The 119,019-nt window shown below is 41.2% G+C and overlaps 2 protein-coding genes and 2 long non-coding RNA genes across 4 annotated transcripts; 2 read left to right on the plus strand and 2 right to left on the minus strand.

Moving 5' to 3' along the window:
* The first annotated feature begins 11,306 nt into the window (after positions 1–11,306).
* Positions 11,307–11,915, plus strand: LOC124292355. The gene is made up of 2 exons (XR_006902429.1): positions 11,307–11,743; positions 11,788–11,915. It is a non-coding gene; the product is annotated as an uncharacterized LOC124292355 (long non-coding RNA).
* A 776-nt stretch (positions 11,916–12,691) lies between these two features.
* On the minus strand, positions 12,692–78,010 carry LOC124292354 (sodium- and chloride-dependent glycine transporter 1-like). Its single transcript, XM_046729447.1, has 13 exons — positions 77,596–78,010; positions 45,746–45,877; positions 44,105–44,489; positions 42,685–42,817; positions 40,392–40,526; positions 28,054–28,157; positions 25,016–25,140; positions 23,801–23,913; positions 17,613–17,744; positions 14,610–14,709; positions 14,149–14,249; positions 13,818–13,985; positions 12,692–13,387 (listed from the first exon to the last, which is right to left on the minus strand). The coding sequence occupies exons 1-13, from the start codon at positions 77,741–77,743 to the stop codon at positions 13,172–13,174; spliced, it is 1,992 nt and encodes a 663-aa protein (XP_046585403.1). The 5' UTR covers positions 77,744–78,010; the 3' UTR covers positions 12,692–13,171.
* Positions 78,011–85,320: 7,310 nt separating this feature from the next.
* LOC124292356 (GATA zinc finger domain-containing protein 24-like) lies at positions 85,321–87,490 on the plus strand. Its single transcript, XM_046729448.1, has 2 exons — positions 85,321–85,343; positions 86,653–87,490. The coding sequence occupies exons 1-2, from the start codon at positions 85,321–85,323 to the stop codon at positions 87,488–87,490; spliced, it is 861 nt and encodes a 286-aa protein (XP_046585404.1).
* Positions 87,491–101,615: 14,125 nt separating this feature from the next.
* Positions 101,616–108,401, minus strand: LOC124292352. Its single transcript, XR_006902428.1, has 3 exons — positions 108,389–108,401; positions 104,036–104,037; positions 101,616–101,712 (listed from the first exon to the last, which is right to left on the minus strand). It is a non-coding gene; the product is annotated as an uncharacterized LOC124292352 (long non-coding RNA).
* Between the last annotated feature and the right edge of the window lie 10,618 nt (positions 108,402–119,019).

Consider the following 119,019-nt stretch of genomic DNA (forward strand, 5'->3'; position numbering starts at 1 on the left):
AACAACAAACGAACCAACCAGCCACACGAACTATGAAGTGTAGATACAATACACTGCGGTTAAAACGAACTCAATGGACTACTGGCCAAATACACTGTTTTCAAAGGTTCATTATAACCATGTCCGTTATTAAGGCAAGTGTGTATCACTCCTAGTACATCATATCTAGTTATACCTAAGAAGTCCTTTGGTCCCGTTGAGATAACGGGAATTATGGAGTGGTCACATGGTCTGTCAATTATAGTTTCAATCGACATCGCCTCCATGTGGCTAGAATCAATTATTTTACGTGCCATAATTCAGTACGCAGGTCGTCAACCCTGACGCTCCTCAGAAACCAATTACCGTTAGTACGAAAACCATTGATTATGTTTATGGGTTTGTATGCAGCCTATCCAGACCTGTGGGTTTCACTAAAGCGGCCAACATCTAAAAGTGCCATTAGTTCGGACGTCCCTTCCACCACAGACTGATACGCTGTCATCTAAATGGACTACTGTAAATGATTAAGCGGCTTTAAGATAAACCCACACTCACACTAACACACTAATTTCTAAATGCCCCAAATACTTACATCCGTGGGGCACACAAGAGGTGGATTGAAGTTCTCGCACTTGTACTGAGGACACCCAGGCTTTATGCTTGTAGCACTGTAAACAGATGACCATTGTGCTGGGTCCTTCGGGGGTGTCCACCTGTGTGAGAAGACTCCTGGGTGAGATTCAGAGAGAGGGGACACCTATGTTGTTTGGGAGATTACATTATAGACAAATGAGTACAACCAAAATAACCGAGAAGCAAGTCGAGAGTGGCATACAAACTTTAAGGTAACACATGCTTGTTCTTCACGTATGAGTGAGAGAGTTTAGTTAAACGCCGTTATTAGCAATATTCGAGCATTACCACATTGTACCCATGTGGGGAATCGAACCCGGGTCCTCGGCGTGACGAGCGAGCGCTTTAACCAGTAGGCTACCCCTCCGCCACCTTCACGGATGAGCAGAGAGAATGTACTCTGCATCCGATGACAAGCTTCTTGGGAATAGGGGGCGGTGGGGTAGTCTAGTGGTTAAAGCGTTGGCTCGTCACGCCAAAGACCCGGGTTCGAATCCCCACATGGGTACAATAAGTGAAGCCCATTTCTGTTGTCCCCCGCCGTGATATTGCTGGAATATTGCTAAAAGAGGCGTAAAACCAAACTCAGTCAGTCAGTCAGTCTTGGGAATAGACCAACGGGACCCCACTGCTCCTTCTATGAGGCAGAACATTTGGATCGGATTGTGTTGTTGTAACCCGGGGGGATGTACTGCTGCTCATTATAACAACCATTGGTTAGTCGGTCATTTGTATTTGATCGTAAGATGTTGCGGACTGCGGCATAAAACAACAAGCCAAAGAGCCCCTGGTGACCTCCAACCAACTCTTTGTTCGTTTGGGGAAGGATAATTAAAGGTGACGGTGCACTGCGGTATGATCCCTTCTGAAATCAACCTCATGGCCACGCACAGTACGGATTGTCGTGTCTCCTGTATTATACTATTCAAATGTTGTTAAGGATCATCGATTCTTTCATGTTTTCAGAGTTAAGCTGTGATGCCCGACAGATCAACTATGGTAATATCAAGAAACAGGTGACACTCAACTTATTTTGAGCATCATCTCATTCTTAGTCTAGCTGTCCATATATACCAAATTAGGGCATCATTATTTTATATATTTCACGTAGCCACCAAATTCTGAACATGGGTTGGGGGAGGAATAAAATTAGAAGGATCGGTCGGACGATGAGAAACACAGAAAGAAAAAAATGCTGCGTGTACCTATGCAAGAGGTAAGTGTGAAAAAAATGCTGCCCTCATAGCGTGCGTGTACCTATGCAAGAGGTAAGTGTGGAGGTTGGGGTGGGTGCTTATGTGCATGGGACCACAAAGTTTAATTCGTTATAACCGAAGATCGTTATAAGCGTTTTTGTTAAATTATTTTCGAAATTGCAAAATCGAAAGCAAATGTATGATTTCAAATGTATCCAACCTGAGTGAGCCGATAGGGGCCGCTGCGTATGGAACTCCGTAGTATGCGTAGTTGGTGCTCGTCTCCACTCCTTGAAGCCTACCAAATTTGGTATCAACGGTGGGGGCGGCACCCAACAGATGAACAATACTGACAGAGAGAATGACAAAACACAGCATCCTGAAACTCACTCACACCATCACACAGTCACACACATAATATATATATCTAATGTTAACGAGGACACACTGACTGAAGATACATACAGTGACCGTGGCGAAAAGGTCGATAAGGAGGTCGAGGCGATGTTGCACTTCGAGTTACTGATACCGTTATCTATAGGGCTATATTGATAATAAGGGATGAAACGTTCGAACGTGAGGTATCTCTGATATTGATTCCAACAAGTGCTGAACCCGTGACCTTTTTCTCCAGGATTTAGGTCAGCCTAATGGGAATTTCAACCTCCCACGCAAAATGAAAGACGTTTGAACACAGCTATATGATGAGGTACAGGTTTCTGAAATCAATATTCAGACGCTTTACGAAGCTCATTTGTTGCCTGATGTTCAGCGTTGTTGCTGAGATGTCTTGACAAGCTGAATCAAGGGGGCGGCAGCAATACTATCATACACAGAACATTATCGATTTACGCGAAACTTACACCTACATGCAGATGTACGCGTATTTACAACCTAGAATGTTAATCAAATTTTGAATGTTTACTTCCACAGGGGACGGGTTAGCCTTGTGGTAAAGGCGTTGGCCCGGGTACGATTCCCCACATGGGTACAATGTGTAAAGCCCATTTATGGTGTCCCCCGCCATGATATTGCTGGATATATTGCTAAAAGCGGCATAAAACCATTCTCACTCACTACTCCTACGTCCTCCTTAGAGGATACGGTAGTCCACAAAAACATTCAAAGTAAATTTAGAACTACTACTATTTTAATCGTAGTATATAGGTTATTTTAATTTATGGCTAGACTATCTAAAATTGGTAATAGTTGAAGGGATGGTGTAAATCCAGCAAATGTACTTAAGTCCCCATGGTCCCTGGTATGGTGATCTATCTTAAGTTTGTTGGCAATATATAGACTATTTTATATTGTATTGTCTTCTGTAATTAAAACATTTTAGATTGACAAACTAGTTATATATTCATATATGTGATATTCTAGTTGCTTTTACTGTCCTTCGCTGACGGGTCTTTATACTACACCTTTATTTATTGTGAATTTATATCGTTTTAGTCACGATATGGTTGAAATATTGCCGATGTGACTTAAAATCTTAACTCACTCACTACTTCTACGGTAGTGTGTATATTACTAACAACATGAGCGTTAATGTGAGAAGATGTGATTGTGGAGAAGGGGGGATTGGGTCTCTAGAGCCGACGACAACACACCTTTATCCTACATCCGATGCCACTTTATCTCGCGTCCACGAAATTGTATTGTACAACGTCATCACTTTATCTTACGACTCCGTCGCTTCATCTGCAAATCCACGCCACTGTATCCTTAGTCTGCAGTTATGCATGTCAAGGGCGTAGCTACCATTATGAAAAAAGAGCCAGGGCTTACACATAATTGTTGCTAAAAAGGTTGGGCAAATCCTCAAACTATCTAAATAAAAGCTTTACAACCTATTACACGAAAATAGGGGTTTGCTATGCGCCTGCATGTGGCGTTTACTTCACTGCGTCTCACTTTCAAAATCTGACGTTTTAGAGTCTGTATCTGACGACCAGTTTTTTACATCTGATCATAACGTCTGCAATGTCAAATCTTAAAGTCCGTGTTAAAGTCCGTGCATGATCTAGCTCCACCCTGCATTGGTTATCTCCCGTTACATTTCCAGGTCATCACGAATATTGGAGATACCACCCACTAAAAGAAAGACCAATGGTGACAGATCTTTTTCCAAAGCAGGACCAGTATGTCCAAAAGAACATCCAGGACATATGCGAACTCGACCAGTTCAGGTGAATGCTGATACACAGGTTTTGACAGTACCTTTGCCTGAATTTGACCAATTTGAACTTAGGTATTATTACCATCTGTGGTCCACGCAAATGTATTTGAAGACTACGCTACATCTAACGATGACATCATATGACATCTTTGCCACTTCGTCTGACGTCTCCGCTACTGTGACCTACAAAATATGCTATAAAATTTCATCTGGGGACTGCTCCAGTTTGGAGTCTGCTCCCATCGGGCGAGTAGCCTACTATGTCAATTCTCCTATCTTCCACTCAAATGAATTTGAAGAGAATTTCTCAGTCATATTTTCTTACATCAACATCACGGCATCAGACCACTATGTGACTTTCTCTCATTTCAGGGGCAGCAGGGTAGCCTAGTGGTTAAAGCGTTCCCTCGTCGCGCATGAAGAACCGGGTTCGAATCCCCATATGGTCGTAGAGTAAGTGAGTGAGTGAATTTAGTTTTACGTTTTTACTTTTAGCAATATTCCAGCAATATAACGGCGGGGAACACCGGTAATGGGCTTCACACATTGTGCCCATGGGGGGAATCGAACCCGGGTCTTCGGTTCGTAGAGTAAGTGACTACTTTACGCCGCTGTTAGCAGTATTCCAGAAATATTACGACGGGTACATCAGAAATGGGCTTCACACATTGTACCCATGTGGAGAAACAAACATGGATGTTAAGCGTGACGGAAGAACGCTATAACCACTAGGTCTTTCCATCACCCCAAATGTTACTATAGGCTCAAAGACTACCCCGTGTATAAACACCTACCCAGGGTTCACCCTGATTATAGTACTTGGTATCACTACTTCTGTTGGGTAGCCTAGTGGCTAAGGCGTTCGCTCGTCACGCCTAAGACCTGCGTTCGAATCCCACGTTGGTACATTGTGTGAAGCCCATTTCTGGCGTTCCCCAGTGCGATATTGCTGGAATATTGCTAAAGCGGGGTAAAACTAAACTTGCTCCTTTCTTCGTGGGCTTAAGTAAGCGGCGAAGGGTATGTGCTTTTATAGGTTATCATAGCAGACTTGTGTCTATTACAACAGTTAGAAGATATGTTGTAAGGCCCTGGGGCAGTTAACTGATATAAATACACAAAATGCCTATTTCAAGTTTTTGGAACAACAGTGAGTGAGTGAGTTTAGTTTTACGCCGCTTTCATGTTTTACAGATTAAAATATATATTGCAGCGGAGAGGATTCGGGCGATCCTGGCACAGTCAGGCTGGTGAGGTTCATCATCACCTCTGGGCCTTTGCCCCCCTCTACACGCAGCTCAGACAGGCCTGATATGCCGACTGAGACCTTACAGGTTACTGTGGCTTGATATGTCAATGTGACATAAGGCAACACCATCTGAGGCATGATATGTCACTTTGAAATAAGGTAAGACCAACTAAGGCTTGATGTGTCACTGTGACATACGGCAAGACCAAATGAGGCTTGATATGTCACTGTGACATAAGGCAAGACCAACTGAGGTTTGATATGTCACTGTGACATAAGACAAGACCAACTGAGGCTTGATATGTTACTGTGACATAAAGCAAGACCAACTGAGGCATGATATGTCACTTTGAAATAAGGTAAGACCAAATGAGGCTTGATATGTCACTGTGACATAAGGCAAGACCAACTGAGGCTTGATATGTCACTGTGACATAAGACAAGACTGAGGCTTGATATGTCACTGTGACATAAGGCAAGACCAACTGAGGCTTGATATGTCACTGTGACATAAGACAAGACCAACTGAGGCTTGATATGTCACTGTGACATAAAGCAAGACCAACTGAGACTTGATATGTCACTGTGACATAAGGCAAGACCAACTGAGGCTTGATATGTCACTTTGAAATAAGGTAAGACCAACTGAGGCTTGATATGTCACTGTGACATAAGGCAAGACCAAATGAGGCTTGATATGTCACTGTGACATATGTCTGACTGTGACATAAGACAAGACCAACTGAGGCTTGATATGTCACTGTGACATAAGGCAAGACCAACTGAGGCTTGATATGTCACTGTGACATAAGACAAGACCAACTGAGGCTTGATATGTCACTGTGACATAAGGCAAGACCAACTGAGGCTTGATATGTCACTGTGACATAAGACAAGACCAACTGAGGCTTGATATGTCATGTGACATACTGTGATATGTTATGTGACATAAGACAAGACCAACTGAGGCTTGATATGTCACTGTGACATAAGACAAGACCAACTGAGGCTTGATATGTCACTGTGACAACTGACAAGATATGTCAACATAGGCCCAACTGAGGCTTGATATGTCACTGTGACATAAGGCAAGACCAACTGAGGCTTGATATGTCACTGTGACATAAGCAAGACCAACTGAGGCTTGATATGTCACTGTGACATAAGCAAGACCAACTGAGGCTTGATATGTCACACTGTGACATAGACCAACTGAGGCTTGATATGTCACTGTGACATAAGGCAAGACCAACTGAGGCTTGATATGTCACTGTGACATAAGGCAAGACCAACTGAGGCTTGATATGTCACTGTGACATAAGGCAAGACCAACTGAGGCTTGATATGATATGTTACTGTGACATGAAGATATGTTACTGTGACATGAGGCAAGACCAACTGAGGCTTGATATGTCACTGTGACATAAGACAAGACCAACTGAGGCTTGATATGTTACTGTGACATAAAGCAAGACCAACTGAGACTTGATATGTCAATGTGACATAAGGCAAGACCAACTGAGGCTTGACATGTCACTTTGAAATAAGGTAAGACCAACTAAGGCTTGATATGTCACTGTGACATAAGGCAAGACCAACTGCAACTTGATATGTCACTGTGACATAAGACAAGACCAGCTGAGGCTTGATATGTTACTGTGACATAAAGCAAGACCAACTGAGACTTGATATGTCAATGTGACATAAGACAAGACCAACTGAGGCTTGATATGTCACTGTGACATAAGACAAGACCAACTGAGGCTTGATATGTCACTGTGACATAAGGCAAGACCAACTGAGGCTTGATATGTCACTGTGACATAAGACAAGACCAACTGAGGCTTGATATGTCACTGTGACATACGGCAAGACCAACTGAGGCTTGATATGTCACTGTGACATAAGGCAGGACCAACTGAGGCTTGATATGTCACTGTGACATAAGACAAGACCAACTGAGGCTTGATATGTCACTGTGACATAAGACAAGACCAACTGAGGCTTGATATGTCACTGTGACATAAGACAAGACCAACTGAGGCTTGATATGTCACTGGGACATACGGCAAGACCAACTAAGGCTTGATATGACACTGTGACATAAGACAAGACCAACTGAGGCTTGATATGTTACTGTGACATACGGCAAGACCAACTGCGGCTTGATATGACACTGTGACAAAAGGCAAGACCAACTGAGGCTTGATATGTCACTGTGACATGAGACAAGACCAACTGAGGCTTGATATGTCACTGTGACATAAGGCAAGACTAAGTGAGGCTTGATATGTCACTGTGACATACGGCAAGACCAACTGAGGCTTGATATGTCACTGTGACATAAGGCAAGACCAACTGAGGCTTGATATGTCACTGTGACAAGGCAAGACCAACTGAGGCTTGATATGTCACTGTGACATAAGGCGAGACTAAGTGAGGCTTGATATGTCACTGTGACATAAGGCAAAACCAACTTTGAGATATGACAAGACAAAATGACACTCCGAAAGTCGATGTGACACTGTGACACAACCGAATCTTTACAAGTCACCGTACTAAGATACAGACAACTGCGACTTAACCGGTCGCTGAGATGTATGACACGACCCACTGAAACTTAACAGGTCACAGTACTGAGATACTGAGATACTGAAAACTGAGACTTATCAGGTCACAGTACTGAGATACTGAGAACTGAGATTTAACAGGTCACAGTACTCAGATACTGAAATTGAGACTTATCAGGTCACAGTACTGAGATACTGACAACTGAGACTTAACAGGTCACAGTACTGAGATACTGACAACTGAGACTTAACAGGTCACTGTACTGAGATACTGACAACTGAGACTTAACAGGTCACAGTACTGAGATACTGAAAACTGAGACTTAACAGGTCACAGTACTGAGATACTGAGAACTGAGACTTAACAGGTCACAGTACTGAGATACTGACAACTGAGACTTAACAGGTCACAGTACTGAGATACTAACAACTGAGACTTAACAGGTCACAATACTGAGATACTGACAACTGAGACTTAACAGGTCACAATGTCCTACGCCATGAACAAATCTCACAGTCCCTGAACCACATTATTTTCCCTACTGCCTAGCCCTCTCTGCAATGCTAAGCCTAAATAAAGCAAGTCTAGATTTTACCCAGGTTCTGAATCACTGGTTTCCCTGGGGCTCCTTTTCAATTTAAATGGGCTTGCTTGTTACTATTGAACTTATATATATTCAGACACTAAGCATTAGTCTAAGGTCAGTGTGGTATATAAGCCTAACGACTGTGGTATATGAGCGGGCACTGGTTTGGCCTCTTGAACAATCCTCAGATCATGAAACAAAGTTGAAAGAACAGACACATATCTCAGCACTAGAAAACGATTTATTCTCGTTCGTGTCAATGAAGTGATTGCGAGGTTTTGTCACGCTTTTACATTTAAAGGTTTGGATTTCTAAAATCGAATGTACACAGCTGATCTTCCATACTTCTAAAATAGATCACACACACACAGGATTTGACTTTGGTAGAATAGTCATATTCGTATTCATTTGAACAATAAGGCTTACGACGCAAAAATACTTAAATCATTAATCGAAACATGTATATATACCCATGCCAATAATGGTTGTTACCCCCTCCCCACCCAAACCCACACACACCTCACACCCCGACCCCACACCCCCACTCCAATAACAAAATTGAAGTGGGTGACAACCATTATTGGCATGAGTATACGAGTCGTATCACATATCAGATATGGCAGATTTACATGATATTGATTCTGTTATGATATTGTTCCTTTGGAAAACACTCAATATAAGAAAGAATTGAGAAGGTGATAATCACTGGCATATCTGAAGCAATTATTTTTAATCAGAGCCATAAAACAAATGAGACAGAATAATTCCAATGTATATGGAAGCAGAGGAGTTTTTTTTCAATACGAACAAGCACGTGTACATGGTATACGGAAAAGCATCGACCTTTCCAATTTGAAAAGGGACAAAATGTCCTATTTATAATTTTAAGCTACTTTACAGTCTGGAAAACTAAACACGATTTCTCAAATACTGTCATTTCATTATTTCAGTAACAATTTCAATTTGAACAAATATGTCTTGAAGAATCGTCGGATCAACAACCTTCACAATGTATTTTCAAATCGAATGTTTGCAGAAATTGTACGCTTACACCCAACAGCGCCAGTAGTTATATTGAAATCGGTTTAAGAATGAATTTGTCAACTTTGCCAAGCAATACGTTGTCTAAAACCCTAAACTTTATAATTGCCATTATCAATTATGTCTTTCATCATTAATTATATGTATCTTGTAGGTTTTATTTAAATAATAATAATTCAAAACCAATTTCGTTCCATGATAACTTGCAGGTGTTACACAGTTTGCCATTACTGACTCGGTCGTTCATTGTGACAATTAACATACATTTCGAATCCAAGGACACAACACTAAAACGAGAGACTGCAAAATGAATAGTCATATTCAGCGTACAATTTGTACGAATGTACACACATAAAAATATATTCGTATTACTACAACATCGTCATGGCAATAATGCATATCAACTCTAACATTGTGACATTGTGAATTTCTCACACACGTAAGAAATGAACCATTGGCTGTACCCAAAACAAGAAATGATAAAACAATGAAGTTAGTAGAAGACGGTGCTTCATGTTAGCATGTGTTAAAGGGTAACAACATTCCAAATTGATAGTAGGGATGGCCTTTATCTTCGCGGAATCAAAATGTGCTTATGGTTCGTAATCTTAAGGTTTGACTTGTGTTCGTCAATTAATATCTGGTGATCCTGAAGTCTAATTAAACCGATGTGACTGAGAGTTGAAGCATTGTTACCCTTTGTCTGAACAAGCTGTTATGTTGAAAACAACAAACACTATATAGCGCCTAATGATATATAGATTTGTAAAGTAACTATTTAGATCTTTTCACTATTTAATAGGTCTGTTATAAAAATTCAGAAATGTAAAAGTGTCTCTTTTCAGTGTTGTATTTTATACGAACTAACACTTTACATACAGCTGGATATAATGCACATACACACACACACCCTGTAGTTACGACATATTCACACACAATATAAACTGTTTTAAGTAAACAATATCCGCCGTATCAAATTGCTTTCCTGTTTTTAATTAGTTTGATTATAAATAGTAAAAGGTGCAACTAAAAACCCAATATTGGAATACATTATTCCTGGTAAAATACAACTTACAGATGTTTTCTTCCGATCATTACATCAAAGATTTTACCTGATATTTTCGATATTTCTTCGTAGTTTGATTAACAGATCTAGAGTACGAGCACAGATGTTTACAATAGTTGCAAAAACGGAATCACATCTTTTATGGAATGCGAAATATTTTAATTTCAGAAACAGAACCATTCAGACAAATCGGGTGACAGCGGACTTAGCGAAGATCTAGTTTGTATCAGGTTTGAGCTGGACTGTAAATAATATAAGATAGCCCGTGCCTCTCTCAGAAAGAACATTACACGGCATCAATTTCACTTCATGCATTTCTGGTTTATGACAGCAGTACGAGCTTGTGAAAATACATCTTTGATACTGTCAAACGTTTTCAGCAGAACTCTATCTTCAATACAAGCCACGACGAATTGATTAGCAATGTATTAAAGATGAGTTTACAATAACAAAGTCATCGTTGCATTCTGTTAATGTCGTAACAAAAAAACAGGCTTTGGTTCAGCAATACATAGTTAATCTTTACTGAATAGTTACTGTATAATAATAATTTTCGGCTGAAATAAGTTGAAATACTGTCAAACCCTGTTGTACAAAGGCTACACCTCTCGTGATAAGGGATACATACATACGAGTTTTAGTTTTCACATCGGACCACCTTAACCATCAATGAATGTCGTACAGTTATATTCCAGAAGCAATACCTAGCTGAGAAATGAGAGATAAGTTACCACTTTTAAGAGTGTCGTTGTCGAAAATACAAGCAATACTACCAAGCCGATGAAACAACAGGAGGCTGGCTGCATAATTCATTTGGTTAAATAATAAATCTCTCGTGATACTGCTAACGCGGATTGAATAGCGGAGAGAATAGTGCTCTGAAACAGATGTTGATACAATATAGGTCCATATAAACTGAAGCTGATACCTACTCCATGCTCGCGATGTTCATTGACAATACAAATGTTCTGATTTCCAACTTATTTCGGTAATATGTATGCATTGATGAAACATGGTGGATATAAAATAACCTCTTTAAAACGCCACGATTGTGATTATGTGTTGACTAGGTTCAGAACCAGATTGGCCTTATGATGAATGATGGATGCAACGCTTTTGTAAACATTATTCCATTGGTACAGTGATGACATTCTTGATCGGATGTTGGCATGAGCAAATACACGTAAGTTTCCATAGTCTTCATACTGTTTCTCGCTTGAGTAAGTCGGAGTAAAATGTAAACATATATTTTAAATTCAATTTCTGTCATGTCGCGACAAGTTTGAAAACACCAGTGGTGTGAAATGGGGTGATGGGAACATCGGACTGTCAAGACGATGAACATGTGTCCCTAGAGACGTTAGATGGGTTACATTATACATATATATGCCATGGACAAATACCTTACTGAGATACATAACATCATTGGAAGACAATGTTGGGTTCATCAGCAAGAAAGAATATAATACCGTTGGCACCAGGTATTTGGTAAAATCAGTGTTAAGACAACTGAATACTCCATGAGCATTTGTGAACATGTCATTGTGATTTGAAAGGAATACCAATGAAATCATTTTTAACTGATGTTAGAATTTCCGAGCGCCATCTACCGTAAATTTCGGTCGTACTTCTAATATATTACTCAGTCATCTTAACATAACATTTGATCACAGTACATAAACGATAATTGTTTTCAAAATTCATTTCGTTTTACATTAAAGCTCCATACAAAAAATCGCAGTTGTGAGACAGGTCACAGCTACTCAAGGTCAAGACAACATGTTCGCTGAGATATTCGCGAAGCCGTAACCCTGTGCGCTGGTTAGGTCTAAAATCAATAGCAATGGCGACAAGGACTGGCTCGAGGCATAGGAAGCAGATATCAGGCTATCGCTCGGCTATCATTTTACTTCTAGGCTATTTGAATAATTCTACAATGAGTAAACATACACAGACATGTTCACGTGCATAGTGGAGATATGGTTCCATAAGATCTGGGTACCTTACAAAATGCAGATGCGAATATCAACATAGCGTCTGAGATCGGAGGGAATGTGACGAATCTTCAGTTATACATCTTTTCAAACATTCACTGCTGATTGTATTGAATTTCAGAAATACATTTAAATCAACTCACAGAAATTAACATTTTGAATATTTTAAAATTTGACATGACATTTTGAAATTTTGCATGACATTTTGATAATTGGCTTGAGACATTGACCCACATACATCGTAATAAAGTAAACAAGTTTTCAAAGGAGATCTGGCATTGGCTAACGGCCTTTAATATGAACAGGTGAATATTATTTCCATTTGATTGTGTTTTTGAAAAACTAAAAAACAAGGAAGACTAAATGAGACGAAGAGATGCTCTGGCGTCTTTGAAAAAAACGTTGGTTACAATAAAAGATCACCTTTTGGCCTGTGAAGCTATATTACCAGGATTCGTACCGTGGGGTATCTGTCATGGGTGGAGCTAGTTGTACAAAAACACCGCATTTGACAGTGGTTACGCGAAACACTTCGATGTATGTTTGAAAACTACAAACTTTCAAACTCTTCAAAGCGTTTCCGAATTGTGTGCCATGTCTCGTCAAAACTAAGATCCAAATTTTCGATATGTTTTCTCAGACACACAATAACCCATCGTTAAGGGTAGTTTTCAGGAAATATACGTCTGCTCGTTGAGGAACTTGGAGTGGACTGTAACGCCATTTGGAGGACAATCATCAATGGCGATACTTGTAGCGCTCGGGGACGACACCGACAGCTCCCCTGTCCGATTGAGGGGGTCCTTTATTTCGGAGAAGTCGGAATCCCGAGGGAGGCTCTCAGCAGGACCCCAATCGGCCGACGGCTTCTTGGTTTGGATGAAGCGCTGAAATAGAAGATCAGAGATGCATTGTCTGAGATGCTTGGCCAGAGAGTTGATGAGGGCGTTGTGGTTTGAACAGTAATACACTTATATCAGATTATTTTGGGAAGAAAGATAACAGAAATGCAGGTTTTAGATTTTGGTGTCACTTTGGTGAGTTCGAATATGGCGCCGGCCCCGAGAAACAAAATCGGGCGAATCGGGATTCGAACTCAGAAGGGACACAACCAACTGCGGCGCCTAAGACGTCTGAATACCCCTAGCAAGTAAAGGAGTTTGTGTTATAACATTTCCAGCAATTTTCAAAATACGATGGAAAATCCGGAAAGTGGCCATTTATTTTTTTCCACGTAGACAATGCCTGATTAATTTTGAACGTGGGATGCTTTAGACTGCTTGTAGGAGTAACGCGGTTAGCCCAGGAGTCCAATACCTTGATGAATGGTCCTGAAGCCTTGAGGAACTTGTAGACAACGAAGATAGGGATCGGAACAACGGACATCATACCAATCAGCCAACCAATCGCAATGGCACCAGTTGGGTACGTGTAGTTACCATACGTCGGTGCCTGGTAGCTGACGAAAGCCGAGATGAGCGTGATCTGTGTGAAGGAAATACAAAATGAGCAAGCTCCCGAACAACACTTTAACCAGAAGAGAGTAATATTATTGAATTATTTTTAAAGTTATGGACGAAATGGAAGAAAGTTGTATTGAACGTAGCATCATTAAGGTAGGTCACGTGACAGGAAGTCGTTTGCTTACAAAGAGAAGGACCGGAGTAACAAATTTCCAGCAGATAGAGAAGAATTGTGGGGGGCGTCTTCCGATCATCATGCTGATGTCGTCCCCGATGCGATCAGTTCCTGGGAAAGTAACACATTCTTGATTAAAATATGACACCAAGCGAGAGCACGTCGGAAAGGTTTACAATGCGTTCCACAAAAGCTAATCAACATCTCAAGATGGGTTCATCAGAAAATGTCAACCGAGACTAGTGGTGAAACTGGGTCTGACGTTGTTAGAGTCTGATCAGCTTATGGCAGCTTAGGGCTCAACGAATTATGCGTCTGTCTCTATAATTAACTTTTCCACCCAAAATGTGTATTTTTATTGGAAATAAATATATAACTTGAAACTCTCCGAAAGTCATAATTTCTGTTTCTTCTTGTTCCCACCGTCCACTTGTCTTATCTTTCCTTAAGGATCCACTTCCAGACACTTACCGTATATCCAGGCGAACACAATACACTCCACGAAACCGATGAGGGGAAGACCGAACGACGTGGAGTACCAGTCCATCAGTTGGAAGTAGTAGATACCTGCCTGTAAACAATGGCAGATGGAGTGAATGAGGGAGTGAAAGAGTATGTGAGTGAGTGAGTTGGGCTTTACGCCGCTTTTAGTAATAGTCCAGCAATATCACGACAGGGAACACAAGAAACGGGCTTCACACAATGTACCCATGTGGGGAATCGAACCCGGGTGTTAAGCGTGACGGGCGAACGCTTGAACCACTGGACTATCCCTCCACCCCTGGCTGTGACTGAATGAATGATTGGTGTTCATCGTCGCAGTGAACAGTGTTTCTGTTTCGTGGATTTCGTGAATTCAATACAAACTTCTTCTTCTTACACACAGCTGCATCTATGAAAACATGTTTTCTCAATATCTTAAAAGCCTCATTCATCTCCATGTTCCAAGCCGATTGCTCCGCTCGTCAAACTCCCTACTGCTTACACAGCCTCACGTAAAAACAGCCATGGGATCAAGAGCGTTCTCTGCTGCAGCCCCAATATCTGGAACATTCTACCACTCGCCCTTAAAGAAATAGAATCTGCTGACGCTTTCAAAACTGCCCTCAAAACTCATCTGTTCAAACTCTCTTTTCCATAGACATCGTCTACAATCTTTTCTCTTTATAGCGCCATTGAGCAATATCTTTTGGAAATAGGCGCTATATAAATCAATTATTATTATTATACAGTTTTAATAAAACATGCGCACTAGAAATACCCATCTCACCATCACTACCATCCGCATCATCACCACCAAAACAATCAACATAGTAATACAGTCGAGCACCTATGTCTCGATATTCATGGGACCAAGAAAAATATCGAGTTATCCGAACTTCGAGATATCCGACCAGAGCATATCATCACATATCACTATGAAAGAAAACAAAACGCTTCTGAAGTTCTGAGTATGTTTTGATTCGAAACTATAATCCGTTATCAGTAGTATTTAGTCGTAACAGTTTGTACTTCCTAATTAATTCCTTCTTAATTAACCCTAATTAAATAACAAACAAGAACACCTTCAACTCAATTAGCCCTAATTAGTTTACACTACCGCATCCCTTTGATTCATGCTGCACCGTGTGTAAACTTGTGGAAACAACCTCAGTTCAGAGGGATACTTGCCCATGAAAGGTAGGTGAATATCGAGTTTCTTTGCAAATATCGAAGTAAAAGGTTAATTTTGCTTGTTGGGACAATGAAATTATATCGAGATATCCGAAATATCGAGACATCCCTATCGAGTTAAAAGAGCTTAAATAATGACAAATTATGAAGGATTTTGCCAGGACCGAGGTGTTATATCGAGACAACCGAGATATCGAGTTATCAGAGTTCGACACAACGGTGCTCGACTGTATATGTTTACATGATCGTATAGATAATGGTCAGCGAAATGTTCAGCACTGCTGCATCAATACAGTATTGATTCCGCTTAACCAAGGTACATGTTTCTGGGATTCGAACCCTGATCAGTGGTCTTCCACAAGGCTAACAAACTGAGCTCTACATGTAATTGGTTTGATCATTGTTTAACGCCGCACTAAGCAATATTCCATGATCGATGGTCATGATGTTAATCACTGGATTGACTCGTCAAAACTTGATCATTTACTGACCGCCGCCATATAGTTGGAATATTGCTAGGTGCGGCGTAAAACAACAAACAAACAGACTGTGGTCTAGTTTACTGTCAGTGGCCTGGTTGTGTAAGCCAGTAGATCGATCTACGGCAGTTTATGAACCGTCAAAGTTGAAAGTAGAATATTGTGAAATGCATTGTTAGTTCAAACTAACTCATAGACAAACTAATATAATTCCCCCTGCTTAATGAAAATGCGCCCAAACAAGAACAGCCAGTAATCCAGTTATCCTAGCGCTTCGTGTGCACCTGAATAAAACTCCTGTAACTCCGGGGACCGACCGCCTTCACCGGAAATGCACGAGTGGTTACGCATCCATCAAGTTAAGGCGATAGGCTGAGACTGTGACAACACACGCTTGAGTCTCAATGTTTAACTTGGCATCAGCTGAGTAATCGGCTCAAACTGGTCTCCAGCAATTGCTTTAGGCAAGAGCACAATCTTATGATCGATAGCGATTTGACTTGAAACCTTGTGTTTCCAGCACGTTTCCACAGAATCACTGCAGTGGTAGCACCAGAAACGGGTCAAGTCGAGCTGGTCATCTTTGGTCTTTCGACACATGAAGGAGGTTGCATTGAACGACAGACATAGGACAGGTCTGACGTCAAAAGACAATGACGTTTTCCTATCTCGCTTACTGACATAAGGGTAGAAAGCTCGCAATAACACATTTCTACGCCTCAGAAGATTGTGTCACATATAGCAGGTTGATGATCAGACAACCGAGGATATCTTGTAACAAATTGCACCAGAACCACCTTTTGTCCGACCGATCTTAACCTTTACGAGATCTCTGGTGTGTTTTCTAATCATGTCGCTTCCTATCACTTGCGTCAATGGGACAGACATATGAATGTAAAAGACTTCCCTTATCCGTGGGGAGCACCGACATGTAATTAGAGTCAGGTATTAGACATGCCAACTTTTCTTTCATTCATTTTTCACATTATGAATCGAGAACGTTGTGTACATATTTTCCAAAGCGCTATCGGGAATTGTAGTCGCCATTTTGAAACGAGCGCCGAAACTGCGAGAACTGCTTTCTGATTGTCTGATGTCGACTTACTGGTATCCATTGGCTGGCCAAATTAAGCTTGAGCTCATTCTGACGTGACCTGTAATGGCGATCTGATTTTAATGAGAGAAGATATTCTGTCGATGGTAACTCGTCTTCAGAATCTAATCTCGCATATTAATGGTATTTTTTGTTGCGACAGATCTTTTTGAGATACTCTTGCATTCAGCACTGAGAGTAGCATGTCAAGGGCATTCAAGGTCTTACCGATGTGGTCAAGGGCAGACCAAGGACGAAGAACGCGAAACAGATAGCTCCAGTCACCAGCGTTCTCCTCTTCGCCAGAGTCCTCGGGAAACTCTCCAACACAGTGCCACATATGATCTCCGTCATTCCGAACTGAAAGAAAATTGAAGTGTGAAAATTTAAATTTTCTTGGTGTATTTGTCACTATATTTATAGTTTTATTTGTTGTTTATAGCCGCACACAGCAATATTCCAGATGTACGGTGCGGGCTTTAACTAATAGAGTCTGGACCAGACAATCCAGTGATCAGTTGGGATACGATGGCATGTGTGAACCAATTCAGCGAGCCTGACCACCCGATCCCGTTATAATTAGTCATCTCTTACGAAATGCATGGGTTGGAGAAGAGCAATCATTACCCGGATCCTGAAAGTCGGTTGATATATGCTGTAGTAAGAAATCGTACTACAGTTTGTGGCCTTAATTGATTCGATAACTAAGAGACCAACCTGAGGGCTTTAATGGCAAAAATTATGTGCATCCAACGTCTTCAGTTACAAAGAGGCAGGCCATTTCTGACAGGAGAGAGAGAGAGAGAGAGAGAGAGAGAGAGAGAGAGAGAGAGAGAGAGAGAGAGAGAGAGAGAGAGAGGGGGGGGGGGATTTCTCAGATTCACCGTGTGTATGTGCAATGTTCAATTTCACGGTTGTGTACGGACTTGTCTCTATCTGTCAGGTTTTAGGATCTTATCATTTGGAAAGATTAATTGTGTTCTGCTAACTTAACAGTGATGTTTGAATGAAAGAATATTTCTGTAGATGCCGTTCCCTTTATCCCACGATTTTATGTTTTGGCATAAAACCGTCAACACCACAACTCCATACGACCCCATCGACCGTACACTACTGACCCAGCACTGATCAATAAGCTGACATGCGCAGTATGTGTTGTCCGGAGATTTATCGCGGTGAGTAACCATGCACCTCGTCATGTCCATCATGATGACTTATAACTGACTAGAACACGGAGTGTCCTTCTAACACGATCAATACATTTGTCGTCATTTAATACAATACGCGAGTGGGTTGTCTGACGACTCTCCATAGCAGCATCGCAACGACGGCAACGACGGTGATATCACCTAGAGATTCCTAGTCTGGAACTACCCACGCTTTAAAAGCACCATGGATATCGCATTAGACGCAGTCATGTCAGACTTCAAGAACAGGTGTAGACTTACGCATAGTTCCCGAAATAAACGCCTCTATAAGGATTGATAAAAACAAGTCTATAAGAAAAGTGTCGAGCATTAAGAAATCATGAACTACCTTAATTTACGGCTTAGGACTGAGGTTGGGAAGAGTACAGGTCGCTAGATCTGAGAAGGTTTAATTCAATTTTGTTTGTTTGTTGTTTAACGCCGCACTCAGCAGTATTTCAGAGGCGGTCTGTAAATAATCGAGTCTGGACCAGACAATCCATTGATCAACATCGCAAGCATCGATCTACGCAATTTGGATACGATGACATGTGTCAACCAGGTCAGCGAGCCTTAGCACCCGATCCCGTTAGTCACCTGTTACGACTAGCATGGGTTGCTGAAGACCAATTCTACAAACAATGGGGTAAAGGACGCTTATAACTGATTGATGGTTATAACGAATTAGCTACTTTTCGGTCTCAGCTTCTAGCGTTATATTCTTGCCAAAATTATAAACTACGGTTATAACGAACTAAAATACCGCCTCCGTGGTGTAGTGGTTAGAGCGTCCGCCCGGAGAGCGGAAGGTCGCGGGTTCGATCCCCGACCGCGTCAAACCAAAAGACGTTAAAATATGGTACTTGTTGGTCCCTGCCCTGCGCTCGGCATTAATGGGTACAACAAGGACTGGTCAGTATAATGTGTCTGAGTGGGATATTCATGCTTCACTGCGGCGTGGTATCTCAGTGGGCTAGCACTATAAAACCAGCTTAAGTCTGGGCTAGTACGAACAGCCGCACATACACATACACACGCATGCACGTCGTCATATGAGTGAAATATTCTTAAGTACGACGTTAAACCCAATTTCACCTCACCTCACCTCACGAACTAACATTAGTTGTCCTATTGTCCATTATAACCATTTATTACTGTATGAAACTGACTTCACTTTACAATTCAATTACATTTTGTGATCTGAAGCTTGTCATTTCTGAAAATGACTTCACTTTGACAATTCAATCAGATTTTGTGATCTGAAACGTGTCCGTTTATTCCGACATTGTCGTTACAGCTTTAAGAATTCGTTGCATTTCGTCCAGTAACAAACACCGCCCAATTCTGCACCGCCCAATCCTGACGAATCTTACCCGCGTTTCAACACAAAGAACAATGAGTGATACGCTTCCCCTTGCAAAATGTCACCAATGTAGCCTGTCTCAAAGCTCCTGAACCACATTATTTTTCCTACTACCTAGCCCTCCCTGCAATGCTAAAGCCCTGAATGAAGCAAGTCTACATTTTCCCAGGTTCTGAATTTCCCATCCCACTGGTGCTCATTTTCCATTAAAGGCTACTATCAAAATTATGATTTTATTTACATTCAGTGAGTAAGTGTTAGTCTATGAGCAATGCAGAAGCAGATTAATGTCATCAGTTAATCACCTAATGACCAGGATCCGGTTGTATCATTGCTTCATTAACTAATGTCAACCTTAAACCCTAATGATACATTAAATCCTTAATGCGTCATTAGTTAATATATATTCAGCTACAAGCATCAATCGTACAGAGTATGTGTTCGAGTTTACCTGCTGTAGTAAATAAGAATATCATAGTTGGAATGTTAGTACACAATGCTATTCTAATAAAAGATATTGACAAATATTGACAACTGCTGAGATATTCGCTTCAAGCATGTTTACGTCTTCTGTAAATCCTTAGAAAACAGTTAAATATATGACATTCTCGGGACAGAATACTCGAAAGATTGTTTTCTGAGCAATATAGTTCAATATCCGAAGCTCTTTTCCGGCTCCATTCGCTCTTTCGTAACTGTATGGTAATGATAGCTGGATAATATAATCGTGACAGACGCCAGCAGTCAGCGTTATTCATCGCATAAAACAAGGGAAGGTTATGGAGATTTATTTGTCATTATCATTTGTCCTTATTTAGTCATAGTTTAATATATTTTAGATTGGTTTGACTGCATATTTATTACCACAGATGTTTCATCCAAGCCGCGTTGATACATTGAAGGTCAGGAAACGCCTCGATATCTCGCCTCTGCATCTAGGTACAATTCTAGCCTGTAGCACGTTTTCTACACAACATTGGGGCAGTGGGGTAGCCTAGTGGTTAAAGCGTCCGCTCGGCACGCCTAAGGCCCGGGTTCGACTCCCCACAATGGGTACAATGTGTGAAGCCCATTTGTGGTATCCCCAGTCGCGATATTGCTGGAATATTTCTTAAAGCAGCGTAAAACCATACTCACTCACTCTACACAATATTACATTTCCTCAGGCACTGTCCTTACTGTACAGCTATCCCTAATGAAACCGAAGATTAGATTTGTCACATGTTACGAATCTCCCATCTCATTGGGGTCCTTTGCTTTTTTAAGGGACTTCTTGTTTTGATGACAACTAAATATTTGGAAGTCTAGGCGCAAGTCTATCCAGATTCCAACTGCTGAGTCTGCCGAATGAGGTCTGGGTGACCTCCCGATTTGCATGCATTTCCGCAATATCGTGCAGGATATCCGTCGGCGAGAGGAACATATGGTTATCAGACACGGGTTGCAGGTTCAAGAGTAAATACATGTGGGTGATGCTTGCCGGCACTTTCTTACTCGCCCGCTTGTATAACGCTTAACTCCATTCGCAATGTATTCTCAAATCGCTGCTGGACCCGTGAAGATCCGGGTTAGAATTGATCTTCAGTAACCCATGCTTTTCGTAAGAGGCGACAAACGGGATCGGGTGGTCAGGCTCGCTGACTTGTCATCGTTTCCCAGTTGCGTAGATCGATGCTCATGCTGTTGATCACTGGATTGTCTTGTCCAGACTCGATTATTTATAGGCCATCGCCATGTAGCTGGAATATTGCTGCGTGCGGCGTTAAACAACAAACAAACCAAACCCAAAACCAAATCTGCGTTTGTCATTAGCATTAATCCGGTGAAAGGATTGTAGCGGCCATAAAAGTTCCGAGTCCCGTGCTGGGATTCGAACCACGAACCTTCTATTCCAAAGTCGGACGCCTTGTCCACATGACCAAAGTGGTTAACCCCGTCAGCAAGCTGACAAGGTAAGGATGTCATCTGTGGGATGACTCCACGCCCGGCTACATACTCCCCCGTCAACAGAAGGCACGTCCCGAGCCGCATAGTTGGGTATTGAGACTTATTTTGCTCAAATTTCATATGAACGTGCTCAGTCCCACGTTGGGCGCCAATGTAGCGGCCATAAAAGTTCCGAGTCCCGTGCTGGGATTCGAACCACGAACCTTCTATTCTATTCTTGTCCACATGACCAAAGAGGTTAACCCCGTCAGCAAGCTGACAAGGTAAGGATGCCATCTGTGGGATGACTCCACGCCCTGCTACAGGATCAATGTACACTGAAGTTGTTTTATCCTCAACTCCCTGGGAGGTATGCAACCTTATTCGCCAAGGGTCGCTATCAGCAAAGTGTAATTCCTTCGGGAACCTGGGTGAACGGTCTGTAAATGATCGAGTCTGGACCAGACAACCCAGTGATTAACATCACCAACTCAACTGGGATACGATGACATGCATCAAACCAGGTCAGCCAGCCTGACCACCCGATTCCGCCGGATTTTGGCAGCTTTTATCAACATCATCAACATCATCAACGCACAACCTCATCAACGTACCTCATATTAACTGACACGGGGTTGGGGGAGGGGGGGGGGACTGAAACAAACAGTCACGTGACAGTTATTACGAGAAACGATACACAGCATATACTATGTGTGTGTGCATGGTTTGGAGTTGTGAAAGTGGGGTGTGGAATATGTGTGTGCGTGTGTGCACGTTGGGGAGTTAGGAAAGTAGGGCGTGGAATATGTGTGTGTGTGTGCAGATGGGAAAGTTGGGCGTGGAATATGTGAGTGTCCGAGTGTGCGTGTTGAGTAGTTGGGAAAGTGCGTGGGTAGGATATGCGCGTGTCCGAGTGTGCTTGTTGAGTAGTTGGGAAAGTGCGTGTGTAGGATATGCGCGTGTTCGTGTGTCCGTGGTGAGGAGTTGGGAAAGTGGGGCGGGGAATACGTGCAGGGGGAGAGAAGAGAGATTTACCCAAGTCTTACTGGGATTCAAGACCATGGCAGAATCTTATTATTCTCTGTCGAGAAAACGATACGATTTAAGAGTAGATATTATAAAGATTACACAACGGCAAGGGATGAAACATTACGAAGGAAAACACTCCACCTTCAATTAATAACAGTCCAGTATGCGAAACGTAGTGTTTTTGTACCCATGATGAGATGTAACAATAGTAGGGAGAATTGGAGCTAGGGTCAGTGCCTAATATGACCACCTAATATTGAAAACATGCAAGCTAATATTTATGCCAACATGCAGAGTAAGTAAAAACAATCAACTTCAAATTTGTGTTTCCGTTTTAAAACAATGTGACTTCTTTGATTGGCACCCTAGAAGTTGGGTAGATGAAGAATGGGGACTATTTGTATGGATATACAACTTCTTTATTCTGTATAGGCGACGTTTCGACAAAGATTCTAATGTAAATTGAACAACGACATTAGAATCTATGTCGACATGGATTGTAATGTAAATTGAACGACATTAGAATCTATGTTGAAACGTCGCCTATACAGAATAAAGAAGTTGTATATCCATAAAAATAGTCCTCATTCTTCATCTACCCAACTTCTAGGATGCCAATCAAAGAAGTCACATTGTTTTAAAACGAAAACACAAATTTGAAGTTGATTGTTTTTACTTATAAAAAAAGTCCTCATTCTTCTTTAAAACAGTGTGTCATGAATAAATGTGACACTTGAACCAGGATGGTTGGAACACTATTTTGCCTGGTTCAAATTAAATCAAGTCCCTCAAATCAAGCCATGAATCAATTTGTATTTTATTACCATCAATATCGATAAATTAAGGGCCTTTGTTAGATAGTAATTCCTTATTAATTTTGTACAAAGCATTAACTCCAATCTTTACTCTACCTGTGTGTCCAGGCCAACCGTCAAAAGCATCAGGAAGAACAGGATGTTCCAGAGTTGAGGAAGAGGCAGAGTTGTCAGTGCCTCAGGATACGCAATGAACCCAAGTCCTGGTCCTGAAAAACAACCGTGAGAATTAGCATACTTTCAAAACAGTACACGTGTGTTATACAATTTCCTCGAAGAATGATACCGATGTAACGTTTCTATAACAAAGTACTAAATAATGTTCCAAATGCGATGGCTGTTTGTTTGCAACATGATGAAAACATATTTGACCTTCAACTTACCTGTAATGAAATTAGATTGTTTCCTGGAATAGTTTTGAGTTCGTTAGTCGAACAATGTAAAGGGAACAGTTATCAAAATGAATGCTGGAACACGCTTAAGAACACTGTATGAGGCTGCGTTTAGAAAGTTGAATAATTAAAATGGATGTTTAGTTTGAGAATGGGAAACGGAAATAAGGCTAGGGGTTCGTTTCACACAAAGCTGTCAAAATACACAGCAAATATAGGCTTATTAGTCGTTAACATGTGATATGTCAGGGCATAGCAGTTCTAGTAAGCTGATAGTGACTGAAATGGTTATGATGAAATATGTAAATAAAATATATGACTGTAAATAAACCTGATTGCATGGTTTCAACAAAATAGTAAAATACAACAATATCCATTAAAATGTCGTTTTGCATGAGATACAAATCTAGATCTATAAACAAATATTAGACAAATACGACATTATTATTATTGGGATATGAAAATAAAAAAAAAATAATAATATCATAATAATATATAATCAAATGTAATAAGATATGTCAGTTATATGAAGAAAGGAAAGATTGAAATTATATCCTTCGAAATATGTATGTTAAGGAAGGCATAGCATGAGGATATACTGTGAAACGTTTTATTCCGTCTGGACGGGATAATGTCTCCATTCAAACACCCCTTCAATCTGAGTAACATGCAGATTTGCATTCACTGTATAAAACAATCTAGTATTTCTGTGCATGCATACATAACAAAAGGTCCGTAATTCGGGACTTGGCTCTGGTTTATGTCCCATTAGTGCTTGGAGTGACGAAAAAAGTGTCCACAAGAAACAGCGTCCATCCCAAAATAGGTGTGAGTTATCACCCGTCTGCATTAAGAGTAACCTCCCCTTCCCATTCATTGGTTTTTAAATGCAAGCATAATTTTGAGTGTTGGAGTCAACCTGATTTAACAACTTCTGATACGGGGACTCCAGCTTTTTGTGCCATAAATCCAAGCACTGAAAATATGGCAAAGCCTCCATATAAACTGGTCCCTTCCCCAAGGAAAGTGATAAGCACTGCATCTCTGAAAACACAAGAAAAGAGCGTTGAGCACATAAGGCACGTCCTTTAAGGACCGTGCTGGGAATTGGTGTAATGCATTAATATCGCCGTGTCAAATTTGTACGTATTCGGATAGCAATCCTAAGAGCGAAGGTAAGTTTTGTCGTGAACATAGCTAACAGTTTCTGTCTTCTTAATCTAAAAACATAATTCTTGCATTAAACATATAATATATAGTGTTGATAGCGTCCAATATTTACATGGTTTGAAAAGCGAATCATCTGATTTTGAATTTTTATAAGAATAAGTTCAATTCCTTCAAGATTATAGTCAACCTGCATCTTCGCTCATGGATGTTCTCCAGGAAAACATGACAAAACTTCTGTCAACCACGGTTTGTGTCTGTTCAAAAATTGTCTCTTGAAAACTATCTTCTTGGAAAATATCAAATACTCTCAAATGATTCCAGTCAATGGAATATACAAGATTATACTAATTCATGTAATTTTGATGATAACCCGTCCTGCCCCTTCTTACGATATTTTAGACAAGCATTCTCCAAGGTAATAGCTTCCAAGAGACATATGCTTCTCTTAACGCAGAGTCATTTCAAATTGATTCACAGCCTGGTTGCCCAAATATGTTCCTTCAAACCTGTTCGAGTTGGCCCAAGTCTCTCAAGACCAAGTCACCTCTTGTCATCCCTTCTGAAAACAAAGGTTAACGGCAGGAACATCTTTGGAGAAACAGGAGTTTTTCGCGTTGACTAATTTTCCATTTTTTTTCTATGTTTTCGGCGATTCTAGATATGAGTTGTGCTTTTCTAACAACAAGGAGAAAAGAACTCTTTGGGAGATCAATGCTGAAAATCCTTGGTCCTGTGTCTCTGGAATGGTTCTTCTTGGAGTGATTTGTAACCCACTGAAATCCATGAACTCGGAGTAATCCAACAACAAGCCAGAAACGATTTAAAGGATGAAGCGAAGGCAAAACAAACTGGGCAGCAGGTTTATCTAACTGACTGTTGAATAATTGACCATCTTTAATGAACATGTCCATCCATGACGAAAGGGCATGGAACCACACACAAATGGACCACCTACAATTACTCAAAGGTACATAGCCGAACAAAAAGCATCCTTGTTACTATGGGAAGGAATCCTCATCCTTGATCATCAAATGCTGCCATGACAACAAAACAGAAACAGAATTACCTAAATAATGAACCGACCAGTGTATCCAACATTTAAAGTCTGTCGGATGAGCAAGAACAACGACATTATTTGAATAATAGTATGACCCCAATTAGACTGTTTGCCACACAACTAAGGACCAGTTAATCAAACTAAGCAATTCTTTTTGTAGACCGGATGTGGCAAGACATATCCCCAAGTTTGTATTTATACAAAAGGCCATTGTTACACACCATCAGAACGTTTCAGAATATCCACAACCAACCATTATGCCAGGCACGACTCCTACCAGAGGCAAAAAGGCACAATCCATTTGGAGATTTCGCGCTTGATTTTGCTAAGGATTCAAAAGCCGTTATATGTAGATGAGGCCAATTACAACGTAATTTAATCATCTTGAGCATTTATAGATATTTACTTGTGAATTTGAATATGTCGATGTATTTGAAAAGCTCTCCGAATTTGAAGATGTAAAATACACATGTGAACACACAGTATAGTATCTTTAATATAATACCTATCAGACTGTGAGTGAAATATTGTTTCTAAATACATTGCTCTCCATCTTCAAATGCATAACTGTAAATTACATCATAGTTCATGATAGTTCTTGCTAAAACATGTTTACAATGTGTTGTATGGAACAAATGCGATATCGGCAGAAATTGCAACTTAAAGAATCATTTGAAGATGTTTGGCAGTATATGTTTGTCAGACAATGTAAGCATCATTTGAAGATGTTTCGAAGCATATCTTAAGAGTAAATTTGTTTTATTTCAAACGTGTTTTTTTTAAAATACAAATGTTCAGGAAATTTCCTATTGGATGAATGAGTTATGTCAGCCAGCTTAAGTCTTAAAATATGCTTCCTTCACAACCCATTTAGAAACAACACTCCGCAAAACATTATGAATTTGAATACTTGAAATGCATTTACAAAAATTTACAAAATGTAAACTTGGAAGGATAACTGAACTGCTAGATAGCATTAAAGGATATTTTGATAGACAATAGAGAGTATGAAAACAACCCGTCTCCATCAATGATTCAAACCATCAGAATATGTCGTTTACAAATTGATCCGTTGTTTTTTTTCATAAACAAAGCAACCCATTTGTGAGGTTGTCAGTATTGGTAGATACACATAGGGCATGGGTTGTCTAAGGTGACTTTTGTTTCTTTTCATGCCCAATTTGTATACAGAAAATGTCCTCGGTAGAAACCTTGCGAATGAACAGCGCTTTCATGTATACCAATGGCTACTTCTGGGTACATGTGCACCGGGAAGGGTTAGGGAAAGACGTACTTTCAGTGGACGATTTTGTTTCACCACTGAATACATTTTGATGCGATATAATTTGTTATTATATTTTGTTAATAGAGATATTTTGGCGTCTGGTATTCCTTTGATTGTGATGACCGGAGTAGCAAATCACAATCATAAAACATGACGCACTACAGGGTGGTTAGACAAGTTGAAAAGCGGACATATTATGCAGATAAAGGGCCAGAAAAAAAAATTAAAATTAAAATTTTTCATTGTGTTGTATTTTAAGTGAATGCAGGATTTCACCGGTGTTATTGTCGTAAAGAATTGTTTCACTCAAAATGACATGCTCCTGGAGATACTGTCTGAAAGAAAAGTCTGTATTATACACAAACACACAGAGATGAAGCTGTGTGACGTGTATGACGTCAGAGTGACATCATATTACGTCACACAGCACTGTCGATATACTGACCTGAGACAGTTGTTGGTGAACTTATTGTGACTTGCCATTACAATAAGTAAGCCCCATGCCGGTCCGAGTGAGTAAAAGACCTGAGAGCCAGCTTCTATCCATACCTGTAAATCAACAAAACCTCTTTTAACTTTGACTGAATTGTATTTACTTTTTGAAACAATCTCCTCTACATACCAGCGATTATTCGGTATAAGAGACTGAACATTGGAGGTGGTGTTTGACGAGAAAGCTGTTTCATCTACAAAACAGGTATTGGATTATTTAAAGTTTGAGGCAAATACAGAATAAGTTTATAACATACACGTTTATAACGAACTGACGGATACTCTTTATACCTTCCTCGTTCAGTTAAAGTGAGTGAGTGAGTTCAGGTTTACGCCGCTTTTAACAATATTCCAGCTATAGCACGGCGGGGGACACCAGAAATGGGCTTCACACATTGTACCCATGTGGGGAATCGAACTCGGGTCTTCGGCGTGACGAGCGAACGCTTTAACCACTAGGCTACCCTACCGCCCCGTTCAGTTAAAGGGGCGGTTGGGGTTCGCTCGTCACGTCAAGACGTTCAATCGTCGGCACGCCGATGTGTGAAGCCCATTTCTGGTGTCCCCCGTCGTGATATTGCTGGAATATTGCTAAAGTGGCATAAAACCAAATTCACTCACTCACCCACTCGTTCAGTGAAAGTAGGAAGCATACTGTACTCATTCAAAAACATACTAAGGGTATAACACAGTGTTAAAGCACACGATTTCAGTATCTTATTACTAATATAGGCGATTCCAACAGTTTTTGAGTCCAAGATTGTAGGATATCTTGCATCGCATGTGAAGACAATATCGCTTATTATTCTTTACTGGTTGACTCGGTGTTTGGGGATCTTGGTCTTTCGCTGTCTGTATGGTGAACAATTCATTCATTATATCTGCGTTGGACGGGCTATCATCATAGGTATTACCGTTATGACAATTTGCAGGAAACGTTGTAGGCCAATAAATATACTGATAATTCGTTATTTATCCAGTGCCTGTTTCCAGTCCATGAAAGTCTGTTCAAAGAATATTTAATTGTATTCTAATCTTAAGAAGTGCCTTTTCTGCAATCTGATAGTTCCTGAATGATTCTGAGATTGTCTGGAAGGGAATTCCAAAGTACTGGACCAGCTTTTGAGAAGGTTTTGTCTGTTCTGAGCTGGACCGGGATTTCGGTATAAACAACAAATGTTGGCTGCTTGATGGTAAAGATGGAGATAGAACATGATCCTTAATAGGATCACAGAGGTATGGTGGTGTCAGTCCATACTTTGTCTTGAAACAGTGAGTACTAAACTTCATGGGCAGCGAGTGAAGTTCCTTGAACACAGGTGTGATGTGGTCATACTTCTTTGTTGGACTGAAAACCTCGGCAGCTACATTTTAAACCTTGAACCTTTGCAGGAACATTTTGAGCACGTCTGTACAACATTGCAGTGCACTAGTCTAGTCCCATTGCTCTTTTTTCGAATAGTTTTTCACGCCACGCTACCACACCTTATTGCTTCTGATACTTTTATATAGTCATCAATATTAGAGAAAAGACATTGTTTTCCGGACCGATCCTGTGACCACATTTAAACATTAAGACTGTCAAGATCCGGGTTAGAACTGATCTTCAGTAACCCATGGATGTCGAAACAGGCGACTAACGGGGTCGGGTGGTCAGGCTCGCTGACTTGGTTGACAATATCTCAGTTGCGCAGATTGATGCTCATGCTCTTGATCACAGGATTGTCTGGTCCAGACTCGATTATTTACAGACCGCCGTCATATACTGTAGCTGTAATATTGCTGAATGCAGCGTAAAAATAGACTCACTCACTCACTGAAAAATGCCTTGTTATGTCGTTTTGTTTTTCGTTATGTTGCCGATTAAGTTTACAGATTTGGTTCCCACCCATGCTAACCGTTCGGTCTGATAGTCACTATTCGACTGGGTAGGTTTCTGTAACTCATTTTCTTACCAGTACAGTTAGTATAGTTCTATATCGGCGGCATTGGCGTTTCCGAAAATATTACTCTTCTAGTTTATGTTTATTAAGTCCTTTATAGTCGACACGTTCATAATAAATATATTTCTGGGGCAGAGACTTGAGGTGAAAGGTCTTTCAAGTTAACAAACATTGGACAATGGTCACTACAAAACGGATCTAGTACGCCCGAACTCTGCACGATATCTGCACCTGAAACACATAACAGGTCAAAAGGTGTACCTGAGTTTTCCTGGTAAGTTCAATAATCAATAGTTTCAATCCATGTGTCAACGTCAGCTGACCCATATTTCGCCCGTTGTCACCTTCATTTGTAGTACTTCATATGAGTAGGGTTAGATAGTTCAATTATTTGCCAATACGTCATGGTTTTAACAGCACAGTAGAAAGAACTTGTTAAATAATTTCTGTTTTTACAACTGATTTTGACACCCATATTTAATCGAGCCAAACTGTGTCTACATGATCCTTTTGGATTACGGGGCGGTGGGGTAGCCTAGTGGTTAAGGTGTTCGCTCGTCACGCCGAAGACCCGGGTTCGATTCCCCACATGGGTACAATGTGTTAAGCCCATTTCTGGTGTTCCCCGCCGTGATATTGCTGGAATATTGCTAAAAGCGGCGTAAAACCAAACTCACTCACTCACACCTTTTGGATTACAAATAGTACATCTCTGGTAAAGCCTACGTCCCAGTTGTCCAAGCTTTCCTGATAGTGAGTGAGTGAGTGAGTTTAAGTTTACAAGATTGATTGATTGGTTGAATGTTGTTTAACGCCGTACCCAGCAATATTCCAGCTATATGGCGACGGTTTGTAAATAATCCAGTCTGGACCAGATAATCTACTGATCAACATCATGAGTATCGATCTACGCAGTTGGGATACGATGACATGTGTCAACCAAGTCAGCGAGCCTGACCACCCAACCCCGTTAGTCGCCTCTTACGACAAGCATGGGTTGCTGAAAATCACTTCTAACCCGGATCTTCACGGGTCCTTTCCTTAAAGCCATGTAGAAACCAGGGATAAAAACTGCGCTGTTATGAATACAATTACATAATCACGTTTAACTGAGGCAAGTAACGTTATATGAATCTACAGTCAGTTCTGCTTTTACTGAGTGAACTGTATATCTTAAACTGCGATTGTTGAGACGAACAACCTTAGTCACAACTGGGCCTGTATTGGGGTGAACAGCACAGTGACAGAAGAAGAACATAATAGATTTGCAAACTATTATTTATGATATGCGTCAGTGTGGTATACCAACACATTACAACGCACATTATGCTTATCCACGCTTTGTGTGGCAGACTGAATTTGAATATTATGATAGCTGCTCACTCGGAAAGTCCCCAAACATTGTACATCGACCTGGATAATTCAATGTACATATATTTACATCATTTTTGCATCGGCTAATCGGGAGTAAAAGTAAAACCAATTGTATTGTTGTGATACATGTGTCACTTATGGTTTTTTATCCAGATGACCTGTGTGAAAACGCAGAGGACACTGTCTATAGACGTTTACGATAACCAGCACGGTCCGACCTGATAAACAAACGCTCAACCACAACCCAACTGGTAATTTGATAAAAATGTTCTCGGTAAATAGCCAAAGACAGTTTCTATAAATGGAAATGGGCCAATGACGTTCTCCGTAATTTGGCCAAACACGTTCTCTGTAAATGGCTAAAGACGTTCTCTGTAAAAGGCGGACGACGTTCTCTGTAAATGGGCCAAAGACGTTCTCTGTAAATGGGCCAAAGACGTTCTCTGTAAAGACGTTCTCTGTAAATGGGCCAAAGACGTTTTTTGTAAATGGCCAAAGACGTTCACAGTAAATGACCAAAGACGTTCTCTGTAAATGACCAAAGACGTTCTCTGTAAATGACCAAAGACGTTCTCTGTAAATGGCCAAAGACGTTCTCTGTGCACAGCATTATACGAACATTATACGCAAAATTATAACGAAGCTCTTTCCCACACAAGGTCGCATTTAGATCCGGGAGGCTGACAGAGTCGCCCTACTCGAAAACACGTGTTGACACAGCCGTGGCTACGGCATGTATCCTGGTAACAGCTGCAACTACACATGTTAATGTTGTCGCCAGCAGAATGTGTTTGCTGGAAAACTCACAAAATCAGTCAAGGACAGATATTTGCAACTGTAGTGATATTATGATGCAACACTTCGTTGTAGTTCCCAAAACTACGGAAGCATGTTAGGGCCATGCATTTCTTTTCTTGAAATTGCAAGATACCAAGCTGAAATTACAATATGCTATCTTGAAAATTCAAGATACTGTCTTTTGAAAAGTGAAGATAGTAAGTTGAAAATTTAAGATGCTAAGTTGAAATTTCAAGATACATATTAATTTCAAGGAAATGATAAATGAAATTTCAAGATAAGAAGTATCAGTATCTTGAAATTTCAAAAATCAACACGTTGAAATGTCAAGTTACTATCTTGAAATTTCAAAAAATAAACCCGAATGGCCCTATAAGGCTTCCGTAAAAACCGCTGACATGCACGATTGACGTAGTTAGTGAGTATGTTTTTAGGCCGCTTTTAGCAATATTCCAGCAACACACGGCGCAGGACACAAGACATGGGCTTCACACATGTTAAGCATTTGGGAAATCGAAACCGGGTCTTCGGCAGTACGGGCGAACGCTTTAACCACTAGGCTACCCGACCGCCCCCAAGAGTGGCGTTAGACAGAAACGTACATGAGACTTATATGCATCCAAAATAGTAAGTAAAACAACGTAAGGGAATGGAGGAATGAAATGATTCACATTAACAAATAAAACAGATAATGTTTGATTGATCTAGTCAAGATCTGGTTATCTTGGAGATGGAGATTGGGTGCCTCGCTCCGACAGTGTGAGTTCGAATCCCAAGAGGAACTAAACCATCCCTCTCCACCATCCCAACACACACACATGCACGCGCGGGCACGCACACACACACACGAACACACATTGTAAGTACTAAAATGATACAACCAATGCACTGCTGATCAATTATCCCGGAGTGCTCTGTTGTGTTATTCGTTGCTGTTTGATGGGGTGAGGTATCCTTCATTTAAGACCTGTAAACCCGCCGTGATATTGCTGGAATATTGCTAAACGCGGCGTAAAACCCAACCCACTCGCTCACTAAGACCTGTAAATAACCGGATTAGAATTGACCTTCAAACACCCAATGTTTACCGTAGAAGGCGACTAATAGGAACGGGTGGTCAGGATTAATTGTGTGTGTGTGTGTGTGTGTGTGTGTGTGTGTGAGAGAGAGAGAGAGAGAGAGAGAGAGAGAGAGAGAGAGAGAGAGAGTGAGTGTGTGAGTGAGAGAGTGACTTCTCATTATGTCAATCGCTGGATTGTCAAGTCAGACTCGTCGTTATGACACTGCTTATTGTGGCGTTTAACCACAAACAATCACATCCTTCATGTATTGTATTCAGATCGGATAAAGTATGACTGAGGGCTTATATCAGCCACGTTTAACTGCTTATTTGATAGAAACGGTTCGCTGCGATTTGTGCACTGCTCTCAGATGGCTACCAAATAAACACATACACCGTCAGCACATCGCATCATCACAGAATATAGAAGTTGTCATCCATAAAACATATTCCGTTTAACTGTCAATCTAACAGATTAACGCCTAATTCAACGTTCTTCAAAAAACCAAACTGAATAACAAATCGAGCAATATAGTTGAGCGAGCAGGCCATCACATATCGGTATAGTTGGTTAACGTTGAACAGATGCTTGTATACACACAGGCAGGGCAAAAGTTCAGCCCAGTATTTACGCAGGTTTCTAAGACCAGGTGTTGCCCACTCAGAGGCCTCACTGGGAATTCGGTCACCGGAAACAAACGCTTCTACGTTTTGACCTCTCGTTTAGCCCGGGATAGACTAACACTTAGTCTCTGAATATATATTATTTTGATAGTAACAAATATTCCCATTTAAATTAAAAAGGAGCCCCGGTGAGATGGAATATTCAGACTTGCTTCATTTGGGTCTTTGGCATTGTTAGGCCGTAGGGAAAATAATGTGGTTCAGGGACTGTTAGACAGACTACGTTATGACCTCTCGTTTTGCCCGGAGTAGACTGACGCTTAGTCTCTGAATATATAGAGAGAATTTTTATAGTAACAAATATTCCGTTTAAAATTGAAAATGAGCCCCAGTGAGATGGGATATTCAGATTTGCTTCATTTGGGGCTTTAGCATTGCTAGGCCGTAGGGAAAATAATGTGGTTCAGGGAGGTGAGACAGACTACGTTTGGGAAGGCACCAAGTTTTCAGCCAGTTATTGTTTCAAAGCCACACGATAATGTAACACGAATCGTGAAACCTGTGTGTAGTGAGTCATATAGAGGTATCAATTGTCCAAACAGAACACAAACACACTGGCTATGTATTTAATAGAAGATGTTAATGTGAATTAACAATACAGAAGTAAGTAAGCTTTCGAAATATCAAAACTTTAGGTTTAATTACTTCAAAAGGAATATCCAGCAATTATAGAAGTAAATATAAAGTGTCACGTCACACAACCAACTGTAAAGACCATCAATAAATTCCAGCACTTTATATTGACGTGTGCGACATTATAATTATTCTTTTCATGTGAGCATGGTTTTGTGTTGACTAAGCAGTCTAACTGTGAGAATAAGGACCAGATCGGGGATAATCTTGACCATTAACTCTGTTTAAACAGTACCGATTTCAGTGTGTTCATATTCAAGTCTCCACAACACTCTATTATCATTTAAGCTTCATTTACAAACATGTGTATGGAAATATAGACCAATCAATATTGAGCATAAGTAATATATGCAAAAAAGACCCCAATGAATGCGTCATGTTGGTCATTTTTGTAACGGTTAATGAATAGCATCGGTAGCCACTACACAGGCGACTTCTTATTTTGAACAAGGCTTTGTTCACTCCGAACGAGGCTGAGGAGATGAGAAATCAATGCTGGTAAAACAGCCGTGGACAAATGATTCATTAAACAGGATGTGACGTCAGCAGCCGATTTGTTTAAGTTGCAGAGTGTTAAGGATGCTCTTTTCGCTGCTTAAAGAATATATTGATTGAATCGTTGTGAGATGCGTCCACCATGACACCTTCAACTGGTAATCGTCGGAAAGAGCAATGGTGATGGCTGCTGGACGGGAGCTTCAGAATACACGCGCTATTGATGAGAGAACTCAGGAGGCCAAATCCAATAATCAACATAATGAAAAGGGTCAAATAGTCCAAAGTATTACCGAACCCAGAACTTAAAACTTCATTGATTACGTCAGAGTACCACCGTCCCAATGTATTCAATAAAAAGTGATGGTTGGTTGGTTGTTTAACGCCGCACTGATCAATATTCCAGTTAAATGACAGCGACCTGTAAATAATCATGTGTGGACCAGACAATCTACTGATCAATAACATTAGCATCGATCTACGCAACTGGGATACGATGACATATAGAAACCAAATCAGATAGCCGTCCACCCGATCCCGTTAGTCGCCTTTTATGACAAGCATGGTTTACTGAAGACGAAGTCTAACCCGTATCTTCACGGGTCAATAAAAGTGTCACATATACCAAAGTATTACCGAACCCATAACTTAAAACTGTCAGAGTACCAACGTCCTAACATGAAAAGCGTCATATGTGCCATGAATCAAAGTACCAAAGTACGCAAACGAAAGGCTGAATACAATATGCCAAGGGTATTCTCGTATTCGTATAGGGAAACATCATCAAAAGGCATAAAGGCGACTGCAGTCAAAGAAAAGCTTCTCAGAATAGGCAAAATCATTATCGTACACATAATGTAAAACTGCATTGGTTAAGTTACTGTAGCACTGTACTCATTCGAATTCGAATAGGACAAGCATTTTGAAAAGCTGCAGTGAATAGGTTCTGTTGGTCAAAGAGTTACCCCACGCATGATGATGGAAAGCCGTCTTAAAGAGGACACGGTACTACCGTTCCCGTGATGAACGGTGCATGTTAAATAACGCTTCACCCATTCCCGTTAGAAACCATTTTTTAAGAAACGAGTGCACATTCTGGTGGACTCACAGCTATCATATTGAAAATTATATAATAATGATTCTAGATGAATACTAGTACATAAACGTACTCAAAACAAATTGCAGGATTAAATGAGTCAGATATGCCGATATAATTGCTGAATGATAGCACTTGGACACAAATCTGTGCGGCGTGGTCAAGGAGCCACAGAGAGGAGTTACTTCGCTTCGGTATACCATAATCCTACATCGAAAGGTTCGAGTCCCCGATTCTCCCTTCTCGTTCGTTACACCAAAGATGGAGCTTGAGCTATTCCGCACACCATGAGCCGAATCACCGTGATATAACTGGGGCATTGCGGAAAACAATCATCACGCACTCCATCCGTCGGCACTAGTTTCAAGAGGATTCCAAACCTATCTGCGATACTGGGTTGTTGTTTTTTTGACGCAGCAATAGGCGACAAACAAGCTATACAACGACTGTCTGTGCGTAGAGTTATACGAATGATGTATAACATGAACGACGTTCCATACCGACGAGGTACATGCTATCCAAATTGTCAGCACGCTGAGTGAGTGAGTGAGTGAGTGAGTGAGTGGGTGGGTGAGTGAGTGAGCTGAGTATGCTTCTTATAATGCCTTTCTTTCACGACATTTTAGTTTCCCGTGGAATGAGTGAGTAAGCGAGTATAGTTTTACGCCGCTTTTAGCAATATTCCAGCAATATCACGGCGGGGGACGAGCGAACGCTTTAACCACTAGGTTACCCCACCGCCCCACCGCCGCACTGATGTAGGGACTGATGTAGGGTTCATACCTTTAGCACTTTGGAGAAATCAACGAACGCGGGTATGGTCCTGACAAACCCAAATATAATTGGGGCAAATGGGGATTCGAACCACAATGATAGGTTTGCAATGACGGGAATGCAACTCTGCAGAGGTCTTTGCAACGGCTTAGACCACAGGGCCACGCATGGCCCCTTGACACATTGACAACCAGATTCAATTTAGTCGTCTCTTTCAGCGCAAGAGAGTGTTGTGAAGCTTTTCCAGGCAGCTCTGTAGAGGGGAGAACGAGGTACTGACCTGTGGATGAAGGAGCTTGGAGAAGTCCGGCTTGAGATAGAAGATGATACCCTCATACGACCCTGGCAGCGTGATGCCTCTGATGAGGATGATGGTGAGAAGGAGATAGGGGAGGGTGGCTGTGACGTACACTACCTGGAGAAAAGGAAGGAGTCATGTTAATACAAGGAGGAGTGAGTGAGTGAGTGAGTTTGGTTTTACGCCGCTTTTAGCAATATTACAGCAATATCACGGCGGGGGACACCAGAAATGGGATTAACACATTGTACTCATGTGGGGAATCGAACCCGGGTCTTCGGCGTGAGGAGCGAACGCCTTAACCACTAGGCTACCCCACCGCCCCAATACAAGAAGGAGGAGGACAACTGGGTCTCACTGGATTGACTCCGTCAATCCGGAAACCTCACATTCCGGACGATTACTGGTGGGACTGGTTCCCGGACAGTTTAAGGGGGATGTTAGTCTGTCTCATGTTCTCGGATGTCCCTGGGGCTCCTTTTCAATTTAAATGGGTTTATTTGTTACAATCAAAATTATATATATTCAGAGACTGACTGACTAACTGAGTTTGGTTTTACGCCGCTTTTAGCAATATACCAGCAACATCACGGCGAGGGACACCAGAAAAAATGGGCTTCACACAATGTACCCATGTTGGGATTCGAACCCAGGTCTTCGACGTGACGAGCCAACGCTTTAACCACTAGGCTACCCCACAGCCCCTATATTCAGAGACATAAACGTTAGTCTGGGGGGATGCTACCTTTCGTATTTATTGAAGTGTTACTGTATTGACAACGTTGGTGACAACACTGGGTGATGTTAATCAATATTGAGCATAAGTAATATATGCAAAAAGACCCCAATGAATGCGTCATGTTGGTCATTTTGTAACGGTTAATGAATAGCATCGGTAGCCACTACACAGGCGACTTCTTATTTTGAACAAGGCTTTGTTCACTCCGAACGAGGCTGAGGAGATGAGAAATCAATGCTGGTAAAACAGCCGTGGACAAATGATTCATTAAACAGGATGTGACGTCAGCAGCCGATTTGTTTAAGTTGCAGAGTGTTAAGGATGCTCTTCTCGTTGCTTAAAGAATATATTGATTGAATCGTTGTGAGATGCGTCCACCATGACACCTTCAACTGGTAATCGTCGGAAAGAGCAATGGTGATGGCTGCTGGACGGGAGCTTCAGAATACACGCGCTATTGATGAGAGAACTCAGGAGGCCAAATCCCATAATCAACATAATGAAAAGGGTCAAATAGTCCAAAGTATTACCGAACCCAGAACTTAAAACTTCATTGATTACGTCAGAGTACCACCGTCCCAATGTATTCAATAAAAAGTGATGGTTGGTTGGTTGTTTAACGCCGCACTGATCAATATTCCAGTTAAATGACAGCGACCTGTAAATAATCATGTGTGGACCAGACAATCTACTGATCAATAACATTAGCATCGATCTACGCAACTGGGATACGATGACATATAGAAACCAAATCAGATAGCCGTCCACCCGATCCCGTTAGTCGCCTTTTATGACAAGCATGGTTTACTGAAGACGAAGTCTAACCCGTATCTTCACGGGTCAATAAAAAGTGTCACATATACCAAAGTATTACCGAACCCATAACTTAAAACTGTCAGAGTACCAACGTCCTAACATGAAAAGCGTCATATGTGCCAGGGCATTGCCGAACGCATAATGAATCAAAGTACCAAAGTACGCAAACGAAAGGCTGAATACAATATGCCAAGGTATTCTCGTATTCGTATAGGGAAACATCATCAAAAAGGCATAAAGGCGACTGCAGTCAAAGAAAAGCTTCTCAGAATAGGCAAAATCATTATCGTACACATAATGTAAAACTGCATTGGTTAAGTTACTGTAGCACTGTACTCATTCGAATAGGACAAGCATTTTGAAAAGCTGCAGTGAATAGGTTCTGTTGGTCAAAGAGTTACCCCACGCATGATGATGGAAAGCCGTCTTAAAGAGGACACGGTACTACCGTTCCCGTGATGAACGGTGCATGTTAAATAACGCTTCACCCATTCCCGTTAGAAACCATTTTTTAACAAACGAGTGCACATTCTGGTGGACTCACAGCTATCATATTGAAAATTATATAATAATGATTCTAGATGAATTATATCTACGCAAATACTAGTACATAAACGTACTAAAAACGAGTTGCAGGATTAAATGAGTCAGATATGCCGATATAATTGCTGTATGATAGCACTTGGACACAAATCTGTGCGGCGTGGTCAAGGAGCCACAGAGAGGAGTTACTTCGCTTCGGTATGCCATAATCCTACATCGAAAGGTTCGAGTCCCCGATTCTCCCTTCTCGTTCGTTACACCAAAGATGGAGCTTGAGCTATTCCGCACACCATGAGCCGAATCACCGTGATATAACTGGGGCATTGCGGAAAACAATCATCACGCACTCCATCCGTCGGCACTAGTTTCAAGAGGATTCCAAACCTATCTGCGATACTGGGTTGTTGTTTTTTTGACGCAGCAATAGGCGACAAACAAGCTATACAACGACTGTCTGTGCGTAGAGTTATACGAATGATGTATAACATGAACGACGTTCCATACCGACGAGGTACATGCTATCCAAATTGTCAGCACGCTGAGTGAGTGAGTGAGTGAGTGGGTGGGTGAGTGAGTGAGCTGAGTATGCTTCTTATAATGCCTTTCTTTCACGACATTTTAGTTTCCAGTGGAATGAGTCAGTAAGCGAGTATAGTTTTACGCCGCTTTTAGCAATATTCCAGCAATATCACGGCGGGGGACGAGCGAACGCTTTAACAACTAGGTTACCCCACCGCCCCACCGCCGGACTGATGTAGGGTTCATACCTTTAGCACTTTGGAGAAATCAACGAACGCGGGTATGGTCCTGACAAACCCAAATATAATTGGGGCAAATGGGGATTCGAACCACAATGATAGGTTTGCAATGACGGGAATGCAACTCCGCAGAGGTCTTTGCAACGGCTTAGACCACAGGGCCACGCATGGCCCCTTGACACATTGACAACCAGATTCAATTTAGTCGTCTCTTTCAGCGCAAGAGAGTGTTGTGAAGCTTTTCCAGGCAGCTCTGTAGAGGGGAGAACGAGGTACTGACCTGTGGATGAAGGAGCTTGGAGAAGTCCGGCTTGAGATAGAAGATGATACCCTCATACGACCCTGGCAGCGTGATGCCTCTGATGAGGATGATGGTGAGAAGGAGATAGGGGAGGGTGGCTGTGACGTACACTACCTGGAGAAAAGGAAGGAGTCATGTTAATACAAGGAGGAGTGAGTGAGTGAGTGAGTTTGGTTTTACGCCGCTTTTAGCAATATCACGGCGAAGGACACCAGAAATGGGATTAACACATTGTACTCATGTGGGGAATCGAACCCGGGTCTTCGGCGTGAGGAGCGAACGCCTTAACCACTAGGCTACCCCACCGCCCCAATACAAGAAGGAGGAGGACAACTGGGTCTCACTGGATTGACTCCGTCAATCCGGAAACCTCACATTCCGGACGATTACTGGTGGGACTGGTTCCCGGACAGTTTAAGGGGGATGTTAGTCTGTCTCATGTTCTCGGATGTCCCTGGGGCTCCTTTTCAATTTAAATGGGTTTATTTGTTACAATCAAAATTATATATATTCAGAGACTGACTGACTAACTGAGTTTGGTTTTACGCCGCTTTTAGCAATATACCAGCAACATCACGGCGAGGGACACCAGAAAAAATGGGCTTCACACAATGTACCCATGTTGGGATTCGAACCCAGGTCTTCGACGTGACGAGCCAACGCTTTAACCACTAGGCTACCCCACAGCCCCTATATTCAGAGACATAAACGTTAGTCTGGGGGGATGCTACCTTTCGTATTTATTGAAGTGTTACTGTATTGACAACGTTGGTGACAACACTGGGTGATGTTCATGTTAGTCAATGCGTTCGTTGTTGACAGTGTTGGTGACGACAATATTCATGATCAAAATGTGTGTTTGGTAGAGAAAACGTTGGTGTTACTCTGTGATAATCCCAGTATTGGTGTTGGTATTTACATTACAACGATGGTATTCATGTTAGTTAATGCATGCGTTCTGTCGCTTCAGGAGCAAAGGGTGAAACAGGATCTGAGGATCACGGTGGGGTGGGTGGGTCGCTGCAGGGACAAAGTATGGAACAGGACCCTATGGTGTATTAGGGATCATCAGCGGGGTGGGTCTGGCACTTCAGGGTGTGGCACAGGACGCTATGTGATTGGGGACACGGGGTGGTTCTGTCGCTTCAGGGGCTAAGTGTAGCACTGGACACCATGGTGTACTGGGGAACCCATGGGTGGGTCAGTAATATCTAGGGCTGAGTGTAGCACGGGACATCATGGTGGACTGGGTAACCCATGGGGTGGGTCAGTAATATCTGGAGCTGAGTGTAGCACTGGACATCATGGTGTACTGGGGAACCCATGGGGTGGGTCAGTAATATCTGGAGCTGAGTGTAGCACTGGACATCATGGTGTACTGGGGAACCCATGGGGTGGGTCAGTAATATCTGGAGCTGAGTGTAGCACTGGACATCATGGTGTACTGGGGAACCCATGGGGTGGGTCAGTAATATCTGGAGCTGAGTGTAGCACTGGACATCATGGTGTACTGGGGAACCCATGGGGTGGGTCAGTAATATCTGGAGCTGAGTGTAGCACTGGACATCATGGTGTGGGGAACCCATGGGGTGGGTCAGTAATATCTGGAGCTGAGTGTAGCACTGGACACCATGGTGTACTGGGGAACCCATGGGGTGGAGTCAGTAATATCTGGAGCTGAGTGGACATCATGGTGTACAACCCATGGGGGTGGGTCAGTAATATCTGGACTGAGTGTAGCACTGGACATGGTGTACTGGGGAACCCATGGGGTGGAGTCAGTAATATCTGGAGCTGAGTGTAGCACTGGACATCATGGTGTACTGGGAACCCATGGGGTGGGTCAGTAATATCTGGAGCTGAGTGCACTGACACATCATGGTGTACTGGGGAACCCAGGAACCCATGGGAGCTGGAGTCATAATATCTGGAGCTGGGTAGCACTGAACATCATGGTGTACTGGGGAACCCATGGAGTCAGTAATATTTGGAGCTGAGTGTAGCACTGGACATCATGGTGTACTGGGGAACCCATGGGGTGGGTCAGTAATATCTGGAGCTGAGTGTAGCACTGGACATCATGGTGTACTGGGGAACCCATGGAGTGGGTCAGTAATATCTGGAGCTGTTTGTAGCACTGGACATCATGGTGTACTGGGGAACCCATGGGGTGGGTCAGTTATATCTGGAGCTGATTGTGGGATAGGGCACAGTAACCGTAGATCACCCTGGCAATGAACATGTTGTATGCCGACAGTAAAGATGAACCTACTTTTCCCAGTGATTTGACTCCTTTCATTAGACAGAGGAAGATGAGGAGCCACGCTCCCATAAAACACAGCAAGAGATGCCACTGGATGTTGCCGACCTCTGTGACGCCTGAGGACATCTGCAGCATGTTGTACCTGTAAACATAGGATGGAGATTCTAACCCGGAAGTACCAAGGTGAGGTGAAATTGGGTTTAACGTCGTGCTTGAGAATATTTCGCTCATATGACGACGTGCATGCATGTGTATGTATGTGCGGCTTCTTGTACTAGCCCAGACAGAAGCTGGTTTTATAGTGCTAGCCCACTGAGATATTATGCCGCAGTGAAGCATGAATACCCCACTCAGACACATTACACTGACTCCGAGCCGACCAGTCCTTGTTGTACCCATTAATGCCGAGCGCCAGGCAGGGACCAACAAGTACCATATTTTAACGTCTTTTGGTATGACGCGGTCGGGGATCAAACCCGCAAACTTCCGCTCTCCGGGCGGACGCTCTAACCAGTACACCACGCCGGAAGTACCAAGAAGTACCCATGTCAACTCTGTGGTATTCGCTCAATCGATGTGTCTTTCTCCACCAGGTATCATTCGCTCAAGCCTTGTACCCTTATTCACCATGTATCATTCGCTCAAGCCATTCTCACTGTAAATTAATTTGAATTAATTTGTGAAACTATTTTCTTTAATGTTCAGTTCTTTGAGTCTTTGACAAATCCGGCGAGAGGTTGTTAGGTTGAGAGCATCACATATCATTGTCGGGAATTTACACACATACGTTTTTTCTTGGAAATATGACGGGAAAGCAGCTAAACGTGACGTGACGTTGCACAATATGACATATAGCCCAGAACAGCTCTCAATACGCTTACAGGCAGACACATGCTACATACATGATTATACCTTCTGTCACCACGGTCATTATATTCTGACAGGATATAACTTGAAAGTGAAATAAAACTGCCACAAAGGAATGATGCGTCAAAACGTGAGTAATAAGCGGAACAATGTACGACAAAAGCACTAAATATGTTGCAATAACACAGTGTGGAATAGCTGTCACGCCTGCTGTACAGACGATCTTAGCGTAGAGACGATCACCACACCCATTCTTTACCACGGACAGTCGCAGCTCTTAGATTTTTTATGAACGGCCATGTTGCCTGAAACTAACTGACTTGGTTGACACATGTCATCGTATCCCAGTTGCGTAGATTGGTGTTCATGCTGTTGATCACTGGATTGTCTGGTCCAGACTCGAATATTTACAGGCCGCTCCCATATAGCTTGAACATACTGAGTGCGGGGTAAGACAACAAAGCAAACCAAAGACTAAAACATACCACATACAATATAACTACAAGTCTCCTGTTCAGAAAATATCAATTTTACTACGTCACTATATGTAACAGGCACTTACTGCCAGAATTCCTCGGCCGCCGTTAGGCCACCCTTCCCAGCGGTGTAGTTGCACACGGTGCTGGTCGTTGCTGTAACGTTCAGTCTGTTGAAGTCGGACCAGCTGTCGTTGGATGCTGACACGTTGTAAATGTTAGGCGACGTTGTGTACGCTTCTGCAAAATGTTGCGAACTGTTTCTGGCCATTGCTGATTTGTTAGCTTTCAGCTGATTGGCTAGACATTCGTTCAAAGAAAAGCAGGTGTCGGTATTCCATGCGTTGTCACATGTCGTCCAGGGGAGCTTTGGCAGAAAGGAGTTGCCGAGGTAGTAGAGGGTCCATGCGATGATAACGTTGTAGTACAGGGCGCACATAGCACTCACGACGTTCATTGAGACGCCGATCCCTAAAATAAACATCATAATAAACTAGGTTGAGTCTGGGAGCGTTCAAACCATTGTTAATATTCAGAAACAAGGGTTAACGAGTGAGTGAGTTCAGTTTTACTCCGCTATTAGCCATATTCCATCACTATCACGGCAGGTACATCTGAAATGGACTTCACACATTGTACCCATGTGGGGAATAGAACCCGGGTCTTCGGCGTGACGAGCGAACGCTTTAACCACTAGGCTACCCCACCGCTCCGTTCACAACGAAGAAAACAATGCATTTGCAATGTCATCATGCTCGTCTTAGGTGCTGTGATTCATTGTTCACAGGTGCGTCCCTTTGGAAGGTTCGAATCCCGGTATGCTCCGACTATGTTTCCTGGTTTGTCTGCACCAGACCTGCATCACCCCAATCGTTCTTCTCACATAAACCTGACGTGCCGTGATAAAACGGGAATATTGTTCAGAGCGGTTAAACTCACTCACTATTCTCTCGCACCTTGCAACAACCAAACATGTTGGCCATCTTGAAACCAGTGAAGATCCGGGTTAGAATTGATCTTTTAGTAACCCATGCTTGTAGTAAGAGACGACTAACGGAGTGGTCAGGTTCGCTGACTTGGTTGATTCTAGTCATCGTATCCCAATTGCGTGGCTCGATGCTCATGATGTTGATCACTGGATTGTCTGGTTCAGACTGTGATCATTTACAGACCGCCGTCATTAACCTGGAATATTGCTGAGTGCGGCGTAAAACTAAACTCACTCACTCACTGGCCATCCAGAGCAATGTAGAATTTCAGAAAGAAACAAAATGTTATGATTTGTCAAGTGTATCAATTGTAATCAGTTGTTCTAGTTAATGTCAGTTTGTAAACAACAGTCGGATGCAGCTAAGTCAGACAAGGAGAATCTCGGATTATACAGGACCATACGAAAGGCTGGTTCTATGTAGACCGGTCTCAATGAAATGTTACAATTACAAAACCGGTTCAGGCGAAACGTCACATGTAACTAGACTGGCTAAAAAACCTGGATATTTAAAATATTTTCGAAGCGGAATGAAAACCCAGAAAACTGGATATAACATAACGCCAATGAAACGAGGTTAGTGAAATGACAAATCCGTAAAAGTGGATATAAGTGTGAGGTTACGATACAAGTCAGACATCAGTTTAAATCTGTTTGATTCTCTTGGATTTTGTATATTTTTTCAGGATAAATTTCTGAAATAAGGTACCTTTATTTCTGGGTCTATCAGTGTACTTACCTACAAACAACGGGGACACTTTCCACACCTGTAGAGCGCTCTTGCCAGAGAACTGTCCGACAGAGAGCTCCAGGAAGAACAGGGGTAGGCCACATAGTATCAGGAAGGTTATGAACGGGATGAGGAAGGCACCTGAAATACAAAGAAACAATAAGTTTATTCTGTCAAATGATAAATCCTTAGAGTTTCGTGATTGCAATAGACCTGTGAAGACATGGGCTGGAATTGATCTTCAGCAACCCATGCTTGTCGAAAAAGGCGATTAACGGGATTGGGTGGTCAGGCTCACTGACTTGGTTGACAGATGTCATAGTATCCCAAATATGTAGACTGGTGCTCATGCTGTTGATCACAGGATTGTCTGGTCCAGACTCGACTATATACAGATCGTCGCCATATAGCTGGAATATTGCTGAGTGCGACGTTAAGAAACATTCAATCAATCATTGAATCTTGAATGCAATACTTGTCTATACTTATTCTTTACTTCAAACGTTTTAGAAGATTATATGTAGAAGCACCGATAGTTTGTCCCCTAGACCCTAGAGGATGAGGAAACAAATTGATCCAAATCAAGTATGGAATGATTTGGCAAGTCTGGATGCCTCTATGGCTGATACTGCTGATGACGATATTATGATGTAAAACAGCGAGGTGAGAAGTCGGACTAGAATTTGTAATCAGCAATCCATGCTTGCTCTACGTGCTGGGACCCGTTCCTCAAAGCGATCGTAGCGCTAAGGTGATCGTAACTCCCATACTTTAACATAGACTTACGACTGTCGTAGCGCTACGATCGCTTTGAGGAACGGGGCCCAGCTTAGCATGGAACCGGTCTTCAGTAATTGAGCTGGTGCTTAGAGGTGATTAAGGGCACAAGTTGCATAGATCGATGCATGTCTGTCTGTCTCTCAGACACAGAAAGACACACAGAGAGAAACACACAGACACGTATATTTCGATTAATCACATACTCAAGCACATGTAATACAATACAAATATAAATAATTGACGTTAAAATATAACCAGTGACGTCAATGACCAAGCAGCATGCAAAATGCCGCTTACCGGTTAACAAATAATGATTTAAGAGTATGCCGTTTGTTTGTCATGTAACCCTTTTCCCCCACGGGACGATGGACACACTAGGAACCCGTGACCTCCGTAAAGAGATCCCATGCCCCCCTTCGTCCTCCCAATTCCCACATTTGTGGCCCGTGAAGGTCCGGGTTACAACTGGTCTTCAGTAACCCATGCTTGTCATTAAAGCTAAGTAGGAAATAACGGGATTGGGTGGTCAGGCACGCTGACTTAGGTGATACTTATCATCGCATTCCAATTGTGTACATAGATGCTCATGATGTTGATCACTGGGTTGTCTGGCCCAGACTTGATTATTTACAGGCCGCCGCCATATAGCTGTAATATTGTTGAGTGCGGCGTTATACAGCAAACAAAGCAACCTGTTTATTGTCTGTTACAACAACCATGACAGGTGCAGCGGAGCTATTCTGACCCGGGGCCGAAATAAACGAGCGTCGGAAATTATGATAGACAACAAGACCCGGTCTGTTTCCAAACGAGTGACACGTCTCTGGTATTGTTGACAAACATGACCCTACACTGGCATGTGCATGAGTGCATGTGTCTACTATCACGGTGTTATGGAATGGGGTAACTATCAACACCACTACATGATGGATAGACAGGCCTGGCCAGTAGGCGACACCAAGTTACACATTAAACTGATAGAGTCATCTAATTATCTCTATTCCTCCTCCGCATTATTCATTCAATACTGTATTTCTGTGAATACTGTTACTTTGTCCCTTATAATATTGTCTTCGAGAATGCTGAAAAACTCCTTTGTAATGCATTACACGGCACGAAAAAGCAGATTTTTAAATGTTAGGAATAGTATTGGTATTGGTGGCCCTAATTTACATGCATGCCTACTTTGAATATGTTCGGAGGTGAGGTGAAATTGGGTTTAACGTCGTGCTTGAGAATATTTCGCTCATATGACGACGTGCGTGCGTGTGAATGTGTATGTGCGGCTGCTTGTACTAGCCCAGACTGAAGCTGGTTTTATAGTGCTAGTCCACTGAGATACCATGCCGCAGTGAAGCATGAATACCCCACTCAGACACATTATACTGACTCCGAGCCGACCAGTCCTTGTTGTACCCATTAATGCCGAGCGCCAGGCAGGGACCAACAAGTACCACATTTTAACGTCTTTTGGTATGACGCGGTCGGGCATAGAACCCGCGACCATCCGCTCTAACCACTACACCACGGCGGTGAGTATGTTCGGATATGTAACATGTAACAATATTTGTCATATGCCAGTTGGTTTTTGTTTTAATTTTTTTTATTGTATTTCACTAAACATATCACATATAATAATAATAATAATAAAATGCAGATTTCTTCATGCGCCTTTTCCACGTCAGCAGATATGCTCAAGGCGCAACAATGACAGATTAAAAGAGTCTCCCACATTTATACAGCAATATGTACACGTCCAAAATAGAGTTCCTAATAATTCATTGAAAACAGGTATGTTTTGAGTCCTGACTTGAATGTGGCAATACTATCAGAAACTTTCAGATTGTATGGCAGTGAATTCCACAAGGTTGGGGCTGCATATGAAAAAGTCCGGTTTCCAAAAGTTTTAAGCTTGAAGTTTGGCACGAACAGAAACTCCTGATTGGATGATCGAAGGCAGCGCTTGTTTGAGTAAGGAGTAAGCAGGTCAGAGAGATATGGGGGAGCAAGTCCGTGACATACGCATCATGTTACTTTGTTGGAGCCGTACTTTAATACAACATATCGAGGGGTTATAGCCAGGGACACTTCTAACCACAGAGGCACATCTCGGTGAACAGGACTCGGATGTTGACAATGATGAACATTTAGATATTCAGTTGTCGTTTACTGTTTTGTGACAGGTGATATAGTCTATTGGTGAATTATACATAGTATACATGTTACTTTGCAACCAAAAATATAATCAGCTAGTTAAATAGATATGATGAACAGAGCCTCTAACTTGTGGGTACAATGAGTGAAGCCCATTTCTGGTGTCCCCCGCCGTGATATTGCTGGAATATTGCTAACAGCGGCGTAAAACCAAACTCAGTCAGTCAGTCTAACTTGTGCTGGTGTCAATGTAAAATCCCTGGGCTCTGTAAACATCACAACGAGAACCATTTATATTATAAACACAGTATGGCAGTTGACGATATGTTCAGAATATGTCTGTCACAGAGTCATGAATACGGTTATCTTTAAACAAGAGATTGTGGCATAGTTTACAAATATGATTTCCTTGTGTGCAGTCTCCACTAACTCCGGGAACAGTGTCTATGCCCCAGCAGCTGTGTCAATGTGGACGTCAACTAATAGCAATGACATCCGACGTCACGATCACCCATCTCATCTCAGCCAGCAACCACCGTATCCTGTATGTAACCTTATCCCGGGAGGGCTGCTCAAGGTCGTATCACACCCTTGTTGCTGGAACCAATGGTATATAGCAGCAGGAACTGTGTCAATGTGGACGTCAACTAATAGCAATGACATCCGACGTCACGATCACCCATATCATCTCAGCCAGCAACCACTGTATCCTGTAGGTAACCTTATCCTGGCTTAAGGCCGTACCACACACTTGTTGCTGGAACCAATGATATATAGCAGCAGGAACTGCCTTTCTGTTTTTGAGACTAATCCTGTCCATCTTTAATGAATTGTCTTCCAATACAAGTCCCTAGTATGTCTGCAATACACAGGCAAATCGCGGGGCGGTGGGGTAGCCGAGTGGTTAAAGCGTTCGGTCGACACGTCGAAGACCCGGGTTCGATTCCACACATGTGTATAATATGTGAAGCCTTTTTCTGGTGTCCCCCGCACTGATGTTGCCGGAATCTTGGCAAGCGGCGTAAACCCCAGCTCACTCACTTACTCAGGCACGTCTCGATTCCTTCAGTTTGAAAATGAATGTAAACTGTAGGTACACTAAAGGAGCTGCCATTTGAAAAACATTGATTGGTGGTACACTGGCATTAGTTTGTTTTACATTATCACGGCATTGTGTCGTTGTCGTGCAAGGTTACCATTTGCCATGGTGTCAGAGTGTGAAACACCGAGTCGATTTCACACGTTTATTGTAGTTGGAAACTAAACAAAAAGGAAACATAAAAAAGTTGTTTAAGAAACGATCATTATTTTGTTGTCACTTTTCGCTATTTCTTACAAGGGAGAACCGCTTGCTGGTAGAACAGCCAGGTGTGCGAATTGAACGTGTGAGATTGACACTGCACACGCTTGTTGATTACCCGGCTGTTCTACCAGCAAGCGGTCCTCCCTCGTAGGAATTAGCGAAAAGTGACAACAAAATAATGATCGCTTGTTAAACAACATTTGTATTCGGGTGTCCAAAATTATGATACAAAACATCAGAGTTGGTCTGTCGATTTCATATGCAAAAGTTTGTTTTCTTGCAATTATTAGATTTTGTGTTAGTGAGCAATTCATTGATCTCAAATGAAATCAAACGGACTTGCAAGTTACTGATGTAGTAAACCAGCGTTTGAAAATCATGTAATGTCAATAAATCGTTTCCCTTAATCTTTCAGTCATGAGTTATACGCGAGATTGTGTCATATGTGCAATGAAATAATTGCAAATGCAGATAATCTATCCATGGTAAACATTCAGATGTTTTCAGCATCGCCTCGGAGACCTGGGTGCTAAAGCTTTGAATAAACGACGTAGTGCTTTACGAATACATTATAACACAATGACTATCAGATTACCCTAAACCACAGGGGCATATAGCAGCCTCACGTGAACTGCCAGTTGGCCTATTTCACAGCCGTTTCTTAATTATCATGTCTAAGCATGCAGGTATGTGCATTTCGTCAACGTCTGACAAATATTGTATAAAATCCTAAGGTAATGATTGTTGTTTTTCTAACTGTTCATGAAGGCGTAACGTAATAAAATATGGCACAATAGTCCTTGCGATTGTCTTTTCTACAAAGGATCATAATGTCACCCGTCGTTGACTACCGCCTCTCTTACACCAGATGTACGATAAGATGCACGCCTTAAGATGTTCACATAACGTGACTCCTCTGTCCAGTAATTTTATATACCGCGTGATCGGTAACGTCACGATAAGGCAATGAAAATAACATACACTTGATGACACATAGCTCTAATTACGGGGCGGTGGAGAAGCCCAGTGGTTAAAGCGTTGGTTCATCGCGCCAAAGACCCGGGTTCGATTCCCCACATGGGTACAATGTGTGAAGCCCATTTCTGGTGCTGTAATATTGCTACAAGCGGCGTAAAACTAAACTCACTCACTCACTCTAATTACAATCTTAAGCACTTAACAAAATCCGCAATAAAAATCCATAATCGTCTTAAATACATGCCAGGGTCGACTTCACGCTTTCGACCTTTCATTGATAAATCACGACTGCCTGAAAAATGTCGACGTAATCCTACTCCAACGCTGGGACACGCACCATACTCATTCTATAACTAGCCAATTGCTTACTCAAATATGCAATCACGGGGACACATGGTACAAGTCACAAGAGGGATTTGCTTGTGATATCATGTTTGTAAAAGGTACGTCAAATCTGGAAATGCCGTGATCACGTCCAAAACAAAACCTTCTGAAATCCCCACCTAGATCCCGAATGCTCACAACCTGACCAAAATGCCCCCGAGCATGGGCGGCAGGACCCTTTCCGAAATCGTAAGTCTCCATAGTTACAGACATATTACTCCAACCAAAATTTGAGATGATGTAATCAATACTAGTCGTGGAATAAATCGTATATATCCGTCTGGATCGTCTCATGACATTTATTGCAAGTTACAGGAGTTCTTGATGAACAAAACGAGTATACTTTCTCGAAGTAAACTATGCTTAGACATGGACGAAACCAATACTGTTGTTGTACATTCCACAGCCAAACAGTTGTTCACTAAAATCTTCAAAACCCTACGATCATCCCCATTACTTCCTCTCCATGCCCTAGTGTACCACTTGCGCAATAAGAAAATAACTCAGAACTCGAATGAATACACAATGTCATTTAGAAAGTGGTCAAATGGGACATATGTTATGTTTAGGATTACACTTTCTCAGTACAGTTTAAATTTTGGTACTTTTGGATTGAGTCCCATCCGGGATAAGATCCCATATTCCCAGAGTCCGGTGTTTCATAGAAGGTTTTTCAATGTACACAAACATTGTCAGTAATATTGAAGTATGCCCAAAATATTTCAAACGTCCAGATATACGTTGTTTGGCAGACAAACATTCCCAAAGCCATTTCGTCATGTTTAGAACATGTGTAATTAACCCTGCCTTTTGCATCAATTTCAAACTCTGTTGAAACAGACATGTACGTTCGTTTCCATTAATTTTAGACCAGCATAAAATTATTAACATTAAATGCATTCGCTGCGTTATGTTCAAGCACCATTGTGTATACACGGAAATGCTCCATGTTACGACCACACATTCCAGACATTTGGCACATAAAGACCAGTGTATGAAATAAGCCAAAAACCCAGCCAGACAATAGGGCTGGTAACGTAATAATGTTACCAGCCCAAAATGGATTTAATCAGACCAGACACCAAGACATTGTGATTTTACTCAGATGAATGGAACATCTAAAAACTTTACTAGACCATCGGGCTGGCTAGCTATAAATTCAGACCGTCGGTCGACGGGACCTAGACCTAGCGGCAAATACCAATATCATTTTCCACACGCTATGTTGCCTATGGCATAGAATCAAACCATTTCGAACATAGGGGAAAGAAAGGAAATACACCATTTCGTGCAGTGTTAATGCATGTGTCCTATCTGAACTCCATTTCTGTGTCCGACTGCTCAATTAATACAATCAGTGGGAATAGGTCGGTCATGCAGTGCGATGTGCGCCTCATTCAACGGAGCGGGTAAAAAACAACAATTAAAATGTTGTGGTGCACATGATGATTTGCTTTTATGTGCAGCCGAACATGGCGGATGTATGACTCCAAAGATATGCGCAGTACTGGAGCGAACTGAAAATTGCTTGCTTACAAGTGGGACATGAATAGAATCTCTGGCTATTAATGGTTCTTACTGCTGATGCACAGACAAGATGAGAGAAGTCCAATAAATGGCGCTCGTGGGCGTCAAACATAAATCCGTCGATTCTGAGGAGCTGCATCACCCTGGCGAGCCTGCCCGCTGACCGTTGCCCGGCAATGTGCTCCTTGTTGTCCACGGGCTATTTTTAGGTTTGGACATTACTCGAAGTGCTCTGGGAGAATCTTGGTCAGCAAAATCCTTTTACGAGTCTTCTGAGATATGGATCCTGAGGCACTGCAGCTCACCCTCTCCGTATATTGAGAGCAATCTCATTTTGACCATTTGGGACCCGTGAATTTGTCTTCAGCAACCCACGCTGATCGAAAGAGGATACTAACGGGATCGGACGGTCTGACTTGGCTAATACATGTCATCGTATCCCAATTGCATAGATCGATACTCATGATGTTGATTTCTGGTTTGTCTGGTCCAGACTCGATCATTTAAGAACTGGAATATTGCTGAGCGATGCGTCAAACACTAATACCAATTTTGCCATTTTTAGGCAAAACACATGGCATATGTTTTGACACCACAAATGATTTCATCCATTCATTCTTCTTAATATGACTTCGTGGGTAATGAAGGTTTTGGTCAGGGTTAGGCAAGTAAATCTAGAAAAAATTACCTATGTTGTTGTGACAGAATTAGTGAACAGTGAAACGAAGTAAGATTTACCTGTACATGCGATTCAGTTATTGGAGAACGATCCGGATAACACGTCCATTCATTTAACGTTGCAGAAGAGTGGTCAGAGCAGTTGGGTTGGGTTGGCTTGACAAATGGCTAACACAAATTTCTTTCTTTTTTTTGCCTTTGTTTAACGCGGCTCTCAGCAATATTCCAGACATGTCACGGCGGTTTGCATAAACGTTCAGCCCTGACAAGACAATATGGTGACTGACATCGATATACTCTGATGGCTTACGATGACCTCTTATCAAAGAACTCGACCGAGCCTGACCACCCGATCCTGTCCCAAGCCTCTTAAGCATGGATTGCGAAAGGCCAGTTCAAATCTAGGTCTTCAAGGGTCGTCAACACTGGCATACATCCCGGTGCCAGTACTTATACATTCACCCACGACCTATTTATGGATACAATGTCAGATACATTCCTCCAAACCATGTGAGTGCACTGCATTGTATATAATGACTAAATCGTCATACACGCCTACGATTATCAATACTGTTAAATAGGTTCCCTGACATTGGAGAATGGCTGCCTTTGAGTCAAAAGGGTGAGGTTCAACAATAGAGATTAATAAGTTTCCACACAGCATATTCCCAGGCCTGGAAAACAATCGGGTTTTGTTCTTGATTAAGTTGATTAATTGATGATGATTGAGCTCGACATTTGACCACGAGAGATATGTACTGTGTCATGTTGGTAATTATGAGTCATCATATATCATCAGATTGGGCTTATCGCCATAGGATGAAGCTATCTCCCCTCAGTTAGGCCGTAAATAAAACTGAAAACTATGTGATCAAAAGATCATAGATGTCCATGGGGTCATAGAGTTTTGTAATTCAGATGTACAGGATGTGTACACGTGTTTGTGTGTGTGTGTGTGTGGTGGGGGATGTTTGTTAGGTAGGAGGGGGTGTATATGCTGTGGGTGTGTATGGTGGGTGCGTATAGGTATGTGCTCTGTGTGTGTGCGTGTGCGTGCGTGCGTACGTGTGTGTGTGTGTAGGGTGCTGGCAGGGGGACAGGGGGTAGCAAAACCAGAAAAGGGATTCACATGTTGAACTAGTCAATCTCACAGTCCCTGGACCATATCAGTTTCCCTTCGATCAAGCGCCACCAAATCCTCTAAATGTAGTTAGTCTAGATTTTCTCAGGTTCAGGCTCCAAATCACCCTCCTCACTCACAGTGGCTCTTTTTCAGATATTCTAAGGACTGGAGATCAAGCTTTGTTACTGACAGCTTCGGATTCCTGGGACATGAGACGAAATCCTCTTTCGTTAGATATTCTATTGACAAGGACTGCAGATCCAAGAACTGTTACTGCATACTTCGGACCTTCCTGGGACATGAGACGAAATCCTCTTGTAGGCTTAACCAGAAACACAGGTTGTTGGTACGTGGATAGTCTGTCTCTGAACCACATTATTTTCCATCCGTATAGCCCTGCCTCCAATGCTAAAGCCCTAAATGAAGCAAGTCTAGATTCCCTCGGGTTCTGAATTTCCCATCTGACAGGGGCTCCTTTTCAAATTAAATGAGTTTATTTGGTACGGTGAAAAGAATATACTAAGCGTTAGTCTAGTACTTGACTGGGGGCTCATGTGAGCAAGTGGATAGAAACAGAGTATGTCTGCATAAATATGTCATGACAAATCCTTGAACCAACAGACATATCAGTTTTGATTTGGTAAGTAGTACGTTCTTGAGTAAATTAAAACTGCTTCTATTGGGCTTAACTATGCGAATTAAGCCGACATTTCGTGAAATAAACCAAAACGTTGTTACAAACAACGTGCACTGCGCGTCTTTATTTGCTGTATTTAATTCTTTAAAAACAAACTACATCGAGGAGTGAGACAAAAAGACTTCTTCCATCTGAAAGTTAAAGAATGTCATTTTCCTCTGAAATGTCCACATGTGACTGGTCTAAATAAGGTGAGATGAGTGAGTGAGTGAGTATGGGTTTACGCCGTTTTTAGCAATATTCCAGCAATATCATGGCGGGGGACACCAGGAATGGGCTTCTCACATTGTACCCATGTGGGGAATCGAACCCGGGTCTTTGTCGGGACGAGCGAACGCTTTAACCACTGGGCTACCCTACCGCCCCTTCTACTGATCGACAGGTGGTGACATGCGGGAATCATGAGCGAATGAGTATTGTCTGCGCTAGAAGCTTGAAGTGATGATGATTTTTATTTCTATTAAGAAATGACACATATAATAGGTATTCGATCATTCGACTCACATCATTCGACGTTATTTGACATTTTTTAACGCAGTATAAAGTAAGGCAAGCCATGAATCTGGCGACAGTTTAAGAAACTAATCGCGTGAATGGCGGCTTCGTATTATTCAAACCTGTGACCAAACAAATGGTTAGCGTTAGATCAAGAATATCCTCGGGTCTTTTTTAATGCTATTGAATTATACTGATCAGTATTCACATGGGAAAGTAATAAGTAGCGAAAGCTAAAAAACCCATTAATACCAAGAACATATAGAACTGTCTCATTGTCTGCCATATATACAGCAGAATTGCTGACGCACATGCGCACAGTTTTAGATTAGCTATTACGTCATTCAGACGTGTGATAATGGAGACGGACACTGCACATCGTAATATAACGCTATTGTTGACCTAAAGGGAAGCATCCCCGCTATACGGCGATCAATAGCCAGTTTGTTTTCGTTGTGTTCATTTTCGTCATTTAGGGAGAACGGTTTGTTAATACTCATTCTGTGGATGAGAATCAGCTACACACAGCTGAGCGTTACTTTCTTTCATTTATGGTAAAAAAGGTCTCTATGGGTTTTGTTGATTTGAGGAAATTCTGCGTGGGCGGACTTGCGTCTTTCACGGTGAAGCTTTGGGTCAATCTAAGTCAGTTTGACCTATCTCGTTTATCGATTAGAAACTCCTGCAAGTGATGAGGCGCTTGTAACAACTGCTTATGGTATTTAGATTGCGAAGTTAACATCCTCGGTCAAATATTCAAATTACAAGCGGTGGTTCTGGAAGAAAACCTATATCACTGGAATATATATGGTGCATATACACCAGCGGGAAAAAAGTACAGAGAAAATGTTATGAATATTAAATATTACACACATAGCTTTATCACACATGATTTAGAGTTGGATCAGTTAGAGCACCCGTTCGTGTCACTCTCCATTGGAGCAACTGATTCCATTTATTCAAATGTTTGGATTTGCTTATTTCTCTAGAGCAATAATTAGTTTTTTAATTAATTTTTTAATTAGTTTTTTAATTTCTAGATAATAAGAACATCCTCTTCCTATAAAATACTGATCGGTCTAAACTTGCATTTTGTAAGGAGAGCAATTATACATTCATGGATTTATCGTTCAGTACAACCTTGGACAAAATTCTCACTGTTCTATTCAATACAATTGAATATTATGAGAAATATACCATGCTTGATATTTTCTGAATTTGGTTCGTTTCACTCTCCATTGGAGCTGCTGGTTCCACTTTTGATGGTTTGTATATTTTCCTAGGGCAATGATTAGTTTTTAAAGTAATATATTTAAATTTCCAGATTATAAGAACAAACTCTTCCAAGAAAAGACTGGCGGTCTTAGATCGTTCTAAACATGATTGTTGTAAGGAGAGCAATAATGCTTTCAGTACAACCTTGAAGCAAGACTAGCCTCGGACAAAAGACTCACTGCTCTATTTCATTGGATTAATTGAATATTATGAGAAACACATTATACTTGAAATGTATTTCGACATTTTCTGAATTTGGTCTGTAAAGTTTCAAAGTGACGTATGTGTGCCAAGTTAAGTGAGTGAGTATTGTTTTAAGCCGCTTTTAGCAATATTCCAGCAATATCACAGCTGGGGATACCAGAAATGGGCTTCACACATTGTGTCCATGTGGGGAATCGAACCCGGGCCTTCGGCGTGACGAGCGAACGCTTTAACCACTAGGCTATCATACCGCGCGCACACACACACACACACCGAGGTTAAGTAATTGCGTATGAACGTACGGCAATGCATTGACTATTTAGGAATACAAATGTATATGAATTATAATATCATATTCTACATTGTATTGTTCGGATAAGTGCTTGAAGTATCAATTTCGACAAAGCAAATGCTTGCGTAATCCTGCTGTTGCACTCGTGACGGTAAAAACTGTTCGTTGTGTAACGACTTGATGAGTAATAGCATGCCATTTATGTGACTCCGAAAATAATTAATAGCTATTTAGGGTGTGAGGGTGAGTTTATGAGTGATGGGCACTGCCTTTGTAAATATGCCTACATTATGAATGTGAGGACACGTTGACCGTTGTTTTGGAAAAGAACAAAGGCCTTCGCTATAACACGGGATACCCCGTCGCCCGGTGCGAACAACAAACAAAATGCGTGTTTGTTGCATGTGACTGTCTGTAGCACATGCCCACATAACGTGCCTAGGTTTCTTTATGCAGTATGTAGTTACACCGTGACGTTAGGCACGCACAGATACACGCAGAGACAGACGCGCACGCACACCGACACGCCTACCCACACCCACATCAATATATATATATATATATACATATATATACATATATATATATATATATATATATATATATATATAGAGAGAGAGAGAGAGAGAGAGAGAGAGAGAGAGAGAGAGAGAGAGTATAGCTTTTCACCACCTTTAGCAATATTCCAGCATCATCACGGCGGGGACACCAGAATTGAGCTTCACACATAATACCCATGTGGGGAATTGGACCCGGGCCTTCGGCGTGACGAGCAACCGCTTTAACCACTAGGCTACCCCACCACTCCCCCTTGGTGTGGTTCATCACAACACTCTAATATACATAAGATACATACACTCGTTCATCACAACACTCTAATATACATAATATACATACACTCGTTCATCACAACACTCTAATATACATAATATACATACACTCGTTCATCACAACACTCTAATGTACATAGTACATAGTCTAAACTTCCACTTACAGTGTTTAACATAATTCCCGGAAGAAACTTACAGGTGGATTTTAGATTTTAACAGCGTGATTTCATTTCCATGTAGGCGTTCTGAAACTAACACCATCCGCGTGAGTCTCATGTCGGAATGTTTAAACACATGGCTTTACGCAAGTCAGATTTGCAGTGAGCTGAATGCGGTTTAACTGTTATATCAGGTGGCTAGTTTAGCGTGGGAGGAACATTTCATAAGAGTTCTGTTACTCTATACCGTTATCTACGTACAATACACAATTGGTTCGTGAGTTTCTGGAGGTAACGGTACTGAATCCCCGTGAACGTCAAGGTAAGAATGGGTATGGAATCCCCGTGAATTTCCAGTTGAGCATTGGCAAATCCCCTGTGAATATCTGGGTAAGAATTGGTATCAATACCTGTGTATATCCGGTTCAGAAAGGGTATTATATCCCCATGAATATAGAGGTGAGCATTGGCAATAAGCCCCGTGAAAGTTCACGTTAGAGCTCGTATTACATGTCCCTGAATATACATTTTTCAATAGGTATTCTGCAAGTGATGCTTTCTGGAAGCGGCGACTAATGGGATCACTTGTAACGATCGCTGATTTGGTTGACGCATGTCCCCTATCCCAGCTGCATTACACCAAGGCTGTACTGACTTATACGTACACGCCCATGTATGTGTATTCATTCTATCATAATAATGAGCAAGTCCAGACAACTGGGCAGAACAAAGACATTTGTGTTTGATAGGGACAACTTGTTCCCATTTATATGATCTAGAAAATATCATTTAAACTTGAAACTGTTGGATTTGACACTTGTGCCAGTGTAGTGTCTTTTCGGCATACAATAGTGTTCGTGGTATCAGTCACCTGTTTGTTTGACCCAACTCTCTTATTTACACACTGACGTAATTTAGCCGGAATAACTTGACGTTAAAAACAAACACACGTGTATAAATCTGGTTTCTTTGATAGCTGGACTTCCAGGAACATTCTTCTCAACATCCCTCAACCATTATAAACGTCCGACCTGCCACAAGATCTATCAACGTTTACCACGGCGACCATTCAGCAGCAGCAGCGCCTTGTCTTCTTGTACAAGGTCCATCTTCCAACTACATATCCTGTCAGGCCGTCATCGATCCTGCCCGGAAAACTCTAAACCTTATCACACTTCTCATCTTCAGCCTATGCATTATAGATCCCGCGCTGATTAGATGCTAACTTGAATTAACCTATGGTATGCGCTTTTAATACCACACCACTACCATGCGTAGAGTTGTGTTGTTATATACGAGCTTCGGCATTACGTGTACACGAAGTTCAACATGGTCCGGAGATACGAAGTCTGATGTAACGATAAGTTGGCCATCACGATTTTATTCTAATCCCAAAGCTGTCTTGTCTGTTTGTCTCTATCTCAGAACTGTTTTGTCTGATTGTCTAATCTCTGAACAGTCTCGTCTGTTTGTCTAATCCTAGAACGGTCTTGTCTGTTTGTCTGATCATAGAACTGTCTTGTCTGTTTGTCTAATCTTTGAACTATCTTGTCTGTTTGTCTAATATCAAAACTGTTTGTCTAATCTCAGAACTGTCTTGTCTGTTTGTCTAATCCTTGAACGGTCTTGCCTGTTTGTCTAATCCTAGAATTGTCTTGTCTTTTTGTCTAATCTCAGAACTGCCATGTCTCTGTGTCTAATCCTAGAACTGTCTTGTCTGTTTGTCTAATCTCAGAACTCTCTTGTTTGTTTGCCTAATCTCAGTACTGTTTGTCTGTTTCTCTAATCCTAGAACTGTCTTGTCTGTTTGTCTAATCTGAGAACTGTCTTGTCGCTTTGTCTAATCCTAGAACTGTCTTGTCTGTTTGTCTAATCTTAGAACTATCTTGCCTGTTTGTATAATCCTAGAACTGTCTCGTCTGTTTGCCTAATCCAAGAACTGTCTTGTCTGTTTGTCTAATCTCAGAACTGTCTTGTCTGTTTGTCTAATCTTTGAACTATCTTGTCTGTTTGTCTAATCTCAAAAACTGTTTGTCTAATCCTAGAACTGTCTTGTCTGTTTGTCTAATCCTTGAAGGGTCTTGCCTGTTTGTCTAATCCTAGAATTGTCTTGTCTTTTTGTCTAATCTCAGAACTGCCATGTCTCTGTGTCTAATCCTAGAACTGTCTTGTCTGTTTGTCTAATCTCAGAACTCTCTTGTTTGTTTGCCTAATCTCAGTACTGTTTGTCCGTTTCTCTAATCCTAGAACTGTCTTGTCTGTTTGTCTAATCTGAGAACTGTCTTGTCGCTTTGTCTAATCCGAGAACTGTCTTGTCTGTTTGTCTAATCTTAGAACTATCTTGCCTGTTCGTATAATCCTAGAACTGTCTCGTCTGTTTGCCTAATCCAAGAACTGTCTTGTCTGCTTGTATAATCTCAGAACGGTCTTGCCTGTTTGTATAATCCTAGCATTGTCTCGTCTGTTTGTCTAATCCAAGAACTGTCTTGTCTGTTTGTCTAACCTCAGAACTGTCTTGTCTATTTGTCTAATCTCAGAACTGTCTTGTCTGTTTGTCAAATCTCAGAACTGTCTTGTCTGTTTGTCTAATCTAAGAACTGTCTTGTCTGTTTGTTTAATCTCAGAATTGTCTTGTCTGTTTGTCTAATCTCAAAACTGTCTTGTTTCTTGTCTAACACCGCACATAGTACATAGTAACATTCCAGTTGTATGACGGCGATAGACTGACATCATGAGCATCGCCCTACAAGGCCGGGGCATGATGACATGCATCAACCAGGTCGGCGAACCGGTCTGCCTGTCCCGTTGCTTACACCAAGCATTGGTTGCTGAGGGTTCATTCTAGTCCGCATCTTCACGGGTCCAAAAATTTGTATTAAATGTTATTATGCTGGTCAATAATAATCCTTTCCTGCTTCGGATCTTACCAGTCCGCTCAGTCCGTATATTAGTAAGGAGCCAGGATCATGAGAATCTGGATCATATATAGTCAAGTTATAGTCAACTGTTTTGATGCCTAGTTCGTACAGGGTCACCTTGACCTTCCATGTCATCCAAACATGCCAGAAACATGCGGCACATTAGGTATAAAGTTTCGCACATCAGTCAATGGTTGACAAAATAATGTCAACTAACATATTAATTGTTATTATTTCCAGATCATATGATCTGTGTGGTAACGTGTGACCACCTGTTGCACCATCCACGTCATAGGTCCTTGAGCTGGGTTAACCCGGTAGGGGAGGAAGCCTCTGACTCTGGTCACTCTGCACAGAGGTGTCCAAAGTGCAATCACTGAACATAATGTACTGTGAATCCTCCCTTACATACATGCATGCATGCATACAGACTCGTACATAGCAGGCATTCATACAGGCAGGCAGACAGACAGGCTGACAGAGAGACAGGTAATGGCGAGAAATAGTGAGGGAGTGAGTTTAGTTTTACGCCGCTTTTAGCAATATTCCAGCAACATCACGACGGGGGACACAGGAAATGTACCCATGTGGAGAATCGAACCGGGTCTTCAGCATGATGAGCGAACGCTACCCACCGCCCGCGAGAAATAGAGTAACCTAGAGAAGTCAGACGCGTAAGAATTCGACAAGAAGGGAGTCTACGTCCGATCTACGTTTCCTTCGTCAGTCGACATATCTAGTCATTTCTACATCACTTTAGGTGTAGTCCACATCAAGACGTCTTTGTTTGTTTGTTTGTTTGTTTGTTGCTTACTCAGCACTTAGTAATATTCAATCTTGATGATGTCGGTCTGTAAGCAACCGAGTCTGGACCAGACTGTTCGGGACTCATCAGCATCGATCCTGGAGATAAGGCGACATGCAATCACCCAAGGCACCGAGCCTGACCGCTCGATCCATCTAATCGTCTCATACCACCGTCAAGAATCCTACACAGTCCCCAGTGACATTGCTTAACCTAGACGTGCACAAGTCTCAAAGGCAAGGTTCATTAGTTTAGTTTTACGCCGCTTTTAGCAATATTTCAGCCATGGACACGAGAAATAGGCTTCACACATTGTACCCATGTGGGGAATCGAACGAGCCGGGGCTTCGGCGTGACCATCACTATCACAGAGCATCTGCGTGACGAGCGAACGCTTGAACCACAAGGCTACCCCACCGCCCCTCATTATTTCAAGAATGCATAAATAGAAAGAACATGTTGTCCCAAGACTTCATCTGGACTTTCCTGTCCTATGTCTAGAATTAATAATAGTTAACATATATATATGAAGATATCATTCGGTAAAGTATTGGAGAAAGGTTGCATATAACCATATGAATTTACTACCTTATAGTGGTCGTTTTCATAGCATTCATTTAACGTCTTCCTCATACTTTCTATTTGGACTATTTTTTAAATAAAAGCTACAAAAACCATATTCGATAATCATAAGGAATCCATTGTACTTTCGGCTTCGTATTATCACCCTGTGTTTATGGATCTATAACTTGTTGATGGCACAATGTTATCGCGAAATGACTAGCGTACCTTGTCCTATGGATCCCAGCAGTCTAAACACACGCACCGGCAAATCAAGTGTTCACATAACAGGTAACGACTGACTGACTGAGTTTGGTTTTACGCCGCTTTTAGCAATATGCCAGCAACATCACGGCGGGGGACACCAGAAATGGGCTTCACACATTGTACCCATGTGGGGATTCGAACCCGGGTCTTCGGCGTGACGAGCCAACGCTTTAACCACTAGGCTACCCCACCGCCCCTGACAGGTAACGTGAGCAAGTGGTACAGGTCAACAAAGGAATTCCATCTGACCTCCTTTTGGTCACTGATTTGGTAATGGAACCCACAAGCACAAACGTAGACATGTACCTTAAAACCTCACCTTATAAAAATAGGGGAGGCGTGGTAGCCTAGGGGTTAATGCGTCCGCTTGAACCGGGTTCGATTCTCCACATGGGTACAGTGTGTAAAGTCCATTTCTGGTGTCCCCCGCTGTGATATTGATGGAAAATTGCTAAAAGCGACGTGAAACCATATTCGCGCCCTGACTATTAAAATTATTTCTCTGACTATTTCTCGGGTTTTTGTTAGTGATACTCGAAAGCTTCATGTTGAAGTTGGTATTTATCCCAAATGACAAATCTCACTGTCTTTTGTTTTGTCTTACATTAGATGCCTCCTGGAGCTGCTCGTGTGACCTTGACCTCTGCTAACGCATGCCAAGCGCGTGACCCAGTTCATGTTTTGTCGTTCACAACACGGTTCTTCTGCAAACAATCAGAAAGCTGGGAGCCCACTGTAATCCATGCTGGCTTTGCGTGTTTGTTGAAATATCCTGTTTTGAGACATTCTGACAATCCGTCTTCAGTTTGACTAGTTTTGTGTCCCCAGTTTCTATTGCGCAGTTATGCTGAAAGATTTCCTTTCAGATGCGATTGTCACATTTTGCGTGACTCGATTACTTTTCGTTGTACTTGTACCTCTTTGTCAAGAGAATTGTATAATATATAACGTAAACGCATTTATTTTAATGTATATTGACATGGGAATGTTTGCAGACAATCGTGCAAGGACTAGGACTATGCACTGCACTGCACGCACGCACGCATGCATGCACTGACGGACACCAATTAATACGTACCCTGAGCACGACTTATAAGGCGTTCATTTAAGATCGCGATACTATCTGAGATGGAAATCATCGACGGCTAAGCAATGTAGACTCCTACCTACATATCACGCAAAACCTTACGACCTAACCTCACCCATGGGCGGATCCATGAATTTTGAAAGAAGGGGGTTCAGGAGGTTCGAACCCCCTGAACCTCTACCAACACAAAAAAATAATCTTCAATGTGGTCTTAAGTCATTTTCAACAACAAACAAAAAAACAAAACAAACAAACAAGGTGGTGGGTGTGGGGGTCTAGAATTGATATTCAGAACCCCAGCAACCTTCAGCAACCCATGCTTGTCGTATTGGGATCGGGTGGTCAGGCTCGCTGACTCGATTGACACATGTCATCGTATCCCAATTGCGTAGATGGATGCTCGTGCTGTTGAAAGGTGGGTTCGCTGGTCCAGACTCGATTATTTACAGACCACCGCCATATAGCTGGAATATGCTGAATGCGGCGTAGAACTAAACTCACTCACTCACTCACTTAGAGTCCGAGTATTTACAACCGGAGTTCGCCAGGGTTTTATTCTTAGCCCTGTCCTTTTATCTTTTGTATTAATGAGTTATTTGAAACTTATAAGACCTTCGGATTAACAACACACCAATTGTAATTTCGGAAGGGTTGAAGTATGGAAAATTTCACAAATAATTTTCAGCGTACTATCAACTGAGACTTAAACAAAGTGAATTATGTAGCTATAATAAAATATAGTTTTATTTCGTCCTTTGACGTTGAAGTGACACGCTGACGACAAGGAAACTGAAACTGTGAAATAGTTACCAACAAACGAGGTAAAGTTTTAACCCGTCCCCAAATTTTACAACGTTACTTTGACCTATATCCTACAAGGAAACTGAAATTCGTTAACTTTAAAACGAGTCTGGCGTTCCCGGATCAACACACGATGTGTGTTCTGGCTTTGAGTGCCAAATCATGACCGTATCCCTGACCTTGTCCTGTTGGAGTGTAATTACGCTTAGTCTCTGAATATATATAATTTTGATTGTAACAAACAAACCCATTTTTAATTGAAAATGAGCCCCAGGGAGACCAGAATTCGAACCTGGGGAAATTTGGGCCTCCTTTCACAAAGCACTAAGGTGATCGTAAGTCACTAAGGTAACCTTAGTGCGATGTTAAAGAATGGGAGTTAAGTGAGAGTGAGTGAGAGAGTGAGTGAGTAAGTGAGTGAGTGAGTGAGTTGTGTTTTACGCCGCTTTTAGCAATATTCCAGCAATATCACGGTGGGGGACACCTTATACTTATAGGAGTTAAGGTTAACCTTAGTAAAGGTTGCTTCGTGAAAGGAGCCCCTGGAAAATGATGTGGTTCAGGGACTGTGAGACAGACTAGAGTGTAATGAAAATCGAAGCATTCGTATTGCATGCAGGCATAATTGTATCACATATTTCTCCTAGGTGTAATTCCATGTGGCGGTAATTAATCTCGTTGTAGAAGAGGACATCCATATAGGTGAGTCTGCTCTGAGTAAGTACAGAGAGCTCTCATTACATCCAGACTCGATTCCTTAAATCACAACGTGGTAACTACCCATTGTGTGTGTTTCGTTATCACACGACAATGTGTTTACCCTGGGAAAGTTTGATAACCACGCCCAAGTATTTGATATGTCAAGGCGTAAATAACGCACATGGCAGCCGATTGAGATTGTAAGGCAAAACCCGCTTATCGCTCACGACACTGACACGTGAGAATGTATTTAATTAGAAGTAAGTGAGTGAGTTTAGTTTTACGCCGCTTTTAGCAATATTCCAGCAATATCACAGCGGGGGACACCAGAAATGGGCTTCACACATTGTACCCATGTGGGGAATCGAACTGGGTCTTCGGCGTGACGAATGGACGCTTTAACCACTAGGCTACCTCACCGCCCCGTACTTAATTAGTAATATAGATATATATATATAGGTTATACATGGTCGCTAAATTCAATGGTTAATTTTGGTCGATAAATACGCTCTTCATAAAGATACATGACAAAATTTCTAGTAATGGCTAACACACATTTTCAAATATGGCCGCCGTGTATCAGACGTTGAACAGATTACAACATTAATGCAGTTGTTAGCATGCAGGACTACTTGTATTGAGAGTGAAATAGCAGCATACCCCAAGCGGGTGTCATTCAGCGTTTGATCAACAGACAAGTGTTAATAAAACTTGCAGTGACAGGCAATATATCAAGTGTCAACGTTTTTTACCAGTCTGTCTCATAGATCCTGAACCACACTTATTTCCTCTACTGTCTCGTGCAATGTAGTCTGTCTCACAGTCCCTGAACCACATTATTTCCTCTACTGTCTCGTGCAATGTAGTCTGTCTCACAGTCCCTGAACCACATTATTTCCCATACTGTCCTCGTGCAATGTAGTCTGTCTCACAGTCCCTGAACCACATTATTTCCTCTACTGTCTCGTGCAATGTAGTCTGTCTCACAGTCCCTGAATCACATTATTTCCTCTACTGTCTCGTGCAATGTGCTGTCTCAATGTAGTCTGTCTCACAGTCCCCACATGAACCACATTATTTCCCATACTGCCTCGTGCAATGTAGTCTGTCTCACAGTCCCTGAACCACATTATTTCCTCTACTGTCTCGTGCAATGTAGTCTGTCTCACAGCCCCTGAACCACACTATTTCCTCTACTGTCTCGTGCAATGTAGTCTGTCTCACAGTCCTGAACCACATTATTTCCTCTACTGTCTCGTGCAATGTAGTCTGTCTCACAGTCCCTGAACCACATTATTTCCTCTACTGTCTCGTGCAATGTAGTCTGTCTCACAGTCCCTGAACCACATTATTTCCCATACTGCCTCGTGCAATGTAGTCTGTCTCACAGTCCCTGAACCACATTATTTCCTCTACTGCCTCGTGCAATGTAGTCTGTCTCACAGTCCCTGAACCACATTATTTCCCATACTGCCTCGTGCAATGTAGTCTGTCTCACAGTCCCTGAACCACATTATTTCCCTTACTGCCCAGCCTTCCCTACAATGCCAAAGCCCAAGATGAAGCAAGTCTAGATTTCCTCAGGTTCTGAATTTCCCATCTGACTGGGGCTCCTTTTCAATTTAAATGGGTTTATTTGTTACTATCAAATTATATATTTTCAGACACCTAGCGTTACTCTAAGTGCAATACTAAAGCCCTAAATGAAGCAAGTCTAGATTTTTGCCAGGTTTAGGTTACCAACGTTACTGAATCTCCCTTGGCTGCAGGGTCATGCAGACCCGGCCGAGATCACTATCCGATGTGGGTCAGTAAATAGAACGTATTTTAGGCTGCAATGTCAGTAAGACATGTACATGCCACGATCCATACAATCACTTTCACTCAGGAAACACGAAATACGTGCTTTGCAACTACAGAACACAGAGAACCTAATTCTACACGCGTGGTTCTAAACGTCTCCAAGTTTTCTGATTTACTGATTAATTGTATTGAAAGCACTGATTGTTGCTGATTAATTGTACTGAAAGCACCGATTGTTGCATATTAATTGTATTGAAAGCACTGATTGTTGCTGATTAATTGTATTGAAAGCACTGATTGTTGCTGATTAATTGTATTGAAAGCACTGATTGTTGCTGATTAATTGTACTGAAAGCACCGATTGTTGCATATTAATTGTATTGAAAGCACTGATTGTTGCTGATTAATTGTATTGAAAGCACTGATTGTTGCTGATTAATTGTATTGAAAGCACTGATTGTTGCTGATTAATAGTAATGAAAGCACTGATTGTTGCTGATTAATAGTAATGAAAGCACTGATTGTTGCTTATTAATTGTATTGAAAGCACTGATTGTTGCTTATTAATTGTATTGAAAGCACCGATTGTTGCTGATTAATTGTATTGAAAGCACCGATTGTTGCTGATTAATTGTATTGAAAGCACTGATTGTTGCTGATTAATTGTATTGAAAGCACTGATTGTTGCTGATTAATTGTATTGAAAGCACCGATTGTTGCTTGTTGCTATTGATTAATTTGTTGCTGATTAATTGAAAGCACTGATTGTTGCTGATTAATATTGTAAGCACCGATTGTTGCTGATTAATTGTATTGAAAGCACTGATGATTTGTTGCTGATTAATTGTATTGAAAGCACTGATTGTTGCTGATTAATTGTATTGAAAGCACCGATTAATTGTATTGAAAGTTTGTGTGCTGATTAATTGTATTGAATTAATTGTATTGAAAGCACTGATTGTTGCTGATTAATTGTATTGAAAGCACTGATTGTTACTGATTAATAGTAATGAAAGCACTGATTGTTGCTGATTAATAGTAATGAAAGCACTGATTGTTGCTTATTAATTGTATTGAAAGCACTGATTGTTGCTTATTAATTGTATTGAAAGCACCGATTGTTGCTGATTAATTGTATTGAAAGCACCGATTGTTGCTGATTAATTGTATTGAAAGCACTGATTGTTGCTAATTAATTGTATTGAAAGCACTGATTGTTGCATATTAATAATATTGAAAGCACCGATTGTTGATATCAAGTCATCATAAACATGCAGATTAAAGTCATACCTCGTTACTGAAGGCTCACTCAATTTGAAATCGCCCAGATAACATGGGTTTCCGGATTATCGGGTTTTAGTGTACCCAAGGAACCATCTATTGCATACACATGTAACTACCATTTATGTTCCCTGCTTTACTGCTTATCTACCATGCTGCTGCACTTGATCAGTGTTTGGGATTAATTCAGGTATTAAACACTTACTTTATTGAACATGATAAAACCCGTCTAAAAGGTGGGTATGAAATTGGGTTTAACGTCGTGCTTGAGAATATTTCGCTCATATGACGACGTGCGTGCGTGTGTATGTGTATGTGCGGCTGCTTGTACTAGCCCAGACTTAAGCTGGTTTTATAGTGCTAGCCCACTGAGATATTATGCCGCAGTGAAGCATGAATACCCCACTCAGACACAGTATACTGACTCCGAGCCGACCAGTCCTTGTTGTACCCATTAATGCCGAGCGCCAGGCAGGGACCAACAAGTACCATATTTTAACGTCTTTTGGTACGACGCGGTCGGGGATCGAACCCGCGACCTTCCGCTCTCCGGGCGGACGCTGTAACCACTACACCACGGAGGCGGTCTACCCGTCTAAAAGCTGATGTTTAAAAAATGAAGTTAAAAGATTACAAACAAACTTTGGGACTCCACATTGGATAATTACTTCATTTGATAATACTATCTTAATAATGAGAAGGAAATGTGACTGTTTGCACTTTTTAATACCGTAAACAATGAAAACTTGTATCAACAAGAAGACAAAGTCATCAATATCCCCAAATACCAAAATACTCTTCATGATTATGTCTACGAGTTATGATTATGTCAAATATTTAGGTGTGTATATAGAAATATTTAGGTGTGTATATAGAAAAGTGGAAGGAGAGTATTGAAAGGTTTTTAAAGTTCTGCTCCAGAAAGCAGCACTATCACCAATTTCAGTCAAACTTGTTGCCATGGAAATGCCAAAAATATTTTATTCAGAATTCCAAAACTACCAAAAGGCACCAGTACACCACCAGATCTATCTATGTGCCAAGTTTGGTGAAGAAATAGTGAACAGTTTTAGAGTTCTGCTCCGGAAAAGAGCACTACCACAATTTCAGGCTAAGTCAAACTTGTTGCCATGGAAACGTCAAAAATATTTTATTCAGAATTCCAAAACTACCAAAAGGCACCAGTACACCACCAGATCTATCTATGTGCCAAGTTTGGTGAAGAAATATTGAACGGTTTTAGAGTTCTGCTCCGGAAAAGAGCACAACCACCAATTTCAGTCTAAGTGGAACTTGTTGCCACGGAAACGCCAAAAATATTTTATTCAGAATTCCAAAACTACCAAAAGGCACCAGTACACCACCAGATCTATCCATGTACCAAGTTTGGTGAAGAAATATTGAACGGTTTTAGAGTTCTGCTCCGGAAAAGAGTACTACCAGAATTTCAGGCTAAGTCAAACTTGTTGCCATGGAAACGTCGAAAATATTTTATTCAGAATTCCAAAACTACCAAAAGGCACCAGTACACCACCAGATCTATCTATGTGCCAAGTTTGGTGAAGAAATATTGAACGGTTTTAGAGTTCTGCTCCGGAAAAGAGCACTACCACCAATTTCAGTCTAAGTGGAACTTGTTGCCACGGAAACGCCAAAAATATTTTATTCAGAATTCCAAAACTACCAAAAGGCACCAGTACACCACCAGATCTATCCATGTACCAAGTTTGGTGAAGAAATATTGAACGGTTTCAGAGTTCTGCTCCGGAAAAGAGCACTACCACTAATTTCAGTCAAAGTCGAACTTGTTGCCATGGAAACGCCAAAAACATTTAATTCAGAATTCCAAAACTACCAAAAGGCACCAGTACACCACCAGATCCATGTATGTGCCAAGTTTGGTGAAGAAATATTGAACGGTTTTAGAGTTCTGCTCCGGAAAAGACAAATGTGCACGGACGGACGGACGGACGGACTGACGGACGGACGCACGGACGGAGTCCATTTTAATAACCCCCGCAAAACGCGTTGCGGGGGATAACAACGTCAGTGTTAAAGTTAATCTCTACACCTCCATGGTTAACTGTATTAATAATAATCTGAAAGTGTAATAAGTACAGTCATACCATAATCACTCAATACATTTCAGGGGTGGTAGGGTAGCCTAGAGGTTACAGCGTTGGCTCGTCAAGCCGAATACCAGGGTTCGATTCCCCACATGGGTACAATGTGTGAAGCCCATTTCTGGTGTCCCCCGACGTGATATTGCTGGAATATTGCCAAAAGCGGCGTAAAACTAAACTCACTCACGAAATATATTTCTGATGTCAAACAGAAGTAGTCCTTTAGTTTTACGCCGCACTCAGCAATATTCCAGCTGTATGACGGCGGCATTCATAAAAAGTGTACGGGCATATTAGCCTTTACTAACATTTGCATTGTCAATAGGGCAAGCAGTTCAGAAAACAGTTAGGTTCCTCTACACCACAATTCTGCCTTACCGGGACTGAAAACACAACTTCCCTTAAACAAACCGCCTCCGTGGTGTAGTGGTTAGAGCGTCCGCCCGGAGAGCGGAAGGTCGCGGTTCGATCCCCGGCCTCGTCATACCAAAAGACTTTAAAATATGGTACTTGTTGGTCGCTGCCTAGCGCTCGGCATTAATGAGTACAACAAGGACTGGTCGGCTCGGAGTATAAAAATATGTTCATGCTTAACTGCGGCATGGTATCTCAGTGGACTAGCGCTATAAAACCAGCTTAAGTCTGGGCTAGTAGTAACAAGCAGCCACACATACACACGCATGCGCGTCGTCATATGAGCGAAATATTCTTAAGTGCGACGTCAAACCCCATTTCACCTCACCTCACCCTAAAACAAACACTTATCGCTACTTCCAGGGATTTTCCAAATGCCAGGTAACTCTGTGTCACAGGCGCACATATTTCCATTCAGTGCATACTGCTCATATACATTTCACTTCCTGAAAGATAAAGGTAAACTTTCCTGGTTTTGATTTCATAGACGTTACGTCAAAATTTAACATTACTCTTTGTGGTTTTATATCCTGACAGATAAGGATAAACGTTCCTGGTTTGGTTTTTTCAAAGACGTTATGTCAACATTTGCTTTTTCTTGTCTTATATCCTGAAAGAAACGAATAAACTTTCCTGTTTGGGATTTCATAAACGGCAAGTCAACATTTAATGTTGCTCTTTTTCGTATCATGCCTGAACTATAAGGATACATTCTCCCTTGTTTCATTTCATAGGAGTTATGTCAGCATTTAATATTACTCTTTCTTGTTTTATATTCTGAAAGATACGAGTAAGCTTTTTGTATTGATTTCATAAACGTAGACTAACGCTTAGTCTCTGAATATATCATTTTGATTGTAACAAATAAACCCATTTAAATTGAAAGGGAGGCCAAGGCAGACCAGAGATCCTGAACCTGGGGAAATCTAGACTTGCTTCATTTAGGGCTTTAGCATTGCAGGGAGGGCTAGGTTGCAGGGAACATAATGTGGTTCAGGGACTGGGAGACAGACTGTCATAAACGTCAAGTCAACATATAATATTGCTTTCTATGTCCTTAAGATCAGGATACACCTTCCTGTTTATGATTTCGCAGATGTTAAGTCAACAATTACATTAAAATGATAAGTTATTCAAAACCGCAGCAAGGCTAGGCACACTATAACTGACTGACTGAGTTTAGTTTTACGCCGCTTTTAGCAATATTCCAGCAATATCACGGCGGGGGACACCAGAAATGGGCTTAACACATTGTGCCCATGTGGGAATCACACTATAACTGGACACAGAGGACCCTCCGCACATCGGTAGTCTTAGTCCTAGTCTGTTTCACGGTGCCTAAACCATATTATTTTCCTTCTGCCAAGCCCTTCCTGCAATGCTTAAGCCCTGAATAAAGCAAGTCTTGCTTTCCTCAGGTTCTGAATCTCTCGACTCACTGGGGCTCCTTTTCAATTTAAAAGGAAATAATTTGTTTCTGTCACGATACATACATTCAGAGACTAAGCGTTCGTTTATCGCAGTCCCTGAGCCCCATTACATTTCCTTCCACCCGGCCCTTTCAGCAAAGCATGACCACTTAACAAACAAGTCTAAATTGTCCTTAGGACCTTAATCTCCCAGCTCACAGGATATCCTAGACTAACAGCGAGTCTCTGAAATGAACATATTCTACAGAAAAAAGTTTTTAATTAAAATAAAAAGGAGCCCAGAGACTTCTTCATTTTCAGAAACTGTGGAAATCTAGACTTGCCCCACATTATAAACTTGAATGGGGTACAATGGGTATATTTATTTCAGGGTCTGTATACAGACTAAGAATATCCTTTTCAATTTAATTGGAGTGAGTGAGTTAGTTTAGGTTTACGACGCTTTTAGCAATATTCAAGCAATATCACGGCGGGGGACACCAGACAATTTAAATGGAGTTGTTTAGTTATATCAAAATTAAATATTTTCGGAGACTATGAGTAAGGCTACTGTGAACAGTGTCCACATGTTATCTGTACATCCATGGATCAGGTGTATGGAGTAGAATGGATCAGGGGGCAGATAAGACAGCGTAGATAAGACACACTTTACACCTGTAAACGCGTGTTCCACAGGAAACGGCTCAAGAACAGTGCGGGGCGTGGAGGGATCTGCACTGCACCCGAAGCTGAATGATTGGGGGTGGGGGCGTATCAACGGTTAATCAACCCGCGGACGTTGTGCCATTGTCCGGCTGAAGCCGGTCAGAAACAAAGAAATCACCGCCATGTTCACGGGCGGAAACAAGCCACTGTGTAAGCAAATACCGTTGCGTTGGTTCAACGAACTGTCCAATGTCCTTTAAACTGTTCACAGCAGAAAAATCTCGTTCTGTAGAGGTTCAAACAATATAACGGCTTGACATTTATCTCTGAAGGCTAGCTAACTGAAAATTTAATTCATCTGAAAATTTATAGCTACAAAATTAAAAAATCCAAATGGAGCCCAGAGCAATCCTTAATATCAGGAGCAGCGGCAGTCGAGACTTGTCAAGTCATTCTAAACTCCTATTTGATTTATTCTCTCTGTTTGGGAGACAGATGGCATTACGGCGTTCATCGTCGCAACAGTTCGGGTAATGACGGAGCCTAGGATCTATATTAAACATTTAATTAAAACACTGTCTAATTATCAAGAAAAAAATCGATTATTAAAACAGATTCGTAAGGAAATGATAACAACTGTGGCTGATGCTTATATATACTGAGCCAAAATACTTACGCATCATATTTGGAAGGAAATAGTTTACGAACGATCATCTCTAACTTTCCTTGTTCGGTATACTAAAACAAACATATTTTGTGTGTGTGCTAATATTCTGAATATGCACGCAAGTGTACGGCTATTTAAAACTGTGCAATTAAAGTTTTGTTAAACGCGCGTCAATTATTTGATGGAATCACAATCGAAGAAATTTAGAAAATATGAATAATTAGTCAAGTGATTAGATTGCTCGTTTGTCAAACAGGACCCGCAAGAGTGCGCAAATGCATGAGTACCCCAAATTATTTGAAAGTAAAAAAATATCATACTTACTTTTTTTTAATAGACCGTGTCCTCGCATACAAGTTTCGACTTGCCACTTTTATAAATGTCATGAGTCATTAAGCTTAACTCACACTAGGTTATGCGTAATGTTCCGATCAATGGCAGTGTCAGACTCTTCTAAATATTTTCAACAACATCTATCCATTCACCCATCTGCATATGCGTGTGCATTATATGAATACTGATAAGTCGAATATTTATATAACATAATCCTACCTACTGGATGATGGTTTGAAGGTTAACTCTGTTCAATGTTGTGGAGTCGTTAATTTAGGTTTCAGATACGCGCTCCTGTCGTCTCGAAATACGGATAACTCGACGCACTTTCTATTGACCCGTGAGGTTCGAGTTATTTAGGTTTACTTTCCTGTCATGAGTTTGAATGTTTTGTTACACGACAAATATTGCTTACTCTGTTATTAATCATCATATATACATAATAATATTTGTCTCCGTCTGCATACCAAACATAGTTTTATTTATAACTGTTCGGAAAATTAGTTCAAACAGTTAACGCCAGTGACATAAACTCTTTCCGGTGCTTTGGGTTCTGTCCCCAGCACGTTTGTCAAACATGTGAGTAGTCGTTAACAGCAACATTTGAAGTCTTTGTGTCCGATTTCTTTCTGATTCCGACAGAAGCAATATCACCACAAAATATTATTTATATACATTATTTTAACGTATTGATCTTTCTCTATAGAAACGACCGCCTCCGTGGTCTAGTGGTTAGAGCGTCCGCCCGGAGAGCGGAAGGTCGCGGTTCGATCCCCGGCCTCGTCATACCAAAAGACGTTAAAATATGGTACTTGTTTGGTCCTTGCCTGGCGCTCGGCATTCATGTACAACAAGGTACTGGTCGGCTCGGAGTCAGTATACTGTGTCTGAGTGGGGTATCCATGCTCCACTGCGGCATGGTATCTCAGTGGGCTAGCACTATAAAACCAGCTTAAGTCTGGGCTAGTACAAGCAGCCGCACATACACATACACACGCATGCACGTCGTTATATGAGCGAAATATTCTCAAGCACGACGTTAAACCCAATTCTCACCTCACCTCTCTATAGAAACGTAGTTAACATGTTGGCTTTTCAATGACAAAAATCCTAATGTGTGTTTGTCACAAGCAAGTGAGGGTATTCTTGCTTGTGACACGCCAAATATATATATTTGTTCTCCAGGTAAAGACTTAGACTAACGCCCTCTGAATATATATATATATAATTTGATAGAAACAAACATTTCCTTTCAAATTGAAAAGGAGCCCCATGAGACTCAGAACCTAGGGAAATCTAAACTTGCACCATTTAGGGTTTTAGTATTGCAGAAAGGACAGAAATGAAAATTATGCGGTTCAGGGACTGTGAGACACACTATCAACATCTGTTTAAACGGACCAAGTCAGTCTCACAGTCCCTGAACCATATTATTTTCCCTATTGCTTAGCCCTCCCTGCAATGCTAAAGATCTAAATGGAGCAAGTCTAGATAAACTCAATTTCCCATCAGACTGGGGCTCCTGTTTAATTTAAATGGGTTTATTTGTTACTATCAAAATTATATATATTCAGAGATTAAGCATACGTCTAAGAACGGGCCCACCTGGAACGATGTAATTGTGGTGTCAGACACCTGAATATCTGGTCCAGTTTTGAATATTTACAGATTGCCGTCATACAGCTGACGTCATGCAGCCGTCATACAGATGAACTATTACAGAATGTGCCCTTAGAAACAAACAGATACAAAGCTTGTTTTTTCGCAAGAAGGGCTTGTATAAAATGTGAGAAATAACGTTCGGGCTTTCGAGTTTTCATTGCAGAGCTCATAAGAATGTATTAATATTCATATAAACTGAACAATATAAATTGTTAATAGCAGTAATACATAGTATTAGAAATTCCTTTCCCTGGTCGTCTAGCTGGATAAAAGCGGCTTGAGCGTGACAGATATTGTGATGAATTACTAAACTGTGAACGTGTCACTAATTGCCAGACCTCGTTTAAAAGTAAAAACGATATCGTCCTCCATATTTCAAATTAAAACCACATAAACCAGGAAACATTTCCGAAATGAATAATGGGGTGAAGTACTGTTTATCATAGCATAACTGTTCGTATTCCATGATAAAACACGGATTAAAACGGTTTCGATGGAATCAGATTTCATTGGGTTGATATACTATCATCGTTGGACTGAGAGGTTCCACAAAAGGGGTTGAAAATATCGAAATCTGTAGAAACACAAAAACATTCATCATACTTAAATTAAGTGTACAAACGCGTCTTGTTAATCAAGCTGTAATTACTTAATTTACATTAAAACTAAATGTAAGCATGTAACATATTAGTGTGATAAGCTTAGTCTGCCGTACACCTTTCGTGCTGTATCACAGCGACAAGTAGTCTCCCAAATGTGTCTTTTTCACGTTGTCAAGGCAACAAACACCCCTAGCGCATAAGAAACGTGCTTAGCACTGAGTGCGTTCCCCGTCCCTTGTTTCCGGGAGATTGTTACTGGCATGTGAGGTATTATGCGACCCTCAAACTGTCACCCTTTCTTCTTCACACCCATGACGTCATCAGCGATAACTACCGTCGTCTTCAGAAGATTTCTTACAGTGATCAGGAATGCCAGTTGTCGCCTAATGACTGCAAAAGCGGCGCTGTTATTTACAGGCGCTTTCTCTAACGAGATTTCACGTCAACGCTCGTAAGCTTTTTCTTCGTTCACTGAACTCGTGTTTACACGAAATTAGGTATGTCGCGGCAAGGGAAAATCGAGATATGGAAATCTATGAAATTACATAGCGCGTGTCCACATCGACATACACATTAGTTCGACACCATACTGTTCGTGATACGGCGCGTTCTGAGCGACCTGGGTTTAAGATTTTTATCAAAAATTTTATTTGTTCATTTTTTATCACTTAGAATGTATGAATAGAAATATTTCGAGATTTCGAGTTAAATATTTTTTAAATTCTTCAGAAATAACCCTAAATAGCTCCATTACTTTCTTACTTTTCGCGGGGAATACGAGCTAGCACGCGGTTTCAGGAAACAGAGACAAGGAAAGGAATTTTTAAGGTGCTCCTTGAATAAAATTTTCCGCTGAACGAGAACAAAAGAAAATCGCACTCACCGCCCCCGTTCCTGTTACAGAGGTAAGGGAATCGCCACAGATTGCCCAGACCAACGCTATACCCAGCCAGAGACAGTAGGAAGTCGAGTTTCCGTGTCCATTTCTCTTTCGGAACAATCATCGGCGGAGAATCCTTCCCATCAACCATTTTGTTGAGCGGACTTGTAAAAGTAGAAAAATCCGTGACTCACTCAAACTGTGCTTGTGAAAAGATTTCCGAAAAAAATTAAGTACGGGAATATTCAGAAGAGAAACCGCTTTCTTTAGGAATGAAGGCTGGTGATGATCCCGTTGTACAACAGTGATGCTTAAAGTCGAGAGAAGCGATCGGTTATTCTTCACACTGCACGATTAACACGGGCTGGCGATCACACTCACTTATGATTGGGCTTCCTCTCACGGCTGCTTATTATTCGACATTTTCGCCCACTGCGCATGTGCCACCTTACCCACGTGACACAACTGGGTCACCGTGATCGATTTTCACGCGAGGCGAGTCCAGGGATTGTGAATTTTATCAGCCCCGCGTGCTGTTTATGAAGCTGTGAAAACCTGAAATGCACACGCGTGTTCATGGCAGAATCTCTTCTTTTCCAACATTGTAAAATACACGTTAACGCAAGCTAACTCTCATCTGTCACAACCATCTGTTTACTAACCGGCGAAAGACCTATGAATGTCCTCGATGAACATGGATATTAGATAACTGAAATTGATATTAAATTCATATGAATGGTTAATGAGCTTTTAGCTGGTCGAGAAACATACACCACACGCTATATATTCTGTGTCGTGAAATGACCATATGTGTATGTGCATATTCATTTGTATATCTATACAATTATTTTTAAATGTATGCTGAAAATTGTTTGATATGCATTTTTATGGACCACACCGTCTGTATCATGAGAGATATAGTGAGTGAGTGAGTGAGTTTACTTTTACGCCCCTTTTAGCAATATCACGGCGGGAGACACCAGAAATGGGCTTCACACGATGTACCCATGTGGGGTATCGAACCCGGGACTTTAGCGTGACGAGCGAACGCTTTAACCTCTAGGCTATCTCACCTATAAAGATTGATCGATGTTAGTCTAGCAGTACTAAACACAACCTGGTATTGTTCCTATCGTTTCTGTGGCGGTGGGGTAGCCTAGTGGTTAAAGCGTTCGCTCATCACGTCGAAAGCCTGGGTTCGATTCCCCACCCAGGTACATTGTGTGATGCCCATTTCTGGTGTTCCCCGCCGTGATATTGCTGGAATATTGCTAAAAGCGGCGTAAAACCCAACTCACTCACATCGTTTCTATAAAATTGTCGAGTTATTCTGATATAATTATGATTAAATATTAATATAATTCAGATATTTAAAAGGCTTTCATTATGTACAGTTTATCTTCAAGCTTATCTATTGGAAGATGTTCGGGTGTCAGACTGACCACTTACAGTTATAATACGTTTGTCTTCAAATGAGAACGATAAATTGCAAACTGACTTAAAATCAGGAACAGTCTAATGACTGTCAGTGAGGTACATGGCAATACATATCCTGTTCCCAACAATCTCTGCTGTTCGTTATTTGTATACCCATAATCGCTTGAACAAAGTTTTTACGAAACTATTATTTTGTAAGTCTGTAAGCTGAAATCGTGATAAGAGGGATTCACAAAGGTAGGAAGAAGAGTGCACTGGGTGTGTCTGTGTTGCGCTATTCATCTCGTGAAGCAGTTCATGCGGTGTATGATCTTTGTCAGTGTAATGGAGAGGTAGGAAACCCGTTTTTTGCTATCAATGCATATTTTAAAAGAGCTTCTAAAGCTGTTGGTATGTCTCCTTACAGACACCAGAGCACATACCGATACGCAACCACACACCCTGACTACACAACCACAGCAGATACCCACACGCACACACATGCATACGCATTTAAACACCAACACATACGTAGCATTACGTGTACACACACACACACATATCACATACCCTTACTTCCGTCAGCCACACTAACAGCACATACCCATGCGTATTCACCATACATGTACAGCACATGCTTGGCTGCACTCACCATGTAATTACGCGCACACACACAACCATGTCTATACCCACACACAGTATGTATGTCATGTACGTATGTATACACGCACGACATGTATGTATGTATGTATGTATGTATGTATGTATGTATGTATGTATTGTATATCACCCCACAGCGCATGTATGTATGTATGTATGTATGCATGTATGTATGTATGTATGTATATGTATATGTGTATGTATGTATGTATGTATGTATGTGTATGTATGTATGTATGTATGTATGTATGTGTATGTATGTATGTATGTATGTGATGTATGTATGTATGTGTGTATGTATGTATGTATGTATGTATGTATGTATGTATGTATGTATGTATGTATGTATGTATGTATGTATGTATGTATGTATGTATGTATGTATGTATGTATGTATGTATGTATGTGATGTATGTATGTATGTATGTATGTATGTATGTATGTATGTATGTATGTATGTATGTATGTATGTGTATGTATGTATGTATGTATGTATGTATGTATGTATGTATGTATGTATGTATGTATGTATGTATGTATGTATGTATGTATGTATGTATGTATGTGTGTGTGTATGTATGTGCATGTATGTATGTATGGATGGGTGGATGAATGGTGGGTGTAGGGTGTGTGTGTATGTATGTATGTATGTATGTATGTATGTATGTATGTATGTATGTATGTATGTATGTATGTATGTATGGATGTATGGATGTATGGATGTATGTATGTGATGTATGTATGTATGTATGTATGTATGTATGTATGTATGTATGTATGTGTATGTATGTATGTGATGTATGTATGTATGTGATGTATGTATGTATGTATGTATGTGATGTATGTATGTATGTATGTATGTATGTATGTATGTGATGTATGTATGCATGCATGTATGTATGTATGTATGTATGTATGTATGTATGCATATGTATGTATGTATGTATGTATGTATGTATGTATGTATGTATGTGTGTGTATGTGTATGTATGTATGTATGTATGTATGTATGTATGTATGCGTATGTATGTATGTATTGTATGGATGGATGTATGGATGTATGTATATGCGTATGTATGTATGTATGTATGTATGTATGTATGTATGTATGTATGTGTATGTATGTATGTATGTATGTATGTATGTATGATGGATGTATGTATGTATGTGATGTATGTATGTGATGTGTATGTATGTATGTATGTATGTATGTATGTATGTATGTATGTATGTATGTATGTATGTATGTATGTATGTATGTATGTATGTATGTATGTATGTATGTATGCATGCATGTATGTATGCATATGTATGTATGTATGTATGTATGTGATGTATGTATGTATGTATGTATGTATGTATGTATGTATGTATGTATGTATGTATGTATGTATGTATGTATGTATGTATGTATGTATGTATGTATGTATGTATGTATGTATGTATGTCCCCCCTATTACAATAAAGAAGTTCTTCATCCAGAAAATGTGTTCCTCTTCACGAAGTCACCGTCTATATGCCACTTAAAGAAGATATCCCTAGCCATGTCTGTCTCTTCAACAACGGCTAGGTTATACTGCGTAGTCCGACGGAGTCCCGATTAACTAACCCAAGCAACAACTGGCAAAACAAAACTCCCATCATTTGAGTATGGGCATCATTTTACCGTATGAATACATAATGTCATTTAGAAAATGGTCAAATGTAACAAATGTTATATTTGGGATTACATTTTCACTTTCTTAGTAAAATACAGTGGAAGCCACGATGGCTGGGCGGGTTGGATGTCCGATTTCGTGTGCTGTCGATTAGGTGCTTGACACTGAGAGTGTGGGTCCGAATCCCAGTTGGAACTCAAAAGTACAAAACAAAAGTACTAGAATCGCGAGAAAATATAATTCCAAATATAACATTTGTTACATCATTTTACCCATTGCCAGAAACAAAATTTCCCTGAAACTATCATAAAATAATCCAATCTAAAACATATTGTTTGTTGAATGCAGTAGTAATACAATGGAAACTGACAATGTCTCATTTGGCCAGTGATAATGAAACTGATAAATGAAGTGCAGCGTATCAAAGCCCTATAAAATATTTGTAACCTTAGAGTTCAGGGACTATTCATTGTTTGGGCGAAGTTTAAAAATAGAAAACAAGATATACATGATCAGTCAAGCATTAAATGTCCCAGACATAATCTCCATTCCCACAAAACAACGCCTTGTCATTCAACGTACCATAGCTCAGCCATTTACAGCAACATAGTAGGAGTATTGGATCCCGATACTTGGGGATATATATATATACTAACCCAAAAAAGAAACTGTGCATCGCAAAAAATGCTCATAGATAAAAGACATAACACATTCATCCAATGGCAATGGTGTTGCATAAAACAAAATGCATTTGTCTGCACACATGAACGATGTGAAATGTTTTTATTGTACCGTATGGACGTAAAGGGGTCCACAAGTTGAAAGGGTAAAAACAGAAAGTCACAACTGCAGCAACGTGTATTGCCGCCGTTGGCCTGAACCACAGCTGTACAACGCCGCCTCATGGATGATATTAGTCGAGCGTGAAAGACCTGGGGAATGTTACTCCATATGTGGACAAGCGCTACTTGAAGATCATGAAGCGTTACGGGGGTATTTGGCAGACGTCGAAGGCGGCGATCAATTTGCTCAATTGGCGAAAGATCCGGTGATGCTGGCCTGTGCAACACATCAAATAGTTGTTGCTGGAGAAATTGTTGCACAAAATCACGGGCTGTATGTGGACATCACACGTCTCCACCAAAACAGGGGATGTCTGAGGTGTCGTCTGCACCATTGTAACTGTCCCCGGCGGTGATGTAACGTCATAAGGAGACGAATTGCTGGTCTCCTTGCACGTAGGTCGTAACTTCGTAGGCGGTTGATGACGGTTGAAGGATGAATCCGTCTGCAGTTGGGGATACTGCGGGCTGTTGTTGTTGCTTGTTGACACCGATTACGTAGTTGAACCAGTCGAACCCATCGATCTTGCGCAGGGGTCGTAACTCTTGGTCTCCCTGAACGTGGGTGATCCCTGGCGTCATTTTGTTTACCATATCGACGGAATAATGCTGATATGGTGTTACGGTGACAATTGAAATGTTGAACAACCTCCCGCGGGGTAGAACCAGACCGTTGCATACCCAGGGCCATGTGTCGTTCACATGTTGTTAATCTTGGCATTACTTTGTGGCGGGCCGCTTTGCGATATTCAGTTGACAATGTGTACGTTTGGATTGGCCATGTGTGGGCTTTAAGTAGGTATATCATTCGCACTTTTGCATGCATTTCACACTTCTTACAGGCAACAGCATGTCTTCTTCTTCACGTGCATCATGTGATCCAGTGTCTCATGCAGTTTCGTTAACACGTGTACCTCTCTGTTCCATAGCACTCAGGCCCGTGAAGATCCGGGGTAGAATAGGTCTTCATCAACCCATGCTTGCCGTACAAGGCGACTATGCTTGTCGTAAGAGGCGACTAACGGGATCGGGTGGTCAGGCTCGCTGACTTGGTTGACACATGTCATCGGTTCCCAATTGCGCAGATCGATGCTCATGCTGTTGATCACTGGATTGTCTGGTCCAGACTCGATTATTTACAGACCGCCGCCATATAGGTTGAATATTGCTGAGTGCGGCGTAAAACTAAACTCACTCACTCACTCACTCACTCACCCATAGCACTCAGGTATCTCTAGGTTTGAATTTCTTTCTCCTCTGATGTTTACTTTTTGAAATATAATAATATCATAAATGCACACTTTCTTTTTCGGGCGAGTATATTTAACATGTTTCGTATGTTATCATCAAGCTTGAACTTGGTTATCCCCTTGATAAGAGTCAGTGAGTTTAGTTTTACGCCGCTTTTAGCAATATTCCAGCATTATCACGGCGGGGGACACCAGAAATGGGCATCACAAATTGTACCCATGTGGGGAATCGAACCCGTGTCGTCGGCGTGACGAGCGAACGCTTTAACCACTAGGCTAATCCACCGTTCCGACTTGGTAGGAAGAAGAAAAAGGATTACAGTCAAGCAGTTTACTGTCAGTGGTGTTGTGTACTGACCAGTGAATATGTTTGACCCTTATAGTAATCGCCGCCATTTGTTTTGACTTTGAGTGATTACTTACTCAATGAATTGTACATTGTTTGGAGTGAGTGAGTATGGTTTTACGCCGCTTTTAGCAATATTCTAGCAATATCACGGCGGGGAACACCACATATGGGCTTCACATATTGTACCCAAGTAGGGAATCGAACCCGGGTCGTCGGCGTGACGAGCGAACGCTTTAACCACTAGGCTAAGTCACCGCTCCCCCTTGATAAGAAGAGGAATGATTACAGTCAAGCAGTGTACTGTCAGTGGTGTTGCGTACTGACCAGTGAAGGTATTTGAACTTTATAGTGATCGTCCTCCTATGTTTTGACTTTGAGTGATTATTTATTCAATGAATTGTACATTGTTTGGATGTAAATCGTGACCGACGTTACGTCACTGCTGTATAATTGCATAATTATAAAATTGCATGGCGATGCAGCTGCTGCCGCTGCACAAGGTGTCCTCCCATTACGCAGACAGCCAGTTCGCAGACACCTTAAAACAACAACATTAACGGTTCAGTGAACAGATTATCTACTACCTGTTACCTACACATTATAATGGAATAGTCCAAATAAAAACATAGGAACAAACTGAAGCTATATTGTTTATTTTGAAAGATGGACGAAAAGACAGTAATTTGCACAAATATAATTTCACCTGTGGGGTTGACGGATGCGTCCATCCTACGTGACTGTAGCCCGCTAATTGTTCAGTCTGACACATAAACGCGTAATGTTAGATTTGCTTAAAAAATAAAATATACACTCCTTATACTCCCATTACGGGGCGGTGGGGTAGCCTAGTGGTTAAAGCGTTGGCTCGTCACGCCGAAGACCCGGGTTCGATTCCCCACATGGGTACAATATGTGAAGCCGATTTCTGGTGTCCCCCGCCCTGATAATGCTGGAATATTCCTAAAAGCGGCGTAAAACCAAACTCACTCACTCACTATACCCCCGCATCGCCTCCGTGGTGTAGTGGTGAAAAGCGTCCACCTGGAGAGCGGAAGGTCGCGGGTTCGATCCCCGACCGCGTCATACCAACAGACGTTAAAATATGGTACTTGTTGGTCCCTGCCTGACGCTCGGCATTCATGGGTACAACAAAGACTGGTCGGCTCGGAGTCAGTATAATGTGTCTGAGTGGGGTATTCATGCTTCACTGCGGCATGGTATCTCAGTGGGCTAGCACTATAAAACCAGCTTAAGTCTGGGCTAGTACAAGCAGCCGCACATACACATACACACGCATGCACGTCGTCATATGAGCGAAATATTCTCAAGCACGACGTTAAATCCAATTTCACCTCACTATACTCCCGTTACAATCTATAAATATTTGAGGTTCTCCGATATAATTAGTAACTAAAGCTAATTGGAATCGACATATTCATAACGTTTTCATTACAGTATATCTACTAGCAAGCTAACAGAAGATGTTTATGTGTCAGATTGAACACTGACAGTCACATCCATCAAATCCATTGCGCGCGCTTACTGTCTATGTTATGGCGGCCACGGCTGCATCGCCGTACATGATATGATTACGTTACATTCAGCAGTGACGTGTCGTCGGTCACGATTTACATCAAGTTAACGTAAATTTATTCAGTAATGTATCACTCAAAGTCAAAACATTGGAGGGCGTTTACCTATGTAGCCAAGCACCTTCACTGGTCAGTACACAACACCACTGACAGTAAACTGCTTGACTGTAATTTTTCCCCTTCTTCTTGTTTAGCTAAGAAACATTTACGCCTTGCTATTTTGATATTGTTAGGTCTTATACATATATGGTACAATCTAGTTTATGAGTTTATTGGTTGTTAGCTTAAACTATCTGATATAAACCCACTTAGACACGTGCGTAATTATCCCTTGTTTGTATACAGATTATAACAATAACTTGTATGTTTAAGATAAGGTCCCTTCCTTAGTATGTATGTATATGTTGTGTATATATAAGTGATGGGAATTGGTTAAAATCTCATAATTGATGATTGGTTTATTACAACCGATCAATCATCGAAAAAATTTGGTTAGCGTCATTAATGAAATTTGTTAATGCACATTAAAATAAGGAAAAAACATGTAGTTCTTTTGGTTTCTTTAAAGGATGACTAGTATGTAAGGAACATAAATTTCTTGGAGTCTTTAAGATAGATTCAATCATGACTTGAAACGAGCTTGTAGTGCTTATGAACTGTGACAGACAAAACCAGCCTTGTGAAATATATATTTTTTATGAAAACAAGTGTTCCAGAATTGTTTGTGGTCGATTATGAGAAAACATGATCGATTGCTTGGTCGTTTAGTCACTGCGACCAATCTTCGATTATTTCAATTAATCGGACCACCACTAGTATATATCTATTAACAGTTTGTGAATTACGCGTCATAGTTTAGAATTAGTAACCCAAGCATATCTATATTCATTTTCACTTACATGACGAAATGCTCTCTCTCCATACATGAAAGTGTGCTCAGCTGTACCTATAGCTATATCCCCTATCTATCTTCCCCTTAAGTAATACAAGTATTGACATTCCATTTTAACTTTCTTGTATATATTGCATTTGTTCTTATTATCGTCAATCTGTATGTCATGTTTTGCTGTTTATGATTTGTGTTTAATTTTGTACACAGCATCATTGACAGTAAAATGTTTCACTGTAATCGTTCCTCTTCTTATTATTAAGGGTATAATCAAGTTCCCGGGTCAAAAGCTTGATTATAGTTGGTGAAAACAGACACGATCTCGGCCCCGAATAATGTCTACATGTCTAAATAAGCGACGCTTAAGTATTTCTATCAACTTCGGAAACTCGCACCTGTCCAAGAACTAGAACGATCACATTACAAGCTAAAACAACAAACTACAACCACAAGAACATCTCCAACCACAGCAACCACAAGAACATCTCCAAGTACAATAAAATCACGAACATCTCCAAGCACAATAAAATCACGAACATCTCCAAGTACAATAAAATCACGAACATCTCCAAGCACAATAAAATCACGAACATCTCCAAGCACAATAAAATCACGAACATCTCCAAGTACAATAAAATCACGAACATCTCCAAGTACAATAAAATCACGAACATCTCCAAGTACAATAAAATCACGAACATCCCCAAGTACAATAAAATCACGAACATCTCCAAGTACAATAAAATCACGAACATCTCCAAGTACAATAAAATCACGAACATCCCCAAGTACAATAAAATCACGAACATCTCCAAGTACAATAAAATCACGAACATCTCCAAGTACAATAAAATCACGAACATCCCCAAGTACAATAAAATCACGAACATCTCCAAGCACAATAAAATCACGAACATCTCCAAGTACAATAAAATCACGAACATCTCCAAGTACAATAAAATCACGAACATCTCCAAGTACAATAAAATCACGAACATCTCCAAGCACAATAAGAACAAGAACATATTTGAGTACAAGAATAAAAACAAGAACACCTCCAAGTACAACAAAAAGTACAGCATGGAACACAAGAACATCAACAAGGACAACAAGAGGATCAAGACTCTTCCAAATACAAGAAAGAGAACAAAACACACGAACCAACAACAAGAAAATCGGAAAACAAGTAAAGGCTGCATTCAAGCAGATCAAGGACTTCGACGGCCAGGTAAAAGAAGATAAATTTCAGTCACCTCACTGTTTTGAAGTCGACACGATCCTGACATCGAAGCGACATGTATCATGAGAAGTGGAGGATACCACCACGTGGCAACCAGATTTACATGTTGGTGAGCTTAGCAACTGCACTTTTCGAAGACAATGTCGGAAAGAAGGCGGAAACGACCGCACAGATCATATTTTACAAAGAAATAGAGATATAGAATTCCACATTTTACATATTTGCTGTTCGCATGTGCACACACATCATCCCCTATCCACCCCTTTCCCCGCTCCCACTTCCCTGCTCTGTTTTCTCTCAGAAAATTATTGTAGTTTTGTCTTATGTTTACTGCTAAAAGTTATTGTTGGCCACTTTACCTCACCCCAACCCAAGAGACAGCTTCAACATTTGTTTCTGTCCCTTTGATACTTCTAGGAACCCTGTGGATCTACTTCTTGCTACTGTTGAGTATGTTGCTTCCATTGCAGTATAATGAGTGTATGTTACACTGGTAATCATATGGTAATATGTTTTCAGCTTGGGGGATCGACAGGGCTTCATTCACTGAGCGTGTGATAGTAAGTATACCATCGTGGGTTTGTTTCATGCCACACAAACGTATCAACTGATGTCATAAATAGAGAAAAGTGAGGTGAGGTGAGGTGAGGTGAAATTGGGTTTAACGTCGTGCTTGAGAATATTTCGCTCATATGACGACGTGCATGCTGTGTATGTGTATGTGCGGCTGCTTGTACTAGCCCAGACTGAAGCTGGTTTTATAGTGCTAGCCTACTGAGATACCATGCAGCAGTGAAGCATGAATACCCCACTCAGACACATTATACTGACTCCGAGCCGACCAGTCCTTGTTGTACCCATTAATGCCGAGCGCCAGGCAGGGACCAACAAGTACCATATTTTAACGTCTTTTTGGTATGACGCGGTCGGGGATCGAACCCGCGACCTTCCGCTCTCCGGGCGGACGCTCTAACCACTACACCACGGAGGCGGTCCAAATAGAGAAAGAAGTTCTGAATGTTCATGTAAAGCATTGGTAATATCCGAACGATCCATTGTAAGGACTTTCATGTGTTCAGCCAAAATCTGCACATCATCTAGTGTGGCTGTGTTGAAAATGGATCGAGACAGATCACCTATAAAAGAAAATATAGCACGTTTTGTTTTGCTTGGTGACGGAAAGTTTGTGTGTGGAATTAATGTATGCACGAGCTTGACTGTTTCATATAGTGTTGACATGACATCCGTATGAATTGTAAGTAAGAGTGTGTTTACATATGTCTGTTTCAGCATGACAATTTGGATGCACTGACATGCGAACATGTTCTGGAAGAGGCAGTTCAAAAGTATGATGGCATTGTCATAGAAAGCTGTCATCGAAGGACAGTATAACAACTAGATTATCACATAATTATAAAACTAGTTTGTGAGCATGTACAAATTTACATTTTCAGTTGGCGAACATAATAACTCTAAGGGTTTTCAGTAAGGCAAGAGTCATCATAAGATGACAGATCTCCCCGACCCCTACAAATTAGAAAGAACAAATCATCTGACAGCTACTTTAAGTCGCAAAAACATTTCCGCGGAAACCAATAAAAATGTTAATGACAAAAATCTGTAAATAGCAAAAGGCACCACTTAGGGTACTGTTTGATATCAGTCAAGTTTTGGTGACAGGTATTGAACGGTATTGGAGTTGTGCTCCCGAAAGACAATGATTACGTACGGATGGACAGTCATGGCGTCGAACACACACACACAGAGAAAGAAAGAGAGAGAGAGAGAGAGAGAGAGAGAGAGAGAGAGAGAGAGAGAGAGAGAGAGAGAGAGAGAGAGAGAGAGAGAGAGAGAGAGAGAGAGAGAGAGAGAGAGAGAGAGAGAGAGAGAGAGAGAGAGAGAGAGAGAGAGAGAGAGAGAGAGAGAGAGAGCAAATTTGTATATCACACTGTACCGGTGTCCAGTTGATATTCCAATGTTAGTAATGTTGTTTATTTAAAAAATGTACAAGAAAACGGCCGGTATAGTGGAAAAAATTATCAGGGCAAGTGATTTTACATGTGCCACTGTACCGGAGTACACTTGCAATTTTAAAGTTATTTCCACCCCTGTGCACTCGTGACGGTAATAATTGTTCGTTGTGTAACTACTTGATGAGCAATATTATGCCATTTATGTGACTCCGGAAATAATTAATAGCTATTTAGAGTGTGAGGGTGAGTATATGAGTGACGGTTACTGCCTTTGTAAATATGCCTACATTATGAATGTGAGGACACGTTCACCGTTGTTTTTGAAAAGAACAAAGGCCTTCGCTATAACACGGGATACCCCGTCGCCCGGTGCGAACAACAAACAAAATACGTGTTTGTTGCATGTGTCTGTCTGTAGCACATACCCTAATAACGTGCCTAGGTTTCTTTATGCAGTATGTAATTACACCGTGACGTTAGGCACGCACAGATACACGCAGAGACAGACGCGCACGCACACCGACACGCCTACCCACACCCACATCAATATATATAGATAGATAGATAGAGAGAGAGAGAGAGAGAGCGAGAGAGAGAGAGAGAGAGAGAGAGAGAGAGAGAGAGAGAGAGAGAGAGAGAGAGAGAGAGAGAGAGATACTTACTAGGGACCGTGGGGACTTACAATACGTCTGCTTCAATACGTCTGCTTCCTGCACGGTTTCCTAGCAGTATTTATACCATCGCCTCAGATGCTAGCGATCGTAGGCAATGTTAGCCATACATCTAAAATATACAAATATACTGCGATTAAAAACGGTTATAGAATAAATTATTCTTTGAGTGATATGGGCTTATATACCCCTTCAGGGGGGTAGTAGTTGTATAGTACGTCAACCCCCTTCAGGGGTATAGCCGCAAACAATCTAAGTTCATAATCAAATTCTACCTATATGTAAAATAACATCAAAATGTTTCAATTAAGTAAATTGCTTTTAAAAAGGCAATGGATAAATGAGAACTAATTCTATTTGAGAGATCCTTCATAGAAGATGCTTTGAAATATTTATCCCTTGTGATGGAAAAATCAATACAGTCATGATAAAGAAGAGGCCAGATATACTTTTGAATCAAAGCAGCACTTGTGGCATCACGACCTTGTGACGTCCCCCAGCAAGGGAGTCGTGGTATGGATTTAAGGCATCTGATCTAAGGGTTTTCGGTAAGGTTATCTTAGTGATGTGTCTCTCAGATGAGGGAATATTCTTACTTCTGATTTGATAGAAATGGTATAACACACCATTTTTCAAATCATATTCAACCGACTTGTGCACAAATCCTTTGCTTTGCTTGACCGTGAAATGTGATGGTATCTCCGAAGTTTCTGGGTAGTGGCTGATCTGTATAATATCTGGACATTCTCTTTTGGTTTGTGCTATGTCACGCAGGACAGGAGTTGATATATCAGTTTTGGTCACAGATGCATTTATCTCTTGCCACTTGCATATGCAAATGTTGTCTTAAGGAGATTGGCACTTTTGAATTGTGTTGCAACTGAGATTTGTCTGGTCATTGTCTTCCCCGTGGGCATTGACATGTATTTGGAATATACTTAAAACTGATGTATCATCATGGTTGTTGCGGGAAGCTGATTCTTGTGTCGCCTTTATAATGCAAAAACATTTTAAGTTTTCTGTGTTTTCTTTCTTTCTCTGTAAATATTTTCCCTAAAGTTGCATAGTCCATCTTGCCAAATGACCTGAGCCAGTTTGTGAAATTGGTGGAGTCATGTGAGTGCTTTGTGACCACTGTAAATTTTGGGATGCTAGGTACGGAATGCCTTTATTTCTTTTAAAACAGCGAGACATTCCATTTCCACCACTGTCCAATTCCTTTCACTTTCATCTAAGGATCTGTCACCATACGAGGTCACATGTTCGTTTCTTTTGTCATTAAGCTGTCCTAAGATGTAGCAGCAACTGCTCCCGCTTGCATGTGTTGTTAATATGAAAAGATTTGTTGCAAATGAATACACTAGAAGAATGGAAGGGTACTTTGAAGTTTATTAAAGGCATATTGCCAGTTTTCATTCCAGTCGAACGTCACTTCTTTCCTCAGCAAGTAGTTAAGAGGTGCAGAAATTTATGTAAACCTTCGAACAAATTTCCTGTAGTCTAGCAAGGCCAATGAACGGTCGTACCTCTTTGTTATGTTCTTTGATGCTTTGATTTTTTTGGGTCAACCTCAATGACATTCTAAATGACGACACGACTGAGATAGGTAACTTTCTTTAAGCAAACTTGCACTGACTCAGCTTTAGTGTAACACTTGAGTGTAGGAGCTTCTGGTAAACCTACCTGAGGTGCTTCAAATGTTCCTCATAGTTCCTGGAATAGATCATTATGGCATCAACATGTACGATCGCATACCTCTCGTTCATCTCTCTCAGGTAGAAATGCTGTTGTTTTTCCAAAACCCACTTGCACAGTCCTCAAGTGCGAATATTTGAACCCGAGAATCTCCAATAGTGTCCACCTCATCTTCAAAACAAGGCAAAAGAAAACAATTCCGGCTGAGTAACGCTGTTTAATTTTCAGAAATCTACAGCAAATCGATACTTACCTGATTCCTTCTTGGCCATGACGACAGGGCTTCTCCAATCCGAGCGGCAGGATTCAATGATACCTGCATCAAGCACATCCTGTACCTGTCTGGAACATTTCTTCTAACTTCTGGATTTAAAACGGGTGTCATATGGGTCGAATATCATCCATTTCTATCTTGTGGTGGTATAAGCTGGTTTTGCCAAGTTCCTTCTCTGTTGTCTTGAAGAAAATTGGTTAAGTTGTTTCTTTTGTAGAGATAAAAGATCAGAAAAGGAAAGATCAAAGTAAATATATTTGGCAGCGTTACCTTGATTGGTGATATTTCTGGAGATAGACATTATGTCTATTGGATCATCTTACTCCTCCTGCAAAGTTTGAATGAGACTGCTATCCACTTCCACTGTTGCAAGCTGGTATACTGACGGTGCTATTAGTTGGACTTAATAAACGAAATGCGGTTCCTTGTCGTCATTGTACCAGGCACTTAGCACCTTGTAGATTGTAAGCTTTGAGATTTAGAGTGGGTTCCAATGAAAGCACTGTGCCATCTGTGTTCTGTGAAATTCGAAGTTGAATGTCCATGTGTCTTCTGGGTGGTATGCATGGTGATTAATTTTCTCAGGCCGGAATCCCTATGCAGCGTGGGAGAGGTTGCTTTGGAGAGGATAGTTTACCATGACACTGTGTGTAAAGAACAGGGTTTTTTAGCTTTCCTCCACATTCCAACTGTATGACTGCTGACCATATTGTAATTTTGATACGCTCAGTAAAATCCTGCACAATTGAACCCATTACAGTACTCACCGCAGTGGCAACATGGCGAATGTGAGTATGCAGCTCGTTCAGCTGCTCTGTTGCTCCTTAACTGTTGAGGTGCCTCAATCTGACGTCTTGGCTGGTACTGTCCGGAAGAATCCTGAAAGGCATCCCGCGTAATCTGCTGTGGCTGAAATTGTTGCTGCCAATAAGGCTTGTTGTTGTTTCTTGATGGTGGTACTTGATATTCCGTCTGTTGGTATTAATATGACTGCTCTTGGATTAGTTGGTAGTTTTTATTTTGATTGCCTAGCGTCGGCCTGTTTTTCTCCTTGTTGCACGTGTAGATATTCTGGTTCTTTTCCTGTTGTGGCTGTAGTTCTTTATGTATTACCTTGGAATGTGATCGTTCTTGTTCTTCTTGGACGGATACCAGTACTGTTTGCAAAATTGATAGAAGTTTGTATGCGTCATGCGTCTAGACATGAAGTGGTTTTTCGGGTCCACCAACTATAATCATGTTTTAGATCAGTGTTTTGGAACTTAATTATGCCCTTAACCGGAAACCATTACAGTCAATCAGTTTAATGTCAGTGATGCTTTGCACTGACCAGTGAAGATGCTCGACCTTTATAGTAATCGCCCTCCTATGTTTTGGCTTTGAGTGATTCCTTACTCAATGATTTGTACATTGTTTTGATGAATTGTCATTGCTGTGTTATTACATAATAGTAACTTGTTTGGTGATGCAACTTTGGCCGCTATACAATAGAATTTCACCTAGGGGCGCGATGAGTTTGATGGATGTGTCCATCTTACGTCACTATAGCCTGCAATGTGGCTGCCAGTGTTCAATCTGACACATAAACGTCTACTGTTAGAATTGCTTGTAGATATACGGCATATTATGAAAACTTCATGAATATTTTAATTCTATTTAGGTTAGTTAATAATTATATTATTCCTTAAGAAATGTCAAGATGTGATAAAATATCATATGTAAGATGTTGGCCTATTTTCCATTTTGTATTATTCATCTCGTTAAACAGCTTTGTTTTAGTTAATAATCGGTGTCAGTGTTCAAATAGGAATGTCCCATGGCAATTAAATACAAAGGCCAAATCTGTCATACAGCTAGAATGGTCACTAACTGTCAGTTTTAATCACTTGAGCAAATCAATCCCTTTAGCAAATGGTCGCCTAAGTCATCATAGCTGTGGGCTTATCTTTTAATGCTTCTTTGTTCAAGACACCTTCCAATCTAAATTTATTATTATGTGAGCTCTGAAAGTCAAGGAAAGATAATGTTATCTGGATAGTGTTTGGCCAATCAGAGCAAACAGTACCATCTCCCTCATCACCAAGTGGCGTACAATAGGTGCAGGGCAGTGCTGTCCAAAGCATTCTGCTACTGGGATAAACATTAGAACGCACAAGTCATCTGCCATCTGTACTTACTTCATTCTTACTTCTAATTTAAGGTCAGACATTGTCATTCCTGCTTGACAACGGTATACAAAAATTTGTGACGAAACGAAATAGAAGAAGCTGTTTTCCATAAACTTGTCAATATTGTCCTTCCCATTAAATAAATGCTATTCAAAGAAGCGCCATTTCTAAAACTTCATAAGTTCCAGTCCGGTATTATTTATATATAGAATATCACGTAATATTCACAACAATCTTATATTATGATAATCAAGAATAGTTATGTATATGAAACCAATACGTTTATGACATTAATCTACACTAATGTAATTCGTAATATGTTTGTATGATTAATTCAATTAACATGATTATTGTCACTGATTGTTAAACTCGGCTCTTGTAAAAAAACGTTGGAACGCATAAGATGCTCTAACGTCATTTATACTTAAATCATTCTCACTTCTTCTTTAAGGTAGAACAAAATGAAGCACACACCTTAAAGAGCAGAAATCCTCATTAGCCAAGGCAGACAGCAAATATGCCCTTTTAAATCGCCAACAAATAATTCCCAGCCATCTAATCCTTTTCGACAAATTTGTATTCCTATCCAGCATAAATCAGGACTTCACCATAAGGAAACTTTGGAAGTCATCGAAATCCGCTGCCACTAACCTTTAATCTACAGAGACCACGAGTGCTACATACCATCGGCATACGAAGAGGTAACTAAGCGCAAATACACATCCAGTTCGCACAAACGTAGAGAATGGACGCAGAAAAAAAACACTGCTTCCAGATGGACGCACAATATTATTGTACCCATGACGCGTCTATAACTTTGCTAGTGTTTGGTTGTTTCTTTGGAAAATGTCTTCACTAATTCACAAGAGACGTATACTGTATTCATAAAGTCCGTCTCTAATGGACAACTGACAATGTCATTTCGCTTTGCAAACGGATGGGTTTCCCGTAACTATAAATAGGCAGAATGGCATTGAGCATGCGCCAAGTCTTGAGACGTCAATAATGCTTATAGGGGTATTGGTGGCATTGGATACGTTCAATCTTTTCAGTAGCCAAGCGATTCAACCCAAATGGCAATGAATATGCCTAGCAGATTTGGGGATCTGAGGAAGGTTTTCAGTGGGGAATGCAGAAGTCATAGCATAGGTAATCATGACGAATCCACAACCGACACAACTACCGCTACAGGTGAATGTACAAACTCGGCATCTGTCAAGAAAACGTTGAATGTTTCAGCAAATTACCGTGGCTGAGACTGTCAAATTCGGAATAAGGATGGTTGGCTGTTGGTTGTTGTTTTACGCCAAACTCAGCAATATTCCAGCTATATGCAGGTGGTCTGCAAATAATCGAGTCTGGACCAGAAAATCCAGTGGTCAACAGCTTGAACATCGATCAAAGCAATTGGAATACGATGACATGTGTCAATCCAGTCAGCGAGCCTGACCACCCGATCGCGTTGGTCGCTTCTTACGACAAGCATGGGTTACTGAAGATCAGTTCTAGCCGGATCTTCACAGGTTTCGGAATTACTAAATCAGGGACTGCAAGGTGATATATATGTTTGCTTACGAGGTACAACGTCCAATCCCTTCACGATGAGCAAAGGTGTCACAAACGTTAATAATTCTGCATTGCCTGGACACCAACATGCCAAAACTCACACTGACAATATTCATAGGCTGCTGCTTCGTTCACAGCTTGGAAGGACGCGTCAGAATGCTGTACATCGTAGTCAAGGGAAATCCATAGAATAACCTGACAGTTATGTCAAGCAGCTACATACTGTTTATCTCATGGCTAAACGTGATCTTGCCTCTGATTAGTTTTCAGACTTTATGCAAATTCAAATTTTAAATGGGGTCACATTTAACATGTATTATGAAAGATGGCGAATTATCGTGGAATTTGAGAAATGCATAGAACACGTTGTAGAGAAAACTTTGATTGACGGCCTCTATGAAATTGACCACATAGGCAGAATACTTGAAGAAAGATGTGATATCAGTGTTGAAAAAAGAATTAGCAGTGTATGTGAAATACATTGATGGTGGTGAAGCATGTGTTTCATTGATAGGGAATGAACACATTACTTGTTGTCCTGCTGTGGGATTCTAAGAAGCTCAAATTAAGTTTCTTTCCAATAAATGGATTTTTAATGAAAACATCGTCATACTGTTTGGACTTGGAACAGACGGAGCAGTTGCCATAACCGGCAGGTATAACTGACTTGGTGCCAAGCTGAAGCAGCGGAATTGACACCTCATCCAGGTACATTGTGTTGCCACAGATAATATCTGGCTGTATCCCAGGGTGCTAAAGATATTGAATATTGCAGACAGTACCACGAGAAAACTGGATTTCTTTATCGGTTCTACAGGTACTCGTCAGTCAGATATAGCAAACCGAGGAACTTTTGCATGGAAAATCATTGATTGGTGTCTGTTGAAAGAAGGTGTTATCCATAAAGTTTCTTGATATTGTACGTCCCAACTTGTAAATGCCAATCTAAGAATTATTTTTTTTATTTTGAAATCTATAACAAGTTTATATCAAGCTAATCATGAATAGTTATGAATATGAAACCAATACGTTTATGAAATTCATGTTCAATAATGTAATTTATTTTACGCGTGTATGATTAATGACGTTAAAATGATTATTGATTGTTAGACTCTGCTCCTGTGATAAACTTTGGTACGCACAAGATTCTCTATTTCATCTGTACTTACTTCATTCGTACCTCTTCTTCAGGCTTGAGACGAACACGACGTCACTTTATACACAACACCATTAAAAGCAAACTGCATGAAAGTGGTCTCTCCTCTGCCACTTGTTAATCAAATTCCTAAGGTGGGATCAAAATCTTGATTGCAGCTGCTGATAACGAATTTGACGCCGGCTTCTAATGAAACTTCATGTCTTGAGGAGCGGCACCAGCAAACCTACCTGTATATCAACTGTGATAATTCGGTACTGTCCTAGGTGAACTGTAAATATACCAATCTAACACAGTCACCACGAAGTAAGCGTCCAGCAAAAGCAAGAAAAGAACAAGAGCATCTTCAAAAACACCAACACCCAATGCAATTAAACATAACCAGCCCCAACAGCTGTAATACTGCTGAAACAAATATATACTCACGATATAGGCACAATTGTACAATCGACTCTGCTTTAGACAGAGATTTCTTATGGATGTGGAAATGGCTTTGTCGCTCTAACTATATTTGTGTCATGTCAGACTGAGCTGACATGGGTCAGATCTGTTTGACACGTGCCATCGTGTTCGATCTCACCGAGAGTCAAACATCAACATCACTTTCAACATCCCAGGAAAAGAGTCAGACTCAGTCACAACCAATCTCTGAGCAATCAGCAACTACAAATCTTACAAATCGTGAAAGATAAAAATAAATAAATAGGAAACAATCGCCCAGGAGTCCCATCTCAATCAGATGTCCCCTATAGTGCTCTGGACATGGAAGATACTCCACCGTCACAGTGTACTGTGAGGAGTTCTTCATCATTCTTTGAGTCATTCATCTAATATAATTCGATGGAATTGCAGAGGACTTGGAACGAATTTTAATGAGATACAGTTGTTAGGTCAAGATTATTAACTGTCAACATTCTGTCCCCAAGGGACGCATCTTAAACACACTGATACATTTGATTTAAGGTAGTACAAGTGACATCATTCATTTTCGATTAAGCGACTGGTTCTACTATATTAGTGAGACGGAACATCATTCATAGTGGTGTTCATCTAAATACAAATCTTCAAGCTTTCTTTATTCACCTTACTTTGTGCATAACATTTTACTTTGTGCTCTTTGTACATTCCACCTTCATCTGCTCTTCGACAATCTCATCTTCAGAATCTATATGATCAGCTACTTCAACCCTGTTTCATCACGGAGAAGTTCAAGTACAAACAATAAAGGCAAGGTCACTGAAGCTTTTATTTCTGATAATAATTTATGTGTGTTTAATGATGAATCAAGCACCTATCTACACCCTGCTACAGGAACCTATTCTACTCTTTATCTGTCCCTCGCAGATTCAAATGTTTACAATGAATTTGAAGGGTCTGTTGTGGAACTGATCACGGCAGAATTTGACGAAGGCCAATTGTCCCTTGTTTGAAACAATGTGTGTGGAAAAAATAATACCTGATGTTTAAAATGTATCGGCTCCCATACAACTCAAATTAAATTGCTGACCAAACAATTCCTAAGCCCTCATTTCACTAAACCATGGTTTAACAATGGATGCAAACAAGCCAGAAAATGTAGGAAGAAAGCTGAAAAATATGTTCGCAGAAATCCTACAGTTCATTACTTGAATAATGGTACAATTACTAGCGCCAAGGTATGACGTGCATATAAGCGAAACAAGCGCCATGTCTAAGGTGTGGAACATGGTTCCGGGAATAAAAGTCAACGGTCCATAATCAGCGATAACTTAATAACTGACAAATCTGAACTTCTTTAAGTAGCATTTTACAAGTTGGGAAGAAAAATATTGAACAACTTTTTTGTGTTATGAGTGCGACGTTTCGATTCTCATACTGTTGTCAAGCAGGAATGGAACATCCCCATACAAAACTGACTGACTGACTGAGTTTGGTTTTACGCCGCTTTTAGCAATATTCCAGCAACGTCACGGCGGGGGACACCAGAAATGGGCTTCACACATTTTATCCATGTGGGGATTCGAATCCGGGTCTTCGGCGTGACGAGCCAACGCTATTACCACTAGGCTACCCCACCGCCCCTGCCCATACAAAAACGTGGCCAGGATCATACAGGTCCATCAAATTACAGACCCGCATCTTTAACCAGCTGTGTCCGTAAAACCCTGAAACGAATGGTAAATTACAGATTAATTTGGTATCTGGAAACCTATAACCTAATTACAAATATTCAATGTGGTTTTCGGAAAAAACCCAGATGTACTATTGATCATTTAGTACGGTTAGAATCGTTTGATGGAAATGCTATTGTAAATAAACAACTCGCAATATATCAATTACCTCATTGTTTATCACAGTTTGTAACAGACAGGCAGTTTCAGGTCCGAATGGGTTCAATCCTGTCTGATCGTTACAATCAGGGTCAGGGTGTTCCACAAGGCAGTATGTTGTCTGCCATTTTATTCAGCATTAACATTAACAGTAGTTCTAATTATATGTTTTAACTGATTCAATCGATAGATCCCTTTTCGTGGATGATTTTAATATTCTTTGCCGTGGCAAACACATGAAAACCATTGAGAGCAAAAATTCATCGATGGTGCCTTGGAAACGGATTGAAAGTTTGATTAGATGAAAGTCGTTTCTAATTCAAAATTGAGGGGGATCAGAGAACCTTACTACACGTATACGCCTCATTGATCCGCACAAAACTGATTAAGGCTCCATAGTGTATGGTGGATCATGTAAAAGTAATTAAAAAACACAAGACACTATCCATCACCAAGCTTTGAGGCTTTGCCTTCGAGCGTTTAAAAGATCTCCTATTCCTAGTCTGTATGTGGAGGCAGATGCGTCTTCCCTAAAACAACGCCGTTTGAAATTACACGTATCATTGCAAAATATATATAACAAATGTGTATCCTGATCAATCAAATCTGGGTTTTGACTGTGTTTTTTCATCTCTGTACGAAAATATTTACAATAAGAAATCTTCTCATATTCCATCACTTTGATTAAGAATAAAATCTCATATAGCCGCTGCTAATATTAGTCTTCAAGGTATAGCTCCCATCAATATTTTATCATCATCTTCTTGGCAAATGTTAAAACATGACAGGTGGACATGGCACTAGCAGTACTTAAGTGAGTGCGTGAGTTTAGTATTACGCCGCTTTTAGGAATATTCCAGCACTATCAAGACGGGGGACCCCAGAAACGGGCTTCACACATTGTACCCATGTGGGGAATCGAACCCGGGTCTTCAGCGTGACGAGTGAACGCTTTAACCACTATGCTATTCCTCAGCCCCGAGCAGTACTTAAGAAACCAGAAACCTATTTTACAAAGATATAATCAATTAAGAACCAAATATGCTCCTTACATATCTATATTTACAGACGGATCCAAAGATGGTGACACAGTTGCTTGTGCTTAAATTATAATTACATCTAGAACGATAGCTTCTAGATTATCGGACAAAAGCTCCATTTAACGATGCAGAATCAAATGCCATTTTAACAGCAGAACAGTCTAAATCTAAACAATACGTAATAATTTCAGATTCTCTTTCGTGCCTTCAGTTTTGTTTTTTTAATGTGTCATGGAAACATCCACTTATAATTGAAATTCTTGAATTATTCACTGAACATGCTACTGGCGCACAACAAATCTTTGACACAACTTCTGATATCTTACAGTGGGGGTAGCCTAATTTAAAGCTATAATTAGGCACAATGTGAGTGCATCCCCGCCGTGAGAATATTGCCCAAACTCAGGAAGGAGAATTAGGAAGTGCATAGAGACCTGATGCAAGGAAGTAGGACACCCAAGGAGGGATCAATAAATTACATTGAGTAAAGCCTTCTGTCGTTTACACCTACTTGAGTTATCAATGCAGATTTGAAGAGGTTATTTTACGACCATGTCGCTTTGGCCATAGCAGATACACACATGAATATTTATTGAAAGGTAAGGATCCTCCGTTTTGTATCACTTGTAATGAAAGAATCACGGTCAAGTATGTCCTGCTTGACCTCATTGATTTTTCCAATACAAGAGATAAATTATTATATTATAATGTCAAAATATTATTATGAACACAGATTGATTGTGACTGTGCCGTCGATGGGGGTTGAAGTACCGTAAAATTATTTTCCCGTGAGAGGGCACTTAAGTCCCATTACATTCATTTTTGTATTTAAAAGCAGAATATGTGTTCTTTTAATGTTCCTCTAAATTTCTCAGTAATCTCCAACATCTGAAGTGATGATGTAAATCCATCTGGGGCACATGGAGGAAGCAAAAGCAGTGTAAGTCCCCATGGTCCCTAATATTGTTTTCTGCTTACAGTTGCTGGCGATCTATAGCCGGTTTTTAAAATGTGTGTGTGTGGGGTGGGTGGGGTGGGGGTGTTGGGGGTTGGGGGTTGGGGGTTGGGGGTAGCCTAGTGGTTAAAGCGTCCGCTCGTCACGACGAAGGCCCGGGTTCGATTCCCCACATGGGTACAATATTGAAGCCCATTTCTGGTGTCCTCCGCCGTGATGTTGCTGGAATATTGCTAAAAAGCGGCGTAAAACCATAATCACTCACTTTTAAAATGTGCCGTTACAGAAATATGTATGGTTACGCGCTAGTTTTATATATTGACGGAAAAAAGTATCGGTGCATAAAATAAAATTGCATAAAATAAAAGGTATTTGAAAAATTATTAAAATAACCCTAAATAGACATGGAGCAAAGTACTTTAACTGAACTTTGATGTCACGTATCGCGCGTGGCACAATGAACCTGCACACTTTTTGCATGCTTTTTGACACCTGAAGTTCACACACCTGATATTTAAAATTAAAGACCGGTTGATTATTCTCTAGCCCCTGAATGTTGTGGAAACACGTTCATTTAAATCAGGGGCGGTGGGGTAGCCTAATGGTTAAAGCGTTGGCCCGTCACGCCGAAGACCCGGGTTCGAATCCCCACATGGGTACAATGTGTGTAGCCCATTTCTGGTGTCCCCCGCCGTGATGTTGTTGGAATATTGCTAAAAGCGGCGTAAAACCATACTCAGTCAGTCAGTCAGTCAATCAAAACTGGGCGTACGTCATGTCACGGCTTAGAGAAAATCAGCGTCTCCGCGCGAGGGGTATGCTGGAGACTAGAATGGCCCAAAATGAAGTGGCCAAATATTTTGGTGTCCATCGAAACACGACCTCATCTCAGTGGAGACGTTTTCCACATAATGGAAACACAAAAGATTTGCCTCGGACGAGCCGTCCACGCGTGACATCACGCCAGCAAAACAACCACATTCGGTTGTTCCAGACTGATTCCAAGACTGCTAATTAGACTGCTCGGACCATTACTGGCTATATATATATATGTGGTGTGCCCATTACTTCCTATTACAGCTATCAGAAATGTAGATATGATGAATATATTCTCCAACATACATGAACATATTTACATTTATGAGTGAGTGAGTTTGGTTTTACGCCGCTTTTAGCAATATTCCAGCAACATCACGTCTGATTGTTTTGTCTGACGCAAATCTACCATTACAGAAAAATTGCTGAAACCTTTCACACAGTCCTATAAATATATAGCCATAATTGTTAGCCCTATCTTCATTCTGTGTGCCCCTTTGATGTGGTAGGCTAAGTTGAACCAGTTATTCAAAGGATCAATAATATGGTATTCCATTCTGGTAGATCGATTTATTCCGCATTCATCAATAAAACTTTACGCTTATCAAATAAAAAGGTAATCAACTCCACAACATGTTCACATACTCATTAAATGCATGACAGTTCACATAAGTGGAAGCTTCAGGTAGAACGATATAAAATAACAATATACATATCCTGTTCAATGTGAAACAGACTTTGATATCAATAAACTGATCTTAATAACAGAAAAAAACATAATTAACATAATAAAAATAATCTTTGAAAGTATTTCTGATTGCACCACCAATACCACCTGATTTTCTTTTAGACCTATACCACCGATGAAGATGTAATTCATGTTCATGTTATCTTAGATTGAATAACTGAGTTTAGTTTTACGCCGCTTTTAGCAATATTCCAGCAACATCACGGCGGGGGACACCAGAAATGGGCTTCACACATTGTGCCCATGTGGGGATTCGAACCCGGGTCTTCGGCGTGACGAGCCAACGCTTTAACCATTAGGCTACCCCACCGCCCCTGTTATCTTAGATCACCAATGATGTCAGTCGTGGTTTCTTGCAAACTCATACTGTCATACTCAGTAAATTCGGCATATTCAATTTTCGTTCTTAAACCACACGCATTAAGATTTATGGAGCTTAATTGTACTATGAAACATGCATAAGCATAGGTACCTTTAGCACCAGTGCACAGCACGGACAAATTCCCGTCATCACCGCCGTCTTGATATGCCTGTTGTTAGGGACAGGCTGTTGTACCCGGTAGGTTGGGGGTGGGGCCCTTTGCAGCACATTATCTTATCATGTAAGCGCTTTTTGTTCTTTCTTGCATCCCTCAACAACGGTTTCAGTGCATCACTTCTATAACGACTGACGTATCCAGTAAATTACTGAGCAATTGCGAATCAATTACCTTTATAAATATTCTCTGCGAGCCCAATTATCTAGAATCCCTCTTCGCTGCATATATGAATATAGCTATGACGGGGCGTGATCTCCTGATCGTTGTGCACGACAGGGACGATCAATCCTGTGGAGCCTCTCGAATTTAATATTCTGGCTTTCAAGGTGTAGTGTAAACTACCGGGCAAAATAAAGGTATCACCGACTTCACTTGTCCCAAAAATAGAAAACAGACGTATATGAGATTGATGATAATTATTTTATAAACAGACATCATTTTCCTGTTTGACTGACAATTCTCTTGTCTTGCAATTGCCGCAATTTATTCAGAAAGTGTCAAGGGGTCAAAGTTAAAAATTACACAAATCAAAGTTCATTGAAAAAGTGCATAAACAGTCACATAATGAGACAAGACGTCAGGGGACACGTCATCAATAGCGAGTGTGACCTCACTGGTCATACACGCCAACATAAACGTCTCCTCATTGACGTCGTCAGTCGGCGGATGGCGTCAGCAGGAATTCTGTTCCATATGTCCAAGAGAGTCTGTTCAAGTTCCTGCCGTTCGCTGGAGGTGGTACACGCTGTCTCGGCGGATGATCAAGATGATCCCAGAGATGTTCAATGGAGTTCATGTCTGGAGAACGCGTTGGCCAAGGCAATACGTTGACGTTAACGCTGTGCAGGTATTCTCGAACAATTTCATGCGTTGTCAGGCTGCTGAATGACTCCTCTTGGCTGCTGTCAATGGGCACCACAGAAGTTCTCAACACTTCATCCCTGTATCACTGGGCATTCAGGTTTCCTCGCATGATAACTATGTCTTGTAGTTCCCCGGCTACAAATGCCGCGCCATACCATGACGCCTTCTCCATTAATAATACAAATTAAATTGGTAGATTTCGTTGTTATTTCAATGGCTAGGCGTACTGTGGTCTTCTTGATATGTTACTCAAAATCGTCAGGTATCCGTGGAGAACCGGGTAAGAATTGGTCTTCATCAACCCATGCCTGTCGTCAGAGGCGACTAACGGGATCGGCTGGTCAGACTCTCTGACGTGGTTGGCACATGTCATCGTATCCCAATTGCGTAGACCGATGCTCACGTAGTTGATCGCTTTCTTATGCTGTTGCGCGTTTCTACATACGCATGTTCCTGGCTGTGTCATTCGAAGTATCTGGGTCAACGTTGACATGCCAGCATTGTGGGTTCAATCGGTTTTTTCAATTTAATCAATGTTCATAATTTTACAGAAAACATTTGACTTATTGGAATCATGACGATTTGGCCAAGTAGACATAATATCTGTATGCAATGGAATTACTACACGGGGTGGAATAATGTCAAGAAAACTGAACAGGACTGTGGACATCTGAATTCAAAGGTGTAAAATGGGTTAGGGGGTACGATGTTGTTACGTGTCGATTTCAAAATTGAAAGAATAGGTTAACCCAGACATCTATGCTCAAAACAATTCAGACTGAAACCAACAAAATAACAGCGTTCTCTCGTCACGCCGAACGCCCGGGTTCAATTCCCGTCAGGGTACAATATCTGGGCTATACTCAAAGCACCTACATAGTACATTAACAACATATGAGGAAAACATCCCCAGTTAATTTATCGAGTGTTTTTGTTATGTAAATTTAATCGTAAAACCGTGATAATTGAAGCAACCTGGAACAAGTGTTTCCGTGCAAGAGCGATTGTGCCATTTACGAATATTGTTGTTAATGATTCGTGACAATTTTTTGAAATTTTAGTAAACATAATTTATATTATTAATGATATGCAGAAATATTTAAAACACACTGTGCGTGCTCAAATTATGGAACACTCTTGCTTCCAACACATGTTACGTTTCGAATTCAAAATCAAAAACATAGGTCAACCCCGACATCTATACTTAAAGCAAGTTAAACCAACAAAATAACAACAAAAGCTAACAAATCACTAAGAAAATATGCCATTAACAATTGCATTGTAAGATTAACTAGTTTTTATAAATCAATACAAATTACTACAAAGTAAGTACAAAGATAGGCGTAAGGAGTGAGTGACTTCATATCAGCAGTATTTCAGCCATATCATGACTAAAACAAGTTATACATTCGTAATACATAGCATCATCATAAATATCTGTCAGCGAAGGACAATATACGTAAAAGCAAGTAGAAGATCATAGATTTAGACGTAAAACAAGCATATAAAAATATCTAAAACGTTTTTCAACTATTATGGCAATACAAAACACAGGCTATACATCACGGACAACTGCAGGTAGATTACTATGACAGTACGTTTGGTGCCTGCATGGTCCCTGGATTTACACAATCCCGGTCGGCGTGCGTTTAAAAATAGTTTTGGGTCTTTATGCGGTTTATACTTTCTGCAGAAAACTAGTTTCATTTGACCATTTGAGAATTTTATTGAGACAGATTTGTAACTGTATCATTATCGTAAGCATATTATACTACGACAAGAAGTCTTACACCCATCCTCAAAAAATGATCCAACAACAGAATCCTTAAAACACTTGAAAGGGTGTTGATTTTAATACTAACTAATATGAATATACTGCCTTGTGAAACGCCCTGATCCTGATTGTAATGATCAGACGGAATTGAACCCACACAGACTCTAAATTGCCTGTCTGTTCAAAACTATGACATAAAATGAGCCAACGACCTTTCAAACCAAAACCATGAAATCCTTTAAAATGTTATGCTTCCAAGTAGTATCATATCAAGTAGTATCGCAAGCTCACAGAAAATTGAGACTACCAGTGTTGTAGATACTATGGCATGTTAAACAATGGATTCCAATGGTACTAAATGATCAATAATACTTCTATATTTCCGGAAACCACATTGTATTTTCGTAACTAAGTTATTGGTTTCAAGATACTAAATTTACCATGTATTTTCCATTCATTCCATGGTTTTACAGACACAAATCGTTAAAGATACTGGTTGTAATCAGAAGGGTCAGTATGATCCCGGCCAAGCTTTGATGTAGGGACTACAATGGCATCAGGTCTTACATGCCAGGTAGATAGCAGTTAGTGTGTATTGACGGTCAGCTATCAGAAACGACTTATCGCTCATTCGGTGTACCCCAGGGATCTGTTTCAGGCCCTGTGTTATTCACCGTATATACAATCCCTCTGGGTGACATTGCCAGAAAGCACGACCTCCAATATCATCTGTACGCTGATGGCACGCAGGTGTACATTGCCTTTAAGCCTCTCCAAACACAGTCCGTTAAAGCAGGATTCCAGAAAGTCCAGGAATGTTTTGAACAAATGAGAAGTTGGATGAAATGTAACTACCTCAAAATGAATGAAGACAAAACAGAACCTTTGATATTATGTCCTACATCTTCGACCTAGAGTCTCACTGCCACAAGTCAAATTTGGCGATTGTGAGATCACACCAAGCTCTGAAGTACGTAACCTCGGGGTCATGTTTGACAGTCAGGTCAATTTTGAGTCACATGTCAACCTCATCTCCAAGGGAGCCTACAATCACACCGCAACCTTGAACAATCAGGCGATGTATCAACAACTACACAGCTGCATCACGGGCCCTGCATCACTGACCCAAGCACTGCTAACATCACGCCTCTACTATAGTAATTCTCTTCTCTTTGAAATCACAAATCAACAATTGAAGAAACTACAAAAGGTCCAGGGTGCCGTTCCACTAACCGATCTTATCTAAGATCAATCTTAGCAAGTTACGCCAATTTTACAATCGTCTTAGCTAAAAGTTACACCCGTTCCACTAACCGATCTTAGGCCGATCGTAGCCGGTCCCGATCTTACGATCCGATCCAAGCTTAAATCGAGACTCTTTCGTGCGAGAGATAGAGGAATGCGAGGCACGAGTTATCTCCCTTTGCATAGTCTAGCAAATGAAAGCAAGTAGTTTACGAACCAACTGAGTGAGTGAGTGAGTTTAGATTTACGCCGCACTCAGCAATAGTCCAGCTATATGGCGGCGGTCTGTAAATAATCTAGCTAAGATGCATAGCGTTCACTAACATGAGCGTTCATGTTAGTGAACGCTATGTATCTTAGCTATATATAATCGAGTCTGGACCAGACAATCCAGTGATCAACAGCATGCGCATCGATCTGCGCAGTTGGGAACCGATGACATGTGTCAACCAAGTCAGCGAGCCTGACCACCCGATTCCGTTAGTGGCCTCTTACGACAGGCATGGGTTATTGAAGTTCAATATTCTAACCCGGACCTTCATGGGTATTTTTCCAACCAAGTGTAAACGTGGAGAAAAAAACCTAGAGCAAAATATTAGGGTAGTGAGCACCTTGGTTTCAGGTGCAAGTGCGTGAGAACGCTGGGTATCAAGCATAATATAATAATGATAAATGCATATTTATAGTGCGCCTATTCCACATCCTTGGGCATGCTCAAAGCGCTGTGTACAGATAATTTACACGAGAATATTTACAGCCGAGATTATAAGTAATATACTGAGAACAGGTTTTAAGTCTGGACTTTAAAAATGTCAATTGTGTCTGAGCTTTTAGTATGTGCCTGAACCTTATCAATCAGAATAAACAAGGCGTGACGAGGCTATGACGTATGTAGAATCTGTCAGTGGTCTTGAATAACACGCGGCCTGCCTTTAGAACCCCCCTCCAAATATGCGCAGTGAAATCAAGCATATTTGTATCTTTTTGCTTCAGAACATTGTTCACTTCACGGCTGGCCCTATTCTTAACCATGACGTTGCAATATTGTTGTACAAATGTGTTACACCGACTCGCTCGGTTGTGTTCCCATGACGACAGTGGTCAGACTGGCCTGACATTTGTAAGGCTTCAGTGCAGTGTTTGTTTACATCACAGAAATATACAAATTCATTTCATGGGGGACTTTAGGGGACGCTCACGGTGAAATGCTCGCTCTTATTTTTCACATAGAATAGGAAAGCCACCATTTTGGTTTCTCTACGATTGATTTTAGCTATCCTAAGTTGGTCATGAGCAACTTAGACTTTGAATCTTAACTTTACGATTGACTTAGGTAAGATTGGTTAGTGGAACGGTATGCCGATCGTAACGTCACACTAAGATTGGGATTTTAGGGGTTTACGATTGGCGTAGGGCTAAGATCGGTTAGTGGAACGGCACCCTGAACACTGCTGCCAGGGTGGTTAGCAAAACCAGGAAGTATGACCATATAACACGGGTCCTGCAACACCTCCACTGGTTACCAGTGAAGTACTGTATTCAGTATAACATACTGGTACTGGTGTTCAAGTGCCTGGGTGGATCAGCTCCGTCTTACCTGTCCAGTTTCATTCACAGATACCAGCCAAGTCGCGCACTCAGATCCAAAGAGGGGCTGCAACTACAAGTACCAACATCAAGCACAGAGACCTTTGGCGAAAGAGCCTTTGAATATGCCGGACAATGCTTGTAGAATGAACTGCCAATCCATATCAAATCCCAGACCACTCCAACTGAATTCAAATTATAACTTAAGAAACTCTCTTTCAACTTAGCTCTTGATCAGTGGAATTTTTTTTCTCGGACACAACAGCGCTTTTGAGCAGCATTTCCCTGGATATCATCGCTTTACAAGTTTTAGTGTAGGTTGAAAAATCCCTGGTCCATATTTTCTCAAATATATTTATAAGTGTTTCCAGACATGATTCGGGCAAATGCTTCAATAGCTGATAGTGTAACATATGTTATATTTGGGATTACACTTTCTCAGTAAAGTACAGATTCTAGTACTTTTTTTCTTTGGGGTGGGGTGGGTGGGTTGAATCCCATCCGGGATTCGAACCCACACCCTCAGAGTCAGGCACCTAATCGCCAGCACACAAAGTCAGACGCCTAGACCGCTCAGCCACCGCGGCATCCACAAAAATGGAAATCGGACAGCTGGTAGTCTAGACAGCGGACTTTGTACATGTGTACCCCTCTGATAAGTGTTAATTGGCACGGCTGCAACGGCCGAAAGCTATGAAATTAATACACAATGCCATTTTAGAAAGTGGTCAAATGTAACATATGTTATATCTGGGATTACACTTTCTCAGTAAAGTACAGATTCTAGTACTTTTTCTTTCTTTCTTGTTTTGTGTGTGCTGGCGATTATGTTCCTGACTCTGACGTTACCCAGTGTTACCAAGCACTCACCACGAGAGGTTGCTCTTCAAGTGCCGACGTGGCGTCTGATTGGACGACAGAGAGAGGAAGAAAGTGCCTGTTAAATTAGGGATATTGTTATGGTGTTGGTAACTGCCAAAATAGTCGTTTTACCAGGTCGAAAAACACAACTTTCCCTTTGTATGAGTCGAATTGTAACATCTTCCCAGATGCAATATCCAGTTAGTTTAAACATATTCTTCTTTTTATGAGCGAGTGAGTGGGTATAGAGATAGGCACAGGGATCATTAACTGGTACTTTGTTTTTGTTTTTTATTGTGTTCCAGCTATATGGCGGCGGTATCAAAGTAACTGAATCTGAACCAGACAATCCAGTGATCAATATCATGAGCATCGATCTATGCAATTGGTATACGAGTTGTGCGAACCAAGCCAGCGAGCGTGGCCACCGTTAGCCACCTTTTACAACAAACATGGGTTACTGCAGACCATTTCAAACCCCGAAAGCTGTGAATACCCAGTGACACAAAATTGGTGAAATGTAAGATATTTTACTTTGCGATTACGCTCCCTTATAGGTGGGGTAACCAAGCTTATGAAGCGATCGCTCGTCACGTCGAAGTCCTGGGTTAAATTCCTACCTGTATTGTTTGAAGCCGCTGTGATATTGCTTTAATATATTATTCACTCACACCCCAGAGGACCAGAGTGTTATCCTAAATATAACATATGTTACAATTAATATTAGAATAATTATCCGAGAAATGATTATGCCGATACACGAAATAAGAAATACACATATATATCGCATGCCTGCTGATGGAAAACCTTATGAATTTTTAAATGACTTTTCAAGCCTGTGTCATAAACAAAGCACCTACAGGGTTCTTACATGGAGCGTTTTTGTGCAACCATTCAATTTAGGTGCAACAAGAGGCTAGCTGTACCACACGTGCCCTGCAGCTGGCCGAATTTCAGTATCGCTGTGATCTCATTCCCAAAGCTATCTCATGCATGCAGATGTGCCCGTGCTCACGAGTCGTACCATGTAATTTATTTTATGATTTTTTAGTAATTATTATTAGTATTATGGAATATTTTAAAATATTAAAATATGGAAAATACTCATGTTTACAATACATAAATTTCATGTCCTACTTTTAGACAGAATAACAAGGAAAACGATAGGTTGGATTGTTTCAAATTTGGGGACCACCTACTTAGTCTAAAGTAGAAGTGCAGTGCCAATTTTGCTTAGAATGTTTTCATATTTGTAAGCGTTACAGCAATTTAAAATTTTAACTTTCATTTGTTTGTTAAATCAATAACTTGAAAAGCGTTTGATGTTTGTCAAACTGTTTTCAATTTTGGAAAGCATTTTCTTTTGTCTAAATTGGCGATGCAGTCCGATGATTTGGTTCCGATTTTCTAATTTTTTGAAAGCGTTGCGTTACTTCACACATTTAGAACTTTGAATGGATTGCTTTCAAAGTTGGGAAATCACCCTCTATATCTATAGGAGGGATGAAATGCAAAGTTAATTTTGATATTTTGAATTGCATCTCATGAACTCATGAACATTTAAAGGTCCCACATGAAGTAGCCTAGTGGTTAAAGCGTTCGCTCGTCACGCCGAAGTCCCATATTTCATTCATTACGTGGATATAATGCGTGAAGCCCATTTCTAATGTACCTTCTAATTACCAAATAACAGTTCATTTTCACAGCAGACGCAAGCGCCATATTAACAGCTCTTAAATATATTAATAAACACACTAAATATAAACAATATATCATATTTTCAGACTTACTCTCGTGCCTTCATCCTCTTAGAAATCTCTCTTGTAAACATGCACTTTTAATTGAAATAATTGAATTATATAATGATCTTGCTACTGGCCAATACATCGTCCTCTGTTGGTTACCCAGCCATGTTTGAACTTCTGGTAACACAATGGCCGATTCTGCTGCTAAGGCAGCACTCCACATATCTGTGACACCACTTCGAATCCCATACAGTGATTATAAAGTTGGTATTAGACCATATAACCGAGATCTAATGCAAAAGTAGGTATCAATAAGTTACTGCAAATATAACAATCAACTGGTCACACCTACTTGGACCGTCAGTCTTGGTTTGAAGAGGTGATTATGCGACTATATTGCATTGGACATACGCGATATACTCCCGAATACTTGTTAAAAGGCGAGGATTCTCCTTTCTGTATCCTAATGAGAGAATCACCGTCAAGCATGTTCTGCTTGTCTGTGTTGATTTTTCCATCACAAGGGGTAAGCATTTCAATAAATGATGATGTATGTTTTGTGAGAGGGTCCGGAAGTCCCAAAACATTCAAAGTCAATTTAATTTAATCTTTTCACTTTTTTAATCGTAGAATATGTGATCCTGCTGGAATATTCTACAAGCATTGTAAAACCTTACTCACTCACTCACAAATAGAAAACTACTTTGCTTTCAATCCGTGGGACTTTAAGTATAAACAATATCGGACGTACATGTTCCTGTCTGATGAAACCCTATCACCTACAATACCGCACATGTGCGATGTTTAGAATTATATCATATTTACTAAAACACAACTTTCACTAGCTGGATAAATTGCCAATTTCCACTTGGCTAAATATTTAATATTTAAATATTTTTCCAGAAAATTTCCTCGTTGTCTTCGCGGTAGACCACGAACATCCATGTCTATGTTTCCAATATTTCAGTGTTGTTTCGCCAAATGAACACATCGTAGTGTCAGACAATTTGATAGAGGTGACAATAGATTGCAATTACCATACTCACTGAGTTACAACTACTGCATGTTTAAGCGTGGCTTCACCAATTAATGTACGCGAGATGAATGCGTTTGTTTTCAAGCAAATGAACCAAATTGATTTGAACAAAATAAAGAACGAGAGTATCCCTCCGTTCACAAAATATAAATATTGAAGAATGCTTTAGTATCCATCCATCCTGTTCCATTGAACAATTCGTGTCATTATTTGGTGGATATGTATTTAACTGTCTGCTGAACATTGTTATGCATATATACTCTCCAAAAAAAGAAACGCATAAAGGAATTTCAACTGTATTTTTATGTTTATTTTGAAACATCTTGTAGGCTTTATGAGTCAATGAAATATATTGCACACTGGGAATGCAGACTTATCCGTCTTTGGCACCAACTCGAGGAAAGTCAGTTTGAGTGTCACAAGGAGACGTGTGGTGGCGCTGAAGTCAATACCTCGTGTGACCACCGTGGGCATCCAGAACTGCACGGCATCGCCTCGGCATCGAACGAATAAGTCTCAGAATCTCGTGTTGCCCGATCGCAGCCCACTCTGCCTGTAGTGCCTGTGCGAGTTGCTGAAGTGTCTGGGACTGAGGGTTACGGCGTCGCACCCGTCTGTGAAGGGCATCCCACAGTTGTTCGATCGGGTTTAAGTCCGGTGATCTTGAGGGCCAGGGGAGCACATTGATGTTGTGGTTCTGGAGGAAGTCTCTAGTGTGACGTGCTGTGTGCTCCCTCTGGCGATCAATGATTGGAAGGAGGTGTGGGCGTAGGATTTCGTCACAGTACCGTTGAGCTGTCAGGTTGCCCTGGATCATCACCAAATCACTTCTCCTACGGCAGGTGATCGCTCCCCACATCATAACACTGTCCCGGCCGAATCTGTCCACCTGGGGAACGAAAGCGTCGGCGAAACGTTCACGTCGACGTCTGTACACCCGTATTCTTCCATCGCGTCGTTCAAATAGAAATCGTGATTCATCACTGAACCAGATTCTATGCCGATTCGGTAGGTTTCAGGCCTGAACGTTGGTGCACCATTGAACTCGATGTCGACGATGTTGTTGTCGAAGCACAGGGCCAAAATAAGGTATTCTGGTACGTAAACCAGCCTCTCTCAACCTGTTCCTGGCGGTCTGTGCAGAAAGCCACCCCAATCCGGGTATTTGTCGAGCGGTACTGGTCGCCGTAGCTGTTCGATGACGCAGGTGACGTACCCGGATGTAGCGATCCTGCGCGCAGTGGTCGCTCGAGGTCGCCCACTACGAGGGGCATCTGCTACCGCATTCTGCCGGCGATATCTCTCCCAGAGCCGTGAAATGGTGCTTTGGTGAACATTCATGCGTCGGGCAACTGCACGTTGAGACTGGCCGGCTTCAAGCAAACCAATGACGATATGACGGTTGGCTTCACTTAGACGTGGCATTTTGCGTTCGTCAACAATATTCCAAACAAAAGTATCGCAACACCCCATATTTTACATAGTATCAGTATTTTACCATTAACCATAGCAACGGAACTATTCCAAACTTTAATTATTCAACTTTCAATTTTACCTTGACTATTTCATTGACCTTTAAGGAATAATTATATGACATATCAAAACACAAACCTGTATTTTATTCAGATGAGCAAAAATGGGAAAACATAGATTCATTTTGTCGTGCTGATAACCATGGAACGTGTACAAGTACTGTCACTGTCAAGATTCGGGCATACAATCCTCAAGAAACCGCAAAAATCTCACTAACCGAGCATTACGTCAATATCTAGTGCAACCTCCGCCAACTGCAATAACATTCCTGACCCCCCTAACTGACTGTATTACACGTTGAATTGACGCTGAGGTATTGTGATCTACTCTGGATGGTAAGCCTGATGGAACGCCTGATGGAACGCCTGATGGAAAGCTTGATGGACAGCTTGATGGACAGCTTGATTGAAAGCCTGATGGAACGCCTGATGGAACGCCTGATGGAAAGCTTGATGGACAGCTTGATGGACAGCTTGATGGACAGCTTGATGGACAGCTTGATGGAAAGCTTGATGGAAAGCTTGATGGAAAGCTTGGAAAGCTTGATGGAAAGCTTGATGGAAAGCCTGATGGAACGCCTGATGGAACGCGATGGAAAGCGATGGAAAGGATGGAGCTTGATGGACAGCGATGGACAACTTGATGGAAGCTTGATGGACAACGATGGACAGCTTGATGGAAAGCTTGATGGACAGCTTGATGGAAAGCTTGATGGACAGCTTGATGGAAAGCTTGATGGACAGCTTGATGGACAGCTTGATGGACAGCTTGATGGAAAGCTTGATGGACAGCTTGATGGAAAGCTTGATGGACAGCCTTGATGGATGGACAGCTTGATGGACAGCGATGGACCTTGATGGATGGAAGCTTGATGGAAAGCCTGATGGGAAAGCTTGATGGATGGACAGCCTGATGGAAAGCCTGATGGAAAGCCTGATGGAAAGCTTGATGGAAAGCCTGATGGAAAGCCTGATGGACAATTGGGAAAGCCTGATGGAAAGCTTGGACAGCGATGCTTGATGGAAAGCTTGATGGAAAGCTTGATGGAAAGCTTGATGGACAGCTTGATGGACAGCTTGATGGACAGCTTGATGGACAGCTTGATGGACAGCTTGATGGAAAGCTTGATGGACAGCTTGATGGACAGCTTGATGGAAAGCTTGATGGAAAGCTTGATGGAAAGCTTGATGGAAAGCTTGATGGAAAGCTTGATGGAAAGCTTGATGGACAGCTTGATGGACAGCTTGATGGAAAGCTTGATGCTTGATGGAAAGCTTGATGGACAGCTTGATGGAGATGGACAGCTTGATGGAAAGCTTGATGGAAAGCTTGATGGAAAGCTTGATGGAAAGCTTGATGGAAAGCTTGATGGAAAGCTTGATGGAAAGCTTGATGGAAAGCCTGATGGAAAGCTTGATGGAAAGCTTGATGGAAAGCTTGATGGAAAGCTTGATGGACAGCTTGATGGAAAGCTTGATGGACAGCTTGATGGAAAGCTTGATGGAAAGCTTGATGAAAGCTTGATGGAAAGCTTGATGGACAGCTTGATGGACGATGGAAGCGATGGAAAGATGGAAAGCCTGATGGAACGCTTGATGGAAAGCTTGATGGAAAGCTTGATGGACAGCTTGATGGAAAGCTTGATGAAAGCTTGATGGAAAGCTTGATGGAAAGCTTGATGGAAAGCTTGATGGACAGCTTGATGGAAAGCTTGATGGAAAGCTTGATGGAAAGCTTGATGGAAAGCTTGATGGACAGCTTGATGGACAATGGGACAGCTTGATGGACAGCTTGATGGACAGCTTGATGGACAGCTTGATGGACAGCTTGATGGAAAGCTTGATGGACAGCTTGATGGAAAGCTTGATGGAGAACCACTCTGTCATTATCTGCAACCGATAATGTCCCAAACATGCTCTATGGGCTTGTGATCGGGACTCCTGTCGGGCCAAGGTAGAGTTCCTACCGCCTCTTAACGTAAGAAATCACAAACGGCACGTACACGATCTGGCCTTGTATCCGTGAAGACTTGTGTTAAGAGGATGGTCATCGACATGTGGTACAACAACCATGTCTAAGATGTCAGTGATGTACCGTTGCCGATCCTGGTTTTGTCTGATCGCCACAAGGTCAAGTTTACAGTGAGAGGCACCCCAACACCATCGATGAACCCCGCGTAACGGTACTTGCTCCACCCTATTCATTAACGTAGATGCAGTGTTTCTGCGGCGCCAAATACGCTCAGCCATAATCCATGATCAAAGGAAATCGACTTCCGTCTGACCAGTGGGCCCTCCCCTATGACATCAAATTCCCTGAACGGAGACAAAAATGATATTTTTTTAAAACACTCTATGGAATAATGAGTGAGTTTAGTTTTACGCCGCACTCAGCAATATTCCAGCTATATGGCGGCGGCCTGTAAATAATCGAATCTGAGCCAGACCACCTTGTCATGAAGAGAGGGATCGATTAAACCTATGTTAGTATAGAACCTGGTGTTGAGTTATTCATTGTATGCATGTGCGCCAGTACATGAATGCAATGTTGTTAGTTAGGAGTCACCATAAGTCGTTTGACCTCTCACTCCTTGAACATCCCCCAAGCGAATGCTATCTGGGAAGAGGCAACTAACGGATCAGGTGGCCAGGCTCGCTTGATTGACACATGTCATCGTATCCAACTTGCATAGATCGACGCTCATGCTATTGGGATACGATGACATGTGTCAACCAAGCGAGCCTTACCACCTGATCCCGTTGGTCGCCTTTTACGACAAGCATGGGTTACTGGAGATCAATTCTAGCCCGGATCTTCACGGGTCCGTTTACAGAATAAGGTGTTAAATATTTTGAATGAGGTCATATTTAATTTGTACTTGTGACAACATAATAGCGACTATTGACATCTGATGAGTATGATTGCAGTTATTTCACGTAAAGAGACTCTTGGAACTTTCTTTTCACACAGACGTTGTTGATCCAGTTAATTCATACTGTTGTGTTGTCTTTGTTAATTCTTATTAAATGCATATAGGTCTGTCCTGTGCTGTGCTCTTGGCAACTTCTTGTAAAATAATCTAAACCGAAACGTCTCATCGTAATACATTGTCATCCAGAAGTGTAAGCTGAGAGAATCGTGATATACCTGGAATATTACTTCTTTAAGCGGCATGAAGAAACTGGTATGACGAAAGACAGGTTGTATGGATTCACAGCTTCTTTATGTCCGTACATGCTAACACTATTATCAACCACGTGTTCAACTAAAACATCGTTTAACCAACTGCTTCAGTTCAAATCGGCCATCGGCCAACACAATATGCAGGAAGGATAAATGTCTAAGCACGTGGAGCATGCCTGGGTTCATTTTGATAATTACCCCGACAAACGATAAGGACATACCCTCAATATACATAAAATACCTTAAAATTGGAAAACAACAGCATCTTTATCACATTTCCTGCTTGATTCATTCCATTCATCTATCCAAAGGCATTTAACCAACTGACCGTTATGAAACTATTTCATACGATCAAACGCCTTCTAGATTCTGTGTCACATGCTGGAGCATATGGTTCAGGTTATTTTGATAACATGTAAATGCTTTTGCAGCCCTGGTCATTGGAAAATAATTATGGAAATAATAATCGACAAATAGGTAAGTAAGATGTTGGTGTACGATTGATGTCTCTGGCCTGGCCCTGTCATTTCCCCAACAGTGAAAAAAGTGTTGGAGAAGAGGTTCCAGAAGGGAAGGAGAAGGGATTGCAGAAGGGAAAGAGAAGGGTTTTCAGAAGGGGATCCAGAAAGGAAGAGGGTGTCCCAGGAGGGAAGGGGAAGGGGTTGCAGAGGAGAAGGAGTTGCAGAAGGGAAGAAAGGTTTACAGAAGGGCAGGAGAAGGGGTTCCAGAAGGGCAGGAGAATGGGTTGCAGAAGGGAAAGAGATGTTGCAGAAAGGATAGAGAAGGGAAGAGATAGGTTGCAGAAGAGAAACAGAAGGGGTTCGAGAAAGGACGAAGAAGTGGTTGCAGAAGGGGTTCCAGAAGGGAAAGAGAAGGGGTAAAATGTGAGAAGAACATTTGTGGGTCACCTGTCGTGATATTGAGTGAGTGAGTGAGTTTAGTTTTACAACGCTTTTAGCAATATTCCAGCAATATCACGGCGGGGGACACCAGAAATAGGGTTCACACATTGTACCCATGTGGGGAATCGAATCCGGATCTTCGGCGTGACGAGCGAACGCTTTAACCACTAGGCTACCCCACCGCCCCTGTCGTGATATTGACGGAAAATAGCTTTAAATGATGTCAAACCGAAGCAACCTGTACTTGGTTTGGGACCGATGTGTCTCGTGTGCATTGTACAGAGGTATAACTCTGTCATGAATGAACGCTCTAAACAGCTTATTATCCATGGAATGAGGATGGTTTTACGCCGTGTTTTTAAAATATTCCAGCAATATCAAGGCGGGGAACACCAAAAAAAAGGACTTCACACATTGTACTCATGTGGCGAATCGAACCTGGGTCTTCGGTGTGTTGAGATATGCTTTAACCACTAGGCTACCACATCGCACCTATTGTCCATTTAAGGCAGGTTCTTAAATGATAAAACAGAGATGTAAATACAAATGGGCCATTGAGAAATCCGATGCAATACGTCACTAAATACAAGAACAGCCATGTTAAAAACAGGTTCATCTGCTTTAACGCTGATACAATTTGAATAGAATCGCACCACATGTTTACAACACTGTATTGATACAAGCTCATGGCTCACTTCATCAGTTACTGGGGCTTTGCTCGGTGCATTATTTACCAATATTCACAAACTAATTGGCGAGAAATTTAAACCGAGTTTCAGGTGACAATGCGATCTCAATTGCAGACAGAAACAACAACTGCCAACAGAAATCGAATTGCTCACAATGCGGAAACAAAACAAAACGGGGTGTGAGTACACAGAATACATTTAA

This window comes from Haliotis rubra, unplaced genomic scaffold (genome assembly GCF_003918875.1).
Source record: "Haliotis rubra isolate DU_JTF1 unplaced genomic scaffold, ASM391887v1 Scf515, whole genome shotgun sequence".
Taxonomy (NCBI): Eukaryota; Metazoa; Mollusca; class Gastropoda; order Lepetellida; family Haliotidae; genus Haliotis; species Haliotis rubra.

Coding starts and splice junctions, on each gene's coding strand:
- LOC124292354 (XM_046729447.1), bottom strand. CDS start 77,743: ATGGTTGATGGGAAGGATTCTCCGCCGATGATTGTTCCGAAAGAGAAA. Junction 25,141..28,053: donor TTCACCAACAACTGTCTCAG/GTCAGTATATCG, acceptor TTGTGTTTTCAG/AGATGCAGTGCTTATCACTT. Junction 13,986..14,148: donor TTACTCCGGTCCTTCTCTTT/GTAAGCAAACGA, acceptor TCCTTCACACAG/ATCACGCTCATCTCGGCTTT.
- LOC124292356 (XM_046729448.1), top strand. CDS start 85,321: ATGGCGGCCACGGCTGCATCGCC. Junction 85,344..86,652: donor GCGGCCACGGCTGCATCGCC/GTACATGATATG, acceptor CACCTGTCCAAG/AACTAGAACGATCACATTAC.